General features: G+C 45.1%; 8 protein-coding genes and 1 long non-coding RNA gene across 30 annotated transcripts; 6 read left to right on the top strand and 3 right to left on the bottom strand.

The window, feature by feature from the left end:
* Window positions 1-1454: 1454 nt before the first annotated feature.
* PYM1 (PYM homolog 1, exon junction complex associated factor) lies at window positions 1455-18222 on the bottom strand. 2 transcript variants are annotated; one of them, XM_004466079.5, is made up of 3 exons: window positions 18000-18222; window positions 2783-2876; window positions 1455-2374 (listed from the first exon to the last, which is right to left on the bottom strand). In XM_004466079.5, the coding sequence occupies exons 1-3, from the start codon at window positions 18034-18036 to the stop codon at window positions 1891-1893; spliced, it is 615 nt and encodes a 204-aa protein (XP_004466136.1). In that variant the 5' UTR covers window positions 18037-18222; the 3' UTR covers window positions 1455-1890. The 2 variants fall into 2 exon arrangements, with proteins under 2 accessions (XP_004466136.1, XP_004466137.2); XM_004466080.5 differs by lacking the exon at window positions 18000-18222 and adding an exon at window positions 17499-17604.
* A 2018-nt stretch (window positions 18223-20240) lies between these two features.
* DGKA (diacylglycerol kinase alpha) lies at window positions 20241-47342 on the top strand. 4 transcript variants are annotated; one of them, XR_009188203.2, is made up of 24 exons: window positions 20241-20531; window positions 25597-25741; window positions 26153-26229; window positions 26564-26696; window positions 26939-27013; window positions 27462-27511; window positions 27877-27951; window positions 28145-28264; window positions 28359-28473; window positions 29037-29125; window positions 29261-29380; window positions 29571-29669; window positions 29859-29942; window positions 30201-30274; window positions 30446-30520; window positions 31160-31245; window positions 31334-31423; window positions 44986-45146; window positions 45379-45443; window positions 45619-45775; window positions 46081-46279; window positions 46390-46510; window positions 46702-46762; window positions 47012-47342. XR_009188203.2 is itself a non-coding variant. In XM_012528120.3 (24 exons), the coding sequence occupies exons 1-24, from the start codon at window positions 20286-20288 to the stop codon at window positions 47093-47095; spliced, it is 2535 nt and encodes an 844-aa protein (XP_012383574.2). In that variant the 5' UTR covers window positions 20241-20285; the 3' UTR covers window positions 47096-47342. The 4 variants fall into 4 exon arrangements, 3 of the variants coding, with proteins under 3 accessions (XP_012383574.2, XP_004466132.1, XP_012383575.1); XM_012528120.3 differs by having other exon boundaries at window positions 45685-45775; XM_004466075.5 differs by lacking the exon at window positions 20241-20531 and adding an exon at window positions 21232-21328 and having other exon boundaries at window positions 45685-45775.
* Window positions 47343-47436: 94 nt separating this feature from the next.
* Window positions 47437-55883, bottom strand: PMEL (premelanosome protein). The gene is made up of 11 exons (XM_004466082.4): window positions 55633-55883; window positions 52645-52755; window positions 52352-52498; window positions 51463-51597; window positions 50922-51083; window positions 49954-50679; window positions 49102-49218; window positions 48765-48849; window positions 48449-48654; window positions 48258-48345; window positions 47437-47677 (listed from the first exon to the last, which is right to left on the bottom strand). The coding sequence occupies exons 1-11, from the start codon at window positions 55706-55708 to the stop codon at window positions 47536-47538; spliced, it is 1995 nt and encodes a 664-aa protein (XP_004466139.1). The 5' UTR covers window positions 55709-55883; the 3' UTR covers window positions 47437-47535.
* A 566-nt stretch (window positions 55884-56449) lies between these two features.
* CDK2 (cyclin dependent kinase 2) lies at window positions 56450-62138 on the top strand. Of its 3 annotated transcripts, none has more exons than XM_012528124.4 (8): window positions 56450-56763; window positions 57471-57548; window positions 57655-57775; window positions 58577-58747; window positions 59218-59319; window positions 59978-60121; window positions 60430-60552; window positions 60916-62138. In XM_012528124.4, the coding sequence occupies exons 1-8, from the start codon at window positions 56648-56650 to the stop codon at window positions 61018-61020; spliced, it is 960 nt and encodes a 319-aa protein (XP_012383578.2). In that variant the 5' UTR covers window positions 56450-56647; the 3' UTR covers window positions 61021-62138. The 3 variants fall into 3 exon arrangements, with proteins under 3 accessions (XP_012383578.2, XP_058164032.1, XP_058164033.1); XM_058308049.2 differs by having other exon boundaries at window positions 60430-60633; window positions 60916-61162; XM_058308050.2 differs by lacking the exon at window positions 59978-60121 and having other exon boundaries at window positions 60430-60633.
* Window positions 62139-64402: 2264 nt separating this feature from the next.
* Window positions 64403-86274, top strand: RAB5B (RAB5B, member RAS oncogene family). Of its 2 annotated transcripts, XM_012528123.4 has the most exons (7): window positions 64414-64574; window positions 65060-65298; window positions 79226-79488; window positions 81304-81455; window positions 82552-82674; window positions 83238-83331; window positions 83680-86274. In XM_012528123.4, exons 3-7 carry the CDS (start codon window positions 79326-79328, stop codon window positions 83793-83795), a joined length of 648 nt encoding a protein of 215 aa, XP_012383577.1. In that variant the 5' UTR covers window positions 64414-64574; window positions 65060-65298; window positions 79226-79325; the 3' UTR covers window positions 83796-86274. The 2 variants fall into 2 exon arrangements, with proteins under 2 accessions (XP_004466144.1, XP_012383577.1); XM_004466087.4 differs by lacking the exon at window positions 65060-65298 and having other exon boundaries at window positions 64403-64574.
* On the bottom strand, window positions 73254-88220 carry LOC105746854 (uncharacterized). Its single transcript, XR_001119091.3, has 3 exons — window positions 87988-88220; window positions 86963-87008; window positions 73254-78000 (listed from the first exon to the last, which is right to left on the bottom strand). It is a non-coding gene; the product is annotated as an uncharacterized lncRNA (long non-coding RNA).
* SUOX (sulfite oxidase) lies at window positions 87432-92400 on the top strand. Of its 2 annotated transcripts, none has more exons than XM_004466085.5 (4): window positions 87432-88044; window positions 89763-89822; window positions 90048-90225; window positions 90451-92400. In XM_004466085.5, the coding sequence occupies exons 2-4, from the start codon at window positions 89773-89775 to the stop codon at window positions 91858-91860; spliced, it is 1638 nt and encodes a 545-aa protein (XP_004466142.1). In that variant the 5' UTR covers window positions 87432-88044; window positions 89763-89772; the 3' UTR covers window positions 91861-92400. The 2 variants fall into 2 exon arrangements, with proteins under 2 accessions (XP_004466142.1, XP_004466143.1); XM_004466086.5 differs by lacking the exon at window positions 87432-88044 and adding an exon at window positions 88270-88342.
* A 453-nt stretch (window positions 92401-92853) lies between these two features.
* Window positions 92854-116960, top strand: IKZF4 (IKAROS family zinc finger 4). 14 transcript variants are annotated; one of them, XM_071218843.1, is made up of 12 exons: window positions 92913-93191; window positions 94245-94384; window positions 95557-95691; window positions 96337-96440; window positions 96563-96742; window positions 100391-100442; window positions 106881-106985; window positions 107947-108207; window positions 108899-109066; window positions 111596-111745; window positions 112192-112323; window positions 112900-116217. In XM_071218843.1, exons 6-12 carry the CDS (start codon window positions 100403-100405, stop codon window positions 113658-113660), a joined length of 1617 nt encoding a protein of 538 aa, XP_071074944.1. In that variant the 5' UTR covers window positions 92913-93191; window positions 94245-94384; window positions 95557-95691; window positions 96337-96440; window positions 96563-96742; window positions 100391-100402; the 3' UTR covers window positions 113661-116217. The 14 variants fall into 14 exon arrangements, with proteins under 14 accessions (XP_058164025.1, XP_071074945.1, XP_058164026.1 ...); XM_071218841.1 differs by having other exon boundaries at window positions 100388-100442; XM_071218838.1 differs by adding an exon at window positions 116814-116960 and having other exon boundaries at window positions 94245-96440; window positions 100388-100442; window positions 112900-113651.
* A 2476-nt stretch (window positions 116961-119436) lies between these two features.
* RPS26 (ribosomal protein S26) lies at window positions 119437-121532 on the top strand. Its single transcript, XM_004466096.5, has 4 exons — window positions 119437-119716; window positions 119965-120142; window positions 121032-121162; window positions 121419-121532. The coding sequence occupies exons 1-4, from the start codon at window positions 119714-119716 to the stop codon at window positions 121452-121454; spliced, it is 348 nt and encodes a 115-aa protein (XP_004466153.1). The 5' UTR covers window positions 119437-119713; the 3' UTR covers window positions 121455-121532.
* Window positions 121533-121896: the final 364 nt, after the last annotated feature.

Genomic DNA, 121896 nt, shown 5'->3' with positions numbered 1-121896 from the left:
CCTCCTTGACCTGTGTGCAGCTGGTCCATGCGCAGTGCTGATGCGTGCAAGGAGTGCCCTGCCACGCAGGGGTGTCCCCCACGTAGGGGAGCCCCACGCGCAAGGAGTGCACCCAGTAAGGAGAGCCGCCCAGCGCGAAGGAAAGTGCAGCCTGCCCAGGAGTGGTACCACACACACGGAGAGCTAACACAACAAGATGACGCAAGAAAAAGAAACACAGATTCCCATGCCGCTGACAACAACAGAAGCAGACAAAGAAGACGCAGCAAATAGACACAGAGAACAGACAACTGGGGCGGGGGGGGAGGCGCAAGGGGAGAGAAATAAATAAATCTTTAAATAAAAAACAATAAACAAATGAAAAACCAATTTAGGGGAAAAAACCAACTCAGTGTTTGAGTGTCAGTTTCCCATATATGAGGTCCCAGGTTCAATCCCCAGCCCTAAAAAAAAAAAAAACAAAACTGAGAAGGAGTTGATTAGGGAAAGGGGGTAAGGAAGAACATTCTAGGCAGAGAGCATAGAGTGGGACCAACAAGGATAAAGGACTAGGGCTCAGAGAGAATATGGTTTACCTGACGAACTGAATGTAGATATGTATAATTGGAGCACAGAGTTTGACCAGAGTTTGGAGAATGGCAAGAAATGAGGCTGGAGAGTTAAGAAGGGCCAGACAATAGGGAAGCTTATGTGTCAGGCTAGTAACTTCAAACTCCTGAGATGGTTCATTTTAACTGACTTGCCCCTCCCTTGGTAATTATGATGGCCAGAAAGAAAGACGGTGATAGTGAGAGTGTACTAATGAGAAAATATGCAAGAATTAAAGGACAGCTCTTTCTGGTTGTAAATTCCTCTACCGGAGAGGGCTTCCCACTGCATCATTAGTTTGCCCCATAATGGTGACATATGAGAAGCTGAAATTTCAAAAGAGCTGCCATAGGTGAAACTGCGAAGTAGGTCAAGATTATCTTCAGAAAAGAACAGGAAGGTGGAAGCTGAGATGGCTCAAGCCATTGAGCACCTCCCTCCCACACGAAAGGTCCCAGGTTCAGTTCCCAGTGCCTCCTAAAAAGATGAGCACATGACAGACGATGAGAGCAGACCGCGAGTGCAAAACAACAAGGGAGTTGTGAGGGGGATAAATAAAATAAATCTTAAAAAAACACCCCAGGAGGTACAGAATCCCAATGGCTAGCAGTACAATAATGACAGGTACATATTAACAAGGCACATTAAATTTGTTCTAATTTTCATTTGATTATAATACCAATTTCTGTTCAATGAAGTCTGAGCAAACATACATAGATATCAGTGTTGCTAATTTGGTCATATGTTAATAATTTTTCAACATTAAAGGGACCATTACTCCCAATACCTGTCTTCCTGTGCCAATCAGGAGCTGAAAAGAAAGAGGCAAAGCCAGATTTATCTACTTGAGTTTATTCTCGTTCTTAAAAAAAAAAAAAAAAAAAAAAGAGAGAGAGAGAGAGAGGTAAAGGAAGAGAGATGACCCATAAACACTGTGAACAGGAACCAAGACTCCAAGACTTGGCCATACTCTCCCTACCTGCAACCTCAGCTTTCCAAGAGATTCCCACCCACCCAATTTTCTTTTAAACAAAACACCCAAACCAGCAGCAAAGGTACGTGGGGTAGTCATTGAGATTTGGAACACTGGGAATGAGAGGCGCAAAGTTCAAAAAATAGGAGTTGGAAAGAAAAGGGGAGGAATGAGGGAAAGGCTGGGCTCTGGAGGACAGAACTGGGCAGCGAGAGGTGGAGTGAGCCAGTGTGGGGGGTACCCATCCTGACTGCTGCCGCCCGCATTCCCCAGGACCCCAAAGAGCCCCATGGTTTGTTCTGCAGTCCATTCCCTACGCCCCAAAGGCCTCACAGGCCTAGCTCCAAGTCCTCCAGCTCCTCCTCCAGCACCCTCCTCCTTGCCAGCTTCTCCAGCTGCTCTTTGCTGGGTTGACTTATCTCCCCAGCCTGGATCCGCTGCTGCAGCTCTTCCACCTGCCGAAGCTTCTTCTTGAGATTCTTTATCTTCTTGGCTTTCTCAGTGGTGGCAGCTAAGTCGGGCTGGTCAGTGGCAGCTGTAGGGGCTGCCCGGGAGCCCTGTGGACCACTGGGGTGTTGGGTTGTCTCTCCCAGGGATACCTTATCGAGAGTCCGGCTCAAGGCCTCTGCCTCCCCTTTCTCTTGCTGCTGCCGCCTCTTCTCCTTCCGCTTTAGGTTGCGTTTGGCTGTCTTAGAGAGGCCTGGTTCACCACCTTCGGGCCTGGATGGGGTGGCAGGGACAGTGGCTTCAAGGTTCAGCCCTGGGGGCAGTTCCGGTTTACTCTTAAAAAACTTCACATACTTATTCTCATACCTGCAAAGAACAGAAGATTTCAACTCAAAGTATCACTGACTTTTGGAGTCCTTTTCTTAACTATCCAAACCACTTACTCTAATCACATTCCTGTTCCTTTCCACTTTCTATAGACCCTCTACAACTTTCCTCTGCTCTGCAGGAGATGTTTTGGGAGAGCCTCTGGGACCCAAAGCTCTAGATCTCTAAATGCTATCTGGAGGCTCTGATGAATAGAGGTCAGGGGAAACAGGGTTAGCCATTCCTAACCCTCCCTAATCCCTTGGATCCCAGTTCGCTCCTCTCCTTTCTCAGGTAGTTGTCTTTCCCTCTTCTACTTCTAAGGTGCCCAGGAGAGTCTTCAAAGGCACACATGTAATATTCTGTAGGGATCCCATCAAATACCCCTCCTCAAACCTAACCACGCACACTGGGACTTCCTCCTGGGGCACGTAGCCTTCTTTCACCTTCCGCTGCTTCCGCCAGGTCCCGTCAGGTCGCTGTGTAGAGGCGATATACTTGCCTGAAATGAGAAAAATTAAGTTGGAAAGTTACTTTATTTTCAAACATTTCCCAAGATAAAAGAACACACAGATACATGCAGCTTCCCTCACCTGCATCCCTCCACCAAATCCAACCATTAAAGCACCCTTTCTTATTACAAAACTCAATCTCTCTCCTTAATCAACTATTTACCAAGGACCTGCTATTAAAAAAAAGAAAAGAAAAAGAGAAGTGGATGAGGCTCAAGCAATTGCGCTCCCACTTACCACATGAGAGGTCCCGGGTTCACTTCCCGGTGCCTCCTAAACACAACGACCAAAACAGCAAGCTAACACGACAGGCTGGCGTGCAAGCTGGTACAACAAGAGACACATAGAGGAAAACAAAAAGAGAGACACAATAAAGCAGGCAGCAGAGGCGGCTCAAGTTGATTAGGCACCTCCCTCCCACATGGGAGATCTCAGATTTGGTTCCAGGTGCCTCCCAAAAAAGGAAGATGAGCACACAATGAACAGACACAGCAAATGCAAATAACTAGGGGGTGGGGAAAAATAAATAAAAATAAATCTTAAAAAAAAAAAAGCAGTATGCTAGGGTCAACAGAGAATACATGGTATAACACACCATCCTTGCCCTCAAGGAGCTAATGTTTTTATAATGTCGTTGGCAAGATAAGATAGGCACTGAAAAAAATGGTTTAAAAACCCAAGATAACAGCATGGAGACAAAATAAAAAGGCAGTAAATGAAAAAAAAGGTTAAACGGAGGCAAAAACAAGAACCATAGGAGGGAGAGATGGCCAGAAAAGACTTCATAGAGATAGGGAAATTGTACTTAGATGGAACTTTAAAAATAGAGCAACAACAATAAAAAGAGACAGACAAAAAACAACCAACAGGGAAGCGAATGTGGATCAAGCGATTTGGCTCCCATCTACCATACAGGTGGTACAGGGTTCAATTCCCGGGGCCTCCTGGTGAAAGTAAGCTGGCCCGCATGGCAAGCTGGCCCAAGCAGAGAGCTGGCGCAGCAAGATAACGCAACAAAAAGAGCCACAGCAGAGAGACAATAAGAGACACAGCAGGCGGCGGACTTGGCCCAGTGGTTAGGGCGTCCGTCTACCACATGGGCGGTCTGTGGTTCAAACCCCGGGTCTCCTTGACCCATGTGGAGCTGGCCCATGAGCAGTGCTGATGAACGCAAGGAGTGCCCTGCCACGCAGGGGTGTCCCCCGCGTAGGGGAGCCCCGCGCGCAAGGAGTGTGCCCCATAAGGAGAGCCGCCCAACGCTACAGAAGGTGCAGCCTGCCCAGGAATGGTGCCACACACACGGAGAGATGACACAACCAGATGACGCAACAAAAAGAAACAGATTCCCGCGCCGCTGACAAAAAACAGAGGCGGACAAAGAAGACACAGCAAATAGACACAGAGAACAGACAACCAGGGTGTGGGGGGAGGGGAAATAAATAAATCTTAAAAAAAAAAAAGGGAACAGAAAACAGGCCAACAGGAATCCATATTATAGACATAAAAGTACACATACACAAACAAAGAATATTGTTGCATTATTTAAATTAGCAAAAAGCTGGAAGCAATTTCAAAAGCTATGAATAGAAAAATGAATAGATTTGGTTCATCCCATACAATGGCACAGCATGTAGTAATTAAAAAGTGTTAAATTAAAAGGTGAGTAAATGAACAAAATGTGGTGTATATATATATACAAAGAATATTGTTCAGTCACAAGAAGGAATGGAGTTCCGATGCATGTTATAACAAGGATGAACCTTGAAGACATCATGTTAAGTGAAATAAGCTAGGCACAAAAGGACATATATTGTATGATGACATTTTTATGCAATTATTAGAATATGCAAATTCAGCGACAAAAAGTAGATTACAGGTTGGGGAGGAAGGGAATGGTGAGTTAATGCTTCATGGGTAGTTTCTGTTTGGGGATGATGGAAAGTTTTGATAACACACGACAAAACTGTGAATGTAGTATCACTGAATTGTCCACAGGAAAGTGGTTAAAAAGGGAAATTTTACATTGTATATATGCTATCATACATACAAAAAAAGGAATGTGTTGATCTAAATGCTAAATGTACTGACCTTGAATGCTATTCATGAAAAATTAAGTAAAAAAGCAGGTGGCAGAATAGTTTGTAAAGCAGCAGAACCTTTATTCCAGGACCCCCTCTGCACTCTTATTTTGTAAAATTACGCATTTTATTATCTAGTATTTAAAAGTCACATTCATTAAGGTCATCATAAAAGTCTTTAAGTACCAAGAAGCTTACAATGCCAGAAACAGATTTTCCAAAATTCTAATTTTCATTTGAAAGCTTGAATTTTATTACTGGCAAAAAATACTGTTAGTTGTTTTCCTGAGATGACTGGCTTGCTTCACCCGTTTTCAGGAAAATGGCTATCAGATAACCCAAGAATTAATTATACTTTGTCAGTGGTTCTTTTAAGTCAAAATGGTGTCTCATGAAAAGGGAAGCTTGTTTAGCTTACAACTCAATCACACAAATGCGTTTCCTTGAGACAACCATCTCACTTCAGTATACCTCAGAGGTGTTCCATGCTTTCTTCTCATTTAGTCACAGAAAACATTAAAAAGGTAGGTATTCAAGGGTTGGATTTTAGAAAATTAATAATTTTTACTGCTTCATCAAGAATACTCTTAGGGGGATGGGGGGTATATGGGGACCTCATATTTTTTTATGTAACATTAAAAAAATAAAGACAAAAAAAGAGAATACTCTTAAATGAAATTGGCATCATTTACAGCATGTGGCAGTAAAGAACACAATCACTTGTACAGTTCAGTGCCACCGCCTTGATTCTTCCTACGGAATCAGCAGTTTCACCCCTCATTGTTTTTGCATTATCAATGTAAATGTCAACATAGTGAAAAAAGCAAGTAACATCTTAGTATTATTATAAAAATATCTTTGCTTACAGACCTCCTAAAAGGGCCTTAGGGACCTCCAGGGGTCCTGGACCACACTTTAACAACTGCTGGTTTAGAGTAGTGTTCCATTTTTATTGGAGGAAAGGGGAGCACTTATAAAAGCCAATGCAGTATGTGCATAGGGACAAAAGAAAGGTGTGGAAGGACACATACCAAGCCTTTGATGCTAGACTCCTTAAGGAGGATGACCTGGAGGAATGGTAGAAACCATTAACTAATATGTATACACACACACACATATATATATACTTGTTTTGTATTACTTTTATTAACAAATACAAAGTATTACTTTTGTAAAAAAAATTACGAAATAGAAGATTTTTTAAAAGAAAAGTAAAAAGTGTAGGCTCTTCACTTGGATTGTATATTGTTACATGAGCTGTTTTTTTGTTCAAATGCAAATATCATTAAATTCAAACTAAAAAAATTGTTAAAGAAAATAGGTAAGATTTGACAGTGGAGGGTAAGGCAGAAAGAAAAAATAGGAGCAAAGGGGCTCAAACATGAGCCTTGGGCATGGGCATGGAGTATTTAGAGAAAAGAAAATAGAGGGGTTCAGGTAAATCATATATTTCATCTTAGGTAAGCCAGGTTGGTAAAAATAAAATGGGACCAGATTTTAGAAAGCCTTAAAAACAAGGTATTAAAAAAAAAAAACGTGGACTTTAGTGCATAAAAAGAACCACAGAGTATATTTTTTTGTCTAGCTACGATAGACAGGGCTTTGGGTTTATTAAAGACCAAAATCCTTCCCTGGCTTTCAACAATTTAGTTGAAGCAAGATATAACTTCTCAAATACAGGTTATACGGCAAATGAGGGAAGCAGTGGCAAAACGTGCTTCCTGAGTTTAGAAACAAGAATAAAAACTGATTGAGGAAAAAAATGAGAGGCTTCATGGAAGGAGGACTGAGACTAGAGCTAGCTTTTGAAGAAAGATTCAAACTAAAGTAAATGAGAAGGGAGCCAGAATGGGTTCTAAACAGCTCATTCTAAAAAAAAAATCAGGATGGAAACGTATATAGCATGTTTAGCAGAAGGTGAAAAGAAAAGTTTGGCTGAACCAGAGAGCTGGTGCAATGGAGAGAATGTTGAGACTCTGAATGCCAGTTAAGAAGTTTAATATCTGATACATAGAACGCACTCACAATAAATACTGTCAAATGAATGCTTTTATCCAAAGCAGTGTTTTAGGGCAATTAACCTGCACAAAGAGAAGGTAAATTGAAAAGGGAAAACTCTGGAGACTAGGGGAACCGGTTAGGAAAAGGATGGTAATAATCCTGGCAGGAAGGGCAGGACTGGCTGGTACAGTGAGAATGGAAAGGGATTGGTGCCAGGTATGTTATCAAAGTATCAGCAACACTCAGTAGTTCACTACGTGGACAGCTGAGAGGGCCAGCCGAAGATAATTCAACACATTTTGTTTTAGTAATCCCAATCTTGAGAATTTAGTATAAGGAAATCGTTCTGATGACACGGAGGTGGGGTAGGGGAGGGATAAAAGAAAAAAAAAGTGAGGGACAGATAATTGTGAAAACTATATGGCATTATCTATAAATAGCTAAAACTTAACAATGACCTTCACATTTAGGAATGACTCAATTTACATCTATTGTAAATTATGACTCATTTTACATCCATTGAAAAATGATGATGGTGGAAGAATACAAAAATATATCATGTAAAACATGTAAAATGTCATATATATAAACCATGATTTCAACCATTAAATATACATGCTTGTAAATCTAAAGAATATGCAATATTGAAAATGTTGTGTTGGGGTGTTAAGGTAACAGTTTTTTTAAAATTCCCATTCATGTTGTTATACTGTGGATTTTTAAAATATGCGACTCTAGGTTTCAAGTCAACGTGTGTTGGAAAGTGAAAGGTTCATAGAGCAGAGTTAAATTTACTTTTGACCAAGTGATTAACAGATTTTATGCATATAGCATCTGTTGTGATCAATGGAAGAGGAATACGATTTATGACAAGGGGAGGGGGAGTACAGTTATGAGGAAAAAGGACAAGTATATATTAAGGTACAGGGTACAACGTGAGCAAAGGGAAAAATCAGACTAGTCACATCACTACTTAAAATTCTTCCTGAACTCCTATTGCCCTAAAGATAATAATTACATGTAGGATAGAGCAGCACACAAAAGCCCTTCTTGACCTGTCTCCAGCCTTACAACCTAGCCACTCTCACTCTCTGCTCCAGCCACTGAAATACTCATAAACCCCACCCTGACTTGTGCTTCTATTCTTTATGCCTCTTTGCTCTTGCTTCCTTTGGTCTGAAAGATTTTCCTCACTTAATTTCTACTGGCCTTTAAAGGCCAAGTTCAAGTATAAACTCCTCAGTAAAGTCTTCCATGCCTTCCCCACTCCATGCCAAGTTGGAAGCTGCCCTCTGTGCATCCACAGCACCTGTCTTAGTCTTTATCATGCTCTAATGCTTACTGCTTGCTTGAGAATAGGGACTGTGTCTTCAATCTTTATAGCAAAGGGCCTGACCCACAGAAGACAGTAAACATTGGTTAAATTAATGAATAATTAAAATATCATAATTAGGCAAGTGTAAGAATCCAGTACGTTTTTGGGGACAGAAGGCATAGAGATAAATTAGTAAGGAGGCCAGAGGTAAATTAGTCAGCATATGAAAAACCTCCAATCTCTGCTACCTTTGGACATCTCTCAGATGTAGAAGGAAACTGAAGGCCAATAAAAGTACAGGTGATTGGTTCAAAGCAACATTTAAAGATGATTAGCCTGAAAACGAGTAACATGGACCAGAGGTGGAGAAAATGAATGCAATAGCTACAGTGTAAAAAGACCGACTTAGATGGTCTCGCTGGGTCCTGAAAGGAAAATGAACGAGATATTCATCATGAAGACTAAGTCAACAGATCTGAAGACTGTCAAGATTTGAAGTAGAGGGGAGATTATACAGTGGTTTTAATCTGGTGCTTTGCACATGTACTATTTGATTTTCAAAACACACCCATGGATAGGTCGGGCACATGGTAATAACATTCACACGTTCATTTTAAATGTTTATTGAGCACTTACTGTTGTGCCAGGCATTGTAAGAGGCACTAGGGATACAACAATGAACAAAGCAAGCAAGGTTCTTGCTCTCTTGTACTATACATTATAGTGAGGAAGTTGATAAACAAGCACACAAATAATTAAACTAATTAGAGTATCAGTCTTGAATGTGGAAAATTTGGAGAATAAAAACCACTTACACAAAAATAAAGTCCAAAGAAGACAAATTTGTTAAAATAACTAACTCAACTCTAGACAAGCAGTGTTTTACACGGAATTGGGGAATAAGGGACAATATTAGAAAGATATATATTTAAGTTAATTGCATATAGATTATAGTTGAAGGCTTAAGCCTAGTAAAGATGCAGTGTGAGGAATGGCAGGGCAGAAGCTTCTTGAATGGCCATCCTGTTGGGAAGCCCTCAGAGATACAAACAGCCCATTATCACAAAGGAGCACCCATTTTATGTTAGGTTGGTTCCATCCTCAGGCCTTCAAAGCATCCAAGGGTGAAGTCAAAAAGAAGGGAGAGGTATGGCGTTCCCACCCCTAGAAATAAAAACCAAGGGCAGAATATCAGGACTTTCAGTAACATCTCTGAGAGAATCAGAAACTACAGATTAGGGACTACTACTGTAAAAATTATATAAACTTTGTTATTTTCCCATGTCTGTTTTGTAATCCTAACCTTGTTTCCTTAAATCTCTTAGCAATAAAATGCTTAAACTGAAAAGGGTCTTGTTTTCAGGGTAGCAGGAAGATGGTGAAGAGATAGCATAGTTGGCTTGGGAGCAGAATCCCGAGGAGTTAGGTGGAAGTAACAGTTAATGGTGTATTAAATTCCTGGGGCCTGCTTAATAAGAAAGACCTGGATCACAGATCTGGGCCTGAGAATGGTTATCAGGTCCAACAATTTTAAGATCTAGATGTGGTTTCCAACATAGCAAAAATGTAAAAAGATAAGATCAGAGTTGGAGGAATGACCTTGGAAAAATGGTCACAATCACTTTCTTGGAAAAAGGTGCTGGCAACAACAGAAAATGACTGGTAGGAAAGGAGAACCAGCACGAGCTATGCTATGGAGAATAAAAGACTTAAGTAAAACAAAGGGCAAAAAAAACCCACAAAAATGCAATAAAAGTCATAAGTACCCTAAGAGACAAGGATACATACTGATAGAAGAGATTTCAAGGGAATAAATAACCATACCAGTTTGGTGGGGGAAGGAGAGAGGAAACCAGGAAAACCTCAGGGTTTACAGCATAGGTGGTATTAATAACAACATGGCTAATATTTCTGTAGGCAGTGATAGGAAGGAAAAGGACATTCCAAGAAGAGAAACGACAATTAAAATTACACCAGTGGGAAACTCACAGTATATTAAAAACAAAGAGAGAGCATTTATTAAGTACCTAACATTATACCGGGCACTTTACATACACTATCTTGTTGAATCTAGATAACAGGTACATATTATTTCTAGTTGAGGAAAGTCTTCAAGAGGTTCAGGATCCAAGATCACAAAGGCAGAAAGTAGCTACAGTTTGAACTCAAATCTGACTCCAAAGCTTATGCATCATTACACTGAATTTTCACTTGTCCTATATTATATAGCCCAGTTTCTTAAGCGGACATAGGCAGAGACATAGTATATGAAAACATTATCATGAAAAGCAGTATGTGTCCATATTGGAGAGTAGCAACTTGAATATAAGAGTGAATGGCCCACATGTAAATTTGAGAGTCAATTCCCAAAAGAGAATAGTAGTTGGGTGATGAGTGGGCACCTTGGGGTGGGAGTGGGAAGTGACTGCAAGTGTGAATGCACATTTTGGGGGTTAATGGAAATGTTCTAAAATTTTATTATGATGATGGTTGTACAACTCTGTAAATTTACTAAAAGTCATTGAACTGTACAATCAAAACAAGTGAATTTTATGATATGTAAATTATGCCATAATAAAACTGTTAAAATAGTAGCTAACCCTTCATTGAGTGCTTGGTTTGTGTCAAGCACAATGTTCAGTGTTTACATATATTAACTCATTTCATTTTCACAACTCCATTAAGTATTATTCCAGTCTTACAGACTGAGATATTTGATAATCTTTCCCAAGTTACAGTTCACATTGCAGCAGAGTCTGAACCCAGGGTATGGGTTCCAAAGGCCATGCTCTTTACATTATGATTTTGTATTGTTATAAATGAAAAAATATACAAAAATGTTCAACTTCGCTAATAATGAAAGGAAAAACAAATTTAAACAATTAAGTATCATTTTCATCTACCAGAAGTAGTAAAATTTCCAAAGATGAAAATACCAATAAGTCAAAGAAGTGGTGTAACCAACATGCTCATATATTGCCAGTGGTAAAATCTTTGTAGAAACATATCAAGAGAAAAGAGGATAATCCTATTATTTAGCAGCATTTCCCAAAGCTTTTGTTATAAAAACATGACTTCCATAAGACATTAATAGGCATTACCCTCCAAAAATTGTTAAATATGTTTGGGAAATTCTTGGCTAACCACAGAAAAAATACTGTTTTTGCTCTTAAATGCAAGACTTCTCTCAGTTAATATGTTCTTATTCATGTGAATATCCAAGATGGGAAAAAGATTTTTGTGTATCCCAAATATATTTGACCACTGAAGCCTTATTTTTATTTTAGTTGTTATTTATTTTATATAACACATCTCACAGGACTACAAAGACTTCTCGGTATCATTTTTGGTATTAAGTATGATCCCAATTATGTTAAATATACATGTGCGAAGAAAGAAAAACTACAAAGAAATATTAACTAGTTATCTCTGAATTCTAGAATTATCTATCACGCATGTGATTTATATTTTATTCTACTTAAGAAAATTTTTTTCCAAATTTTCTACAATGAACATGAATTAATTTTATAATAAAATTATTAATATAAATAAACATCTGTACCCTCCAACCTAGTAATTCTATGTCTGGTAATTCTAGCCTAAAAAAATAACCCTAAAATACAAAGGTTTATGCACAAAAATATTCATAGAGTTCTTATAACAAAAATCATGGGGAGGAGTGAGTGTAACTCAGTGGTTGAGTACCTACTTCCCATATACAAGGTCTTGTGTTTGATCCCTGGTACCTCCTAAACAAACAGACAAACACAAGAAAACCACCTCTCACTGGGGAGCAGCTGTAACTGAGTGGCAGAGCACCTGCTTCCTATATACAAGGTCCTGGGTTCAAGCCCCAGTACCTCCTAAAAAAAAAATTTATATACATAAAATCCTAGAACAATCTAAAAGTCCATTAACAGAGGAAAGATAAGATAGGACACATCCAAACAGTAAAACATTCTGCTGGTATTTTAAAAGATTTTTACAAAGAGTATTTACTAGCAAGGAAAATCATTTATATCATAAGATTAAGTAAAAAAGCAAGATATAAAAATGTATATACATGGGAGCGGATGTGGCTCAAGCAGTTGAGTGCAGGCTTTGTGGGAGGTCACGGGGTACTCTCCCGGGCCTCCTAAAAACAAAAGAACAGACAACAAACAAACAAACGAAAAACCAACTTAGGGGAGCTGATGTAGCTCAGTGGCTGAGCGCCAGCTTCCCACATACGAGGTCCCAGGTTCAATCCCTGTCCCCAGTACAAAAAAATATATAAACGATCTGATTTCTGGCATTAAAAAATGCACATAAAATATAAATTGGAAGATATATGCTGAATTTAATGATGGACTCTGAGTTGATGAATTATATTGAACAAAAATTACCTAACTGGAGTGGTGGGTATATTAGATTAGAGTTCTCTATTATTTTTTTGTTTGTATTATTTTTAAAACTGCCCTGTAAACTTGAAATTATTTCAAAATAAAAAGTTTTTTTAAAATTACTAATTAAATTTGTACTTAAGGAGAAATAATTCAGTAGTAGCCTGTCAAATGAATTAGAACAGAGAAAGACTGGAGATAGGAAGACTATTTAGGAACCTATAGCCATAGCTGTGGTATAAAGGAAACTACAATTTTATCAGGCACTTACTATAGCCCAGTACTATGCTTGGTACACTGCATATGTAATCTCTTCTAAATCACACAAGAACCTTTACATAATAGTATTAATTACAGAACCATTTGTTAAGTACTTGCTATTTGCTAGACATGTACACTATTTAAATTTTAATTCCCACAATAATCCTATGTTGTAGGAGTTATTATTTCCATTTCATAGATGAGAAAACTAAGGCTTAGATAAAAATTCCCAAGATCTTATAGCTAAGAGTAATGAAGATGGGTAAGGTAACAGTAGCAGGACTAGAAGAATGACATTTTGACAACTAATGTGTTTGGGGACAGGGGGAAGGAAGGGGAACAAGAGGAATAAAAGATAAAAAATGATACCCCAATAGCAAAAAGCACACCTCACACCCATTTTGGCTTCTAATACCCTTTTCCAATTAAAAAAAAGGAACCAGGGTTCCTTGGCTGCCTTCAGGACTGAAGCAGGAAATATACAAGATAAGCCTAGAGCACCTTGTAGTGCCAGAAAGTAAAGAAGCCTATTTGATGGCTTTATGTCTAAGGGACACTGAAGCCAAATGAAAGAGCTCCCAATGGTCAAAGCTGGAACACACGAGCAACAAAATAAATAAAAAGAGTATTGTATTGCTGTGCAAACCGGATTTGTTCTTCAAAAACTGTCAGCAAATTGCGCCTAACCCTAATTTTTTTTTAAGGAAAATAAAAACATTACTTATGAGTTTTGGTTTTTTTTTAAATGTAGAAAAAATTAGCAAGGTAATGCCTTTGGTATCTCTTTTTAGCTTTTTTTTTTTTTTGCAGATCTTTTGTAACATGCAAAATTTTATACAGCTTTTTTTGTATAAAGTCTCATGTCCCTTGCTAAGAAAAAAGATAACATTGTGTTATAACATACAGTGTAAGTATTTATGAGTCCATACTGACATAAATAGTAGAATAATAAGTGGGGAAAAGAAATAAATCTTTTGTGCAGAAGAATTCCAAATAATTTATGTAGCTATGCTATCCTCAAGGAGGAGGAGCATAATTCACCAACCCATAAGTAAAGGCTGTGCATAGTGACTTCCTTCCAAAGAGTACAGTAAGGGAAGGGAGAAAAAAAGAGTAATTTTATAGTGGAGAATCCTTACTAATATTGCCTCAGCCAGGTGATCATGATCAATATCAACAATGAAAATTCACTGTGATACTATGGACCTTTGATAGGCTGTGATGAAAATACACTTTACCTCTGTGGTCTTCTTTCCAAAAACCCAGTCTAATCATGAGAAAATCATCTGATAAATTCCAATAGAGGGGCATCCTACGAAATAACTGACCAGGACTCCTGAAAATGTCAAAGGTCAGCAAAACCAAGGAAAGTCTGAGCCTAAGGAGACATGAGAACTAAATGTAATGTGGTATCCTGGACGGGATCCTGGAACAGAAAAAAAGACATTAGGTAAAAACAAAAGAAATCTGTATAAGCTATGGTCTTTGGTTAATCATAATGTAGCAATATTAGTTCATTAATGTAAGATTAATAACAGGGGAAACAGGGTGTGACATATGGGAACTCATTATACCATCTTCTCAATTTTTCTGTAAATCTACAGAAATCTTGGGTTGGCTAGAACAATGGTGCATTTAACAGAAATAAGAAAGAAAAACTGATTTTCATTTGGGTCAGGTTGGGTTTGAGGTAAACACATCCAAGAATAAAAGATATTCACCAAACAATTAGAAAATAGCATAGGCAACTCAGGAGAGACGCTGTGCTAGAAATAAAGACTGCAAAGAGTTAAGGAACAAATAAGCTGTAACAAAATGGGTATGCCAGGTATAGATCTGATATTCAAGAAATCTGGCTATGAACAGGAAAGAAATAATGGTAAGTCTTAATTTTTCAGTGAAATAGAAAGTGAGATCATCTGCTGTGAAAGGGAGAATTATAAGAGGGTAACAGAGAGCTGGAAAAGGTTGGGAAAAATAGTCATGGAAGAATGGAAGGAAATAAGGCCAAAGAAATGGAGCAAAGCCATGATCCTGGCAGAAGTTAGCATTAACTTATATTACACTAAATCCGCTAGCTTCTGTGCCTTTTCTCTAGCAATGTGTTGGCCAAGAAAACAGCTGACAGGTATGATTCAGGACAACAGAAGTTGACAATGGTCGCACAACACGGAATTAATACCACTAAACTGTAAACATAAAAATGGTTAAAATGATAACCATTATGTCATGTCTATTGCTAAGTAAAATAAAATGGCCACCTGCATTGGGTGTTGCCAGAAGACCCCTTTCCAAAAAGGGTTTGTCCAGACAGCAAAACAATTGACCTGCAGAGGTATTTGTGGAAACAACACAGGTTACAGGGTTGCTGATAAGCAACACCTGGTGAAAAACTTGCTTGTCCAGTAGAGACAGCTTATCAGAATGGATAAGCATACCATACTAATCAATGTGTTTCTACTCCCCACTTAAGGAACCTCCCCCCATATAAAATGAAATTTAATGTCAGCCAATAATAAAATTTCCTCACTTGCTTCATGTTTCCCTGGTTCCCCCATTATGAGATTTCTCTTTCCACCCCCTCGGTAGAGCTCCCTTCTACCTTCTAAATAGGATGCTGTCTGATTCATGAACCACTTAATAAAGCTGTGAGATTCGAAATTGCATGCAATGTTTTTCTTTTATCAATATTTTTACTACAATTAAAAATATATATATATATAAGTGCTTGCTTAGTATAGAAGATAAAAATGAAGAAACAATGAGGGTAATATCAAGTGGCTGGTCACAGAGGTCTAGCTGGGAATGTCAAAGGTGTCATGAAAGTGCTGGTAGACTTGGTGAACTGGGAAGGGTCAAGAACCAAAGAGCATAAGGAGGGCAAAAAGCTGGTTCTGTTGTTGTGACTGGTTAGAAGGTTAAAGTAAGTGATGGGGAACACCTGAAGGGGAAATAATATCATAGTGAGATCCAGGCTGCACTGATCCTGATGTGTAGCTGATTTGAAATACAAAGTCAATGGTATGCTGGGAAACTATGAGATCAGAATATTCCAAAGGTGCTAGTGACACTGAGGATGACAGCAAGAAACAGAATGGAGAGGGAGAAAAAAAAAAGATGCAAATGGTCTGGGTCCCTGTGGGCAGATGATGGAATTTAGGTTTTAGAGAAAATGCTTTAATTGTACAGCAATACCTTAGGGCTAGAGTGACAGTGGTAGATCAATGGTCTGGAAGTAGTAAAGGAAAGCAGTCTGATTCCTTCTTCTCTTCCACACAACAGAAGATACCGCCAGGTGGGAGAGAAGGGCAAGATGTGACATCTAGATTTTCATGAAGTCAAGATAAAGAAAACGGTTAAAGAGAAGTGAACTGGACAATAATGGTAATTTCAAAGTACACATTAAAAGGAACTAGTTGATGAAGGACCTACAGGGTAAAAAAGTAGGAGGAGAGATGTAGCACTTTGAAATGTGAGGTTGTGAAAAAGTAGCAGAGACCTGGGTTGTCATTAGGACCATAGAGGTTCAGGATAAGGAACATGGAGAGCAGCAGAGCAAGAGGCATAACTGACATTTTAAGAGAGATGGTGTGTACCACAAGAAATGCAGTGTAGCTTCTACAGAAGACTACACATACACAATGAGGGTAACAATAACAGTAACACCTTCCACTTACACAGAGTTTTACAAATTGTTTTCACATACATTAGCTTATTTGATCCTCACTGGGTATTACTATGCACATTTTTCTACCGATGAAACGATTAGGATGGGGCAAAACCATGATGACAATCATGATTCTCAGTTTACAACACATAAACCTCACATACATAGACACTTCAGCCCCTCAGGCAGCGAGGCTGGACAATCTTTTCTAGCCAGAAGGAATAGTGGGTTCTATCAATGTGTAAAAGGACTTAAGAGAAAGGCCACTAGACACCTTCCTGTTTATCTTCTCCCACCTTCGATCCTCTCAACCCTTTGGCCACCACCGGAGAGGGCAGAGAAGGATGGCACCAAGGAGAAAACCCAAGCTGAGAGTTATACTAGGTTCATCTTCCTTTCACACCTCTGCACCTCAGTGACCCAACAACGAAGATGAAGGAGAGAGTGGAAAAAGCGTTATGTAGTAAATGAAGTCTTCAGCGGATACAGCTTCCAAAAAAAAAATTAAAACGAGGGGTGGAGTAGAGCAGAATGCAAGCATTGCTAAGACAAGGGGGAGGGGAAGAGAGGAAGGGCAGGAATTGGAGGGAAATGAGAAATAGGAGCCCCCAAGGCTAGGGAAACCAAAAAATGTGGGTGCTCTGACTGATGGAGAAAAGGTAAGGTCCTGGAGCCGGGACCAGCATTGAAGGACCCCAGGGTTTAGATGACCGGAAGCAAAGACCCCCAAACACAAGACCAGAAGGGGGCGCAGGTGACACCCCATAGGAGAGAATGAATGGGGAAGGCGGTCCGGGGGGCGGGGCAAAGGAGGGGCCCCGGGATGGGCGGGGCACAGACCCCTTTCCAAGCCCGAACCCCCGTCCCGAGAGCCCGGGGAGAAGCGGCTCCGCGCCTCCCGCACTCACCGCCGGTCTCGTCAGTTACATAGGGAGTCGCCATCTTGAAAATGCAAACCACTTCCGGCGTGAGAGGGCTGGGGTCCCGCCCCCTCCCCACCGGAAGTGGAGTCTTAAGGGTAGCAAGCCACCATCTTAAATCTTAAAGGGAGAGTGTACCATTTCATGGCCGGGGAGTGTAGGAGGAAAAGGGCGCGAGGCCCTAGTGCACACGGAAAAGGGTGTGTGTGTGGGGGGGGTGGCGTTGATAAAAGAGAAAAGGAAGAAAATTTAGGTCCTAGCCTGCACTCTCGTCAGCGGCTTGGGGTCGTGGGCTGGGGCGGGACGGGCAAATTCCCAGACCGCATTGGGGAGCACGTATGTTGGTGGGGCGAAGGAGGATCCCATCTAATCCTTAGAAGCTGGAGAGGTCGAAATAGCGGGCCAATTTCTCTCAGTCGCCCAGCTCAACCCTCCGACAGAGACCCGCGAGAGAGGCGTGCAAGGCAGAGGGTGCTGCGGGCCAGTCACCTGTCCATGCGGCCTCAGGGTTGCCAGCGGTTTCCATGGCCGAGGAGGCGGCCAGGCGGCGAAAAGACTAGATCACAAGTTTGTTCCGATCTCCGACCTCGGGAATCTCCTCGCGCTGGACCCCAGGGTCAGAGGGCAGGGCGAAGGCTTCTGGGCGGACCAAATTAGTATTCTAATTAACCTTGTCCTGGTCTTCCGGCGTAAGGGATCGAAGGCGGGGCAATTCGTCAATAATCCGGACCTGTTCAGTCACCTCTATTTGCGGTCCAGCGCTGTCCTGTGCCTCCCTACTCTTTTTTTTTTTTTAGGTGAATATACAATTTATTTAACATTCATTACGATATATGCAATATGGCAGCAGAAGCCCTGGAACAAGAGATGGGTGAATGGAGAAATACTGGTGACCACTTCCAACCCTAGGCTGCATGTTCCATTCAAAACAATGGCAGTGGCTGGCTAGGAACTTTCAAACACTTTGAAATTAAGTCCCAGAAATTTTCTGGGGCCACGGCTTGCATTCCTTTCCACCTCTACTTCCATAACCTCCACCAGTTGTCCAACTGAAAAGATCTCAAAAAGTCTCATTTGAAAACTGTTTGCGGGAAGCGGGTGTAGCTCTGTGGCTGAGTGCCTGCTTTCCATGTAGGAGGTCCTGGGCTCAATTCCCGGTACCTCCAAAAACAAAGGAAAACAAAACAAAAAAACTGATTTGTATGTTATTCCCAGTTATTGGAACTGTTCTGACACTGCCATTCTTAACCTGTCTTCTTTCTCTAATTGGGCCTCAGTTCTGCCCCCTCTAGCATCCTGTCCTTAGCCTTGTTACTTACTAATAATTAAAAATGAGAGTGTAAGATGAAGTCTCTAAAAACTAGTGGGAGGTATCGGTCTCGAATACAACATGAGGAGAGGTCTCTGCAGCTTCAGGGACTCTTTTGAAGGAGTCCTAAAGCAGTCCCTGCTGACTACCTAACCATTATCTTCAGGCCCCCTTATACCCCCAGACATCCTGTCTCTGCGCTGGGGTTAGACAGGAAGTGAAACTCAACTGACTGCCTAGCAGCCTTGACTGGGACCCAGCCCTGGGCCCCGGATGTGGCCCCCCACCCTGAGGAGGAAGAGGGGAAGAGGAGGCCGGGGAGAACAAAGCTGTTGTTTTTTCCTCTCCCTTTGTTCGTTGTGGTTTCTTTCTTTCTGATTTTTATGATGTGGTTGATTAAAGAAATGAGCACCTGGAACTGTAGGCATTAGACGCCTCCTCATTAGATGTTTCTCAGCCTTGCTTCTTCCACCCCCTACCAGTAACTGACCTGAAAGTGAGATGGAGCACTGATCCTAAAGAAGACACAAAGAGATCTCGAGTAAAACTGATTCCACTTTACTCCTTATTAGAAAGATCACCTGACACTCATCTTTGAAGTCCCCGCAAAATGTCTAACTTTATATAAGGCACATCTGAGGATGATGGAGTGAGATGCACAGGTTATACTTAGGGTGGTATCACTGCAAGTATTCTTCGCAAGGAAAGCTATGTACCTTAAGGATTAGTATGGTTCCAGAATTTCTATATGAAGCATTCAAGGGCAGGAAATTGGTTGGAAGAGGGGTTAGAGGACTTGTTCTTACATATATTGCTTATTTGCTTAGAGAGACTGAACAAGGAGACTTTACAAACACACACCCAACAGGCCGCTCTAGTGCAGCTCCTAAACTGCACTGTGTCATTGGCTATCCTGCAGAACTAAATACAGGACTTGGTGTGTTTTAAGTAGATCCTCAAAAAGTGTTGAATGTATTACTAAGGAGGCCAAATATAAAGGGGACATGAAACTTTGCTAACCGTGGAGAAAATACTGTTAGGCTAAAGGGTGGGGAGTAGCAGGCAGGACCTTTGTCTTTAAAATTGCAGGTTAGACTGGGAAGGGAGACAGGAGCAAAGAGACAGACTCTCTCCAGCCCCTACCCCAGATCTCCATTTCAGACACAACAATACTCCCAACTCTCCTTTCAACCACTTTATTACTCAGAAGCTTCATTTCTGACCAAAGTATGGGAGTCTTTTCTAACAAGCCTGTTTTGGAAACCATCAGGAACTGCTTAGATCCCTCTGCTTCCACTAGAGGGCCTCATGTATTCATATCCTCTGCTCCCCAACCCCCACCAAAAGTACGTATATATGATACGTGTATACCCTTCCAGTCAGACTTCTCCCCTCCCCCTTCCTACCCCCAGGTGTAAGAGGGAAGATTCCAAGAACCAAAACCTTTGATACTCTGCCCTACTTCAATGAAGAGTGGGAGGGAGTTAGACGGTGGATGGGGCGGGGCCAGAGAGTTCGATTGCCTGGGTCCCCAGTTACTACCACTAAGTCCCCAGGCCTCTTTCTTCTCTCCCTTGCTCTCTAAACAGCGCCACCGCCATCCATGCTGCCCCAAGAGCCTTAACTCCAGAACAGATTCCAGGCAGGACAAACTGAAAGGATTTCCTTTCACCCCCTACTTTTGGCCAAGGCCTTCTGTACCACCTGCCAAGGTCAGTGAGTAAAGTGGGAGGATCTGGGCATGGAGAAAGGGTGGACAAGGCCAGAGTGCTCCCCGAAATAAGGAGAGGATATGAGTAGAGAAAAGGAGATGTTGTTAGACTGGGGAAAACAGGTCTGGTAGTGTGTGCCATCTGGGACTTGAGGTTTAGGAAGGTAAGGAACCTGGAGGAGAAGGTGGGCAGATTCTTTGGGGCAGTGTGGAGCATGGCGGGAGGCAAGTATTTGAGTCTCAGGAGTTTGGAACTCTGACCTTGTCCATGAGGTATCTCCTGAGTCAATGGTGATAGAAAGGAGTTGGGATGGAAGCTGGGCAGGAAAGTCCCGGAGGCAGCAATTAGGAGCAGGTAAGACATTGGCTGAGTAGGCCACTGCCAATCTGCGCCCTATCTTAGTCCGCCTGGGTTTGGATGAAGGGAGAGGCTGTTAGTGATTAGAAAGAAGGGAAATTAGCTAGAAGCAAAGATGTCCCAGGCGCGGAGAAATGAGCCAGGAAGTGGAGAAAGTGGCACAGACCTGGGGAAATTCCGGGGAGGGGATCAGGTTATGGTGAACTGGAAACAGGAACCTCTCCAAGGGTGGAAGACGGGCAATGCGGAGTTCCAAGAGTTGGGGGCGCGTGGAGCGAGCGCTGGCGGGCGGGTCGTGGTGGGGAGCGGGCAGCTGTGTCATCAGGGGCGGGGCGGCCCCGCGGCGACCGCGTCTGCTTGGCCCGTCCCCTCCAGCCCTGCTCGGGCTCCAGCTTCGGCGCCGGCGCTTCTGCTCGGACAACGCGCCCGCCCCCGGCAAGGTAGAGATCCCGCGAGCCCCCCTCGCCCCCCGCCGTCCGCTTCCACCCGAGCAGGAGGGGGAGGGGGTCTGGAAAGGGACGCCCCTCGAACTGGGTTAGGGCTGTTGGGCTGGGAAGGAGGAAGCCTGACAGCTGGAGCGCCTAGCTAAAGGGGTTTGCGCCCCGACGCGGGGGCAGCGGGAGGGCTGAGCTAGAACCCTGAAGGCACCGTTTCCCCCAAAACTCGCCCTCCATCCCTCTGACTCACAGGGATGGGGAAGATCGGCCCCCAGGAATCCTAGTCAGAGGAAAGTCCGTTTTGGAACAGCTACAGTGCTGCACGGGTGGATCAAGGGTTCTTGTCTGGCCTCCTGGTCCCCAACTTCCCACCCCCATTACCTCTACACCTGTCACCGGGGAATTTCTGAGACTACCTGAGTCTGAATCCCACTTTTCACCTTTAAATAAGCTTAACTGAGGAAGGAGTGCAAATTCTATTGGGTATCTCAGCCTCAGAACATACGAGTCCACATCCCCCAACCATGCCAACATAGTAACTTCCTCCTGTACTACGCAATGCCATCCCCCACCACCACCCACACTACCCCCTGTGGAGGCTTAAATATGTTTTGAGGTTTCAAGCCAAATGATTCCCTCTCAGTATCCACCTAGAAGCAGGGATGGGCAGGGAATACCCTCCCTCAGTCCTGGGAGAGAGGAGGAGAATGCAGGCTCCTGATGGGGTTAAGAGATTCAGAAGTCCAGGAAATCAGACCTAGGACCTTAAATTAGGAACCCCGGCCCTTGGGGTTTCTTGCTAGGACAGCCTGAATGTTCTGAGGGTATGGATGGTACTTGAATAGCTTTCCATCATGGTCAATTTACATAACATGCAATGTGAGCAATGAATGTTGACATGCAAAAGGCAACTTTAAATGTTAGCGCTGGCTTTGGAAATAATATTTATCTCTTGGTTACCAGCTATTTCTTTTTATAGTAGAGAAGTTGTAAGTTTACAGAAATCATGCAGAAAGTACAGAGTTCCCATATACCTCCCCTGTCACACACAATTTTCCGTTATGAGCATTCTGCATTAGTGTGGTTCCAGCAATTTTAGCAGTTAGTGTTTAAAGATCTAGAGAACAAGAGGTCCCAAGATTTAGTGGGCTGAACTAGGGATAGGGCAAATAGAGTCTGGGTGTGACCCTGAGAGAGTCCTCCTCTGTACATATGAGAGTTGGTGTCTCTTAGTTCTGAGGATGTGCTAGGGTTCTCTCCCTCCAAGTCAACTTCTTCTCTCACCCCAAGCTGGTAGGAGAGGGCAGGGAAACCAGAGAGACAAAGGAAGGGTGAGTCACAGATAGCTGATGGATGGGCAGCAGTCCCCACCCTCCCAGCCCTGGCATTTGCCTAGACTAGCCCAGGTTATGGCCTCAGGGTTGGGATGGAGCTGGAGGACAAAACTGGATTTGTTTCAGGCCTTCAAGGTCCCTGGTTCCTGTAGTTTGCTGCCCTTCAGCTCCTGGGGCAGCCAAACTTTCAATGAGTGAAGTCAGGGGGGCAGCTGAAAAGGTCCCAGCAGCCCTTATGCCCAAGGACCCTGACAGTTTAGTTTCTAATCATCTCACCTCCTCCCAGAGACAAATTACAGAATTCTTATGTTTCATGTCTGAGATATGACACAAGGGGGTAGAAGGTATACAATTGGACTTCACTGCTGCTAGGAGTCCCTAAAATTTATGCCTTCCTTGGTCAAAGACATCAAATTTCCTATCTCCAGATGTGTTTCTCTAGGTACCACCCTTGTACAATAATAATGATAATAGCTAGCATTTATTGAGTTCTTCCTCTGTGCCATGTGGTTTGCTAAGCATGTTGCATGCTTATTTCATCCCTGCATTGTGACTGACTTCTCTAGGTTTCCATTTTACCAATGTGGAAACTGAGGCTCAGAAAGATGAAGTGACTCATCCAAGAGCTAGGACTCTAATCTATGCCTGTCAAGTTTAAAAGTCCATTCTCTTAACCTCACTATATACTACTTCTCCAGGTCTAAGACACCTGTAGGCTTAGGAAGGGTCAGGAAAGGGTTGGGTCATAGTAAAGAGAGGTAAGGGGAGGGGATGTGTCCTACCCTCTATCTTTTCCATTGTCCCTTGTTTTGCTCTTTCTCTGACACTTTCTCTCTCAGAGTCCATTTCCTAGAATCTTGGAGCCATCTAAGAATCCCCAGGGATAATCAGAAAGGCTAATTAAGCCAAATAGGCCTCATTAGCTATAAGACTATTATGTATTCATTAGATTTGTTGGCAGCAGAAGTTGGATTATAATTATTGAAAAGGGCCAAATGGGTGGAGTCCTTTCTCCAGAATGACAGTGTCCCAGATCCCCTCCTAAATGTTTCCAGAAGGCCCCAGGAACAGAAATGTTATACTGCTCCAAGGTAGACAGCAGTGCTGTCACAAGGGCAGAGGCAGGAGAGGCTGCAGAGATGTTCTTACACCGTCAGAAAGGAAAGGTGCTGGGCTCTTCTATGCCCTGACTGCATCCTGGAGCCTGACCCAAGAGCCTTAAATGGGTGAGTAGAAGGGAGGCAGAAGGTCAGAATCTTGGATGAGGTACTTCAACAGGAGCTTTTTGGAATCATGCATTCATTTAACAAATATTTATTTAGCACCTACTGTGTGCTCCAAATGTTAGGTTGGACTCTGGCATCCCATTTAACAAGATTTGGATTAATATTTCCAAAATATGATTCCCCAATTTTAGAACCCTCTCTACAACCTATATTCAGCACCTACTACATGCTGGGTACTGTTTTACATTCTGAGGACACATAAGATTAACAAGTTCCTGCCCTCATGGAACTTACTCTTTGGTGAGAGAAAAAAATCAGTAAACAAAGAAGCAGATAAATTGACAAGATAATTTCCAAGTAGGATAAACTTTATGAAGGAACCAAAAGTTAGTGCTGTGCAAACAGCAGGGTGAAGGTGGGGGTGCTTGCTTTAGAATGGAAGAATGGAAAGATCAGGGAATGTCTCTCTGGGAGGAGTTGACATTTCAGCTCCGGCAAGTAGTTGGCCCTGCCAAAAGTGGGGAAGAGTGTTCCAGGCAGACAAAACAGTAAGTCTCATGGCCTGAGGCAGGAAAGAACAGCTTGAAAAGCAGAAAGGATGCCTGTGAGATAGAGACGGTGTATGAAGGAACTAGAGATGGCCAGAGAGACAGGGAGTGGCTCTACTGCGTGGTCCTTGTGCTGGATGGAGCCTCAGCCACGCCACTTAGCTGCCTTCGGAAGTCACAGCCTCTCTGAGCACCAGTTTTCTTCATCTGTATTATGGGTATACCAATAATCCCTGTTTCATAAGATGTGATTTTAATGAGTAATACAATAATAACTACCATTTCCTGTCGGCCTTCTATATCCTATGCCACCTACTTGATTCCTAGGCCGGTGGTCGGTAAGGTCCACGGGCAGCTCTTCCTTTGGTCCCCGGGTCCCAGAGCCCAAAGTTGGGGCTCCCTAAATACTGCTAACCTGACCTGGTGGAAGGCAGGCCCTGCTATGCTGGACGCCGGCACTCAACTCCACCCTCGGGTCTGAGAAACCAGGCAGGTGCCCAGAGCCTACCCCTACCCCCGCCCAACTCCGCGCGCCTAGGTGCTCGGCCCTCCCCAGAGGAGGTGCGCGGGATGCAGCCGAGGCGGGGCCGGGGTTGGGGCTGGGGACCCGGCCACAGCTCGTTCGGTGTCGCGCGTCAGAAGCGCTAGAGGTCGTTGCGGGGCGTGGGTGCCGAAGCGGGGCGCGGCCTGGGCCTGGAGGCGGAGCAGGATGGGGGCGTGGCCCGGGAGGCGCGTCGTAAACGCTGTAAGAACCACCCCGAGGGCGGGGACTGCGAGGACCCCGAGATGGGGGAGGGAGCGCGGGTCTGGGAGAGCCTGAGGGGAATGGGGTGATGGGAGGAGACCGTAGAAACAGGCCAGGCACACACTCACAGAGCCACATTTACACTGGCAAAGTGGGAGGTGGGGGGAGTGAGGGTGGTCAGAGATGACTAAAACGGGGCGGCAGAAGTCAGAGAGCAGGACAAGACTCAGAATAGGAGGAAAGTTAGACATCAGAGAAACATAGAGGCAGAGGACAGACACAGGGAAAGGAACAGACTTAGGGACAGATTCAGAAACAAGGAAAGAAAGTAAATAATAGTGGGAGTGGAGAATGAATGGAGCAGACAGAAGCTGAGAGATGCAGGCTCTTCCTGCTACATACTCCTGTCATCTTCCAGGCCCACCCTCCGAAGCGGAAGTCCCGGAGCCCGCGGTACTTACAAATCATCTTTAAGGCTATCTTTGAGAAAAATAAAAGGATGGCCAAGGAGAGGGGCCTAATGAGCCCTGGTGATTTTGCCCAGCTGCAAAAATACATGGAATGTGAGTTTTCCTCCCAGTCCTTCAGTTCTGAAGATCCTACCCCAGAGAATTCCTCTAGCTCATCACGCCTCCTCCAGTTTCCCCAGTGGACTTGAGCCAATCAGCTCGTCTACTATGCCCATGGCTGGGAGAGGGAGAGAGGGTGAAGGACAGATGCCTAGGGTCTCAACCCTCAACCCTCTCCTACCTTCTCTGTGATTTGATTGCTGCAAGTCTCAGAACAGAGGAGGAAAGAAGAGTACCATTTGGGAGGGCAGTGATCTGAGATACTGTTCTCTATTTTTGTTTCTTCTTGGAATTTCTTCTTTCTTCATCTCACTTGAATCTTTTCCTGCTGGATGTCTGGGTGAGTTTCTGGCAGCGGGCAGGAATAGCCAGACTGATGTGCTTCCATCACTCTTCACATCCTAGACTCCACTCAAAAGGTCAGTGATGTCCTAGAGCTCTTCTCCCAGGATGACAAGATGGCTACATATCTCCAAGGAGATGTGAGTGGCAGCTGGGAAGTCCTCCCCTTGACCAGCTCCTCCCATCTTTGATTGTCTTGCTCTATTGGGATCACCAACTTCCCAAGATTATTCTGGGCCCACCCCTTGCCATCCCCCCTCTCAGTACCCCAGCACCCATTGTCACTGTAGCTTTTGCTTTAGGATAAAGCAAAATGTTCTGTTAACTGAGAACCCAGCCCAAGAAACCATATGCCTACCTTGGATGCTTCTAGCTCTGCACTTATTGTCATCCTTGTCTCCACTGCTCCCAACTCTTCAGTCCCCAACTCTCACCCTGCAGACTCTCCAGAGTAAGCCTTAACTCTCATCATAGGCCATTGGGTACAAGGGATTCCAGCAATTCCTGAAAATTTATCTGGACGTGCCTAATGTTCCGGATAACCTGAGCCTGGCACTATTTCAATCCTTCCAGACTGAACACTGCTTAAAGGAGACTATGAGAAAAGGTATGGTCATGCAGGTAGGACTGGACTGGGCCTCTGGAAGAAGGTCACATTAATGTGGGTTTTGAGCTAGAGTTGGACTGAGTCACATGTTAGGGGCAAGTTTAGGGGAGAGAGGTGAAGAGTGGCCAAGCTGGTCTAAGAGCTAGATGGGGAAAATTCAAGAGAACAATCAGAACAAATAAAGGAGAAGAGACAGAGCAGAGAGAGCCCAACTTCAGCCCTGCTGTACTTTTTGTAACCAGATGTGGTGTGTCTCAGTGACGTCTCCTGCTACTTTTCCCTTCTGGAACGTGGCCGGCCGGAAGACAAGCTAGAATGTGAGTTGCCAGAATGTGTATCTGGACCAGGAGAGGGAAAGAAAGGTGAAGGGAGGGAGGGGTGTTCTCCAGTCTCCCTTTCCTCATGCTTTCATGATACCTAAAGGCTGACAGTGCCAGCCAAAGGTGGGCCTGAGAATGGGCCCATTTCCTCTATACCCCAGACCTGTTACACCTAACTCCATCCACTGTAGTCACCCTATTTCCCATGTCTTGCACATTCTCATGTGGAGGCTGAGGATGTTCTTGGGATGTGGGAGGTGTGTTTTGTCTCTCCTATTGGATTCACTGAGGGTGAAATCCAGGCCTGTTTCCCTTTCCTTATTGTCTCCTTTCCCAGGCCCAGCCCTGGCTCTGGGTTCTTTACCCAATGTGCCTCTTTATTCTGGTATAAATTCTTTGGGTATCCTCCACAAACTGACCCTGATCCCCCTAAAACACCCTACAGTTACCTTCAAGCTGTACGACACGGACAGAAATGGGATCCTGGACAGCTCAGTGAGTTGGGGAACCTGTTTGCTGGGCAAGGGAGTATGTGTCCATTTGTCTGTGTCCTTCTGCCCCAACCACGCCGGGATCTTAAGAAGTTGAGGGGGCTAGAGAGAGAGGTTGAGTCCTCTAGGACTAAATTTGGGAGTAGGTCTCAGATTCTTCACCCCTAAAAGAGGAGGCTGGAGACACAAATTGGAGGCTGCCTTGCAAACATACAAATATACACTAGACATTCACTTACTTGGTAGAGGCACCTGAGAATGAGAGGTGGGAATAGGGGTGGGATGTGGGAACCCTGACTTCTGAAGAGGAGTGTGGCTGTTGGTAGTAAGGTGGAGTATAGCTGTGGCTTTTACCTTCCTGGCCCCTAGGAAGTGGACAAAATCATCATACAGATGATGCGAATGGCAGAATACATGGATTGGGATGTGTCTGAGCTGAGGCCGGTAAGGCAGTTCCTTCTTCATGTCCTTTCCTGTACCTTCCCCAGTGGTTCCTGCATTTGTCTTCCCCCATCTCTGACAAGCAGGCTGGTTCCCTTGGCTAGGATGGCTGGACTGGGTGTTCTACCGGGCAGTGGAGAGGTGTCACGAGTGAGGGACCACTCAGGCCAAAAGCCTGTCCCCATTATCTTCTCAGATTCTTCAGGAGATGATGAAAGAGATCGACTATGATGGCAGTGGCTCTGTCTCCCTTGCTGAGTGGCTTCGGGCTGGGTCCACCACTGTGCCACTGCTGGTGCTGCTGGGTCTGGAGATGGTAAGTAGGAGAGACTTGTAAAGATGGACAAGAGACTCAGAGGTTGTCTCTCTAGGAACCTGGACCCTCCCTGACAGCTGCTCTGCCCTCCCAGACCCTGAAGGACAATGGGCAGCATATGTGGAGACCCAAAAGGCTCCCCCGACCAATCTACTGCAACCTGTGCGAGACGAGCATTGGTCTTGGCAAACAGGGGCTGAGCTGTGTCCGTGAGTGATGGGGTCTGGGAGTATGGGAGCAGAGGGGCACCCAGCTCTCTGCAGACGCATGGACCTCTGGACTTAGAGACCTGGTTTTGAATCCTGGTTGGCCACAGTCTAGGGCAAGTGTGACCTTGGGCAAGGCACATTGCTTCTTTAAACCTCAGTTTCCTTCACTGTAAAAAAGAGATACTTGTGAACATTAAATAAGTTGATGCAAGGAAAATGCTTCACACAGTACATGCCCATACCATTAAGTCTGCAAAAAATATAGCTACTCTTAGTGTTATATCTGGGCTTTCTTCATATCATCCAGCTCAGTCCTGGTCCTGGATGGGGGTGGGGGGTGGGGGCAGGCATGGGGTTGTGGTTGCTCTTTAAAGGAGAGAGTGAGGAAAAGACATAGGTCTTGGAGGTGAGCCCCCCAATCCCATACACATACATTTAATTCTTTACCACACCCTCACAGCAAGGGGTTATACTTCAGTGAGTGACCCCACCCCATCCTGAGGTCAGGAGGAAGTAGGGGGAGGGCTACAGCCAAGGCTCTGACCTTCCTGCCTCTCACCCAGTCTGTAAGTACTTCGTTCACGACCAGTGTGCCATGAAGGCCCTGCCTTGTGAAGTCAGCACCTATGCCAAGTCTCGGAAGGACATTGGTGTGAGTGGCTCCACCCCCACCCCTTCACCACTCCCATCCTGGCCCTGGGACCTTGCCCACTTGCTGCCCCCAGCTCCTCCCTTCCCTAGTCCCTGCTCAGAACCCCCAAGACAAGGGGTTGCCTTTCTCCCCTAGGTCCAATCACACGTGTGGGTGCGAGGAGGCTGTGAGTCTGGGCGCTGCGACCGCTGTCAGAAGAAGATTCGGATCCACCACAGTCTAACAGGGCTGCATTGTGTGTGGTGCCACCTAGAGGTCAGTTCCGGAGCTGCCCCTTCCCAATTCGCCCTCTCCCCACCCGCCGTTTCATTCGCCTCCCCCCACCCCACATCTCCCAGCTACTGTTGCCTCTGTTCCCAAGAGCTCTCTTTCCAGTAACAGACCCCCAAGCTGAGGGGTGACGAGGTCTCCTCCGTGATCTCTCTGTGTCCACTTTGTCTTTTAGATCCACGATGACTGCCTGCAAGCCGTGGGCCATGAGTGTGACTGTGGGCTGCTCCGTGATCACATCCTGCCTCCATCGTCCATCTACCCCAGCGTCCTGGTGAGACCCTCAGGCCTGGACTGGGAGGAGACAGGAGTGCCTCCCCAGTGAAAAACAAAAACAAAAGTAAAACACAGAGAGCTGTCTAGACTGGACACCCTGTATTTTTAGGATTCAAGTCAGACTCTTACCTGTTTAGAGATTCACGCACAATCCAACTTTTCTTTCTTCTCATCCCTTCCCGCCTAGGTCTCTGGACAGGAGCGTAAAGTTAGCAAAACCAGCCAGAAGAGCATGGAGGATTTCAATCTGAGCACCTCTGAGGCTCTGCGGGTACAGGACTGAGGGGCTTAGGCTTCATGGTGGGGGCTGGTAGTTCATTAGGGCCATCACAGGAGGGACTGTAGTGGGGAAACTAGGGGATGTTGCCGAGGATCTGGAAGCCCCACCCCGGTAGGAGAGAGGAAGGAAAAGAGGAGGGAGGGGGAAAGCATCTTGGTGGGGTGCCAGTCCCCTGTCCCTGTCTCCAGGACTCATCTCAGCTCTGACAAAATCCTGCTTTCCTTATCCTTATTTTCTTCCCCCATCCAGATTGACCCTGTTTCCAACACCCACCCACTTCTCGTCTTTGTCAACCCTAAGAGTGGCGGCAAGCAGGGAATGAGGTGAGGAGGAAAGATCTACTGGGTCTTTCAAGACTAAGAGGGGGGCCTACAGAGGCTGGAGGGAGGAAGGGAATGCTTGGGTGTGGAGGGGGCATACCTTGAGGAGGACGTCATGAGGGGGGTATCCAGAAGAGTCTACCCAAGAGCTCTCCTTTTTTTCCCCTCACACAGGGTGCTTTGGAAGTTCCAATATCTACTAAACCCTCGACAGGTGTTCAATCTCCTAAAGGATGATCCCGAGTTTGGGTGAGTATAGGTTAGCGTCACAGTGTTTGTGTGTGTCTGTGTATCTGTGTATGCCGGGAGAAAGCAAGAAAGAGTGCGTGTTGGGTGGGGAGGGTTTGCGGACCCTGAGAGGACAGAATTCAGAATGCATATTTCCCTGAGTATCCCCACCTCTGAGGTCTCTGGCTCAAAGAGGATATCTTGTCCTGCTCTCAAAGGATGGAGATACCATTTTCTCCTTAACCACTGAGACGTTGCTATGACTTTCTCCATTATCCTTTTCTCTGCTCTAAAGAGAAATTGAAGGAGTGAATGTGGCTCAAGCCATTGAGCCCGCCTCCCACATGGGAGGTTCCAGGTTTGGTTCCTGGTGCCTCCTGAAAAAAAACAAAAACAAACAACAAGCAAAACAAGCAAAATAAACTTAACTCGATGAAGCCAATGTGTCTCAGTGGTTGAGCACCGGTTTCCCACATATGAGGTCCTGAGTTCAGTCCCCGGCCCTTGGTACCAAATAAATAAATAAATAAATACTCAAGTTTTTTAGCAAAGTGGAAGGGTTTGTAAGAATGAGAGACAAGAAGTAGCCTGGCTGTTCAGGAATGGGGTAGCCTCAGTCCTGTTATCCTTTCTCAACTTCTCTCTCCCCTTTTGTCTCAGGCTCAAATTCTTCAAAGATGTTCCTGATTGTCGGATTTTGGTGTGTGGTGGCGATGGCACAGTAGGCTGGATTCTGGAGACCATTGGTCAGTGCAGGGAGAGGTTCCAGCCAGGGGACTGGGGCAGTGGCCTTCCAGAGCTAATTCCCTCCACCCATCTCACCTGCCTTTCCAGACAAAGCCAACTTGCCTGTTGTGCCTCCTGTGGCTGTATTGCCTCTGGGCACTGGAAATGATCTTGCTCGTTGCCTAAGATGGGGAGGAGGTAAGTGGTTAGAAATTGTTTTGCTGGGGGTTGGGCAGAGTGGAATAGGAAGGGAAAGACACAGAGAGAAGAATCTAGGCATTTATGCAGAAAGAGGATTGAGGAAGAAGAGAAGCACAGATGTTTGGGTACCAAAGTGGTGCGTCCGAAGGGAAGAGAGCTTTGGAAAAAGCAAGTCCCACACTTAGGAGGTGAAGTAATCTCAACCTAAAATGGTTAGCGAGGACAGTCCTCTTCCCTACAAACCTACAATATCCTTCTGTTTCTCCCAACCAACTCTTGGTGCTCAGAGAATCAAGGAATATGGGGGAAGGGGGGAATAATGTGGGAATTAGGAACATTGTATAAGAGCTAAGCCAGATGCTGAGTGAGATGGAAATAGAGGGGAGCTTGGCCATGATTCATTCATTCCTTTAACCAGTGGACCAGATGATCATTCATTCATCATCATTTCTTTCCGGGTCTATTGCAATAGCCTCCTAAATGGTCTCCCATCTCTAGTCTCTCTTTGACTTTTCAAGGGAGAAAGGGTTCAGGGGATAGTGTTGGTAAATAAAGAGGTCAGTGAGGGGCAAGTTGAGTTTGACTCCTCTTGTTGCTGAGGATGTTGAGTCCAGAGTCCAGTTCTGAGGTCACTGGAGGTTATGGAATAGGGGTCTGCTAAGGAGGATGGAAGGCATTCTAGGTGGAGGAAGTAGTGTAAGAACAAGTCCAGAGGAATCAGCAAACAACATGGTGGTGCATTAGGGGAACTTTAAGTCCTTCATAGTGATTGGGACATTGGGTGCAAGGTGGGGAATGGAGAGAAGGAGGACTGAGTTCTGCAGGGTCTGGATTACAGAGGATCATAAATGCCATGCTTAGGAGTTTGTAGCTTTATCTGCCAGAGATCACAAGCTGACAGCCCACAGAAATTATTTGTTTTGTATTGTTTGCCTTTCAATATTTAAAAATGTTTTGAACTTGATTATATCTACATGGGGCATGTCTTCTTCAATTCACCACTACTCCCTCAGCTGCCTGCTATTCACTATTCACTCTTTTACCTTTCCAACCCCTGAGGCATTTGAATGTGCAATCCCTGAAATATGGGGAACTCTTGAAAACTAAAAGGAAAAACCTGGAATAGGAATATATATGTGTATACATACATATATATAATAAATAGTATTCCAGAAAATAAAAATATGCCCAACTACATATTATAACTTAAGTCTTATATGTAGACATATGATTTATTTTAAAATCAGTTTATATATATATATATATATTTTATTAGCAAATTTGTGATTTTACAAAACAATCATGTGAAACCTGCAGAATTCCCATACATCACCTCTCCACAAATACCTTGCATTGTTGTGGAACATTTGTTACAGATTATAAAAGAATGTTATCAAAATATTGCTACTACCTGTGATCCATAGCTTGCATTTGATATATTTTTCCATAAACCTCCCTATTATTAACACCATGTATTAGTATTGTACATTTGTTATAGTTCATGAGAGAACACTCTCATACTTGTACTGTTAACCATAGTCCATCATCCATCACGTGGTTCACTGTGTTATACAGTCCCATGCCTAGTACAATCCATCCAAAGTGTTTAATCTGTGACTTTCATTTTTATCAGAGTTGTGCAGTCAAGTCATCACCTCAGTAAATTTTTGAATGTTTGCCTTAGTCCAAAAGTAAAAATTCCACACCCCCCTGTATAAGTCAGTCAAAGGGGTGCTGACACAAAATAGCAGAAATCTGTTGGCTTTTATGAAGGTTATTTATTTGGGGTAGAAGCTCACAGTTACAAGGCAGGCCCTAAAGAGTCCAAATCATAAGAGGTGCTTTCTCACCCAAAGTCATTGGCTACATGTTGGAGCAAGATGGCAGGTGATGTCTTTGAGGGTCCAGCCTTCCTTCTTCTTCTTAAGGCTCCATTTCTCTCTGGGCTCAGCTGCTGTGCTGGCTCCACAAGGCCAGCTGTAGACTATCAGGTGAATGGCTCTGTCTCTCTTCCTGGGGCTTCTGCCTGTCTAAGGAGCCATCTCCATTCCTCTGTGTTCTTCTCCTGTGTGTTCACTTCCTGGGCTCCAGCTCAAAACTCCAACTGCCCTCCTCTGTGGTGCAGTTTCACTGTGAGTCATTCAACGTCATACTGACATGGCCCTTCAAAGCCTTCATCAATATTTAATCAAGTAAAAGTAAAACATCTGAATCCAATATACTCTAATATGCCCAGAGGAAAAGACTGTTTACAAACATAATCCAGTATTTCTTTTCAGAATTCATCAATAATATCAAACTACTACACCCTCTATTATTTTTTTTTTAAAGATTTATTTTTATTTATTTAATTCCCCTCCCCTCCCCTGGTTGTCTGTTTTCTGTGTCCTTCCGCTGCGTCTTGTTTCTTTGTCCGCTTCTGTTGTCGTCAGTGGCACAGGAAGTGTGGGCGGCGCCATTCCTCGGCAGGCCGCCCCCTCCCCCGCGCTGGGCGGCCCTCCCCATGGGTGCACTCCCCGCGCGCAGGGCTCCCCCACGCCGGGGACACCCCTGTGTAGCACGGCACTCCTCGCGCGCATCAGCACCGCGCATGGGCCAGCTCCACACGGGTCAAGGAGGCCCGGGGCCTGAACCGCGGACCTCCCACGTGGCAGACGGACGCCCCAACCACTGGGCCAAAGTCCGTTTCCCACACCCTCTATTATTGACCCTTAGCATTGATATCATACCTTCTTTGACCTTGATGCAAGAATATTATAATATTGCTGTTAATATTGCTGTTAACTGTGCTCATGAGTTACATTAATTTTATTTTCCCACGCATCATCATATTCTTACCACTTTGTAATAGTGACATACATTTGTTCTAGTTCATAAAAGAACATTCTTGTATTTGGTACTATTAACCACAATCCTCATCCACCACCAGGATCACTGTTATTCAGACCCTAGATTATTGTCTCTTTTTTTTTCCTCTCCCCTTCCTACCTCCCCCCCGAGTTGTCTGCTGTCTGTGTCCATTTGCTGTGTGTTCTTCTGTGACTGCTTCTATCCTTCTCAGCAGCACCGGGAATCTACGTTTCTTTTTGTTGCGTTATCTTGCTGTGTCAGCTCTCCGTGTATGTTGCACCATTCCTGGGAAGGCTGCACTTTCTTTCGTGCTGGGCGGCTCTCCTTATGGGGCACACTCCCTGCGTGTGGGGCTCCCCCACACAGGGGACACCCCTGCGTGGCACGGCACTCCTTGCGCGCATCAGCACTGCACGTGGGCCAGCTCCACATGGGTCAAGGAGGCCCGGGGTTTGAACTGCGGACCTGCCATGTGGTAGGCAGATGCCCCATCCACTGGACCAAATCTGCTTCCCCTAGATTATTCTCTTGCTTGCTTTCAATTGACATTTACATTCCAAAACTACCCCTTTCAGCCACAATCCCATTTATAAACCAGTCATGTTAATTATACTCACTATAATATGTTACTATCAACTCTATCCATTTCCAAACTTTTACAGTAAGGCTAATTAAAAATTGTACGTACATTAAGTATCTCACCTCTTCTTAGCCCTCATTCTATCCCTAGTAACCTGTACTCTAGGTTTTGACTCCATGTGTTTATTCTTCATATTTAGTTCATAACAGTGAGACTATATAATATTTGTCCTTTTGTGTTTTGCTTATTTCACTTAGCATAATGTCTTCAAGGCTCATCCATGTTGTCATATGTGTCCCAATTTCATTCCTTCTTACAGCAGCATAGTATTCTATCATTTGTTTATCCATTCATCAGTTGATAGACGGTTGGGTTGTTTCCATCTCTTGGCAATTGTGAATAATGCCACTATGAACATTGGTGTGCAAGTGTCTGTTCACATCCCTGTTTTCAGGTATTCTGGATATATTCTTAGAAGAGGGATTGCTGGATCATACAGCATTTTTATATTTAGCTTCATGAGGAACCACCAAACTATTTTCTACAGAAGATGCACCATTCTACATTCCCACCAACAGTAAAGGAGTGTTCCTGTTTCTCCATATCTTCTCCAGCACTTGTAGTTTTCTGTTGTTTTTGTTTTTGTTTTAAATAATGGCCATTCTATGAGGTGTGGGATGATATCTCATTGTAGTTTTAATTTGTATTTTCCTAATAGCCAGTGATATTGAGCATTTTTCCATGTGCTTTTTCACCATTTGTATTTCCTCCTTGGAATAATGTCTATTTAAATCTTTTGCCCATTTTTTTTTTTAAAGATTCATTTATTTTTATTTATTTCTCTCCTCTTCCACTCCCCTCCCCCCAGTTGTCTGCTCTCTGTGTCCATTCACTGTGTGTTCTTCTGTGTCCACTTGTATTCTTGTCAGCGGAACCAGGAATCTGTGTCTCTTTTTGTTGCATCATCTTGCTGCGTCAGCTCTCCATGTGTGCAGCGCCACTCCTGGGCAGGCTGCACTTTTTTCGCATGGGGCAGCTCTCCATGTGGGGCACATTCTTGCGTGTGGGGCTCCCCTGTGCGGGGGACACCCCTGCATGGCATAGCACTCCTTGTGCACTTTGGCACTGCGTGCGGGCCAGCTCACCACACAGGTCAGGAGGCCCTAGGTTTGAACCCTGGACGTCCCATGTGGTAGGCAGATGCTCTATCCGTCGAGCTGAATCCATTTAGCTCTTTTGCCCATTTTTAAATTGGATTGCTTGTTCTTTTATTGTTGCGTTGTATGATCTTTTTATGTAGCATGGAAATGAAACCCTGGTCAGATATGTAGTTTCCAAATATTTTCTCCCATTGTGTGGGCCACCTTTTGACCTTCTTGACAAAGTCCTTTGAAGCACATAAGTGTTTACATTTATGGAGGTCCCACATATCTGTTTTTTCTTTTGTTGCTAATGCTGTCCATGTAAGTTTTAAGAAACCACCACCTACCACCAGGTTTTGAAGATTTTTCCCTACATTTTCTTCCAGGAGTTTTGTGGTTTTAGCTTTTATATTTAGGTCTTTGATCCATTTTGAATTTTTGCATAAAGCACGAGATGTGGTCCTCTTTCTTTCTTTTAGCTATGGATATACAGTTCCCACAGCACCATTTCTTGAATAGACTGTTCTGCCCCAGCTGGGTGGGCTTGACAGCCTTGTCAAAAGTCACTTGACCATAGATGCGAGTGTCTGTTTCTGAACCATCAGTTCATTTCCTTTGGTGTATACATCTATCTTTATGCTAGTACCATACTGTTTTTTTTAACACTGTAGCTAGGTAATAAGATTTAAATCTGGAAGTGAGAGTCCTCTAACTTCGTTTGTCCTTTTAAAGATGTTTCTGGCTATTCGGGATCCCTACCCTTCTAAATAAATTTGATAATTGGATTTTCTATTTCTTTTTTTTTTTTTTGGAATTTTTATCAGGATTGCATTGAATATATAAATTTGGGTAGAATTGACATCCTAATGATATTAAGCTTTCCAATCCATGAACGTGGAATGTTCTTCTCTTTATTTAGGACTTCTTTGATTTCTTTTAGCAACGCATTGTAGTTTTCTGAATACAGGTTCTTCATGTTCTTGGTTAAGTTTATTCCTAAATATTTGATTATTTTAGTCACTATTGTAAATGGAACTTTTTTCCTGACTTCCTCCTCAGATTGCTTATTACTAGTATATAGAAACACTACTGGTTTTTTTGTGCATTAATCTTGTATCCTGCCACTTTGCTCGGTTTTTAGCTCTGGTGGCTTTGTTAATAGATTTTTCAGGACTTTCTAGATATAGGATCATATCTGCAAATAGAGAAAGTTTTACTTCTCCCTTTCCAATTTGGACAAAATCAACTTTTAAGTCCATAACATCTTTGTTTTCCTATACATTATTAGGTACTTTGAAATCATGTATTTTGAGTCTTCATTTTTTTGTTCTACAAATGAGATATTCATAGCAGTTTTCTGCTAATTCAACCCAAATCATGAAAATAAGGATGTAAATACAGTATTAATGGAAGTTTATGTTGACACTGAAAAAAACATAAGGTTTGAAGTGGAAGAAATAAAAGGAATGCCGCTATGGTAGCTCTGTGGAGGATGGACTGGAGGAGTGAGAAACTAGAGATGAGGAGACAGGGTTAGAGATTCCCTTGTAGAAGTCCAGACAAAAGATGATGAACCCAAAAGCAAAGGCAGCAGCAGTGGAGTTGATGAGGTAGAAGCCACAGCACTTGGTGAGTGATGGAGGTTATGAAGGAGGAGGTAAAGTCTAGTCTGGGATATTTTCTAGGTTTGTAGACTGAGTGGATAGGAGCACCATTTACTAACGTTCAAGAATTCAAATGGGAATACAGGAGGAGGACCATTTTGAGAAAGAAAGATAGATTCAGTTTTGGACTTGTTGAGGGTCAGTAGAGCAAACAGATGGAGATGTATGGTGGGTAGTTATAAATAGATGACAGGAATTTAGGAAAGAAGTCGAAGGCAGAAATTAATGTGTGAGAGTCATCTGCTTATAGGTGGTAATTGACATCCTGGGAGTAGGTGAGACTACCCAGGGAAAGAGGTAAGAAGAGAAGGTGAACAAGGACAGTAAGATCCTGGTAAACACCATATTTAAAGGGTGAGCAGTGGAAGAAGAGTTATTAAAGGAGACTGTATTAGTTTCCTTTTGTAGCAAATTACCACACAAAGTGGCTTAAAACAACATTAGTACATTATCTTACAGTTCTGGAGATCAGAAGTCAAAATGGGTCTCATTAGGCCAAAATCAAGATGTTAGCAGGGCTGTGGTTTTTCGAGAGACCATAGAAGAGATTCCTTGCCTTGCCTTTTTGAGTTTTTAGAGGCTGTCTGCATTCCTTGGCTCATGGCCCCATTCCAGCCAGCAGTGTTGTTATTCCAACCTCTGCTTCCATTGTCACATCTTCTCTGACGCTTCTCTTCTGTCTTCCTCTTTCGCTTATAAGGACCCCATGATCCTCCTGGGCCCTCTCAGATTTTCAATGATAATCTCCCTTCTCAAGATTCTTAATACATCTTCAAAGTCCTTTTTGCCATTAAAGGTAACATATTCACAGATTCTAGAGATGAGGACATGGACAACTTTGGGGGGCCATTATTCTGCCTGCTACAGATAGGAAGAAGAAACAGTCAGAGTGGTTCTTCTGTACCCAGGAGAGAGGTATTTCAGAGGCCAAGTGACAAGTTTCAAGAATTCAAATGGGAACTAAAGTTAGACTATTGGTTTTGGCAGGAGTCTTCAACAATCTTTGCCAAAAGAGTTTCAGCTGGCTAGAAGAGATGAAAGGCAAATCACAGTGGGTTGAACTATCAATGGAATGTGAAGTAGTAGGAGACTTACTTTTTTAACCTTTTTTTGCCTGATTACAAAAATAATACCACTGTGTGGTTAACTCAAAAAACGTTTCAGGTGTACATAATAAGAAAGTGGAAGTTCCCTTTAATCTACTTCCTAAAGTTTTGGGTCTATTTCTCCATGTTTTTTTTCTAGACACATACATATTTAAACAACAGTTTATAGTTCTCCTCCTCCACTTCCTCCTTTTTCTTCTTTAACTAAGTAGTTCATTTTCATTATCATTATGTCTCAATACAATCAGGTTTGCCTCACTCTTTTTAGGATTGATTGATATCTCATTATGTGAATATGCCATAATTTATTTAACCAGTCTCCTATCGATGGACATTTGGATAGCGTTCAGTTTTTTACTATTACAAACCATTCTGCAGTGAACACTCTTGTATATCTATCTTTGTACACACATGAGAATTTCTGTAGGAGAGATTTCTAAAAGTGGAATTGCTGGTCCATAGTATATGGACATTTTACATTTTACTATTTTTTTTTTAATTACCAAATAATACATCTGTATATTTGCACTATAAAATATTTAAAGAAGTGTGTAAATCTTCAAATACTGGTCTCCCCAACCAAATTCCATGTACTTCCCACAGATAACCACAGTTTCCTCTTCATATTCATTTTTCTGTTTTTTACATGTACACAAATACACACAGAGATTCACTTATATGGCTTTTTTTTTTTTAAGATTTATTTATTTTTATTTATTTCTCTCCCCTTCCTCCCCACCCCGGTTGTCTGTTCTCTGTGTCTATTTGCTGCATCTTCTTTGTCTGCTTCTGTTGTTGTCAGCGGCACGGGAATCTGTTTCCTTTTTGTTGCGTCATCTTGTGTCAGCTCTCCGTGTGTGCGGCGCCATTCTTAGGCAGGCTGCACTTTCTTTCGCGCTGGGCGGCTCTCCTTACGGGGCGCACTCCTTGTGCGTGGGGCTCCCCTACGCAGGGGACACCCCTGCATGGCCCGGCACTGTGCATGGGCCAGCTCCACACGGGTCAAGGAGACCGGGGGTTTGAACCGCGAACCTCCCATCTGGTAGACGGATGCCCTGACCACTGGGCCAAGTCTGCCTCCTATATGGCTTTTTAACAAACATAAATGAGATCCTACTGAACAGATTGTTCTGGGACTTTTTTTATTGAATAATATGTCTCAGAGATCTGTTCATCTTAGTACATGTAGATAGATTTCACTCTGTATTCAATAGCTGCACAGTATTTTCTAACATGGGCTTACCATAATTTTTATAACCATTCCCCTACTAGTGAACATTTAGATTGTTTCCAGTTTTTCACTGTTCCAAAGATTGCCTCAGAAATCATCCTTGTACATCCATCTCTGTGCATGTGTGTTAATAGGAGAAATTCCTAAAAATGGAATTTTTGGGTCAAAGGATATGTTTTGATAAAATTTGATAACATTTTGATAAATTGCTGTGATCTATTAACTTTATAAAAATAAATAAATAAATAAAAATTTTTGCCTTTCAAAAATGAGTTATCATTTTTGTGCTACAACTAACAGCATGTAAGCATGCCAGTTGATTCCTCATAATCTCATAAACACTTGGTTTTCTCAGACTCTTTCTACAATGTCACGTCGTTAGGCAAAAAAAGTTGTTTCAATTTACAGATCTTTTAATTATTAGTAAGAATGAGTATCTTCCATATACTTACTTGTCATTTGTATTTTTTTGATGATTGATTTGTTTGTATTATCTGCCCATTTTTCAATTGCCTTTTTTTAAAAAGCAGTTTTATTGAGATAATATTCACATACCATACCATCTATCCAAAGTGACAACCAATGGTTTTTAGTATAATCAGTGTTATGCATTCATTGTCACAAAAAATTCTGGAACAATTTAATTACTCTAAAAAGAAAAACTCCATACCCATTAGCAGTCATCTCTCAATTCTTCTATCCTTCCCTAGCCCTACATAACCACTAAACTAATTCCATCTTTATAAATTGAGCTATATTTACATCTTATATAAATGGAGTCATACAATATGTAGGACTTGTGTCTGGTTTCTTTCACTTAGCATAATAGGTTGGGTTGGTTTTTTTTTTTTGCCTATATTAACACCTTGTAACATTAACATGCATTTGTTCAGTTTCAAAGAAAAAGTTTTATTTATGCAATATTACCCATATTCTTATTTCACATGAAGTTTTACTATGATATACAGTCCCATGTTATATTTTTTAGCTTTTCTTCAAATAATATCCATGACCTTAGACTCCCTTTCAACCAGTCATACCCATAATAGCACTGCTAGTTAACAAACACTATGTTGTGATTTCACCTTTTCTATTCATTTCCAAAGATTAACAAACAACCTTTTTACTAATTCTGCACAAGTTGACCCTTAGCTTTCCATTCTCTACTCTCATTCTATTTTCTGGTGACCTATATTCTAGTTATTAATTCCATGAGTTTACACAATATATTTAGTTCATAATAGTACAGTGATTCAGTATTTGTCCTTTTGTGTCTGGCTTGTTTCACTCAATATAATGTTTTCCAGGTTCATCCATGTTGTCATATGTTTCACAATTTCATTTCTTCTTACAGCTGTATAATATTCCATGGTGTGAATACACAATTGGTTTATTCATTCATTGGTTAATGGACACCTGGATTGTTTCCATCTTTTGACAATCGTGAATAACACCACTATGAACATAGGTGTGCTGATATCTATTTGTGTCACTGCTCTCAGTTTTCCTGGGTATTTACCCTATAGTGGTATTGCAGGGTCACATGGCAAATCTATATTCAACTTCTTTAGGAACTGCCCAACAGTCCTCCACATTGGCTGTACCATTCTGCATTCCTCCAAATAGTAAATAAGTGTTCCTATCTCTCCACATTCTCTCCAACACTTGCAGTTCTCTATCTTTTTATTAGTGGCCATTCTGATAGGTGTGAAATTATATCTCATTGTAGTTTTGATTTGCATTTCTCTAATTACTAGTGATGTTGAACATATTTTCATGTGTTTTTTCACCATTCGTATTTCTTTGGACAAATGTCTATTCAAGTCTTTTCCCCTTTTTTTTAAAAAAAAGATTTATTTTTTATTTATTTCTTCCCCCCCCCCCCCCCCGCCCATTGTCTGCTCTCTGTGTCCATTTACTGTGTTTTCTTCTGTGTCCGCTTTTATTCTTGTCAGTGGCACCAGGAATCTGTGTCTCTTTATGTTGCATCATTTTGCTGCGTCAGCTCTCCGTGGGTACAGTGCCACTCCTGGGCAGGCTGTGCTTTTTGCGAGGAGCAGCTCTCCTTAGAGGGCACACTCCTTGTGCGCGGGGCTCCTCTATGCGGGGGACACCCCTGCGTGGCACGGCACTCCTCGCGTGCATCAGCACTGCACGTGGGCCAGCTCCACACGGGTCAGGAGGCCCTGGGTTTGAACCCTGGACCTCCCACGTGGTAGGCGGATGCCTTATCAGTTGGGCCAAATCTGCTTACCGATCAGTGTCTTCTTGATGACCTTTATCTCTTTAGCCATATTGTCTTTCAACCCATTAATTTGATTTTGTGTATTTGTATGAATTTCGTTGATAAGTTGTCTCAAATCTGCTGTCTCTCCTGGGGCTTTGATATACTCCTTTAATTGGCCATATCTTCCATTTTTCTTAGTATGGCTTATAATTTTTTGCTGATATCTGAGCATCTAATTAGGATGGTGAGTTTGCTCTGATGCTCAATTTCTCTGTTTCATAGAGATTTAGTGGTAGGAAGATGTTTTACTGCCATTCTTTGATTCTTGATTCAACCTATTCTAGGTCTTTAGGATGGTCTCTGTTAGTTCAAACCTGGGTCATGGACCCAGTCATGGGTTGCATACTTGCTTCCAAGGGCCATGGGTAGTGGTGCTTTAAAGGCCAGAAAAAGCCTCTCTTGTATACTTTTAATTCCCTCTTGTACACTTCCTTGGTCCACCACAGATGGTGCTCTTTGATAGCCCTCTCAGTTCAAAGTTTGGTCATAGTGTGTTTGTTGCAAGAAGGACAGCAACAATGTAGCTGAGGAACCTGCCTGGAGGCTATTCAGAGCCTCCAATTCAAACTTTCTCAGAGGCTGTTTGTTCCCCAACCTTTGTTAGCAGCCCCTTCCCTGGTGTCCAGGAGGAACTAATTCCACTCCCCTCTGCTTCCTCAATAACCAGTCCTGGTCAGTAGCTAGGGAGAGTGAGATCTCTTTAGTCCCTTGCTGACTCCCAAAGCAAACAATGGCACTACCCCTGGCCTGGAAGGGCTCCTGGGACACAGCAGACCAAACCTGTGAGTCAAAAGCTGAGTCAGCCTTAAGCTATGTCACTCTTTCTCATGTTTCCTGGGACAGGTGGATCTCTGCAGCCCCCTGATTGCAGCCACCAGCCAGAGGCCAGAGAATTGAAAATTGTCTGCTTCTAGGGTGGGGGAAGGGCGCCAGCAGCTGCCCCTGCAGCTTTTAGTCATGGTCTTAATGCTGAGATTTTCTCCCCCTGTGCCCCTCTCTCTTGTGGGTAGTGTCAGCCTTCCCCTGGTTTCCTAAAACCTACAACTTTTTTTTCAGGCCATTTCTGCCTATTCTCTAGGTACTTTTTCCTGGGAGAGAAGAGAGTCCCATGTCTTTCTAATCCACCATTTTCCTGGAAGTCTTCTATGTTGTCTTTTTTAAATTAGTGATTTGTGAGCATATTTCTTCAGTAACTTCATGTTATTTTTATTTATATTTTTATTAGAGAAGTTTTAGGTTTAGGGAAAAATCATGAAGAAAATAGAGTTCTCATATATCTCTCACACATACAGTTTGCCTATTATTAACACTTTGAATCAGTGTGGCAGCTTTGTTACAATTGAGGAAACAATATTATTATAATTATACTATTAACTGTAGCCCATAGTTTTAATTAGGGTTCACTGTTTGTATTGTACAGTCCTATAATTTTTTTTAAAATTTTATTCTAGTAACATATATACAACCTAAAATTTTGCCCTTTGGACCATATTCAAATATGTAATTCAGTGGAGTAGTTAATTATATTCACAATGTTATGCTACCATCACCACCACCCATTACCAAGACTTTTCCATCACCTCAGAAACGCTGAACCAATTAAGCATTAACTTCCCATCCCCTACCCCCACCCTGGCCCCCGTTAGCCTGTGTTCTAGTTTCTGATGCTATGAATTTTGTAATTTTTTTTTTCAGATTTATTTATTTTTCACATTATTTATCTTAATTTATCCTCCACCCCTCCCGCAGATGGTTCTCTTGTCTGTCTGTTCATTGTTTTGTTTGTCTTTCTCCAAGAGGCACCGGGGACTGAACTGGGAACCTCCTACATAGGAGGTTACTACGGAAGGGCCTGAGCCACATCCACTCCCCTGTAATTATTTTTTAAATGTTGAGGACATTAGTCTATTATATGTGCTGCAGATATTTTTTCCTGGCTTGTATTTTTGTTTTAGATATATGTTTATTCATTTAACCATACAGAAGTTTTAGATTTTAGTCTAATTGTACTTACCAGTCTTCCATTTTGACTTCTAGTTTTGGATTATGCTTTAGAAAGGTCATAAATATTCACTCATTCTTCTTCTAATACATTTTCTATTTTAAAAAATTTAAATTATTTGATCCATCTTGAATTTATTTTGGTATAAGGAGTAACTTGTACATCTAACACCATTTATTAAATAATCTTCCTTTTCCCTATTTATTTGAAATGTCATTTGAAGTATATTCCCTTCTATATATTAGTCTATTTCTAGGCACTCTATTCTTTGCTATTGAACTTCATATTCTTTTCACTGTGCCAATATGCCGTTTAGAGATTATTGCTTTCTACTGAGTTGTTTGGTGGGATGGGAAGAGTCAGAGAGAGAGATTATCCCCATTCATTACTTATCTTTGTTAGCATTGCCCTGGCTGTTCTCTCCACGCTTCCAGATGAATTTCAGCATTATTTTTAGATGGTCACACATAATGGAAACACTCACCCTCCATGACAGTATGGAGAAAAGAGTTAGCAAGGGGCTGACCTTAAGATTGGCCCATGGAAGGCACTACCAAGCACCCTCCCCCTTTGCTGGCAGCGGCTGGGAGTTCTGCAGAACCAGGGCAGGAGACACCTGGAAATTTGTGGAGTTGGGAGCTGAGAGCAGTCCCTGGGGTCCCGGGACTCAGTGCTAACTTGTCTTCTCTACCCCTAGGGTATGAGGGACAGAATTTGGGGAAGATCCTCAAGGATTTAGAGACAAGTAAGGTGGTACATATGGATCGATGGTCCGTGGAAGTGATACCTGAACAAACTGAAGAAAAGAGTGACCCAGTCCCCTTTCAAATCATCAATAACTACTTCTCCATCGGTGTGGTCAGTGGAGTAGATGTGGGGGTGGGGAGAGGGAGGAAGTGGGGGCTAAATGGGCAATCTGAAGGAGGGCAGAAAGGGCAAGTAGAGGTTAAGAGAGCTGTGACACAGAGTACAATGTGAGTTGCAAGAAAAGAACTTGGGGAGTACTGCTCCCAGGCAGGAGAGTTAGAGAGAGAGTTCTCAGCTGGGAGAGGAGACAGGTGTCTAATCCTACATGCCCTGAACTCCCCAGGATGCTTCCATTGCTCACCGATTCCACATCATGCGGGAGAAATACCCTGAGAAGTTCAACAGCAGGTAAGGGAAAGGAGAGGGGGTATGGGCATACACAGTGGCAGGACCAGGCTGTGACCAAGTTGGACTCAGAACACTTGGAAGGGCAGTGAGACCTCGAGGAAGCCCCCACACCGAAGCTACCCTTGTTCCCCATGGGACTGGAGCTGGGAGGTTGATGCCCTTTCCTGTCACCTAGCCTGCTCCCACCAGCACTGTGTAACCTGTCCCCTCCCTACTGGGCTATGTGGTGGGGCTGACACAGAATGAAGAACAAGCTATGGTACTTCGAATTTGCCACGTCTGAATCCATCTTCTCAACGTGTAAAAAGCTGGAGGAATCTTTGACAGTTGAGGTGTGTGTGATGAGAGCTAACCCTACGTCCTTTTCAGCTTATATCCAAGTTTCCCCCACCACAGCCACCCTTGGGGATTTCTCATATTCTTGAACCTGTACTCCTTTGACCTTCTCCCAGCTCTCCAACCCTGATTTTCCAGATCCTCCAGATAGACCAGCCCCTATTTCCCTGCATCCCTCACAAATCTCCAAATCTAGCCTTCCCATTTTGTCATCTGGTGGAGGGAGGGGTCACATCTGTGTTCATGCCAGGAGATGAGGATCTGTGCCTGCCCCAATTGAGACTGTGCCCCCTTCCTTCAGATCTGCGGGAAATCCCTGGATCTGAGCAACCTGTCCCTGGAGGGCATCGCAGTGCTGAACATCCCTAGCATGCACGGGGGCTCCAATCTCTGGGGTGATACCAAGAGACCCTTTGGGGATGGCCATGGGATCAACCAGGCCTTTGGCGCTACAGCTAAAGTCATCACCGACCCTGATATCCTGAAAACCTGTGTACCAGGTGAGGAGAGCAGCCTTGGGAACAGGTGGGACTAAAGAGGCAGGCCTTCCTTTGGGCGCACTCTGCTTTTGTAAAGCCTCTGAAAGCCTGTCTCTATTTCCTATCCCCAGACCTAAGCGACAAGCGGCTGGAAGTGGTCGGGCTGGAGGGTGCAATTGAGATGGGCCAGATCTATACCAAGCTCAAGAGTGCTGGACGGCGGCTGGCCAAATGCTCTGAGATCACCTTCCAGTAAGGAAGACTCCAGCCAGGGGCAGAGGGAGGGACTAGGGCCAGAACGGAAGGGTCATGGGAATGGTGGGGAGAGACTGGACTAGGAGGGCTTCCTTAGTGACAGAGGGTCCCAAAGCCAGCAGAAAAAGCAGAGTGTTAGTGTTTGCTTGATAAGGAAAGCTTCATCAATTTGTCCTGGCCTCCCACAGCACCACAAAAACCCTCCCCATGCAAATTGACGGGGAACCCTGGATGCAGACACCCTGTACAGTGAGTATTGCCTGTGCCTGCCAAACCCAACCCATGGACTCCACGAATCCTGAATCCCCACTCAACAGCTTCCTCATGTCCTTTGTGTACTGTTTTTCCCAAACCCTGATTTCCCAGCCCCCGACCTTCCTATCTGGCCTCTTTAGGGCCCCAGAGACCCACCCAAACCCCACAGATTCCCCCCCCCCCCAAATCTCTGCTGCTCCAGCCCCAAGGCACAGCCTCTGAATGTGTCTCCTTCCCTTCCAGATCAAGATCACGCACAAGAACCAGATGCCCATGCTCATGGGCCCGCCCCCACGCTCCTCCAATTTCTTTGGCTTCTTGTGCTGAGGGGACACCCTCCCTCAGCCTCCAAGCTTGCCATGAACACGCCTCCCCATCCCTGGACTCCACCTCCTCTGCCTGTACATTGCTGCCACACCCTCCTGCCAGCCCAGGGGAGTATCCCTTCACCCTCACAGTATTTATTATCCTGCACCACCTCCACTCTTCCCATGCACATGTACACACGTGCACACACACACCACAAACATACATTCAAAGTGCCTCATCTGAATAAAATGATTTTTTTTTCCTATTGGGATATCTGCTGATAAGTGGTACACCTCCTTCCCCTCACTCCTTAATTGACATAGATTCTTCCAAGAAGCAAGCAGAAACAGCATCAGGTTCTGAGTATTTAATTCAGGTAATGGTACTCTCCAAGGGAAGCCTGGAGAAAGGATAGGAGATGCCTATCCCAGGTAAATCATAGCATCTCACAAGAGTTCTCAGACCTGCTGCCCACTGAGGAGGGGGCTGCTCTCACCGATAGGGCAAGGGTGGAAGATCCGGGGCAGGCGCAGCCAGAGGGTAGTACCCTGTGACAGCTGGGGAAGGGAGACAGCTGAGTCCTGCTTCATAAGCCTGCGCCTAATATTGTGTGAAAAGAGGAGAAAGTGGTTAGTAGTAGACACGGGCAGCCAGTCCACCCTTCTCCAAAGAAGGGGACACACCTGCATTCAAGGTCTACTTGGCCCCAATTCCAGGTCCCTCCCTTTCTCACCTCCAGGGCTCATCTTCTCTGGTCTCTGTCCATCCCCCTGTAAGCTTCTCTACTTTGAAGATCTTCAGCACCCACGGCTAGTGACTTGCCCTTCTTTCAGATGGAGAACCTTAGTTCTTCCAATCTCCCCACGTATTCAACATCATCACGTATTGCACTCTTGCTTCCAAGCCAGGTGCTTTACCCACATTGTTTCTAACCCTCACAAAAGCACCAAATGGCAGATAGTAGCTTTCCTAATTTTCAGAACAGGAAACAGGCTCAGAGAGGTTAAGCTACTTGCCCAAGGTCCTACAAGCAGGACTACAGCCCAGGCCTGTTGAACTTCTAAGCCCAGACCCTTTCTGGGACATCATGCTTCCTCAAAGGGAGTGGTGGTGTTTCCTACCCCAGAGGATGAATGGGTGATGGTAATAAGGGGGTCTGAGCTGGACGATGAGTCCTCACCTATATATCAGAGATGCAAGCACCACAGCCATCAGCACCAGCAAGAGGCCCACAAGCAGGGGAGCCTGCCCAAGGCCTGCATCTTGACCTGTGAGCAGAATCGCAGGCACTGCTTCAGTCAGCCTCTGCTCCCTGCCAGCTGGCCTCTGCCCTCTCCCCTTCTTCATCCCAGTTCTTGTCCATGTACCCACCAGGCATGACAAGCTGGGTGCTGACCATTGCCAGGCTGTTGGCATCAGCCAAAGACACATTAAGGCAGTAGATCCCCGAGCCTCCCTCCAGTATTTGGTGCAGAACCAGCTGGCAGGTTGGGCTGGGTGGCACAGGCTGGCACAGCCTCTGGGCAGGGGGCTGGCACCCTGGTGATGAGATGTCCATACAGGCTTGCTTGGGGAGCCTGGGGGAGAGGTCAGCCTTTATCAGGGGCTCTGGGAAGGGACACTGAGCACCAGAGAGCAGGGTGATGGTCAACTCAGGAGTTCCTAGGGCAACCAACAGGACACTCACCCGCCTTGGCAGGACACAGTCAGCTCAAATGCATCCCCCTCACTGGACGGCACAGCCTGCAGAATCTCGGCACTCTCAATACCCTCTGCAGAGTTGCAAAACTGTGAGGCTGGTGGAGGAACCCCAGCCTCACAGTGGCTGGTATACCAAGCATACCATAGATAGGAAAGCCCAGGATTGCTCCTTCAATCCCATCCCAGTGCCTTCAAATAAGGCCCTTGGCATCTGAGTATTCCTCCTCTCCAGGTGAGTAATCCTCCCAAGGTACACCACCATGGGTCAGTCCTAAGCCAGCATATGCCACCTTCCCTCAGCCCCCCAAATAAGCAAGACTCACGGACAATGTCCAGGGTGAGGGCAAAGGAGCCATATCTATACAGAACACAATCCAGGGGTACTTGTCGCTTCACCAGGATTAAGGCAGCTGTGCCATCAAGGAGGGGGCTCTGGGAACCTGGCAGGAGAGGAGTGAGGAGGTTAGGTCAAGAGACAAAGAACTCGCCTCGAGGCAGAAGCCAAGCAAGCACTTGTCCAGGTAGAGCCGGAGCTACTGGATCCAAGAGTCACTCACTTGGAATCAGACAAGACCTGGGAAATCTCATTTTATAGCTAAAGAAACACCCAAGGAAACGACTGCCTGAGTTACATAGTTAGTAGTAGAGTTGGAGTTTTAAAAAGCCCCAAATGTTTATCACACCCACAGTGTGCCACACACTTTCACATAGGGCTAATTTCATTTAAGTGTCACTATCTCATTCTTGCCTCTTCAGTGTTCCTACCATAATTTCAGCCTGACTTGCTTTGGGATGGGAATCCAGGGGTAGGAAGTGGGAAGAGCAGGGTATCAGAATATATGGGAAAGACTTTTGAGCATTTCTGCTTGAATGGAAAATGAGATATAAATATTAGGTAAATGATCACGACCTGTTCCTTGGCCTTCCCAACAGTTCTCAAGGGTAGAGAAGGAACAAGCTCTGTCCCTGTGGCCTGGGGTTAAGACCCTGGTTTTCTGAACTCCAGATAAATTCCAAGTCATTTAGAGGGTTTTGAGGACTTTGGAGTCAGTGAGGGCTCTGAGGGGACTAAGCAAAAGGACTGGGTAATGTCCAGGTTCTGGGTACAACTCAGCTCTCTAGAATAGTGACAAATGCCCCACCTCAATGAATCTTGTTCACACTGGCCTTCTTACCTGTAACACCCTCCGTAGGCATGAATGAGCTGGCATCTGGCCCCTCAGGCTCAGGGCTGGGTACGTCTCCAGCTGTAGTCTCCACCAACTCTCTAGTTGTTACCTCTGCAGCTGTGGTTCCAGAGAGCTCTGCAGTTGACATCTCTACAGGTGTAGTACTGACCTCCGAGGCTGGCATCTGCCCAGGTAAAGTGGTACCCATGCTCTCTGCTGTTGGAACCTGCCCAGGTGTAGTAGCATTTGGGCCCTCTGCTGTTGGCATCGGCACAGGTGTAGTACCTATGACCTTTGTGGTTGGCACCTGCACAGCTGTGGTTCCAGAGGGCCCTGCAGTTGGCACCTGACCAGGTGTAGTACCTACCACTTCTTCAGTAGGCACTTGCCCAGCTGTGGTGCTAGAGGCCTCTTCAGTTGACATGTACCCATTTGTGGTGCCTGGAACTGGGGAGGAGCCACAGGAGGTGAGAGGAATGACAGCCTGTAGCACTACCTGGACAGTGACTGGGCCAGATTCCAGGTAACTGTGGGTGACCACAAGTGCTCTAGAAATCAGGGTGCCACTTCTGTCTCCGAAGTCCCAGGTGTAAGAAAGGTCAGCCCCAGCCAAATAGCCACTGGGGTCATGGAGCTGGAGGGTAAAAGTCAGAGGCTGATTTCTTAGGAAGTGCTTGTTTCCTCCATCCAAGGCCTGCAGCTGGGACACACTCACAGAGAAGGGTACCTGGTCTGGGATTGGAGTCAGAAAAGGTGAGAACGCGTCCTGGACCACAGCTTTTCCTTTCACAACCACACCTTCCAGTGCCAAGCGACGGGCTAGCCTTTCACTGGCTCCAAACCCACAGTCCTCTGCCCAACTCTTCCTGGCTCTGCCCCTTTAAAATTGTACCCCATTTCCCCTTTCCAGCCCAGACAAGCCTCCCTACCTTTTCCTGCTCTAAGACTGGCCTCAGCCTTTCCTAAGCCCTTACCAGTGATAGTGAAGTCTGAGTGGGAGCGGGTGAGGGGCACATAGCTGCGGGACCCCCGGCGGTGGTAGACAGTCACTTCCATGGTGTGTGTGCCCAGCATTGTCCGGGCTGTCTCAATGCTCAGCCCAGACACTGGGCCTCCCAGAACTTGCCAGTATTGGCCTGAAGTTTTGGGAAAGAAAAGAAGGGATAGGGTGGGTTACTGGTCAAAGAGGAATGCGGGGCCAGGCTAGAGAAGGGACACAAAGGGAGTTCAGAGGTGGGTTAAGCATGGCTACTTCAGAGGGTGCTTGGAAGGCTGTGACATGGGGGGCCAGTAAGGAGTCCTAGTGAGGGTTTCATGAGGTGAGACTACAACCGGGGAAGGGCTCCCAGAAAGAACTATGTTAGAGCTGTGCTACAGAAGAGGAAGAAGACAAGGAGGAAATGAAGATTAGGGGAAGTTACAGAGGTTAAGGGTGGGGCCAAGAAAAGAAAAGGGATCACACAGGAAGAGGTGAATCCAAGTGTGGGTGGTAGGCCAGAGAAGGGAGTCCCTCACCCCCAGTCTTCCAGACATAAACAAAACTTCTCCTCTGAGACCAAGGGCCAGATGGGCAGGGTCCACCATCAGGGAAGATGCAGGCGTCATCAAGGTCCTGGGGATACACTGGTTGTCCTCCCCATACCTGGCTCCCTAAGAGATAAGAAGTCATCCTCAAACTCTGGCATTCCTTGCCATATACCAAAACCCCTAAAATGGCTCCCAGGGGCCCAGAGAAGGGTTCTAGGGTAGTCCTTAGCTAGAAAGTACATCCCCTATGGTATAATCCATTGTGGCTAGTAGTGGAGGGGGTGTGAATACAAACTACGAATTACAGATTCATATGTATGTACTTGCTTGGGAAAGAGATTGAAAGCTATAAGTCAAACTGTTTAGTTTCCTCTAGCTAGTGAAATAAAAACAAAAATAATAACACCAGCTAACATTTATTGAGCTTTTACTGTAGGCTAGGACAGGCACTATAAATTATCACATATATATGTGATATATATCTTACCACATATATATTATATATTATCACATATATATATAATATATTATCACACTTTAATCCTTACAACAACCTTTCAAGGTCAGTCTCGTCCCCATTCTACAGATAAGGGAATAAAGACACCAAAGAATAGAGTAACTTGCCCAAGGTCACATACGTTTAAGTCTAGATCTGTCCAACTTCTAGGTCTGCTGGATTCTACTGTCCCCCAATTTGGGGACTGTAATTTTATTTTCTTTTTGCTTTCACTACATTTTCTAATTTTACTAAAATGGATAATTATTACATATGTAATTTGTAAAATAAAAAAAAAGGGGGGGGGGCATTCCCCGAGGCACTGGGGGAAATCAGGGAATCTAAGACCTAAACATGGGCCCAGAATAGAGAGGTACTTACCATTGATGGTCACATTGCTGGTCCAGATGACCTGCCCATCCGGCAGCACCTTTTGGCTTTCAGGGAAGTGCAGGGTAACAGAGAAGGAGGCATTTGCCCCGACCAGAGTGGGCCCATCATTACTAACCTTCAGGGACACTTGACCACCTGCGTAGAGAAGCTGCCTTAGATGGGACTCCTCAGCTGCCCCTCCCCATACCCTTTTCCCTTCTACACACCCAAACTACATTCAGTGCAGTTCCTCTCCTTATCCCATTTCCACATTGCCCTCCCCCCAGGCTGCCAGTTCTTACCTCTCCAGCAGTCCGGTCCTTGGACTTCTCTCCATTCTGGATAGAGCTGCCTATTCCAGGCTTTAGTTCTGAGCTGCCTTGAGACAGCAGGCCAGTCCTGGTCTCTAGTTCCTAAGAGGAGTTACCATGAGGACCCCCAGGTCCTCACGCAGCTCCTTCTCAGGGAATAACATTCTATCCCATGTCATTCCACTCATTCTCACATTCAAAATGCATTTTATTTTACTGAATACCCACCACGTACCAGGCACTGTGCTAGACAAAAGGACTTAAGAAATGAATAAGACATGGCCCTGAAGGGACTCAAGGTGACGTATAGTAAATAGACATGTACCTAAATAACTATAATTCAAGGCACTGTTTAATATGTGCCATAGCAGACATGCATGAAGTGCAATGAAATGACAGACTAAAGAGATTAACTGGGCAGTTTGGGAAAGGATTCAATGAGGAGTTGGCATTTGGCCTGTAGGATTAAGCTTTCCAGACAGTGGGACCAGCATGAGCAGAGGCATGGAAGCATGCTGGCGGACTGACAACATGGTTGATGCACACAGTGAGAAATGAGGCTGAGGAGGTGGGTTGGAGGCTTTGAGCAGGCTAAGGACTGTGGCCTTTATCCTGTAAGCAAGTCCACCTCAGAAGGTTCGTGGTTTTTAAAAAAATTTCACACACCATAAAATTCACCCTTCAGAAGGATTTTGACCATGATCACATTTGTCTTAGATCACTCTGGCAAGCGGTGAGGAAGATGTATCAGTAGCAGGCAGAGGTTGGGGTGGAGACAGAGTACACAGAAATTTATTGTAACTGACCAAGTGAAAGGGCTGAGAAAAGGGGATATAATGAACTTCCATATGCCATCACCAAGATCCAACAACTATCAACTTTTTCCCACATTTGTTTTATCTATCTGTTTCTTTTCTTTTCCTTTTGGCTAAAGTATTTAGAAGCAAATTCCAGACATCTCATTATTTCAGCCCTACAGATTCAGTATGTATCTGTAAAAGTGCAAATGTTTTCTTTCATCAGCATAGTGTCATTTCACGCTAAACAACCTTATCAAACCCAATCCATAAAAATTTTTCATTACTATCTAAAAATGTCTTTTCATGATTTTTTAAATTGCTATCTATAGTCCATAGCATATTTTTAGGTGTATTTTCCCCACAAACCATCCTATTATTAACACCATGTATTAGTATTGTGTATTTGTTATAGTTCATGAGAGAACATTCTCATATTTGTACTATGAACCATAGTCCATCATCCACCACAGGGTCCACCGTGTTACACAATCACCTGCCTTATACAGTCCATCCAAAGTGTACACCCAGCGGCTCTCAGTTTCATCTCAGAATTGTGCTGTCATCACCTCAGTCATTTTTATTTTTATTTTTTTAAAGATTTATTTTTATTTATTTAATTCCCCTCCCCTGGTTGTCTGTTTTCTGTGTCTTTTGCTGCGTCTTGTTTCTTTGTCCGCTTCTGTTGTCGTCAGCGGCACAGGAAGTGTGGGCGGCGCCATTCCTCGGCAGGCTGCTCCCTCCTTCGCGGTGGGCAGCTCTCCTTATGGGCGCACTCCTTGCCCGTGGGGCTCCCCTATGCGGGGGGGGGGGGGCACCCCTGCCCGGCCGGCACTCCTTGCGCGCATCAGCACTGCGCATGGGCCAGCTCCACACGGGTCAAGGAGGCCCGGGGCTTGAACCGCGGACCTCCCATGTGGTAGACGGAAGCCCTAACCACTGGGCCAAAGTCCGTTTTCCTCAGTCATTTTTAGAATGTTGTTATTACTCTGAAAATAAAGATCCCATACTCTTATACCTCCCATTGTTGACCCTTAGCATTGACCTTCTTTGCCATTTCTGTAAAAATATTGCAATATTACTGTTAACTATAGTCTCTAAATTACATTTCTTGTGTTTTTTCCATGTATCACCATATTCTTAACACCTTGTAATAGAGGAACCTTCTTGTATTTGTCCTATTAACCACAACCTTCATCCACCACCAAAAGCACTGAGGTATACATTTTTATTTTTATGATTCTTAAAATCAGGATCCAAAACATAAGCACAATCTTTTAAGAACCTCAGGTGCGTGGGTTTGAACAGTATGTTTCCAAAAGAGAATACATTGGGGAATATTGTAAAAGAAAAGGATTTGATACTGCTGCAGTAATGAGGGAGGTCAGATCAAGTATGACTTTCTAGAAATCTATGAAAGCAAGGATCTAAGGAGGGGGATAGGTGGCTGAATTATGATGTATATATTTCAGCATGGAAGAAACCATCCCTAGCCCTTTTCTAATGGGTAATTGGAAACCCAGTTTATTCTGCTGGGGGAGAATCTAGAATCATCTCATTGAGCATCCCACCACTAGAGCAAGAAAAGTCATAAGATGCCCCAGTTTTTCTCCACTCCTAAGCACCCTCCTCAGGACAACAGGGACATTCCAGACCCTCTTACCACCCACACCCCTCCCCTTCCTCCTGTCACAAGGCGCCAATCCCCTAGAGCCCTTTCATGTGATGCTCAGCTGAAACCCCTAGGCCTGTCTCTCCCAGATCCAGAACAAAAGGCCTGGGCTATATTCTCCCCACCCCAAAGGGGCGGGGAAGGTGGTATCTTCTTAGCCAATTCCACATTCTTTACTCTCCGCAGAAAACCCTGCACCTCAAGTGCCTAAGACATTACCTAGATGCGTCTCCCACTCGTTTCACCCTTTTGGAGCTCCTGCTCCAACTCACTGCCCAGAGGGCCTCAGAACTTGGATTACAGAGACCCACTATCTGCCCTTCCAAGCAGATGGGATTATTTTCAAACTCAATCCCAAATTTCTACGTGAAGCTTAGTAAATCAAATAGGTGGGAGAAACCCTAAGCATTGTCTGGGTTAGCTAGTATCTCCCATTAGGAGGGAAAAAAACGCATCAGGAGTTGAACCCCAAATTCACACCGGCCCATGTCCATGCTCCCCCGCACTAACCTTCTGTGAACCCTGCAGCCAGCAGGGCACCTATCACAGTCACTTGCAGAAGGCACCTCCTCAGCAACAGATCCATCCTCTTCCCCCCAGGAACCAAAGGTGCCAGGGCCTGGGAAAGACCGTCTATAAGAACGGGGAGCTCATTTACATAGCCCTTCCTCCTCTCCCTCCAGGCAAGGTCTGGGAGGGGCGGGAGGACCCGAGAGAGGCGAAACTGAGACGGGTCCTGGGGCCCCTAGGCACCCCTTTCCACCCCGCTACCCAATGGCAATTTCGGATTTCACTAGGTCACTCTCATCTTGACACACTCCATCCCTCGCGAAAGAGTTGACTAAAAGGCAGGTTACACAACACACACAATTCATCACGGGAGAGGGAATCAATCGTTTGCGTCAGTCAAGGAGCCTCTCTAAAAGACCCCGCATCGAAAACCAGCATCGGGGTAGGCTGAGAGGCTGTGGCAACGACTCCTCCAAGGCCCAGGTGAGATCCCGGGCTTCCTGCTTTGCAAAGGAGGCCAGCAGGAATTTAATTGTAGGTGGAGACATTTCCCCCTGGGGTGGGGAAAACGGTGTTAGAGATCAGGGAATCCCTACGGGAGGAAACGCGAGGCCAAATCAGTACTTGGAAAAAGGCGACCAGCCGCGCCCCCAAGCCTGCTACTTAATACCCCCGCGCACCAAACTTGCGCGGGGCGGGGCCGTGCGCGGCGAGGGGCGAGGGGCGCTCGGGTCTCCCCGCCCCCTCTGACGTCGACCAATAGAGAGGGCCGGGGGCGGGGCCAGGGAAACGCGGGAAGGAGGGGCGGGGCTTCTGGTGGCAGTCGGGAACTGCGGGAGCCCGCAACATTGTTTCAAGTTGGACAAGTTGACAAGAGTTACCCTGCGTTCCATCCTGACCTGGGGCCGCGGTGCCGGCCCTGTTTCCCCCTCCGCGCCCCTCCAGAGTTTGCGCCCGCTTTCCGCAGGGTTCCCAGGCCCCCGCTCCAGGGCCTGGCTGACCCACTCAGCACTTCATGGAGAACTTCCAAAAGGTGGAAAAGATCGGAGAGGGCACGTACGGGGTTGTGTACAAAGCCAGAAACAAGTTGACGGGAGAGGTGGTGGCGCTTAAGAAAATCCGCCTGGACACGTGAGTGACCTCTCCACCCGGGACTCCTAAGTGGAAAGCTCCCTTGCAAGATCCCCCTCCCCCTCCTCCCACCCCCACCGGCCGCCGCGGTCCAGGGACCGGAAGGCAGTAGGAAGGAGTTTTGAAGTGGGGAGGTGGCCTGGGGGACTGACTAGAGGGTTTCCCAGTGGAGAGTATAGGGTGGTGTGGAATCCACGGAAAACTTCCTCCCCGAACTGGGCCGGATGATGCCCCAAATACGCAGAGACTCGGGAAGAGAAAGGAGGCCTCTGGGATGGGGTCCCGTGGAGTTGGGTTTTGTGGGAACCGGTGAAGAATATCTTTCTGAACGAAGAGCCGTCCTTTCTGCCCCAACTCCACCCTCCTCTTAGAATTCTCTCCCACTTTCAAGAGAATGGCAGTTGAACCTCACTGGCCTATCTGGGGAGGCTGTGCGCTCCTACCACGTTTTTTTCTGTTACCTTCTCAGCCTCGCCTTCACTGGAGGCCTACTTACCTACCTCTGGGAAGAGGAAATGATGACCTTAGTGTGTCCAAAAACCACTCCCTGTTCCACCCAGGAATTAGCTCCTACAGCACCCTTTCTCTTTTATCATTTTCTTGGGGATTCTAGGGTGGTGCCTCCTTGGGGGAAAGGAATGACTGGGCTGGGGGGAAAAGCATATTTGTAACCAAATTCCCATCTCTGCTCTCCCAACTCCTCCAAGTGAGACAGAGGGTGTACCCAGTACTGCCATCCGAGAGATCTCTCTGCTTAAGGAGCTTAACCACCCTAATATTGTCAAGTAAGTCTGTATCTGGGTGGTGGTCTGATGGTAAAGGAGAATGAGTTTTGTCTGTGTAGTCTGGGCATTTCTCTCCCTCACCCCATTCTGGACCTCTCTTCCCTAGGCTGCTTGATGTCATCCACACTGAAAACAAACTCTACCTAGTTTTTGAGTTTCTGCACCAGGATCTGAAGAAATTCATGGATGCCTCTGCTCTCACTGGCATTCCTCTTCCCCTCATCAAGGTAACCCTTCTCAAGGGAGGCAAGCGGTTCAGGCTAGGTGATGATGTGTGATCTTGATTCCTTACCAGGCCGTCTGTCCCCTACATACATGCACACACTCACACACACCATTCTTTTGTGGCTCTTTCACTGCTCATTATGCTCATTAATCATCGCGCTGGGCAGGAGAATCAAAGAAGTAGAAACTTTAGCAGGGGTTCTTAACCAGGGGTCCACGAGCTTGAATTGAAATTCAAAAAAAGCATTATTCTTGTGGGGACGCATTGGTGTGGGTGTGAGATATTTATTAAATAATACGCAGTATAGTGTGAACTTAGTAAGGGGTCTGTGGATTTCACCTAACTGGCAAAGCAGTCCATTGAACAAAAAAGGTTAAGAATTCCTGCAATACTTTAGTGAGTCAACTTAGCTGTTCAGGTGGGAGGTCAGATGAAACTCAGTTAAATGAGATTTGAAGACACTTTATAGGTTCCTTCATAAAGCCCTTCCACCTGCTTGGAGTCTCAGTTGTTTAAGGCTGATTCTTCATTTCCTGAGCTACTTTCAGTCAATCAACAAATATTAATCAGTGCACATTTGTTGAACACCTTCAATGTGCTAGGCACAGGATATGGAAAAGGGATGTAAAATTCAATAAAACCTAGTCTTTATTCTCACTGAGCTGCTAGTCCAATAGTCCAACATAGCTTGCAAGCATGTAATTATAACCAACATAGTAAGGGCTTTAATAGAGCTTCAGGGGCACAGAGCAGACAGTAATCTGCTCTCTGTGATGAAACATTGTCCTTCCTCCCTTTCCAGAGCTATCTGTTCCAGCTGCTTCAGGGCCTAGCTTTCTGCCATTCTCATCGGGTCCTGCACCGAGACCTCAAACCTCAGAATCTGCTTATCAACGCGGAGGGGTCTATCAAGCTAGCAGACTTTGGACTCGCCAGAGCCTTTGGAGTTCCTGTTCGTACTTATACCCATGAGGTGAGTCCCTGTACCGTTTTCTTGTCTGAGCTTCCCCTAAGATGTTAACAAGGGCATTCACAAAATTACTAAACTATCTTGCAAGCAGTTTTCCTCTGGATAGATGGAAATAATCTCTGACACGCTAAGTGGTCTTAGAGTATGCACAGAATTCCTTTGTGGAGTTAACTATACTTAGAAAGATAAGCCAGGGCAGCTGGATGAGATACCATAAAGATTATGACCATTTTTCTCATGTTTTCCAGCTAGGTTCCTGGAGTTCAGAAAATATGGTTCCTAGAGCCATGGGCTAGGCTTACTCTGGGCTTAGAAGTTCTGTGTAGTCAGCTTACTTAGGGGAAATCAGAGCAAGGGGAAGGATAGAGGGAAGGAAGCTGCTTGTTAAGAGGCTGAGAGTTTGGAAAGCAGTAAGATGCAGGAATTTCCATGCCCCTCAAACCACCCTTCCTCTTCCTACCTTTGCCCCACAGGTGGTGACCCTGTGGTACCGAGCACCTGAAATCCTCCTGGGATGCAAATACTACTCCACAGCTGTGGATATCTGGAGCCTGGGATGCATCTTTGCTGAGATGGTAGGCAGGCATGCCTAGGTTCCAGCCAGCCCATTGCTACCCACATCTAAAGACAACAGAACTGTTTCTTGGCCCAGACCCATGGCCCTTCCATCCTAGGATTGTCTTTCTAGAGTAGCACCAAGACAGGTGGTAGTAAAAAGGATAGGCCTATTGCCCCTGATGTCAACCACTATGTTAGGGTATCCTCAAATAGCCTTGCCATCCAGTATGTGTCTTTTATCCCTGATATGAGCTAAATTGTTTCTGCAGCTATTTTAGCTTTTGGGAGAATGCATTCCATTTAGTAATTCTTTCATTTGGTCTGTAGATCTTGTTGAAGGTGGCCAGGAATGTGGTGAGACCAACTGTGTTTTCACCTTATCTACATACTTCATTTAGACTGCAGACTTAGATCATGTGCCCCCTCAACCTCTGGCTTTTCAGATTGAAGAATCACTGAGGCCCTGCCTTATGTGGGAGTTCCCATCCCTTTAATACAGCAGTGGAGTGGGCTGAGTTTTAAAATCAAATCAGCAATATTTGTTCTATGGTCCTTTATCTGGGTTGTAACTGGGGACTTGGATACCATTAGCCCATATATAATATACATTTCCCCCTAGTGCACTACCTTACTGCCCATATTCCTCTCTAAATTCATCAAAAAATATTTGTTAAGCACCTAGTGTGTACCCAGCACCATGCTAGGTGCTGTGGGGAACACAGAAGAAATGGAAGACACAGTCTCTGCCCGCTGTGCTCCTATCTAGAAGTGGCTGCATCACAAGGAGGGGGCATGACCGCAGTGTCTACCCCACATCCCGTGAGTGGCTTGGGCTCCCTTTGCTACATGTCAGTGGCACCCCAGACATTTACCCCCTCCCAACCCCACCCAGCCTTGGGGATCTGCAAAGCCATGGTTGGGGGAAGGAAGGAGGGGGCAAGGAGACAGATAAAGGGACTTCATTGTCTCAGGCTCTGTGTGACTGACCCCATGAAAGGCCCTGAGGGGATGGGGGAGTCATGGGGCCCTGCTGATCTTCCACGGCCTGTGGGAACCGCCTTTGTGCAAGGGGCAGTTTTGACTGACGTCAGCGTGGGTCTTGGCCTTTCCTTTCTCCTCATTTTCAGGTGACCCGGCGGGCCCTATTCCCTGGAGACTCTGAGATCGACCAACTGTTCCGGATCTTTCGGACTCTGGGAACTCCGGATGAGGTGGCTTGGCCAGGAGTTACTTCTATGCCTGATTATAAGGCGAGTTTCCCCAAGTGGGCCCGGCAAGATTTTAGCAAAGTTGTGCCGCCCCTGGATGAAGATGGACGGAGCTTGTTATCGGTGAGAGTGGGGGCGGGCACTCCTTTCCTCTCGTTTGCTCTCCCAGGGCAGGATTTTTTCCAGAATTAAGTAAGAATGGGGCTCCTGGACTGGGCCCCCACGGTTCCCTAGCTCCTGCTTCTCTTTCCCTCTTGGCACCCTGTTTCCCACATAGAAGGAGGGAAATGGGAACTCCGTCTTGGGTAAAAGGCAGAAATTTTGTGTTCCTGATTTCTTGGAATACCTGCTGCCCACCTGGTCCACTATCACATCACTGAAGTCAGTATGTATCTCTTTTTCCAGCAAATGCTGCACTATGACCCCAACAAGCGCATTTCAGCAAAGGCAGCTCTGGCTCACCCTTTCTTCCAGGATGTCACCAAGCCAGTACCCCACCTTCGACTCTGACGCCCTTCCCTCAGGCCCCACCCTCGATCTCACCCTCTTCTCCAGTGTGGGCTTGACCTGCCTTGGCTTTGGGCTCTTTGGACTCAGGTGGGCCCTCCACTCTTGTCTGGCTGCCCTGGCACCCCTTACCCTCTTGGCTAGTCATCTTTGGGAATAGAGGGAGTGGAGGGGAGGAAGGGGTGAAAATGAAAGAGAGTTTCAGTATTACATGCACTTAAGTCAGCCTCTACCACACTCTCTCCCTCCTCTTAATTGTTGCCGAGGAGGGATGGCAAAAAAACAAAAAAGACAGACTCCTTCCCCCTCACCCTACATTGGGTTTGACATTCCTAATCTCTGAATGCCCAGTAATTATTATTTCCAGTATTTGGGGGTGACAGGACCCCAAAACTTTTGCTACCACTATTTTTGTAAGGCCAACTGATAACAGAGGGCTATGTTGAAACTTTTGAAAAGCAAGCAAAACAAAAACATGGCATCTGTTTTAAAGAATTAGGTTAAAAAAAATAGATCCCACCAATTTATGCCCTTATTTTAGTGTTTCGCCTCACCTAATAGTCTGGGCTCCAGTAGGAATGTTTGCCCCCAAACGCCTGGTCTGCCCTTCCTATGAGCAAGGGAGTCTTCTGACAGTCTCTGGGATCGGGATTGTGTTTCACCAGGATCCACTTCCTTGCAACCTTAAAAGGCAGATAAGAGATGTTTGAATTTTTCTCTTTGAGGATTCTTAATTCCTCAATTGCCAGGGATCCCTGCTCCTATCTTCCTATGAAGGTCTTCCCCACCCCTTCCATAGGAGTGGAATACTGACACTTTTCCTGGGCTGTGACTGAGAGGGGGTATTGGGGAAAAAACATTTCTTTAAAAGAAGGATGGACAATTATATTTATATTTCAGGTTATAGTAGTTTTTAAAGTCGCTGTGGATGGGGGTGGGAGGGATTTGTTGCCATGTGCACCTTGGGGTTTTGTAATGCAAATATTAAAAATATATATATATATTTTTTCTCTTTTTATGATTTTGTCTCTTTCCCCATCCCTTGTTCTTGAGTGTTCTTGCTATTAACATTATTTGTAATTTAGCTTGTAATTCATTAAAAAAATGTTCCTGGTTTTATAGTTTTTCTTTATTTATTTTACTGGAAGAAGTGTAAGTGAAAGAGAATATGAATGCATATGTGTGATCACTGGTTTCAGACCCTCTTTCCCTCATCTCTCTGTGTGCAGTGCTACACACCCCACCCCATTTTGGCTTCTATGATGCAGGTGGAATAGTGGTGAGGAAGGGTACAGTGGGTCTTATTGTCCCCATTTTACAGATGGGGAAACCGAAATTCAAGGAGGTTTTGTAACTTTCCTTATCACACAGCTATTAAATCGCAGAGCTCCAGAGGAGGGGATAGGATTCGGGTAGGTCTGACTTTATTTTTTTATTTTTTATTTTTTTTAATATTTATTTATTATTATTTTTTTAATTACATTAAAAAAAAATGAGGTCCCATTCAACCCCACCGCCCCCGCCCCCCACTCCCCCCACAGCAACACTCTCTCCCATCATTGTGATACATCCATTGCACCTGGTAAGTTCATCTCTGAGCATCACTGCACCCCATAGTCAATGGTCCACATCATAGCCCAGACTCTCTCACTGTTCCATCCAGTGGGCCCTGGGGGGATCTACAGTGTCCCATAATTGTCCGTGAAGCACTATCCAGGACAACTCCACGTCCCGAAAACGCCTCCACATCTCATCTCTTCCTCCCGTTCCCCACACCCAGCAGCCCCCTTGGCTACCGTTCCCACACCCATTCCACATTTTCTCTGTGGACATTGGATTGGTTGTGTCCATTGCACATCTATGTCAAGTGAGGGCTTAGATTCCACATGGGTACTGGATGCACTCTTCCCGCTTCTAGTTGTAGACACTCTAGGCTCCATGTTGTGGTGGTTGACCTTCTTCAACTCCATGTTAGCTGAGTGGAGTAAGTCCAATAAGTCAACGTGTAGGAGCTGAAGTCTGTTGAGGCTCTGGGCCTGGGTGTCATATTATCAATCCAGAGATTCAAATCCCCTACATATATCTTAAACCCAGCACCAACTACAATTCCAATAAAGTAGCATGCAAGTCTTGTGAAAAGAGATCCCCTCTGAGTCCATTTCCATCACACAGAAACACCAGCTCCAAAGAAGGGCCATCTGTCATGGCAGTGAACCCCTTCTGCCATGACCATAGAACCCGTGGGTCTCTTTATCCCTCAAAAGAACCAATACCTGGGGTTGTATCTACCTTATCTGTCTCTTAGACTCTGTTCAGTTGTACATAGGGGTATTCCTTCTGACAACCTCCAGACTCTTTTTTAGAGACTCACAGCCTTATAATCTCATTTCTCCTTTCCATTTCCCCCTTATATTAGGTCAAACCGCTTCCCGAAGTCATGTTATTATATGTAGACAAGGTCTGACTTTAAATCCCTTCATTTCTCTCTTCACTATTCCCACAAACCTGCATTCCTACTCCACCCTCAACAAACACATACCACATAAACATGCATATAAATCTCCCTGCAGCCTGGGCTAAGGAGCAGCAATATGGCTGGAATCCATGAGGATTTGTCTTAACGTTGCGTTTCCAGCAAGTTTGCCATTTTTCCCTTTTGTGGCACATCACCAACAGCAACGTTTTCTAAAGATGCTTTTGTTCACATTTGCATACGATTTAGAAAATACCAACGGTCTAGATGAAAAAATTATTACGAAGGGGCTAGGGCTTCCCCAAACTACCATTTTTCGTAGTTGCCATTGTCTCACCCGACCGAAAAACAGTATCTTACAACGCCCGCTGGCCACCCCCAAAACTCTTGTCCTCTGCAGCCCCACTGGAAAGGAGGAATCACAGACGGAAGGGTTACTTAAATTCCCGGGCTCCAGGTCCCTAGAGAAGGTATTTCCCTTTACGCCCGCGAATTTGTCACAGAAGGCGGGGCACTAGAGTCAGGCCCCGCCAAGCCAGGGGGGAGGGGCGAAGGTCAGCCGCGGCTTTCCTAGGGCTTCTCTTAACCCCGCCTCGCCTGCCAGTCAAGCCCGAATTGTCGCAGGACTGGTTAAAGTGTCACTTTGACCCGCCTACATCACTCACCTGATTAGATGTTTATGAGTCAAAGGCGGGGTCACGGGGTGTCGTGATTTTATTGGTTGATACATATGCCTGTCAACAGTGTACCGCCTCCTGCCTCGCGGCGCTCGCTCTTTAATGGCTCCTCACCTCGTCCATCTCCAGAGTTTCTCGCTCTTTATAGGTTTGGGGCCCCGCCTGTCCCGTTCCCTTGCCTGTACGCGTCGGTGACAGCGCCAAAAAAAAAAGGCCCGCCTTTCTCCAGAGGATTGGTGGGTGACTGCACCTATAGCCCACCCACGACGGTGGGCGGGCGAGCGTGCTATTGGCCGGGGCCCCCGCCCAGGGCGAGGAGGAGGAGGGGGGCAGGAGGGTTTGGTTGAGCTGCAGCTGTTTGTCTGTTCGACACAGGCTTGGGCCCGACGGGGGAGACGGAGCCCCAGGTACCCGGCTGATGGAGCCCAGAAGGGCAGGGGCGGAGGCGCCAGGGAGATGAGGGCGGCCAGGCCTGAGAGCGGAGGCGGGTCTGGGCCTAAGCGAGGAATAGAGTGGCCCACTGGAGAGGGGAAAAGGGGGCCGGGCCCCGGCAGGCCTAATGGGGGCGCTGAGGAGGGGGCCGGGCGGGCTGGGAACCCGAAGTTGGTGAGTGGGGAAGCCGCCAGATTCTGGCAGCGGCCGGGCCAGGGACCCGGCGCGGGAGGCCCGGGGCTTGGGTGAGGGCAGCGGCGGGCCTCAGTAGCAGCGCTGAAGAGGGAGGAGCTGGGGAAGGGGACGGGGCAGCGAGTGAGGTAAGCCCATTTGCCGCGAGGTGAGGAGGGGTCAGACCTGACGCCCGGGTCCCGCTGGTCACCAGGGCTGGGTCTCAAGGGGTGTCTAGTTGGAAGGGCCTGAGAAGGGTTCTTAATTGGGTAAGAGGCATTATTTTCAGGGAAAGTGGCCTTGGCGAAGAGAACTGAGGATGCCCCAGAGTTGAACCGAGAGGGATTTGGGTTCGGTGGGAGAGAACTGAGACAAACGAAGAAAGCTTTACTCATCTAGAAGAGTAAGGAAGTTGGAGAAATGGAAGCAGGGCTTGGTATCAGTTAATGGAACTTCTTGGAATGCTGAAAGCTGGACTGGAGGCTTGGGGTCTTGGGAATACCCACTCTTGTGTTCCTATTAGTGTAGGTATGTAGTAATTTGAAGTTTATGTTTTTTTGTTTTTTTTTTTTTTTTGGGGGGGGGTGGGCTTCCAGGGTAGGGAACGAAGACAAAAGTAATTGTATTTCTCTGTGACCGTTTGCTGCCTCAAACTCAGCCCCTGCTCTTTACCTGGGCCCCATAGCTGTTTTAGATTACAGTCTCTTTCTTACCTGTTTCATGTCCTCTGAAAGAGCCACGAAGTTGGATTTGGGGGACGTATTGTCCGTATCTTTCCCACTTGGTAGTGTGGTCGATAGTGGATACCATATCTCTGGCCAAGAAGTGGGAGAGCTGAGTGATTTCAATATCTGCACTGGACAGGGGCTTAGAGATCCCCAGCAATCAAGAGATCTTCTGACGGTAGTTGGTGAAACTTGTGGGACTTAGACGGGTAATTTCCAGTCAGGTAATGGAGTTAGATGGAACCAAGTATAGGTGGTATTACAGAGGAAGAGATTTGGGGAAGAGAGAAATTCCATTTCAGGGGTTGGCATCACCCCTTGATCTTTGTTTACTTTTCCTTTCGAAGCTCAGCTTTCTGTCCTCCTAGAAAGTTGAGCCAAACAGTGATGAGGTATTTGAGTAAGGGGATGAAGAGAGAAAAGGAAGAGGGATTACTGAGGAAGAGGGGTCTTCTCCCCTTATGTTTTTAATGATCTACCGACCTCAGTGCCCCATAGATTGGAGCCTATTTAATTTTATAATTTTCCCCTATTGTACTTCCTCCCTTTTCCCTTTCATCACAATGCAGTTTTCTTTCTTTTCTTTTCTTTTTTTTTTGAGGTACCTGGGCTAGGGATTTAATTCTGGGACTTTGTATATGGGAAGCCGGCACTCAACCACTGAGCCATATCAGTTTCTCTGAGTTGGTTTTCTCATTGGTTTGCTTGCTTGTTTGTTTTGTTTTTTTTTTTTTAGGGGGCACTGGGACCAAACCTGGGACCTCCCATTTGGGAAGCAGGTGCTCAATTGCTTGAGCCACATCTGCTTCCCTGCATTTCTTTTAATTAGAGAAGTTGTATGTGCACATTAAAAAATATTCAAGCTATGCAGAAGTGTGAAAGTGTAAGTTTTCCCACACATATCCTACTCATTATAGTATATTCAGAAAGGTCAGACATTAGAGATAGCAGTTCAAACTAATTTTGCTTTGTTTTGGGGGATGTGCCACCAAAGACATTTCTGTTTTCATGTTCCCACCAAATTCCAGTTTCTCATTCTTTCCACAGTTTGCCCTTCTGGTCTGATACTCTGTTATTTATTATGCCCCTTTCACAGTTCATTTCCTTTGTCTTGCTGCTTCTATCAAACTCAGACAGGTAGAGAGCTGTACTCTGGGTTTTCCCTCACTACTTAAATACACACATTCAGGTGGCACCCTGAGTATCTGAGGAAATCCCTAAAAACTGGCCAAAACTTCTTTTATGGACAGGAAAAAAAATGATTAAATTGAATCATTTTATTCAAGACAATTATTGACATCTCTGCTAATGAGAGGAATTTGACACCTCTGGTTCTTGGTCTCTGCATGTTCGGGTTTATATGACTGTCCCTTCCTTATCCCAGAAGATAATTCTGAGGGACCACTGTATCAGTCTGTAGTTATCCTAGAAGCCCCCAAGTTTCTCTGGATTTGAAGTTGGTCTTTCTCTAAAACTCAAATACAGCTGGGGCTATTCTCACTACTGCTTTACCTGAATTTGTCCTTACTGGCTTTAGAAACCTCTAATGTGTCCAGCCTTTGTACAGTGCCACCAGAAACCTCGATTCTCATTGCACAGGAGTTTTCATTTTCTTACCTGCAAAACCAATCCTAGAGAAAATTGTGTAGATACGGGGTTTTTTTTTTTTTCTGTCCTCCTCAGTCTTTGTTGTTTTCTGCACCCTGGTGGTATCCTGTCCCTTTCTTCCATACGTCTCTTTTTAATCAAAACTCAAGAAAGAATCTGGAATTGTTCTGTATAAAGTTATAAATACAAATTATCTCATAAGTGTTCTTCCATGGGTTTGCATCTTAAAAGGGAACTAAGGGGGAGCAGATATAGCTCAAGTGGTTGAGTGCCTGCTTCCCAGTACCTCCAAAAAAAAAAAAAAGGGAGCTAAGGAGTGGAATTATCAATATGGAATTTGAAACACAGACCTGGAGTTGTAAAAATATATTTGAAGAAGAGGGCTTTCCAATACCCTTGAAATCGTATCTCATATCTTCTAGCTCTTATTTTGCTTAGGAACAAGGATTATTCTTTTATAGTTTGCTTTTTTTTGCGTGCATTATTGATATCAACTTAACTTCTGAGAAGTAGGCATAGGGTAGGAGAAACAAATATATAGCCTGTTCTGTAATCCCAAGGCATTTCAGACTGGAAAAGTAATAAAAATTTGAAGCACTGAATTTAAGATAAGGGAAATACAGCAGCCCTCTGGGAGGAAGGATACCATAAAACCCTACATATTACATTGAAACTTCCCAAGAGTGTTTTAGGAAAGATTTAGTCATTGACTAAACAGTAACTGAGTTGAATAAGGAGCCACCTCGTGTAAGCAAAGTGTGTGCTGATTTCTGGACCAGATTATAGCTTCAGTTTAGGGGTATTGGGTACCTTTTCAGTGTCTCTTAGCTCTGGTGGTATGGTTGGGTTTTTTTTGTTGTTTGTTTGTTTTTTTTGACTTGTGTTTCTCAACTTCAGGAATTAGTAGAGAGAGAATGAACCAAAGCTTTTTGACCGCTCAATATCAACTGAAAATTCAGGGAACTTTGGTTTTAGCTACAGTTGCCTCAATGTTAGGGTGGAAGGCCACATATTGGGTGTGATTAGGCCATCTGAGGTATAGTAACGGGTGACAGGAAAAGCAGTTAGCCCATGTGAGTTGCAACAGTACCTTGTGGGCTGAGTCCCAAGGGGGCCCTTCATCCAAGGGAGATAACAGAAGGGCCAAGGAAAGAATTGGGTCTCTGCGGCCTATTAAAAACATTCCCAAGTGGAACTGGATAAAAATCTATCCACATAGCATGGGAGGGAGAGCTGTAGATGGGGAATGGAAGCAGGATTGCTTTGGCTTTAATTTAGGGAACATTTAATGAGCACTTACTAGGGACCATATATTGTATTCTGCTCTGAAGATTTATAATTATATTAAAAATAGCCCCAGTTTTTGAAAAGTTCATAGTTTAGCAGAACAGACAGACATATGTAACTTATATAATGTGATAAATTTCATGCTAGAAATAGTCTTAACACTACAGGACCCCAGAGGAAGCAGTGATGAATTCTGCTGGAATGAGAGGGTAATTACGCAAGGTTTAACAGAGAACGTGACATTTGAGCTTAGCCTTAGAAGATGCATTAGGAGTTTGCTGGGCAGGCAGGGTAGGGAAGGACATTACAATCTTTCCTAGGTCAATAATAGGGAGTTTGCAGTACCATACTGATAAGAGATAAATATGTTTTATACCTCTTGGAGAAATATAAGGGAGAGAGGGTGGAAGAAATGGAAGGACTCTCATTTAAACAGTAACACATTGGATAATATCTGATAAACACAATGAAAGAGCTGAGTGAAGTAGAACTATCAGTTCAAGATTTTGGTGATTTTTGGGTCTAAAGAATGTTGGAGAGGAGTTGAAGGTATTTACTGCCCTCTGCCCTATCTTCTCAACTTAGTAACTCTCTGAATCCTAAGGCCAACTAAATTCTGCAAAAATTACCCCTTTCTTCCATTGCCTCACTGAATTGCCTCGATTCCAACTGTCCTAGCAAGGGTTGGTCAAGGTCTTCTAGAGAAGTATAGTAATGAGTGCATCATTCTGTCAAAAGGATATGGGACTGAGCCCCAGTTCCCAGGGAAGGCCTGGGTCTTCCTAACTTGTTTATAGTCCGTAATTAATTACTTACTAAACTGAATAGAGACAGAAATTATCCAGTGTACTGCATTGTTCCTATTCTGGTTCCCTCTTCAGAGTTCGACATCTCTTGTTTCCTTAAGAGGTACAGTGGTACCTAACTTGAAGTCCTGGATTTGCTACTAAGCAGCTGTGTGAGAATTTTAGAGCTAACTGTGTAGCAATACCTGGAAAGTTGATTAATTTTATGTGCCTCAGTTTCCTCACCATCTGGATATATTCATTCATTCGTTCATTCGGTCCCAGTCATTGAACCCAGAACCTCTTACATGGGAAGCAGGTGCTCAACCACTTGAGCTATACCTGCTCCACATGACTATCTTTATAGGGCTGACATTTGGGACTGAGCTAGACTTCAGTGGTGTTTAGGGTTCTAGGGACACTCTAGTGGTATCCAGTGGTCCAAGGAACTCAGTCTCTGTTGATAAGTGATAGACTTCTGGAGGCTTCATCTATAGTTGGCATGGGTTCTCAAAGCTGGAAGTGGATGGGGTTCTGATGAATGGAGTCTTGCTCTAGCTGGAATTTGCAGGCTAAGGAACTTTTCCTGTATGCCTACTTTCCTGTGCTCCTTATATACTACCCATGCTTAAGAACCACCCCTTGATCCTGCACCTCTCTCATTCCCAGATGGTCTGATGCAGTGGTCAAGCCTTAATCTTCCCTAGTTAATGGGGTCATTTGATAAACGCTTCTTGTGGAGCTAACACTTCTAAAGGGAGCTAAGTCTGATTTCTTCTCTACTGAACTGAAAGGGCTGGAGGGAAGAATAACCTGCTCCTTTTTTTTGCTCTGCTTTGAGGGTAATAATCACACCACTGACTGATTGGCTGTGGTTGTGTGTGTGTGTGTGTTTTGCCTTTTAATGGGTCATTTGCCCAGTGTCAACTCAGCAAAAAAAAAAAAAAAAAAAATCACTACCAAAACAGGGGTGATTAGGCCATCGGAGGTATAGTGATGGGTGACAGGAAAAGCAGTTAGCCTATGTGAATCCTGCACACATTGTTTCATTTCTGTACCCCTGATCTTTTGAGAGTCTAGCTATTGCAGAATAACATGATGCCTTTATAAATGTGTTGGAATTAAAGGTGAAGGCATAGGAATGGGCAGCCCATCAATTACTGTGAACAAAGAAGGTAGGGAATATCCTTGAGGTTACACATTGGGGCTGGAGGTAGTTTTTTATCTTTAAACCCAGTAGTTATTAATCTCTGACAATCCAAGGTCCTTGTTTGTTTGTTTGTTTGTTTGTTTGTTTTTTAAACCCAGTGGTTACTAATCTCTCACAATCCAAGATCATTTAGTAGCAAGAAAGTTTGCTGACGTGTCTGGGCTCTGGCTTGACTTCCTGTCTGTGGGGGTTAGTGACTAGGGCTTTGCAGCCTGAGTGTGTCTGTGCCTGTTTCCTATCTTCATACTCCTCCAACCCCCTACTGTTTTCCCAGGCCTAGAGTGACTTATCTGGCCATGAGAATTCAGTCCATTTTAACGCTTATGTGTTCATATTGCAGAGTAGTAACATTGAGGCTTAGTATTCTGCCCCTTGGATCACATGCTTCGAAATAGATAAAAATGTGAAGAGTAAGTTGAAGAAACTAGCAACTTTTCGTGTTGTTTCTTGAGAATATATGTATGTCAACTGAAAGAAACTTGATCTGCTTCATCTTTTTTTTTGTATTGTGTCATCTGCTTTCTGTTTAAAAGTTTAGAGTTATGAAGGCCTATCTTTTCCTATGAGGCAAAGTATAAGAAGTACCACATAAATGTTTTTTAAAAATAATTCTACGGGGAAACGAACTTGGCCCAGTGGTTAGGGCGTCCGTCTACCACATGGGAGGTCCGCGGTTCAAACCCCCGGCCTCCTTGACCCGTGTGGAGCTGGCCCATGCGCAGTGCTGATGCGCAAGGAGTGCCGTGCCACGCAGGGGTGTCCCCCGCGTAGGGGAGCCCCACGCACAAGGAGTGCACCCGTAAGGAGAGCCGCCCAGCGGGAAAGAAAGAGCAGCCTGCCCAGGAATGGCGCCACCCACACGTCCCGTGCCGCTGACAACAACAGAAGCGGACAAAGAAAGAAGACGCAGCAAATAGACACAGAGAACAGACAACCGGGGGAGGGGGGGAATTAAATAAATCAATCTTTAAAAAAAAAAAAAATTCTACCTTACAGATACTGAGAAGCCCTAAGAGAAGTAGATTTCTTAAATGCTCCCAGAACTTTGGGAGTGAATTCAAATTCTGCTATTTGCTACTTTTACATTTTATTTCTCCCCCAGAAAGATCCTGATAGATAAGGAAGCTAGGGCTCAGAAAGGCAAAGGGAGTGAGTAGCCTAGGTCCCATTTGGTTACCTGGCAAAGCAGAGAACAGAACTCAGGCTTGCCTAAAGTCCCTATAGCTTTTGTCTAATTTGTTTCTTTTCTCTTTCTTAGTTGCTCTGTAATTTTAGCATCAGAGCTAGGAAATCCTCTGATCCCTGGAGAACTATGTTCAGCCCTTATCTTAATTTCAACTACAGTTTCTCTAGTAGTAGGTGTAGGTATAGGCTGGAGCTAGAGACTAAACCCTGCTGTCTACTAGCCCATCTTTCAGAGACCTCTTCAAAGCAGTGATTTTAAACTTTATTTGACCATTACTCATAGTAAAAAGAGTACATTTTATATCGTAACTCAATGTGTATATACACTCATGCAGACAAGTAAAATTTCACAAAATGATTCTTAGTGTTTGTAATGTACTTGATATTTTTGTTCTGTTATATGTTTTAAAAATATAGTGATCATGAACCACCAAGTGATTTCACTATTACTGGCTATAGCCCATAGTTTGAGAAACCCTGCTCTAAAGGTTTTTTTTGTTTGTTTTTTATTTCTCTCAAACCCCCCCCCCCACCCCCCAAGTTGTCTGCTCTCTCGGTCCATTCGCTGTGTGTTCTTCTGTGTCTGCTTGTATTCTTGTCAGTGGTACCCGGAATCTTTGTCTCTTTTTGTTGCATCATCTTGCTGCGTCAGCTCTCTGTGTGTGTGGTGCCACTCCTGGGCAGGCTGCACATTTTTCACGCTGGGCGGCTCTCCTTATGGGGCGCACTCCTTGCATGTGGGGCTCCCCTACATGGGGAACACCCCTGCGTAGCACGGCACTCCTTGCACACATCAGCACTGCACATGGGCCAGCTCATCATACATGTCAGGAGGCTCTGGGTTTGAGCCCTCGACTTCCCATGTGGTAGGCAAATGCTCTATCCATTGAGCCAAATCTGCTTCCCGTTTTTTTTTTTTTTTTTTATATATATATATATATATTTTAAAGATTTATTTATTTCTCTTCCCTCCCGCCCCCCCCTTGTCTGTTCTCTTTTTTTAAGATTTTTTATTTATTTAATTCCCCCCCTCCCCCAGTTTTCTGTTCTCTGTGTCTATTTGCTGTGTCTTGTTTCTTTGTCCACTTCTGTTGTCGTCAGCGGCACGGGAAGTGTGGGCGGCGCCATTCCTGGGCAGGCTGCACTTTCTTTCACTCTGGGTGGCTCTCCTTACGGGTGCACTCCTTGTGCGTGGGGCTCCCCTACGCGGGGGACACCCCTGCGTGGCAAGGCACTCCTTGCGTGCATCAGCACTGCGCATGGGCCAGCTCCACACGGCTGGTAGATGGACACCCTAACCACTGGGCCAAGTCTGTTTCCCTGTTCTCTGTGTCTGTTTGCTGCGTGTTCTTTGTCCGCTTCTGTTGTTATCAACGGCATGGGAATCTGTGTTTCTTTTTGTTGCATCATCTTGTGTCAGCTCTCTGTGTGTGCCGCACCATTCCTGGGCAGGCTGCACTTTCTTTCGCGCTTGGCTGCTCTCCTTACGGGGCGCTCTCCTTATGGGGCGCACTCCTTGCGTGTGGGGCTCCCCTACGCGGGGGACACCCCTGCGTGGCAGGGCACTCCTTGCTCGCATCAGCACTGCGCATGGGCCAGCTCCACACAGGTCAAGGAAGCCCGGGGTTTGAACCGTGGACCTCCCATGTGGTAGACGGACGCCTTAACCACTGGGCCAAGTCCGCCGCCCTTAATATATTTTTATTACAGAAGTTGTGAACTTACAAAACAATCATGTATATGTATAGAATTCCCATACAACAAGCCGTTACCAACACACCACACCACACCATTGTGGAACATTTGTTATAAATTATGAGATAATATCATCAGACTATTACCACTAACTATGGTCTATAGCATTCATTTGGCATATTTTTTTCCATTCCCCCAAGTACATCTTTGGCATTGATGCAGGATATTACAGTATTGCTGTTGACTATAGTCCATATGTTACATTAATTGTATTTTTTCCATGCTTCTCCACATTCCCACCACCCTGCAATAGTGAAATACATCTTTTCTACTTCACAGAAAGACATTCTTGAATTTGTACTATTAACCACAATTCTCATCTACCTCTGGTTTTGCTATGTTATTCAGTCCCTAGATGATTCTCTAGCTTTCAATTGACATTTATATCCCTAGACTGCCCTTTTCAGCCACAATCCTATTTGTAAACCAGCTGCTATTCACAATAATATGTTACCGTCAACTCTACCCATTTGCACACACGTCCAGTCAAGTTAATTAAAACTTCTACATATATTAAGTATCAGTAGTCCTTTAGAGCATTTTTTAAAAGCTTATTCTTTGAAAGAAAATTGATAAAATCTCATAAAAAATATTATTTTAAATTGAATAAATTTGGCTTTATGAAACTTGGCTATATCACCATTATCATTTTATCATGATGGTGAAGACCTAACCGTGAAATGATATATGTATATCTTAGAATATTAAGACTCAGTGGCCTGAGGGGACCAGAGAATAATCAGTAGTAGGATCAGAGTAATTTGTCACATTCATCTGTCTTAACCTAGTCTATCTTTATTCCTTTTCTGACTTCCTCTATACCCTTTTCCCCCTTTCTTTCTCCATACCTCTTTAATATTATTCATATTATGGCTGTTGAAATATATAAGATAAAATATTAAGTTGCTAATTTCTATGTCTAGGTGCCACTAAATTACAGTACCTAACTACTATTTACCAGCACTATGCTAAATGCATCTTTCACTCAATCCTCATGGTTACTATTTGACATAGGTATTTTTCCAGAGAGGCAGAGAAATTTTTTTGGTATCACATTAACAATGATTAGTAACAATATTTATTGAGCACTTACCTTACGTCTAATCCTTTTCTTTGCATTTTTGTCTCATTACTTCTTACAACCTTGTGACATAGTGCTCATAAGGTTAATATACTCCTTTTACAAATGAGAAAATGAATGCACAGGTAGGTTTAGTAACTTTTGCCAACATTACATAGGTAGTAAGTAGAAGAGATGGAAAACAAACCCAGAGAATTGGACTTTAGAGCCTGTGTTCCTCTCTACTGCCTCGTATATGCTTTTCTTAATTTTTAAAATTGTAGTAATATATATTACAGAAAAATTGCTATTTTAACCATTTTTTCTGTTATTTCTTTCCCATTTTTTTTTACCAAATCAATTTTATTATTATATATTAATAAAGCATACAGTTCATCCAAAGTGTACAATCAGTGGTATTTGGTATAATCACATAGTTGTGCATTCATCACTTCAATCATTATTAGAGTGTTTTCATTATTTTAATAAGAGACAAAAAAAAATTCTTCACCTCTCAAATCTCTGTTTCCCCTGTTGTACCTAGCTGCTATATCTGGCTATTCTTGCACAATTATTTATTTATTTACTAGTTTTATTGAGATATAGTCACCTACCATACAATATCTAAAGTGTAATCAATAGCTTTTAGTATAATCACAATGTTGTTCATTCATCATCACAAAAAATTTTAGAGTTATTACATTAACTCCAAAAAGAAAAACTCCATACCCCACAGCATGCTTTCCCTAGCCCAACATAACCAGTAATCAAATTTATCTTTATATTTAATTTATATTTACATTTTATATAAATGGAATCATGTAATATGTTACACAATATATTTTTTCTTCCCCTCCCCCTCTCTTGCCCCCCTTCTGTTTTTTACTGTCTGTGCCCTTTTGCTGTGTGATCTTCTAGATCTATTTCTTTTTTGACTTCTCTTCTCGTCTTTCTCCTCTAGGATTCACCAGGATTTGATCCTGGGGACCTCTGATGTGGAGAGAGGTTCCCTGTCAATTGCACCACCTCAGCTCCTGGTCTCTGCTGCGCTTCACCTTGACTCTCCCCTTCATCCCTCTTTTGTTGCATCATCATCTTGCTGCGTGACTCACTTGTGTGGGCGCTGACTCACCACGTAGGCACTCAGCTTGTTGCACGGGCACTCGGCTCACCACACAGGCACTTGGCTTGCCATGTGGGCACTCATGCGGGCACTCTGCTCACTGCGCGAGCACTAGCTTCACACTGGTTCACCACACGGTCACTCACATGGGCACTTGGCTTGCCATGCAGGCACTTGGCACACTACATGGGCACTCAGCTTGCTGTGCAAGCACCCACATGAGCACTCTGCTTGCTGTGCGGGTACTCGGCTCACCGTGTGGGCATTCAGTTCACCACGGGGGCACTGGCTCGCCTTACAGGCATGCTTTTTCCTCCTCTTTTTGACCAGGAAGCCCCAGGGGTCGAACTCGGGTCCTCCCATGTGGTAGCCGGAGGCCTTATAACTTGAGCCACATCTGCTTCCCTACACAATATATTTAGTTCATAGTAACGCAGTCATGTAGTATTTGTCCTTTTTTGTCTGGCTTGCTTAACATAATGCCCTCCAAGTTCATCCATGTTCTCATATGCTTCATGACTTCATTTCTTCTTACAGCTGCATAATATTCCATCATGTGAATACACCAGAGTTTGTTATTCCATTCATTATTGATGGATACCTGGCTTGTTTCCAACTTTTGGAAATTGTGAATAACACCGCTATGAACATAGGGGTGCTGATATCTATTTGTGTCACTGCTCTCAGTTCTTCTGGGTATATATCCAGTAGTGGTATTGCAGGATCACGTACATGGCAGATCTATATTCACCTTCTTTAGGAACTGCCAAACAGTCCTTCACATTGGCTGTACCATTCTGCATTCCTACCAACTAAATAAGTATTCCTATCTTTCCACATCTTCTCCAAAACTTGTAGCTCTTTGTCTTTTTAATAGTGGCCATTCTTATAGGTGTGAAATGATATCTCATTGTAGTTTTTATTTGCATTTCTCTTAATCATTATTGAGCATTTTTTCATGTATTTAACCATTTTTAAGTGTACAATTCAGTGGCATTACTTTTACAATGTGCTACTGTCACCATCTTCTATTACTAAAACTCTATCATCCAAAACAAAAATTATTTACCCTTCAAGCAGTAACTCCCCATTCTTCCTTTCCCCCCAGCCCCTGGTAACCTGTAATCTACTGTTTCTGTGATTTGCTTATTCTAGATATTTCATATAACTGGAATCATATAATATTTATTCTTCTGTGTCTAGCTTATTTCACTTGGCATAGTTTTCAAGGTTCATCCATGTTGTAGCATTCTTTCTTTTGGCTGAATAATATTCCATTGTATGTATAAATCATTTTATTTATTCATGTGTCAATGGACATTTGGGTTGTTTATGCCTTTTGGCTATTGTGAATAGTGGTATGAACATTGGTATGTCAGTATCTGTTTGACTCCCTGCTTTCAATTCTTTGGGAATATACCTAAGAGTGGAATTGCTGGGTGATTTGGTAATTCTGTATTTAACTTTTTGAGGGACCACCAGCTGTTTTCCACAGCAATTACATCATTTTACATTCCTTCCAGCAATGCACTAGATTACCTTTGGAGAAATGTCTATTCAAGTACTTTGCCCATTTTTTCATTGGATTGTTTGTTTTTGTTGTTGAGTTGTAGGATTTCTTTTATAGATTCTGAATATCTTATCAGATATTTGATTTCCAAATATTTTCTCCCATTCTGTAGGTTATCTTTTCACTTTCTTGATAATGTCGTTTGATGCCCAAAATTTTAAAATTTTGTTGAATTCCAGTTTATCTGTTTCTTTCTGTTGTTGCTCGTGGTTTTGATGTTATATCTAAGAATCCATTACCAAATACAAGGTCCTACAGATTTTTCCGTTATTCCCAAAGAGTTTATGGTTTTAACTCGTATGTTTAGATTCTTGATTCATGTTGAGTTAGTATTTATATATGGTGTGAGGTAGAGATCCATTTCATTCTTTTGTATGTGCATATCCAGTTTTCCTAGCACTGTTTGTTGGAAGTGACGTCCTGTGTGCTTTTAGATTGCTGAGATTTTAACCCTGATTTTCATCCAAAACTACTTAATATACCGACAAAGTAATGTTTCCCCACAGATGCCGTTGAGCATGATATCTGGAGCCACTTGGATCAGTCTTTTTTTTTTTTTTTAAGATTTTATTTATTTGTTTGGTTATTTCTCCCCATCTTGTTTCCACTTGCTCTCTGCTCATCTTTTTTTGGAAGCACCAGGAACCGAACCCAGGGCCTCACATGTGGGACGGAGGTACTTAATTGCTTGAGCCACCTCCACTGTGTTTGTTGTGTCTCTCATTGTGTTTCCTTACCGAGTCTCTTGGTTGCATCATCTCACTGCGTCATCTTGTTGCACTAGCTCGCCATGCCAGCCCATTGCATCAGCTCACTGTTTTTGCTCATCTTCTTTAGGAGGCACTGGGAACCAAACCCGGGACCTTCCATATGGTAGGTGGGAGCCCAGCTGCTTGAGCCACAGCTGCTTCCCAGGATCAGTCTTAAAGAAAGGAAAGATTAATTTTAACAAGCAAAGTAAAATCCTAAACAATGCTTAGGTTTTGGAGAAAGGTTTTATGCTATGATCATGCTAACTTCTCTTAGCATCTCATAGCTCCTTTCTCCCCACTCAGAGCCAGGATATGAGATATATTCAGGTTTGGATGGTTGGAATCTGAAAGTTCCAACTTTCCTTTCCCTGTGTCCTTCCCTCCGCTTATCTCCCCCCTTCCTACTTCTCTTCGCCCCTCCCCCCCACACACACTTTTCTTGTCCTCTTGAAGAAAGAAAAGGTGATTCAGTGTGTTCTTTAATCAAGTATTTATTGCTTGATGACATGTTCCCTATACTATCTACTGGAGACTCCCGCAAGTGTTTAAAACATATACTTTATCTCTCATTTAGAGGACTACAGCTGTTAGGTCTTTTTGGTGCAAGGTAATTTAATCCCTAGGTACCAGGAAGACAGCTGCAAATTGAGAGATCATGCCTACTGATTTTAGACTTAATAGACTCAGTCTTAAAGAGTTGGCAGAAGCAAAGTGAACAAGTTGATACCAGTGTGTCTGTTGGTTGTGTTTCTCCCTTATTTTCTGCTTCAAGAATTCCCTCAGAAATGAGAAGTGATAGATTTTCTGGTAATAGGTCCCAGGTTAGATCTTCAGAATTGTTTATCAGGAAGACTGACTGGTCATGTGTGAAGGATATAGAACCAGAAGCTACCTCTCTATCCTTAGAAGGAGTGGCTCTTACCCCACACTTCTAGAGTGAAATTTCATGAGAGGTAAAAAACAACAGGGTACCAAGGAAATACAGGATATCTGGGGTACCTGTGTGTGGATGTAGGTTTTCTTAGGCCTAGGCAAGTTTTGATCAATTTGCTGTGACTTAAACTTTGAAGTCCTGGTGGGGAATTCATGGGGGATTAAAAACTTCTCTCCCTCCCAGTTTTCAGTCTCTTCATTTTAGCTCCCTTGGTAGTTGGAAATTATGTGGTATGGCAAACTCTACTTCAGATGCATGTATTATTTTACTGTTCCACACTCTTACCACTGAGTGAGAACTGCCTGGGACACTCTCACACATGTAATTTTTTGATGGTGGATGATTACAAAAGCTAAATCCTTTTAGGAGTAAGGAATTGAAGAGCTTCTGCCCTTTCTTTGAAAAGTGATTATGGCTACAATGGCCCTGTGTCTGATTTTACCTACCTTTTTTTCTTTCAGGACTGTTGAAACCTGGAAATCCCCTCCCCTTCCCCCTCCCCCCTCCGCCGCTCCGTGGCATCCCCCTCCCTCCACCCTTTCCCATTCTTTTAATCTGGCCATGACTAGCAGAAGCACAGCCAGGCCCAATGGGCAGCCCCAGGCCAGCAAAATATGCCAGTTCAAATTGGTCCTGCTGGGGGAATCTGCAGTGGGGAAGTCTAGCCTGGTATTACGTTTTGTCAAAGGGCAGTTCCATGAGTACCAGGAGAGCACTATTGGAGGTGAGTACTCCAGGGAAAGAAGTGGTTCAATAATCAGTAAGGCTTTTGAAGGAAGATCTAGAGATCTCATTGTTGAGCTGGCCCTCTTAGCCCCATTCTTTCCCTCAGGAAAAGAATGTCTTTATAAAACAAAGAAAAAAGAACTGCCAAGGTATATGTTCATCCTCAAGCTTCCTAGAAGAAATTTAGAAAGGTTGACCTTTGAGAACCAAGAAAATCACCACTTTTTTATCTTAGTCTGTCTTCCTCCTCCCACTTACTGATCCCAGTAAGTGTCATCTTAAGCAGGGTTGGTTTGCAGCAGTGATAAAAACATATACATCAGAATCACCGTGGGAGCATTTTGAAAATATGCATGCTTGGGCTCTATCCTAGATCTATAATTAGTAAGTTGGTGATGATAGTGGTGTTGGTAGTAGCAGTGGCATAGGCAAGTCAAGCTTGTAGGCATGTATGTACATTTGGAAATGCTCCCGAGGTGATTCTTTATATATATATATACAATTTTATTGAAATATATCATACATACATGCATATATAAACAGTAAGTGTATAATAAAAGTTGTGATCTTAGAAAACATGCATATCATCATAGAGAGTTCCCATATACCACCCCACCAACAACAGCTTGCATTGTTGTGAAACATTTGTTACAAACTATGAACTGACTATAGCCCATGTCTTACATTTGATATATTTTCCCACCAACCCACGTAATTATTACTACCCTGTATTAGTGTTACATATTTGTTGTCATTCATGAAAGAATGTTTCTCATGTTTGTTCTGTTAGCTACAGTTCTTCCATCACTGGATTCCTGGTCCCATGCTTTGTACAGTCCATTCAAAGTGTATACTCAGTGGCTCTCATTTTCATCACAGAGTTGTGCTGTCATCATGTCAGTCCATTTTAGAACATTTTCATTACTACAGAAGTAAAAACCTATACCACTTTATATACCTCCCTGTCGTCCCTTAAAATTGATATAAAATCTTCTTTGCTGCAAAAATAAAATATTATTGTTAACTATCTATGATAATTTACATTAGTTATAGTTTTCCCATCATGTATCATCATATTCTTAACATTTTTAAAAAGAAGATTCATATATTAATACTATTAACCATAATCTTCATCTGCCACTGAACTCACTATGTTATACATTCCCTAGCTTTCCTTAGATGATTCTGATGCACATCTCTGGTTAAAAAAAAAAAAAAAGGTTGGAACTAAATACAAAATATAAAAGGTATCTGCCTTTCCCACTAGTGCTGGCTTCTCCCTGCCGCTATCCTAAAATAGGGTGCTAATTCAATAAAGGATCTTTTCTAAAAACTCCTGTATAACTCCTTTCTCCCTTTTACTAATTACCTTGCAAATATATAGTGTTCCTGGATAAACAAAAGATTATATGAAAAAGTAACAGCCAAATAAAATTGATAATGGTGAAACCTGCCATCAAGCTTTAAAATCTGGTCAATTTTGATGTGACTTTCATCTGAAACTTGTTGTCTCTGTCATATTATTCCCTTAGAGTGATGACTCTGGTAAAAGTGCCAGTTCTTCTCTCCGTCCCTTATGAAGTGTCCCCATTCCTGAGCCAGAGAAACTTCTAGTAGGAAAGACTTTGGCAAGGGATAATTTTAATCTTGGTTTCAGGATCTATATATAAGGAGGAGAATGCTGAACTTTTTCCTATAGCTGAGTGTTCTAGGTGGTGACCGGTCTTCCACTGAATGTGGTAGTATTTTGAAAGGGGGTGGGATGTTCCCATTCTTCCTTCCACTTACAACTTCTCCATTCTTTCATCCATAGCGGCCTTCCTCACCCAGTCTGTTTGTCTTGATGACACAACAGTGAAGTTTGAGATCTGGGACACAGCTGGACAGGAACGATACCATAGTTTGGCCCCTATGTACTACAGGGGTGCCCAAGCTGCAATTGTGGTTTATGACATTACCAATCAAGTAAGTTGGCTGAGAAGACTGTCCTTGCCCTTATAGGAATTAAATTAGTTGGGGGAGGGAAAACAGGTTCTTGATACAGCAAATTAGAATACATGGGGGAGGTTGTTGATGTGGGAGGCGTGGGGTGGGGGGGTGAGGGGTATACAGGAATCTCTTATGTTGTTTTGTTTTAAAGATTTATTTATTTATTTATTTCCCCTTCCCCACTGCCCCGGTTGTCTGCTCTCTGTGTCCATTCGCCGTGTGTTCTTCTGTGTCCGCTTATATTGTTGTAAGCGGCAACAGGAATCTGTCTCCTTGTTGCATCATCTTGCTACATCAGCTCTCCATGTGTACAGCGCCATTCCTGGGCAGGCTGCACTTTTTTCGCAATGGGCGGCTGTCCCACAGGGTGCACTCCTTGGGCATGGGGTTCCCCTACGTGGGGGACACCCCTGCGTGGCACGGCACTCCTTGCATGCATTAGCATTGCACACGGGCCAGCTCATCACACAGGACAGGAGGCCCTGGGTTTGAACCTTGGACCTCCCATGTGGTAGGTGGATGCCCTATCCGTTGGGCCAAATCCACTTCCCTGCTTATGTTTTTTAATGTACTTTTTGTGATCTATATATCTTCACAAAAAATACAATTTACAATGCAATGAATGTCTCATGATGATGGAGGAGATTGTTGCTATGGGGGGAGGAGTGGGGTGAAGGGGGTGGGGGATATATGGGGACCTAATATTTTTTGAATGTAATATTAAAAAAAATAAAGACAAAATAAAATAAATAGAAACACACATAAAAAATACAATTTACAAAAATGATGGGGGTGGGGGAGTGGGGAGTGGGTTATATGGGAAACTCTTATATTTTTTAATTTAATGTTCTTTGTGATCCATTAACATTTTTAAAAATGTAAAAAAAAAAAAAAAATACAAATGATGTGTCCCAAGTTTTGAGAGAAGACAGAATTAATGAATTATCAGACAGGTAGTTTCAGTGAATAAAGACCTCCTCAAAGAGGTGAGATTTGAGACTGGGTTTTGAAGGTGATGGACATGGATTGGCGTCATTCCAGCCCACCCATGCTCTTTCTCATGTTTTCCTAGGAAACCTTTGCCAGAGCAAAGACATGGGTGAAGGAACTACAGCGACAGGCCAGCCCTAGCATCGTTATTGCCCTGGCGGGGAACAAAGCTGACCTGGCCAATAAGCGCATGGTGGAGTATGAAGTAAGATGGCCCGTGGAATCCTGCTTTTAACATGTTCATTCTGTCCCTAGGACTTCCTTCCAAACCTGCCCTCTCTGAAAACCTGGTCTGAGGCCATTCATCATCTCATTCCCCAGTTCAGTTTAGCACCAACTTAAATATAGCAATACTGTGGCCCTAATGGCAAGTAGGAGATTTTAGAGCAGTCAGAAGAAAATTCCAGAGAAAAGGGGTAGGGAAGTACTGGTTGTGCGGGTTAACTGTGTGTAAACAACAAGGAGGGAAAAATTGAATTTGAGGTAAGGGATTATTCTAGTGTCAAAACCCATTAGTCCCCAGCCAAAATCACCTCTTCCCCAATAATTAATATTCCTTACATCTGCTTCTTGGACTGAGTGGTCTAAAGACCTGACTTCTTGTGGGAGTAACCAAAATATGGGTCTTAGGCCAGCTTGCTCAGAGGGACAATTAGGGAATCTAGGGACAACTAGGATACTTCTTAGCTCTGATGCTCCATGGGAGTGAAAAGGCAGTTCTTGTTTCCACACTACCTTCTGAGCACCGGTACACTCCACCCCTTGTAGGAGGCCCAGGCGTATGCAGATGACAACAGCTTATTGTTTATGGAGACTTCAGCCAAGACAGCTATGAACGTGAATGATCTCTTCCTGGCAATAGGTAAGGTCAGAGCAGCTTGAAGTCTTGCTGTCCTTTCCCCCTTGCCTCTGGGCGGGATCATCACTAACCCAAGTCATACAGATAGGTGGGAGTGTCTCCTGTTGTAAAAAAATTTTAGGGACATAAATACCTTAACTTTCTATTGTGGTATATAACTTCCATACTACTGGCTGCAGCTTTATCCCCTTGTCTTCAGTGTAGTTATTGCAAACAATGAATTCTCCGTTTTTCAGAACATTCTTTTAATCTCTTGCATTTTCCCTGTCTCCTTTCTCTTCCACCCAAAAGCCTATTTTTTGGAGTTGAGTAAATCTGCCATATTTTGTTCCCTTCTCTTTTTATCTCTAGCTAAGAAGTTGCCAAAGAGCGAACCCCAGAATCTGGGGGGTACAGCATGCCGAAGCCGGGGTGTGGATCTCCATGAGCAGTCCCAGCAGAACAAGAGCCAGTGTTGTAGCAACTGAGGAGTGGCTAGCAGCAAACAAGTATGGAGCTAGCACAAGAGCTAAGAAATAACCTCCATCCCTACCCTTCAGCACACAGCCCCTATGGTAACAGCACACTGAGCCCTGGCTCCCAAGGGCTGCCTCCTGACAGCTCCGTCATGGCACTTTTTAATGCTTCAGCAACCAACACCAGGCAGCTGTTGCCACTGGCCTCCTACCCTCTACTCTGGGGATTGGGGGTCAGATACCCCCAGGACTTACCTTCCAAAAGAAACTTTCTTCACTTTGTATTATAGGTGCAAGACAGTGACCTACTTATCTTTCCTCTTTCCCAGTATTCCCCACTTTTTTCGGAAAACAGTTTTTGTCTTCTGTCCCTCCCCTTCTGCTTTTTTTTTGGTCAACCCCTGTTCTTAATCCCTTTTTCCTCCTCTCCCAGGATGGAAAAGGTGATGAACCCAGAAACTGAGGAATGAGGTTTCCAGATCAGTCACGGGCCCTGGGGGAGGAGGGAGAGTAAGCTTACAGCCAGAGGGAGTAAGGAAATACTTCCTTTTGTTTTTATTTGGTTGGAGTTTCTCATATTTGAAAACACTGCAGTATCCATGAGTTGGCCTTGTGGAGGGTGTTTCTAGGTAGAGGTGAGAATGGGAAGGCAAGCTCTGGTACCAGGTTGGAGTTTGTGTTGAGTTAGCTGCCTGGGCGAAGGTGGGGAAGTGGAGGTGCAGTGTCATCGCTGGCTCTGGAACTCATGCAAGGCCTGGTTTCCCCTCACCCAAGCTCTTAGGTAGCTTCTCCCCCATGGTGGGGTTTGGACCTCAGAGTCCTCCAAAGAAACTTCACTGGTTGCCTATGTCTGGGGACTGCTGTGATCTAATTGGAGGAGGGACCAGCTTCTGATCTCCATCCTCTAATTTATACATATGCATTTTTTCCTCTGGCCTTTAGATGGCTTCAGCCCCAGTCACCATATCCCTCTGCCGTTTGCACTTTAATTGATAGTAGTTCAGTTGGGATACTTGTTTTATGGGGGGTTTGATTAATTTACTCATCCACCTTCTTTTAAGTAAATGGAATCTGAGGTATATATGAGGTTTGGGGAGGGCTGTAAAAAACCTATCAGTGGCAGCTACTCAAGCCCAACTTCCACTGCTAGCTTCCTCCAACTCTGATTCTTCACCTATATATCTAGCCAACCTAACTCTTGAGTAGAAGTTTGCCTTTCCTGGAAAATTAACTGAGCCACTGGGGAGTGGTCTCAGGATAGCATAAACCAAGGTAGGGGAGTGAAGAGGGGCCAGGCAAGAGGGAGGAGTTTTCTGTCCTTTTCCAGGGTTCATATACAATTCAATAAGCATTACCATGTCTTTTCTACTTCCCTGTAAATAGGTGTGATCTCATTTCTCCTGTACAGTCTGTTCTACCATCCGCTTCCCATCAGGCCTTATTTCCTTTCTCCTGTGTTTCAGTTTAGTCCCCATTCCCACCTTCCATGCATCCAGTTGTTTAATCCATGTACCACTATAGGCTAGTACCACAGAGGCCTACTTGTGGCTCCCTTATATAATACCACCTGTTCCTGTGGACAGGGAGTAACTGGCACTTGAAAGTACCTCCCAAAATCATTTAGAGGGCTTTGATCCTTTTTAGCCTCTCTTCATATCTCTCATCAGGTGTTTTTAGGATGTCTATGGAAAGCCATCAAGGTAAGAGAAAACTCTAGGCTCCTTCTTGTTCCAGCACAGAGTTTTGGGAAATTTTGGGGAAGAAAGATAGGAAAAGCCACAATGATCTAGGATTGAAACTTTCTACCCTTTTCACTTGCAGCCTGCCTTTTGTTGCAGAGCAGTTGAGAAACCCAGGTTAGGCTCTTCCACTTAGGCCTCAATTCCTGTCCTTTTCCAGGGGCAGCCTTAGTTCGCATAGCCCTGAAACACACACATTTTTCCCTTCCTTTTCCAGAACCCATAGGTCCCCCTCATTCCCCAGAGCACCCAATACATCCTTTTTTTTTTTACAAGTGGAGGAACTAGAATGGCTCTGAAATCTCTTAGAAATGAAGTTGAAGTTCTTTCTCTGTGCAGCTTTTCCCATGGAACAGGAGTGAAGATGTTTCATTGCCTTGGGGCTGGGAAAGCATTTTCCCAGGCTTCTTCCCTCTCCTCCCCACAACCCCATTTCTCCCTTAGGAACAGGATTGGCCTTAGTTTCTGGGCCTATCTGCTGCCTTCCCTCTACTTCCTTCCAGCTCATCTGCTTTCCTTTGAGCTCTGTTGGGCTTGAGGATCTTATTTTTTATTTCCCAGCTCTTCATTTTTGTTTTTCTTCTGGTCAGTTATTTTAGAGGTGGGGTGGGATGTCTTTTTTTTTTTTGCTTCTAAGAAAGCATTTGCCTTTTTTCCCTTTCTCCGTCTCCCAACATAACAATCGTGGTAACAGAATGCGACTGCTGATTTACCGATGTATTTAATGTAAGTAAAAAAGGAAAAAAAGAAAATTGTACTGGAGTGTGTTTTCTTTTTTTGCTATTTGTCTGTCAGATGCTAGAAATTTTAAAGAAAGGGCACCCAATAATGTTTTATTGAGTCAGAAACACACCACACGTTCCCATCCATCTTGGGTACCTCTTTTATTCCCTTTCATCTTTGCTTGAACAGTGGAAGAATCCAAATTGGAAAACAGCCCTTTTATTACAGTTTAATCAACCCTACTTGAAGGCCCCTCAAGAGTCCATCAAATCTGACCCTAGCATATCTTTTTAGGTACTCTTAATACAGTGTGTATGCATGAGGGGAGAGGGTGGTCTGTGTAACTTTTGGCAGACAATTGATGAGATGGGGGTTTGGTATTTGTAAATCTTTTGAAATAATAGGTAAAAACTTATGTGCATTTTTCTAAAGTTCATAGCTTACAGTTTTTCGAAGGGAAACTCTAGAAGGTTAAAAATATCACGGAATTCACTCTGATCCTGTGGCTTCCACCCAACAAGAAAAATTCCCCTGGGTCTGTCTGCTCTTGTTTTCTCCTTGAAGCCCATCACAGTGTTGGGCGGGAGGGAGGTCAGAAAAGAATGAAACAGAAAACATAGGGTATGGTTGCAGGGGAGTTTTAAATTCCAAGAAATCTGGCTGGGGAGGACAGAAAAGGGGACTTACTTAGGCATTCCAGCCTGACTACGAACTTACCAGCTTGAACAAGTTAGGTAGCTGGTCTCTGCTTCAGCTTCTTCACCTGTAAAATTTTGAATTGTTGAGGTTTGAAGTTGTTATATAAAGCATGTAGCACATAGTATATGACACTATTAGGGGGAGGTCATATCCCATAGTTTAAGACAGTTCCTAATTCTCTGTACCATCCTTCAACTGAGATACTAGAACTGAACCTTTGAAGACTGGTTTCAGTCTGCAATGATTAAATTGTACACAGGCTGAAAAACATTAGAGCCAAAGTCAACTTATTACTGTCAGTTCCCCTTCTATCTCTTAGTACTCCCACTAGGATCCTTGACTCCTAGTAAAAGTGCTAGTTTTCAGTTTAAGAGAGCAGAAAGGGTGAGGAAATGATTAATTTAAAATTAGAGGTGAAGATCTTGACTTAAACTTATTAGGTTGTGATTCAACCTTCTGGTCACTAGAGGGCAGTGTGGATGCGTTTGTCCCTGGGTTAGGGACAGATTTGCTGGTTAGAAGGTACACAACCAGTCAGTGACAAGTTTTCAGTCTTCACCAAAGGCTAAAAAGGGAATGGCAAACGCATTCTGCTAATATCCTTTACTCTAAGGTTATGAGATTAAAACCTTTATACTTTTGGGTATTAAAATGCCATTTCTCTTGTTAATACGTTTTTTTAAAAATTGACTTTCTTAAGCAAAATTTTAAAAAGAGCTATTCAGTGTTGTTCCCATAATCTGGGGAGAATTTTATTCGACTAGTGCAACAAATCTCGAAGAATTGAAACCAGTATTTACGTTTCGTTTCTGCTCTTACTCCTGAACATGAGAATTGAGCGCTTGACCTTGTTTTCTGAAAAAGACAAACAGGGCTGTTTCTGACGTGTTTGACACACGTCAAAAACAGGGTGGAGGCGGAGCTCATCGCAGCGAGAAACCCGACAGGATTTTCAGGCCTCCAGTGAACGCACTTGGGTCTCTTGGGCCCCACCCTCTCCCTCCAGCCGCAGGGGCGGACGGGGGCGTCTCCTAGTCTCCCACCTTTCAGCCCCAGCTTTGGAGTCCTCTTCGCCTTCCACGCCCGGGTTCCGGATAACGGTAAGGGTCCCGTTTTTCGCCTGTCGGGGATGTAATCGGCGCAAATCAGAAGGCTGTCCAGCAGGGGTGGAAACAAACTCGGCCAGCGCCATCGCCGAGGCCCCGCGGCTCCCCGCCGGCCCTCCCTGTTCTCCCGGAGGCGGTGCGGCTGCTCGGGCGGCAGCCCGCCAATGGGTGTGGGCGGAGCGGACGCCGAGGGGTCCTTAAACCCCGCGTAACGTCATGCGCTGGCCCCGCCCCTGCGCAGCTCGCCCCGCGCGGGGCGGGTGAAACAGCCACGGTGCCGACGCCGAGCAGGGTAAGGGGGCTGGGGCGAGGGAAGAGGAGGACTGAGGGCGGGTAACCTGGCCGGGGGCTATCGATTTTGGCACCCATGGGTGCTGCGAATTTCGAGGACAACAAAGCTGACAATACCTACCTCCCCTCCCTACCCGGTGCTTCTGGGAACACGGGGGGAGGAGGGTTGCTACTAGACCCTCTTGTGCCAGCTGCTGGTCAGCAGGCATGGGGCCGGGTGCTTGCTCCCCGATGCTGGGCAGATCCCTCACCCTAAAATGCCCCTGGGGAGGGAGAGGCAATCACCTATATCAGGAGGCGACACCTCTGTTTTGCAGCAGAAGGCTGCCCCTCCCCAACCGGGGACAGTGGACTGACCCAAGTTAATCTGCGAGTCATCCTTCTCAGCACTGCTTCTGCGTGGTTCTAGCTGGCTGCTGGGATGGAGGGCAGGTGGGAGGGAGAATGAGGGTCCCATGACCCGGCCCTATTCCCATTTCCCTGGCGTTTCCTCTGTCCCCCACACCACTTGGTTCTCCAAAATTTAGCTTATGTCAACAACTGGGATATTTCTCATCCTTTCCCACTTGGGCTTCCCTAGGATCAGTGATCTGCTAAGAGCTATAAGGAAAAAAACTGCTGCAGGACACAGAGCAAAGAAATTACCTTCCTCTTTCCCCAGCCTATCCCCTGACACCTTGTCATCCTCTTAGTTTGCTGAGCTTACTAGAATGGCATAGGCAAGGTAGGAGTGGGGATCCCAGGTTGCCTTCCAGTTCCCAGTTGGTTTCATTTTTTTTTTTTTTTTTTTTTGAATGGTGGAGAGAGAGTAGAGGGACTGAAAGACTTTCAAAGAAAATGCAATTATCTTGTTTAATCTTCACAACAGCTCTGTGAGGTGAAACTTAATGAGGATGCAGTTTCAGAGAGTTTATAGTTTCCCCAGGGGAAAGGGTTGGTTAAATGGCAGGGTAAGTTTTACAAACCCAAGGCGGTTTGACTCCAGAGTCTGAGTATTTAATTTCATTAGGCTGCCACTACCCTTTTCACCTTTTGGTCTACTTTGGTCAGTCTGTCCCTTGGTTGTTCTCTGCTGACTTCAGAAAGAATAAGTCAGAAATCTGGGCAGAAGACAGTTGTCTCCTGCTCTTTAGGAACATTGTTCTATGTAGTGGACAAAGTGGAGAGTGGAGGATGGGAGATAGGTGATTCCAGAAGACTCTGTCGCCCAATCGCTTCTTCCTTCCTTCAGCACAGTCTTCATCTCTGAAGTGCTCCAAGTTTTCTCTAAGGACCCATGCTATTTCCCCCAACCCCCCAATTCTCATTTGCCCAAAGAGCTTGCTGACCTTCTGTGTCTTCCTCCCACCCATTTCCTCAAACCTCCCTAACATCCCCTCACAGATCTCTCCCATCTTGATCCCCGAATCTTCTTCCCACAGATCTGCAACAATGCTGCTGGTGCACAGAGCTATGGTTCTGGGGCTTCGGCCAGCCTACAGGTAGGCCATTCCATACCGAAGGGGTAAATGTATTGCTTTTAACAGATGAAAGGGTGCCATGGGAGGAAAGGGAAAGCCAGAACCCACTTGTTTCTCCATCTCTGGAGTAACTAAGTCCCAGCTGAGAACCAGTGGCCAACCAGGGAGAGGTAGACCCCAGCCTTCTCTAGCTTTTTCATATGTCCAGAGGAAGTGTGCTGCTAAGAAGAACTCTCTCTCTTCCAGACTTAGGCTGACCACCTCAAGGCTCTGCGTTCGGGCCTGCTCTACAGATGATTCATTCCAGTCCCAGCGTCCCAGCCACACCTTTTCTGGTGATAACTCCAGCACCCGGGGCTGGGGCCTCATGGGGACCTTGGTGGGCCTTGGTGCAGTGTTGGCCTATCATGACCATTGGTGCAGGGTAAGTGGGGAAGGGACTTCATTGTCACAACAAAGGGTCCTAGCAAGCTCCCCAGGCATCCTAGGCTTGCTCTTATCACAGAACCCACAGTGACACTGTCTTCGTGCACAGTAGAGATGGAATCTTCCCAGTTGCCAAGGCTCTGTGGGTTGGGTCAGGGCAAGCTAGATGATTTCTTCTTAATTGCTTGTTGTTACATCTGCCTCACCCCTCTCTGGCCTGCAGGCTGCTCAGAAGTCACCACGCATATACACAAGGGAGGAAGTGAGTTCCCACCGCAGCCCTGAGACTGGGATCTGGGTAACGTTTGGCAGGGAGGTCTTTGACATAACAGAATTTGTGGGCCTACACCCAGGGGGGCCATCAAAGCTGATGCTGGCAGCCGGGGGTCCTCTAGAACCCTTCTGGGCCCTCTATGCTGTTCATAGCCAGCCACATGTGCGTGAAATACTGGCTCAGTACAAGATCGGGGAGCTGAGCCCTGAAGACAAGGCACCCCCAATGTTGGAGACCTCTGACCCTTATGCTGATGATCCTCCACGTCACCTGGCCCTGCAGGTCAACAGCCAACGCCCCTTTAATGCAGAGCCCCCTCCTGAGCTGCTTACAGAAAACTACATCACACCCACCCCTATTTTCTTTACCCGGAACCATCTGCCTGTACCCAACCTGGACCCGGACACCTATCGCCTGCATATAGCAGGGCCATCTGGGGGCCAGTCATTGTCTCTGTCCCTGGATGATTTGTACCAGTTCCCCAAGCACGAGATCACAGTCACTCTGCAATGTGCTGGCAACCGGCGCTCTGAAATGAATCAAGTCAAAACAGTAAAAGGTCTGGAGTGGAGGACAGGGGCCATCAGCACTGCACGCTGGGCTGGGGCACGGCTCTGTGATGTGTTAGCCCAGGCAGGTCACCGCCTCTGTGAAACCGAGGCCCATGTCTGCTTTGAGGGACTGGATTCAGACCCCACTGGGACTGCCTATGGAGCATCCATCCCTTTGGCTCGGGCCATGGATCCTGAAGCTGAGGTCCTGTTGGCATATGAGATGAATGGGGAGCCTCTGCCTCGGGACCACGGCTTCCCTGTGCGGGTGGTGGTGCCTGGTGTGGTGGGGGCACGCCATGTGAAATGGCTGGGCAAAGTAAGTGTGGAGTCAGAGGAAAGTTATAGCCACTGGCAGCGTCGAGATTACAAAGGCTTCTCTCCATCTGTGGACTGGGACACCGTAGATTTTGACTCCGTTCCATCAATTCAGGAACTTCCTATTCAGTCAGCCATCACAGAGCCCCAGGATGGGACAGTGGTGGAGTCCGGGGTGGTGACTGTGAAGGGCTATGCATGGAGTGGTGGTGGCAGGGCTGTGATCCGTGTGGATGTGTCTCTGGATGGGGGCCTAACCTGGCAGGTAGCTGAGCTGGATGGAGAAGAACAACCCCCCAGGAAGGCCTGGGCCTGGCGGCTATGGCAGCTGCAAGCCACTGTGCCTCCTGGGCAAAAGGAATTGAACATTGTTTGTAAGGCTGTGGATGATAGCTACAATGTGCAGCCGGACACCGTGGCCCCAATCTGGAACCTGCGAGGTGTGCTCAGCAATGCTTGGCACCGTGTCCACGTTCATGTTGCCCCATGAGACTGTGGAATGGAACCATCTACACCCCAGAATGCCTTCTCAACTCCTTTCCAGGCTCATCCATTGGTCCTCATTGCCACAGGAAAATTTTTCCCACTTTCTTTCTACTTATTGGATCACAGTCTTGTACTATGCCCTCGTGAGCCATACACAGGTATATACATATTACATATTTCCACCCAGGCACTCTCCCTCCTTTGGTACTATATTATATACCCTTCCTGACCTCTGATGCTGTTGGAGGTAAAAGCTGTTAGAGCAGGGGACTAGAAGTGAGAAAAAAGTACTTCTGGAGAGAGTATTTTCTCATCCTACTCCACCTCCACTCCATGCTTATTACCTCCGAGGCCTTAATTTGCTTTTCTTCTTGGGTTCTTCAGACAATGTGTGGGGAAATGCTTGGGGAAAAAAGAAAAAAAAGGTATGTGCTACTTTCTACTTCCTCTCTGGGTTGCTGGGGGCTGTGAGGAGAGGAGCACAAGCCTCTCCCTTTATAGTTCTACTTTTCTAAATGTATCAATAAAGTGTTTAAGATGATGACTCTGGAGCCTCCTGGGACTGGGGAATGAGCGTGTAGCAGGAGGGAGGCTGCACTGGTACTGGGATGTGTAGTGAGACTAATCCAGAGCAAAAGGGGCTTTTTTCATTGAGGTCAATCGGCATCTGCAGCGCCGCCTGGCTTCTCCGATACCAGGAGAAAGCGGATAAAACATTTGGTACCTTCATGCACCCCCACCCCCCAATTCCTACGCACTTGGCAGGAATGCTACGAGGTTAAAACCAATGTTGTCCTACAAGGGGCGGGCGCGAAACTTGGCACTAGCAGCAGACTCGCCAGGGCAAGTGGGACATCCAGTGTGCGCCTAGTTTGCAAATTAGATGCAGTTCAGTGACTGTCATTTGAGTTACGCTCCACAAGCGACTGTGCTTTTCGGACTTGCATCTTCGGCGCTCGACTACTCTCCCCTGGCTCGTCTCCCTTTCTCCAACAGTCTCTCTGGCTTGGGGCGCTCGGTGTTCGGCCTCGTTGCCTGTCGCCTGGTAGTGGGACCGGAAGTTGTTCGGGGGAGGGGGGACGGCCGTGATGGGGGGGGCTTATGGGGGGGGGGCCGGTCCCTCCTCAGGTGAAGCTGCTGATGGAGATGGAGCCGCCGCCGCAGAGCGTCTGGGTCCCGGCTCCGGCCCAGTTGCCGCCGCCTCAGTGACCCCACTCCCCCCGCACTGAGCCGCCTGGGCCAGAGTGGGGGAACCCCGCCGCCCCGCCCCCTCTTCCCCAACACCGTCCCCTCTTCCCCACCCCCCCAGCCTGCGCGCGCGCGGAGCCGCCTCAGGTGAGTGAGGGGCGGGGCTTGGGCGAAGCGCGGGGGCGGGGCCTCAGCAACCGGGGGCGGGGCCTGAGGGGCGAGGGCTAGAAGCAAGGGGAGATGGGTGGGGGGCGGCCGGGGAAGGTTGTGGGATTGGCTGGGGTTGGAGCGGGTGAAGCTTGTCTGGGGGAGTTTGACGCGAGGCCCCTAGTGGAGGGGGAAGCAGCCGAGACCTGGGGTAGGTCCTAAAAAGGCGCGAGACTGGTCAGGGCAGAGGTCAGAGAAAAGACAGGGAGGGGCCGGCGTGCTAGAAGCACCTACACAAGGTTTGGCTGGAGTAGAACCAGGGCACAAAGCGAGGAAAGAAGAGGCGAGAGTTCCTGGCAAATAAGCGAGTGTCCCCGGGGGGTTAATTCAAGAAGGTCGGCCAGAAAGAGTAGGGCCTAGGTGGGAAGATCTGGGAGAGAATTAGCAGAATGGGAGAATCATGTGGTATATAGAAGAAACTTAGGATGGAGTGAAAAGTGCTGTGTGGGTACTGTGTAAGGTGAGAAGTCTTGGGAACCTGGGGAGCAAGGCTGGGAAAGGAGATTCACTAGATATAGGCCCTAAGAAAGAAATATAACACCCTGGAGAGAGACGTCCGTACAAAGGGCTGACTTGGGAAGCTTGCTGCCCTCTTCTGAGGTACACAGCCCTCGTGTACTTCTCACAGTCCCATCCCCAGTTATTTTCCTCCCTTCTGTCTGCGAAAGTTGAAGATTATCACTTTAGATTTTCTTTTGGTTTCTGTGTTTTTATAAATTGTGACAGGTCCTGTCTGGGGACAGCAGCATGTTTAATGGAACATGGACATTTAGATAAGTTTAGGAAATAAGGTACCCTATTCATCCTTCCAACGTCAATAATCCAGCAACTCTGCTTCCAGAAAGATTTGATGCATTACCAACCACTTTGTGTCAAGCTCTGCATACATTCCTTCACCTCAAACTCTTCTCTCATAAGCAGAACTACCATTATGACTCGTATTGATCCCCAGCTACATGTCTGGAAGCTACTGCTGTACTCCTTTCTCCCCAGCCTAAGTCTTCAAAGCATTCGTGGTGAGCTTGGCGTGTTTCTGACACCTCCTAAGATTTCCATCATCATGGCCAAGAAGATGACCATTACAGCCTGGCTATCTCCCTTTACTGTTTTTGCTCAGTTTGTGCTGCATGAAGGTACATGTTCATGTCCTTAGCAAGTATGGAAACCATGTCCACCTAGAATATTTCCACTTGAGATAACTCAGATTCCAAGGACAAAACCAGATAAAAGTCCAAATCACACAATCCTTGAGAATTTAGCATCTTATTTGATAGGGGTTCTGTGAAATGTCCAACTGGTAATCCCTCACCTCCCTGTGGGCCTTCCATCATAGAATCTTGCTTTGTGGTGTGGGAGGACTTTAGCCTTTCCCACTAAGATACTAAAGCCTGAGAATCCAAACAATTCTTTGGGTCATGAGAAGAGCCGGTAAGTGGCTCCTGAGATAAAAACAAAGACTTAAGAAACTAGCTTTACCCCTGGGAGATAGGTCTCCCCGGAGCTTCTAGGCTGGGCCACAGGACAATTCCAGAATTATATGTTATCCTAGTCAGTAGATGTCTCTCTGTCACCCACAGAGTACAGTTAGTTCAGTTGTAGCTTTTGGGAAATCCCCTTCTCAGTAGAAAAAAAAAGGAAGGCATGTTTTAAAAATATGTCCTGATTTTTTTTCCAATAAAAATGCCACTGAAAGTTTCTTCTTTATTTCCCTTAGTTTGAAACCTGTAACTTGTACTTTCCTGCATGGGAGGAACATTACCCCACCCCAGACATCCACAAAAGAATTGTTTTTTCCCCAAATTGGCCGTCCCTGTCCCCCCAGCACAAACACAATAGCCAAGGCAAAAGAAAGATAAGTTATTGTTGGACAGAATTTCTTGCCTCATTTCACTGTGTAGGAATAAATAAGAGCACAGGGATCCTGTGGGAGTGGACAGTGCCAGAGGCAGAGGAGCTACCTTTCTTTATTGCTGAAGAAAGCTCTGAACTCCAGACTGAGTCTGATTTGCCTCCTCTTTTCAGAAGAGTTGTATTGGAACAGAGAGACAGGTTCGAGTTTTATCAGAAAAAACAATCTAAGAAAGGGTAGCACTGATAGGAATGAACTTGGTCCCCTGGGGATAGCATTCACCTTGTGGGCTCTGCTGGAGTACACATGCTAGAAAAGTCCTTGTGCCAAGGAGCCCTGTACCGACCTTAAAAAGACTTAGTGTCTAGTTTGGCATTTCCCTCAGGCCCATAATCCCTGCAGAGTCCTGAGAGGGAGAGGATTGTTTCTTCTCCACCCATAGACCTTATATTCCAGTTTCAGGATTTACGTCACCAAGATGCAGACCCCAAACCTGTTCATCACCCAAAATGGGAGGAAAAGTGGGCGGCTACAAACCTTCCAGCTGGGGCAAGATTTAACTTTGTACTTCAGTGGAAAGAACACATACTGGTAACCTGGGTTCTAATTGTCCTACTTCTGTTGCTAATCAGATGGGTGACCTCTGTTAAAAACCAAGAGGTTGGAAATCATCTCTCAACTCCATTCCAGCTCCAAGATCCCTTAGGTGCTGGAGCACCCCTGCCCCAGGCCCTCAACAGGACAAAGAGAGGCTTACCAAACTGATTGTCAGAACTATATATATATATATGTATGTATGTATGTATATTAGCAGACAAGGCTGAAAAAAATCTTCCCTGGCCTAAACAACAGTGAGCAATTTTGATCAGTATGCATTAGTGACTTCTGGCTAGGACTGCCACCAAAGGTAATTGTTTCTGTCTCTTCTACCTTTTGCCCCTTACCCCAATCAGTTCATTGAGACTTCCATGTAATGTAATTTCAAACTTCACTTGAGAGAGCTAACCTGGTGTGGGGCATCACTGACTTCAAAACATTATTATAAAGCTCAAATTGAATTTCCCTGGTCTACTTTTGCTAACACTACCCAATCATACACTGAACAACAGTGTCCTTGTGGGGCCTTTCTATAAACACAGGGCTTGTATACTCAAGGGTATACCAAAAAACCCAGCAAGTGTCATCTCATGTGCATCACACCTTATGACAAAGTTTTTGGTTTGCCTTTCTCCTCAGCTCCATAAATCCTGAAATGAGTGATGGGAGGGAAAGGATTGTTTCTCCTCCCATCCTTAAACCTTAGCCATCTCTTTCTTCTACATTCTGCGTGGGGAGGACAGGTAAGCACAAAGAACAAGAGAAAAGATGCATCTATCTGAGATCCAAAAAGAGATAATGAGGTGCCATTTTCCCACTGCCCAGATGTTGCAGTCTTTCTAGCTCTTACCCCTTCTTATTTTAGAGACTGGCCATTCCTTGGATGACCTGGGAACTCCTCCCCTCTGCACTGACCCCCAAGCACTTGGATAATGAAGCTGAGCTGTGTTCGTATATTTTTCATGTAGACAGAAGGTCACCATCTACAGCCTGGTGAAAAAATGAGTCAGACTTCTCAGCTGTAAAAACAGACACATAAGAAAAGGTTGGTGGGTTTCCTTCAGAGGGCATTAAGTTGACCCTAAAGATAATTTCAGAGATGAAATTGCTGATTCCTGGAAAGCAGCCTGTAACCAGGCTGCAAACAAGGCCTAATTCCCCCATCCCATTATGCAAAGCTCTAATAGAGAGCAGAACCAGTTTAATGATTCCAACATGGTCTTGCTCAGATTTCTTTCAGTTCAAGGAGGGAGATACAGGAGCAGGATGATGCTGTGGGTTCACTCTACTTGTAGTACCTGAACTACTTACATACCACGCACAACAGGTGATCTGTCTTGTTCATCACTGGACTCCACCCTCGGAATCCAGGTCTCAAAGGAGAGCAAAACTTCTTATCTCTCCTTACAGTTTGGGAATAATAATCCAAAGGTCAGCATGAATCCCTGCCACTCTCTCTTCCTCCACCCTCTTTCCCCTATAGCATTCTCTTTACCATTTTTCTATTCACTAGGCCACATTGAGTGTGTCTTAAGTTCCAACTGAGACATGCCTCTGTTCAAACGGGATTCTCTGGAAGATCTGAAGAGTTTTAATTATTTATAATGTCCATCTTATTCAGACTTTCAGAGCCACCCTGTAGAGAAAACTTGACTTTCTGTCATTTTTGTCACCAATAGAGCTGTGGAAATTCTTCTGTAGAGATGGGGAGGATGGTAGCTGATGCCTAACCTACCCTTGGAAATCAGGCCCTGGGCTGGTCCTCACCCACTGCCTGTCGGGGAGTCTGGTGGAAATCTCCCATCTAGAAGGGATGCCTATTCCTGCTCATTCCTGTTAATATGTGATGTTGTGTTGGTGAAAGAAAGCCAGAGGCCTGGAGGTCTCTTACTATGTTGCCAAGTAGATTCAAAAAAATAGGGAAGATCTTTTTATCGCCAGAGGTTACAGTGACCAACCTTTCCTTGTTCTACACAGAGATACTTACTTTCAAATTGGGAGCCTGGCTGTTTCTGGTTGCTTTGTCTTCCGCTCCCTGAGCAGAATTTATAGTACATATGTGCCCACCTTCATCACTGAATGACATTTATATTGCTGTAAAGCCAGTTTTGTTCCAAGATCTTTGAGCCAAACCTGTCTTGAATAACTAACTTCTCTCTCCTTGTACCTCCTCCCTCTGAGGTTAGTCTCTCCAATTAGCACTGCCTAATTTGACCCAGTTCTTCTAAAGAGACACTAAGAATTGACTGCCTGGTCATAGAAGGGAGGAGGTACTTTGCAGTGAGGAGGAAAGAGCCAGAAGGTTGGGAGAGATGTGTGGCCTGGAGACTTGAGGAAAGTGTAGAGTACATCTACTGATTTGTTCCTGGCACTCAGAATGTTGGGATTGGGAACATCAGAGTCTCAATCCCCTATCACTTCCAGGGTCACCAATTTGGCATTTAGACCAGTTGGAGGCAGCTAAAGACTGATTGTGCCCAAGATGTGTCACAGAGCACCTGTTAGGAGCAATTAAGAAGCAGGCGAGCTCAGTTTACTGCTTGGAACAAAGTCCAAATCAGAAAACAACTCCTTCAGATCCTTCTGGAAATCTTTTTGGTGCCATTTGGGCAGGAGCCAAGAATGAGATGCACTTCCTGAGCCTCTGCTAGCTGAATGTTATGCTTCATCTGCTCTGCCCACCTAGTGCTTGTCTAGTCCCTGGCTCACACTCATACACACACACAATTACATTAGCATATTTCTCCCTGTAGAGTCAGTTCAACTGTTCTTTCTTTTGAAGTAACAGGCTCCACTGTCACGAGGACCACACCAAAGGAAAAGATGCCTTAATTGATGTTAGAACCAGGGAAAAGCAAGATGATCTATGAAGGCTTTGAGTAGCCTGGCTTTTGAAATGAAACAATATGATTTACAGAAAGTACACCTCAGAGAAGCAGGAAATTTGTGTTCTTGTTCTTGTTCCAGTCTCACCATGAGCCCTGGGCCAAGTTAACTGCTCTGAGCCTCTGTTTCTCCCACTAGAAAATGGGAGAAATCCTACTCAATCTTGCCTCTCCTGCACATGTGTATAAAAGGAAGTCATGTTTGTGGCACTTTGAGCTTTGAAATAGTTTTGAAAAATCCCAAAGGACAATTATGGGGCTAATGATTTGGAAGTGAAAGGAGCCCCATGAGTACCAGACTGCCGTTCCTCATCTTCAGATATCTGACCATTTCAAAGTTTTGTGGCTAGATCCAGAGGGTATGATTTCTCTAACCACAGCTCTGTGGAGTTGGGGTCTACTAATCGTTGCCCCTAAGGGAACGTTCAAGGAACTACTTATTATTGTGGCTTGGTCTAGCAGTCTCGGCCCAAAGCTCAGTCCATTACTGGCAGGATGTCAAGAAAAGAGGAGTTGAAAATAAACAGATTTTTTTTCCCCACACCTGGGCTTCCTAGGGAGATAGGGTCAAGACTAGGAGTCACTGGTTAAATGCAAGGGAGAGCTGCTTTGCAAACTGAAGGAAACCATGTTTCATGGGCTCTTTTAAAAGGGGTATGAGATCTCTCAACATCAGGCAAGAACAATAGGGAAATTGATACTTGCCCCTGCTGTCCTCTCAGCTCTTCCCCATCATCTCTACTCCCCTTCCCTGACTTCTCTCTCTCAATACAGAATTATAAGCAGACCAAATTTTTTCATCCGTCTGCCTCAGTGAGAGCCTTCAAAGAGACCAAAAATCCCAGCTGCAGCTCAGATTGTTCCCTTGCCCCACTCTTTCTCCCTGAAATCTGCCTCTGGGGTATTTATTTTTCATTAGATGAATGGTGAAGCAATTTTGGATGTATATAAATTTCCACCAAATAGATGGTTTTCCTCCTTCCACAGGCTCCTAAGGAGATAATTCATTGCAACAAATTATCACTTTTAATTGTTCTCAGTTCCTGACTGTTTAATACTCTACTCCAATTACTGTTTACCTTTCCTCAAATAAACTAACCTGTGTTTTAAATTCAAACTCACCCCTACCCTTTAAAAAAAATGCAGCAAAGTCATTGATGGGGGGGATGACGCCACTTAAAGGTTTGATTTATCTCACCTTCATGGAAGACTCATCACTGAATCTTGAGGTAGGCTGCTCTCCTCCATCTTTTATTTTCCTGTCACCCTTCCTCCCCCAACACACACACCCAAAAAAATCCCTTGAATGACTATATCCTGCTTTTTCCTCTTATCACTAGCCCCCTGCCCCCCAGGCTTAACATAGGCCCAGAAAGCTTCAAGGGGGGGGGGCGGGGGGGCTGTTTCTTTGCCTCCTGAGGACTGAGCTATAACATGTAGCATTAGCTCCACATTCAGGGAGAGAATCTGCTCTCCTAATACAATGCTAAACACACACACACACACACACACACACACACACGGAATGCAACTAGGACCTCTGGAAAAAGATAAGTGTTTGCACCACAGATCCTGGGGAAGCCTGCCGAGTTGTAGGTTGGAAGAAAACTTGGCGTGTTTGTAAACCATGGTCTTTCTCACCAGGACAAAGTATGAAGCTTTTCTTCTTTAGGACAGTCCCAGATCAAACTTAACTGATCCTCTAGTTTCTTGCTAACTCATAAGAAACCCCCCACTCCCACCACCCCCACCCTCTCCCCACCTTCCCACATGTAGCTTCTAATAGTAGCTGTTTTCTCTTTCAGCAGAATCTCTTTAAGATGGACATAGAAGACTGCAATGGCCGCTCCTATATGTCTGGTATGCCCTCTCATGTCTTGGGTTTGTAAGGGACTGGAAGCAGACACTCTCCTGTGGAGAAGGGCAGGGAGTCTTCAGCCTAGACACAGGACCTCTGAATGCCCTTGTCACGGAACTGACACTCATGCTTCGTAGTGCACATTTATTTTTGTGATTTTACGTTTCTAAATTGTGATTCTCCTCCCCTTCTTGCTGGATAGGGTAAGGGGAAGGGAACAGGAGGGGAATATGAGTGGAGACCATTAGCAAGAAGAATGCTTTGAAGCAAAGAGATGGAAGGAAGAAGTGGCTACTTTTCCTGTGCTCTATGGTCATCAGCCAAAAATGAAAGTGTCTCCAAGTAGATAGTAGAACAGGGTTTCAGACCTCAAAGGCCTGCAGGGGCCACATGGATATATAAGTGACTGAATGGGTTAGGGTGATAAGCAGAAAAGAACAGTGGGAACCGTCATGAACTGGACAGCACACGTCCCACCTGAAGTGTCAGCAGCTGCTTGGCTTCCACCCGTCCTAATGTGTAGCCAGTGCAGCCCAAACGTCCATTTTTCAAGAGATTTCTATATGAACTTTCCCTGTTTTAAAATAATGACTCGATATTTTTTTTTAAATGCACTACAGGGCAAGCCAAACGTATCTGTGGGTGAATTCAGTCAGTGTGCTACCAAGTTTACAGCTTTGAAATAGGGATATAGAGCCCAATTCTCATTCCGCCAATCCTTCTCCACAATCTTAACGTGTTATAGCTTTTTACACCTGCCAGATACTCTTACTAAGGCAAAAGAGAGCTTTACTTATAGACTGAATGGCTTTTAGAGATGTGAAAGTAATCAGGAGCCTCTCAAAATTTAACAAGGTGAAGAAAATTAAGAAATTTATTTAGCTCCCTCTCTGAGGATATAGGGAAAGAGCTTCAAACACAGTTTGTCTATGGGTTGGAAGGAAACATTTTCTGGACCATTAGAATGTCAGGGCAGTAAGTGATTAAGAGGTAAGGGAAACTGGTATTGGGTTTTGATGTGATGAGTTTCCCCATCAGAAATCTAAGCACCGCTGTGGAAATTATGTATCGCTTCATATTTTACTTTAAAGTGGAACTGATGGAAGAATTATTAGCATGAGCTAAGGGAGACAGAAAGATGGGTCAGACACACGTGAGAGTCACTGGCAATGCCAAGGTACTGTAAGGTAAGATATTGAATCTGACTCCTTTCTCACTTGAGGAGGGAAGGGCTTGGAATAGGTAAAGGTATCTGATAGCTGGCACTTGCTGGACAGTGACAGGGATCAGGTGGACTTATTTAATTGAAAGAGGTTTTATTGGAGTTAAAATCATGGTTCTTCTGCAGAATCTGCCTCCTGCTCAATTAAGCCTGGGGTCTCTGGTCCTTCAGGAAACCACTGTTGAGCAACAGCTATGCTGAGAACCCTGCTTTAGTGCTGGGAACACAAAAATGGATAAAAAACAGTCCCTGCCCTAAGGTAGAAAAATGAGGAACTAGGAGGGTGGCTGGAAGATATATACCATGGCCTTTTTTCAGTTATATTTCTGAAGAATGTTGGATACTAGGGGAAAGCTTCTGAGGGTATTTGCTTCACTGTGCTATAAAACCAAGCTTTCCCTGCTTTTCAAAGCAGGATGGCATATGTCTTCTAGATGAGAACAGGCCTCTGCCCAGGGTAACTTTTGAATGAAGGTGGAGGCCAGAAAACCTTCATCGGGCTTTGAGAATTCTAGATGTCAGCAGCTAAATTAGGGAGAGAAAAGGGAAGTCAAGGTAGGGCTAACATTAGCTCTGAAAAGTACCGTCTGCAGAACTGGGGGTAGCTGAGACAGTCCACTTGAGGGACATCTGAAAGTCTATTACTGACCCATCCCTCGTGGACTGATATGGAAGCAGGGAGAAAGTCTGCAGTCTACCACTTTCCTAATGGACCCTGCAGAGGTCTTCACAGCTCTGCTGCCTCCAAGCCAGGTGGCCTCCCTAGCCTGTTCTCTCCTGTTCTGCAAAGAGACTGTCTCACCTTACCAAACCTGATTCAGAAAGTCCAGGTTTTCTCCCCACCACCCCTTCTAAAGGTACAGATCATTCCTTGGGGGAGGGGTAGGCATTAATTTACCAAACAGATTCTCTCCCCACCTGATTCCCTGTCTTTCAGTAGAAACTGAGTTGCTCAAATCCTGCTCATGAAATTGAGTAGTCCTTCCCCATTTTCTGGGACTGTGAAATGTTTTAAGGGAACCTAGTAGAAAGGGATCCAGGACTATACAGCACAAAGTTTCATGGCCCCTCCCACCCCCAAATTCCTGGAATTAGAAAATCTAGTCTTCCAAAGTAGGTCAGCCGTCAGTGAGCTGCCCCTCTGGAAGAGAAGGGAGCAGAGGCCTTGTCCTGATAGAGGGCAGATTCATCCAGGGCTGTTGGCTGCTGGGGCCCCCAGGACCCTGGAGGGAAGGAGGTGGGCAGGCTGAGTGTTTTGCCTGGGATCGGAAAGGGCTTCGGACCACGGAACAACACTACCCTGAGACCAGACTATAATAGGAAGGAGGGGACCTCAGCCCCCAGTTCTAGAATGACCTCCCTACTGGAGGAGGAGGGAAGGAGGGAATATAAGTGCCTGAGTTTTGGTGGGGGTGGGGCTTTCTGCTGATCTGAGAGCCTTGAAGCTTCCCCCTGTCCTGGGTCCCATGACCTCTGGGGCCTTGGCTTCCCCAGCTGGCAGAGGATTGGGCCTTCCCTAGGGGCCCCCGCCTTTTCTCCCTCCCACCTCACAGGCCCATCCATCTCTCTCTCTCTTCTGCACACACTCTTGCCTCTCTCAGGCATTTGTTGTGCAGTTCCTCTTTGTCTGCTGGGCACGAGGGCAACAGCATCCGCCTCCCCCTCCCTGTGCACACTCCCCACCCCCACCCTTCTCTGGCTTGGGAAAGGGATGCTGTAGCCTAGCATCTCCCCCCACCCAGACACACATATACAGTCTCTCCAGCCCCCTCCCCAAGCACATCCAAGCGCCGCGCGCGCTCTCTCTCTTAAACACACTCACACACATACACTCACTCACACATACACCCTGGGCTGAGCGCTCCTTGCTGGCTGCAGCCGTGGGCCCCTGCTCACCGTGCCGCTGCCGCTGCCTGCGAAATGACGGCGGTTCCCCTCACTTCCAGGAATCTACGCTTCCTGGAAGGTGAGTGGCTGGGCTCACCCCTGCCTGCCACCGAGACGCAGACATGCACACACCACCCGCACTCCCTCGCCGTTTCCAAGGCGGCGGCCGCGCTTGCACCCCAGGGTCTCACCAGCAAGGGAAGGATAATGTAAGTTCAGGCAGAAGGTGGCTAGTGGAGGGGGGAAGGGGGGTGCTGGGGCTAGGGAGCCAATTCAGTAACAACTCCCAAGCCTGAGGAGAGGGAGAGGATGGGGGTGTGTGTGTGTGTGTGTGTGTCTGTAGCGGGGGAGGGGGCGTTCCTTCTTACACTTGTGGAGGATGGGAAAGGTGTTTGGCGTTGCTAAGCAAAGACGGTGACTTGGACAGTGGGAGCTGGTGGTGACATCTTGATTAGGCCTTGGGGACAGATGTAGAAATGCCTGGGGTGAACTGCTGAGACAGGCCTGGGTGGGCATGGGGAGTAGAGAGAATCAAGGTAGGGAAGAGGAGCCTTGGCAGCAGATGCTCAGCCTGAAGCAGAAATCTGAGGGGCCTCAGCCTTCTCCCCACAATAGAGCTGGGAATGGATGTCTTTCTTTGCTCCTGTAGCCACTATTCCCAGCTAGCAGGCTAGCATCCTGCCATCCTAGAGCCCATGGTCAAGAGAGGGAAAGCAGTTATGGTGAGGTCCCTTGCAGACAAGTATGATGGTTCAGGGCTTTCTCTAACCTCATGGTTATTCCCTACAAGTAGCCACTGTCTGAAAGGATGGAGAGGCTCCAGGGAGGACCACTAGAGCAGAGGGTTAATATCCTTCAGCATGTGAAACACATTTAGCTTGTGGGATGTTTCCCTAGTTCTTTCCTCTCCCTCCTGCCTTTCTACCCTTTACCTACCTCCCAGTGCCCCTGATGTGAACCTTGTGATTTGGCTGCCTTGCTCTCTGGGGACTTGGCCAATCTATGATGACTTTGACCAAAAAAATTTCTCTGAGACAGGAGAGCAACCTGATAGTCTGGGATTTCTTGGGAGACCCAGGCATTTGGAACTCCTTCACTGGTAATTCTGGAACTGCTGAAGTTCCTAAATCTGACTCTAGTTCCCTTTACCTTCTGACTAGAACTTAAAATCCCTGGAGCCCCAGGAAGACTTTCTTACCCCTGAAACTGATTCATAATTATTTATTTGTCCCATTAAAGTACACTTAAGCCTGTTTTCCCTCTTGCCTTTATCCTAGAGAGGGCAACAACATTAAAGAGCCTCTTGAATTACCGGTATAACTCTGGAGGCACCTGCTCTTCCTCTTATTTCCAGGCCTTAATAGGAAGAGCCACAAGGGATATTTTCCTCTTTATGTCCCAAAATAGCCCTTTAACGATATTTTCCTTATATTGAAAGCCCATGGGCCCAAGAGGCAACATCAGCCGACTAGGCCAGGACCAGCAATGGACTTTCTGCAAGTTCACTAATCCTTTCAGGGTCAAGAACTCAGCTCCAGGGCCCAGAACCCTGTTCTTCCACCATTACTAGCACCAAATGATATAGGGCAAGTCACCACAAACAACTGAAAAGGAACGAAAAGATACTCTTTTCAGACCTTCTAACCTTGTAAACCTACACTTAGTTGAAAGGACATATTTTTAAACTGGGTCTGAGTATACAGGTCTCAGCCCACAACTCTGAGGTGCTCACTTCATGATGTGTGTGTGTGGTTCTGATCTCAGGCAACTGTTTTAGATATCATGGCTCACCTAAAGAGCCCCAGTTGAGTAAACTGAGTTTCAAGCCATATGGTTTTATCTGTGTATAATGAACAAATTTCCTCAGGCTTTGACAGGATAGAATGGGGGAAATGGGACTTTTAGGAAAGGATGTGAATGGGAAATGGTCCCAAAGTCCTGAGTGGTTGTTTTCTTCCCACTGACCAAAGCTGGAGAGGTATCCCTCAGGAGGGTGTGTTCCGGATTTCTTGCCTCAGGCCCAAGACTCCAACCATTTTATAATGGAATCTTTATTTTGTGAAAGTAAGTATGTGCATAGCTTGGCAACTGGGTAAAGTACTATCAGGTGGACTTTAGGATGATTTTAGGGTTTCTCTCTCTCTCTCACTCTCTCTCTTTCTCTCTCTTCCATATTTAGGCCTGTGTGCACACATCCATGCATGTTCATGTTAGCAGATGATATATAAAGCTGTGGGTATGTTTGTATCAGTAGGAATATTCTTTTTGTGTTCATCTACATATGTGATATGTCTCTTTATATGTGTGTGTTTACATGTGTTTTTATTTCACCTGTATATTTATGTAGAAGATTGTGGGGAGGAGGGATTTTTTTTTAAGACATGATTCATATCTTCAGGTATGTTATCAAATTTTAAAGACATACAAGAAACTCTAAAAGCATTTAAAAAAAACAACTTGTTGAAAAATTAAAATGAATATATTGAGGATAAAATGATTATGTAACTGTCAAGGGAACATCAAGCAGTAAATGTGTGACCAGAATCAGGTCAGATGGAGGCTTTCTAGAGTAGTAAAATATTTGCTGAATTTAGAAGTTTTATTGGGCCTAACTTTTCCCTTTCAAGATAGATACTCCCAAATGGCTGTGAAGGTGGTAGTTAAGAACATGGTCACTTATATCTGCAGTCAGATACTAGTTCCACCACTGCCAGCTACATGGCCTTAGGCAAGTAACATAACCTCTTTTCTGCCTCAGTTTCCTCATAGGCAGAATTAAGATAATATTAGCACTCATAGGGCTGTTGTGAAGATTTAACGAGAAAGGTCACTTAAAGTTCAAGAAACGATGCCTGGCACATAGTAAACATTCAACTAATGCTAGCTGCTATCGTTATCATTATTATCATTAGATTCAGGGACATTTCCAGCCGCCTTTTTTGCAGAATGCGAGCCTGGTGTTGGGGACTCTGGAGAGGAATAGTAGGGAAGAATGTCTGTCCCGAACCGCCTCCCTCCTGAGGCCCCCATTTTCCTCTCTGCCCTGGCCCGCCCAGACCCAGCCCTGCTTCCTGTGGACGTCAGGCAATGATGCTCTTCCCCTCAGGCCTAGATAAAGGTAGGGTGGGCAAGGCCCAGACACTGAGCTCACGGAAGTCAGCACCACGCGCTTAGGCTGGCAGGGGCATAAGGTATGGCGCCCGGCATATAACATTGCCTTGTACGTGGCTACAAAATAAATGTGGAATTTAGCTGCATTTTTAAAGATGAGGCAGTAGACAGTGGATGGTTCCAGCTCCAGCTTCAGCTGTTTCTTGTTCTCTCCTCCAAGGTAGCGGGGACTCATCTCTGGAGAAGGAGTTCCTTGGGGCCCCAGTGGGGCCCTCAGTGAGCACCCCCAACAGCCAGCACTCTTCTCCCAGCCGTTCACTCAGTGGTAAGTCCAACCTCCTCCTTGCTCTTGGCATTTGCTTTTGGCCCTTGATTCACCTTCCACTGGCAATCATTTCCCCATCATTGCCTCCCTCTGGTTTCCTGCTCAGAGTCTCTAAAAGCACTGAGAAGCCTAGTGTCCAGGGTTGTACTGGCTTCTGAAAGGAGAGTGGATGGTCACTGCCGGATTAGGATGGAATTAAAAGAGGCCTGGGTGGGATTAGGGTAGAGACTTCAAAGAGAAATTTTGGACTTGGAGAACAGGTAGATAGAAATGGTCACTAGCAGGAGCTATATAGGCAATAGAAATTAGGAAGACCCCCCGCAACCACCACCACTCTCCTGCCCCAACAGGGTCCCCATGACTGCCCTTGCCCACCTGGCTCCAGATCTGTGACATTCTCTAAATGGTTGAAATAGCCAGGAATGTAGGTCAGAGCTAGAGCTAAAGCCTTTTCCTCAGTGACTCTTCCCTACTTCATCACCCCCTGGAATTTTATGGAGTTGCGTAGTGAGGTTCAGTCTTCTGGCAGTGGAAGATAATGTGAGCCAAATCTGTCTTCCATGTTTGCTCTCTCTACAGCCTGCTCTTGTTTCAGTTTCCCTAGGACTGTTTTCCCGCCACTGTTACTTGCTGGCTTCCTGCCCAGGGCCTAGCCAAGTGAGTGGAGGGAAAGGTTCCCCTTAGCCTCTGCTTCTTTCCAGTGACAGAAGATATCCTATGTACCCTGCCTTTTCTTCTCTTGAAGACTATTTGTCTAGTGGGTGGGTTAGAAGAATAGGGTTGTTTCAGGTCCCAGCAGGACCCTGATATCCCATCTGGGATACTAGGGTGTTGGCCCTTTTAAGGCCCAAATGTCTAAGGGCCTGGAGACAGCATTGTGGACTTTCGGAGTGCCAGTCTCGCCTGGAGACAGGTTCCTCTCTTTGCCTATCTCTGTCCTAAACCCCATTCTATTCTCTAGCCAACTCCATCAAGGTGGAGATGTACAGCGATGAGGAGTCGAGCAGACTGCTGGGGCCAGATGAGCGGCTCCTGGAAAAGGACGACAGCGTGATTGTGGAAGACTCGTTGTCCGAGCCCCTGGGCTACTGTGATGGGAGTGGCCCAGAGCCTCATTCCCCTGGTGGCATCCGGCTGCCCAATGGCAAGCTCAAGTGTGATGTCTGCGGCATGGTCTGTATTGGACCCAATGTGCTTATGGTGCATAAGCGCAGCCACACTGGTGAGTCAGCCAGCAGGGCTCAGGGAGGAGCTCCTGGGGTGTGGTTGAGAGATGGTGCTGGGGCAGCAGTAGGAAGAGGGCTGGAGGAGGTCATGCCGGGAGTTGGGTGGCCTTGGAAAGGGAAGTGTGTCTTCTAGCATATATTCTGGCTGACAAAAAATGTGGGTTGGAGGATGGAACTTAGAATCCCCTCTCACCTGTACTTCTGTGATACTTTCTTCAGTTTTTATAAAGAAAAGCTGATAAGAACAATTTTAGGACATAGGAAGGATGAAGTGTTATGGCCTCAAGAAGAATACTTTAGTCCAACAGGAGTAGGGCTCCTGGGTATTGTTTGGGCCTTCTCATCTCATAATAAAAAAGAAATGGAAAACAGTAGTCTCTTCCCAGCTTTTCCAGGCTTTGGGCGTCTAGGGCAGAGTGGGGCTCAGTTTTTCGTAACAGTCTCTTGGCCCAGTATTTCAGGCCTGGTGCCCCTCTCGCCCTACCACACACCTCTCTAATCCATGACTTCAAAGGGAAAGTCTATCCCCAAGGATCTTCATAACGCAGGTTTTATGTGTGCGACACAGCCCTGCCCCTCCAAAATGTGTTCTGAGCACCCTGAGTGTGTGGAGCAGAGAGTGGGGGACTATGTTCAGCCTTCAAAGTTTCTCATGCCGTCTTCTGTGGCCTGGTCTTTCACTTGCAGGTGAGAGGCCCTTTCACTGCAACCAGTGTGGTGCCTCCTTTACCCAGAAGGGGAACCTGCTGCGCCATATCAAGCTGCATTCTGGGGAGAAGCCCTTCAAATGCCCCTTTTGCAACTACGCCTGCCGCCGGCGTGATGCACTCACTGGCCACCTCCGCACGCACTCCGGTCAGTGACCTTCCAGGGAGAGGAGGGAGGGAGGAGGTGGGGACCCAGTACACCCAGTAAAGAGTGCTCAGCAACTTCTCCCAAATTTGGAGAGTTATAGTGTCTGACCTTGAGGAGGGGAGAGCACATACAGAGCAGGTAAGGCCCTGCCTCTTTACCCTCCCCTGGGCAACAGGGCCCCATGGGGAATTTGGGGGACTCTTTGATGGGGATTTTACACCTGCCACACTCTGTGACATGGGGCAATAAAAACATGGGCAATGGTCTTGCCTCTTAACAGTCAACCTCCCCGACTTTTTTTTTTAAAGTTCACGCTGATGCCAGGGCCATCTGTGCTCCACCCCCGGCCACTTCTGAGTGCAGGGGAAACCCCTCCTCCCACTCCCATCTCCCATCTGTTCCAGGTCCCACACCTGCCACCAACTTCATTCTATCCTCCCCTCCTCCCAAACACCAGAGGTCTCAAGCAAGCAGTCTGTACTCTACTTCCTCCTGTTTCCCTGAAAATATCCATGATTCTCCCAAGCCATGGAAGAAAGGGAGTCTAGAACCTCCAAAAAGAAAAGAGTATCCTCTTTCTCTTCCCCATCCCAAGAGGTTGTCACCTTCACAGAGGCAAAACCAAGTCAAGAAGTTGCCTGGAGGTCAGTGTTCAAAAAAGTGCCAGGGAGCTGAATTAACAAGGTTTTCCAATTTAACCAAGACCATGATCAATATATGAATTAGCAGGACAGACAGCACTTTTCAGGCATTTTACTGAGTTTAAGCTTTTGGCTTGGACTTGGAAAGAGGCCAGGAACTGCGCTGGCAGGAAGGAGGGAGCCCAAGATTGGGAAAAGACAGGATTAAGGGAAGAGGGTCTGTCATTGGAAATTTTCCTTGCTATTTTTCTCTTTTCTTAAATTCTCCTGGGCCAGGACTTAATGGGACAGAGCAATCACCTCACCACCCTCTACTTTCTCCAGCTACGTACCTTGTTCCAGGTTCTCTCATCTTGGATCTGGGATCTCTTAATATGTATGTGGAAAAACAGGGAGAGACCATCATTGATCCATGCTTTAAAATCTACACAGCATTTCAAAAATTTGTGTCTCTTCATGTGATCCTCATAACAACTCCAAGGTAGATGTTATTATGTCCATTTTACTAACAAGGAATCCGAAGCTATGGGGGAAAAAAGTTTGCTGGTCACATAGCTATTTCTGTGGTGGAGCTATAACCCAGTTCAGTTGGGTGCAGAGACAGGTGTTCCTTTTGCTCAGGAAAGGGATGGCTACCTCTGCTCCTTTGGAACAAGGATGGTTTGGCCCCTAGAATTCTTATCAACAGGAAGGTGAGGTGGGTAGATTTTGGATATAGTTTTGTAGATTATTAGGGACAGAAACAAACAGATATACTGTTGGGTCCCATCTCTGTGAGAGTCTTACAACCCACACTATAAAATCATTTCTCTCCCATTTATTAAGCCATTTCTCCAAGGATCTTGGGTCAATGGGACCATGGCGTCCATCTCAGCCCCAAAATACTAGTTTATACAGCAAGAGCAAAATGGTAGTAGACTGATTCAGTCAAGAACCTTGAGCTTTGGCATATGTGTGGGATAGGTAGTAATTACCAGTCCCATTGAGATACTGTTTTCTGTCTCCCTGCTCAGTAGTAGTAAGATACATAAAATATACAGTACCTTATTTTTCTTCACTTGTATCTCTCCTCTCACAGATATCTCTGCAGAGCTGTCTTTAAAAGAAGTGTATCAATTTTCCCATTTTTCTTTTCAGTAGAAATGAGATCTTTATTTTTTTTTAATTGGCTTTTTCTTCCTTTGACTTTTTCCATTTATTTTCCTCTCTGTTCTTTCATTCTTTTTCTTTTCTCAGAATTTCTTTATCAGTCATGGTTTTTCTGGGGATCTCTTGGTATTTCAGTGTGGAGAGATAGAAAGAAAGAGGAAATAAGCAGTAAGGCCAGGCTAGGGATGGAGGTAAAGGCACAAATAGAGGTTGATGAAAACTGCCCCTCCCTAAGTTGGCAGATCTAAGGCTTCTCATTTCTGTCACCTCAGCACACAAATTTCCCCCAACCCAAAGCGGATAGTTCTTGAGCAGAAAATCCCCTCATCTGATAAACAGCACTTACCCATGCCTGACCCATAGAAAGGTTAAACCACAGCCTAGGCCCTAGACTCTGATATTCTAGGGTGGGGCCAGCCTGCCTGCCAAGGATGATGTCCAACGAAGTTCCTGAGTCTTCCTTTCTTTTGAGCAGCAACTTGGTCATTAAGAGGCCCATCACCAGTCCAAAGCTATATATCCTGGGATCTGCTCTCCCTTCCCATAGCTGCACTTGTCCCTATTCTCCAAATTTGGATCGTCTGTCCACGGTTGCAGCTGAAATTGGGGAAGAGAAGGCAAGCAGAATTCAACTGAACACACCCTTTCCTCCCCATGCCGTTTGTTCCTGGATGATTTTGGAGACCCAGGGCACAGGAGAAGTAACTCTAAAGCCATTTCTCTCCTTTCTCCACCATAGTCTCCTCTCCCACAGTGGGCAAGCCCTACAAATGTAACTACTGTGGCCGGAGCTACAAACAGCAGAGTACCCTGGAGGAGCATAAGGAGCGGTGCCACAACTACCTACAGAGTCTCAGCACTGAAGCCCAAGCTCTGGCTGGCCAACCAGGTGGGGCTATAGGCACGGCTGTAGGGAAGTAGACAAGGGTGTTTCTAGTAGCACCTCTCCCACCTCTCCCATCAAGGGATGAGTGGAATAGGGTATATATATAGCAGTAAATCTACCAAGCACTCCATTTGGTGCAGAATCCTATGGTAGATGTTGCAAGGAAACACAGTGGTAGGGAAAGATATGATTTGTATAATTAGTCTAAGGGGAGAGAGTGAACACAAGGGAGTATACAATCAGGGTCAGGTGTACATAATTGTCCTCAAATTATCTGAAATGTTACTGCAATGAGCTCTAGGTAAGGAAAAGTAAGCAAAGCCCAGTCCCAGGCCTAGGGTATGGCTATCCTTGGCTACTCACCTGCTGGTTTTTTCCAGGCAAAGGTTGCTGGGTCAGTGCTACCCCTGCTCAGCTGCTACAACTCTGTCCCCACTTTCTCCCACTAGGTGATGAGATACGTGACCTGGAGATGGTGCCAGATTCGATGCTGCATTCATCCTCCGAACGGCCAACTTTCATTGATCGTCTGGCCAACAGCCTCACGAAACGCAAGCGTTCTACCCCTCAGAAGTTTGTAGGTAAGAGTCCGGTTGGAGAGGAGACATTAGCTTTAAGCCATAGCTCATCTAAACAAAGGTTTAGTAGTCATTAGACCAACTGGGTCTGGAGATTTGGTTGAGGAAAAGAAAGAGAGGTCTGGTGGCCTCTGGTGCTCAGAGTCGATCCCCAGAATGGGAGGGGAGTGAGAGGGAGGGTGGACCTTGTGGTGGTTATAAGGGGAGGGGGCCATGGCCTCGGGCTCTCCCAGTTTTTAAGAACAGCATGGCCGTCAGTCTGTGTAGCTAAGAGCCCTTAGTGCCAGAAAAAGGAAAGAGTACATGATTCTCCCACCTGGCCCTAGTCATTGGCTTTCTAAGGATCCAGAGCATTGCAGAGAGTAATGGAGGAAATATTAAAGATCAGTGAGCTGGGACTGAGTCTTCTCTAAGATTACAGCCTAGAGCAGCCCCATAGAGGACCTGACCTCAGAGAGAAGTAAATGAATGGTGGTAATAATATTACATCTTGCCCCGTGGGTGAGAAACAAAGAAGTAATCCCCGGGGAGTTTAGGAATTCTCCAGACCTTGCTCTGCTGAGAACCTCTTCTCTACAGGCGAAAAGCAGATGCGCTTCAGCCTCTCAGACCTCCCCTATGATGTGAACTCGGGTGGCTATGAGAAGGACGTAGAGTTGGTGGCACACCATGGCCTGGAGCCTGGCTTTGGAGGTTCACTGGCCTTTGTGGGGGCAGAGCATCTGCGACCCCTCCGCCTTCCACCTACCAATTGCATCTCAGAACTCACGCCTGTCATCAGCTCTGTCTACACCCAAATGCAGCCCCTCCCCAGTCGACTGGACCTTCCAGGATCTCGAGAAGCAGGTGAGGGACCCGAGGACCTGGCCGATGGAGGTCCCCTCCTCTACCGGGCCCGAGGTCCCCTGACTGACCCTGGGGCATCCCCCAGCAATGGCTGCCAGGACTCCACAGATACAGAGAGCAACCATGAAGATCGGGTTGGGGGGGTGGTATCCCTTCCTCAGGGTCCCCCACCCCAGCCACCTCCCACCATTGTGGTGGGCCGGCCTAGTCCTGCCTACGCCAAAGAGGACCCCAAGCCACAGGAGGGCTTACCACGGGGCACCCCCGGCCCCTCCAAGGAAGTGCTTCGGGTGGTGGGCGAGAGTGGCGAGCCCGTGAAGGCCTTCAAGTGTGAGCACTGCCGCATCCTCTTCCTGGACCACGTCATGTTCACTATACACATGGGCTGCCATGGCTTCAGAGACCCTTTCGAGTGCAACATCTGTGGTTACCACAGCCAGGACCGGTACGAGTTCTCTTCCCACATTGTCCGGGGAGAGCATAAGGTGGGCTAGCAACCTCCACTCCTCCCCTCAGTCCATCACTCCACTGTCCTATCTGCAGGTGTCTAGCCCTGTCCTCACCACAACCCAAGGAGTTTTGCTTTGTAGCCTCCACCACTGGCTACCTGACTTCACACCTGACACTGACCCCTTACACCTATTCTCATCTACCCTGACTTATTTAAACATTGTGATGAAATAGGTCTTTTGCTTTTGTTTCCCCTTTTTCTCTTCTCCTCTGATTAACTCTGAATAACTCAAGGAGTTATTAAGATAATTAGTTGCTTTATCTTTTGCATTTTTTTCTTTTACTTGTTATCAGCCACTTGCCATCACCCTCCCACACCCTCCCATGGCCCCTTCCATTTTAGGCCTAATTTTTCTCTTTGATCCAGCTCCCTCTTAACAGCAGCAGGAGTAGGAAGCTCCCCTTAGTTTTAAGAGACCTTGAGCTTCTTCTTGCTCTAAGTCCTCACTCTTTGCATTATCTGTTTCTTCACTTTTGATGCTGATACCTCCTTCTGGCCCTACCTTAGCTCTATGGCATTATATCTCCTCTCTGGGACCCTTAAACCTGGTACTCCATACCTCTTGTGCCCTCTCACCTTAGGCAGCTTGCACTATTCATGAATGAATGAAGAATTTTCTCATTTGGAAGTAGGAGGGGCTGAAGAAATTCTGCCCAGGCACTGTGGGACTGAGAGTCTTCTTGATGTTCCCCTAATAATATGAATTCTCTAAAGCCCACATTTGGGATCTCCCTCTAGGATGTGATAGAGCTCTTCCCTCTCTTCAAACAAATCAACATTGCTCTAGTCTTCTCAACCTGCCAGTATACTCAGTGGTCATTTTCCTCTCCTTGGAGTGCCCCAATTTTATATTCTCAGGGGCCAAGGCTAGGTCTGCAACCCTCTATCTCTGACACATTGGGAGCCACAGGTGCCTAACTGGGAGCCAGGGCATGGGAAGTGGGTGGGTCAAGATTCTTCTCTTTCTCCTCCACCACTCGAACCTCTTCACACCAGTGACCTTTCTAGTCTCGCAGAGTCTCTGTCAGTCTCCATTATATGAGGAACTGGAGGGTTGCTGCCTGATGACAAGGGGGTATTTTCAACCCTCAGTCATGCTGCCTTCTTTTCCTTCACCCCCAACAGGATTCACCATCTCATTCCCGGGCTCCTGGGCCCCATTTTAGGGTCAGTGGCAGGGAAAGAATGGGTGTTTCTTTTTTTCTTCTAATTTTCAGTATAACCAAAAATTATCCAGGATGAGCAAGGGCACAATCCCCTCACCCCATTCTATTCTTGTCCCAGCAAGAATGGGATGGACATGACTGGACTGGGGTTATCCTTTACTGCCCCCTTCTCTACTCAGCTCCCAGACATAGGGTAGGAGGGGGCACTTTTACTCCTGGCTATTTGGGTAACCTAGGATTAGTGAGTGGGGGCAGGAGGAGATACAACTTCACTGGAAGTGGAGCTCTCTTTCTACAAGAGTTCCCTGCCCAAGGCCACAGCCATCTCACTCTCTGCTTCCTTGATATTCAAACCAAAGGCTGTTTTTCTATGTTTAAAGAAATAAAAAGAAAGTTAAAACCAAACACAGCACCTCACAAGTTTTAACACTTGGTCCTCTCTCTCTCTTTCTCCTTTTCGCTTTACTTCCTTTTACTTCCATCTTTCTTTTCACATGTCCTTTCCATATTGGCTCTTTTGCCTCCTACTTTTCTCACTCCCTATCAGGGATACTTTGGGGGGATGGTAAAGGGTTGGCTAAGGAACAGACCCTGGGATTGGGGCTTTTAAGGGCTCTGGGAGGAGTCTGCCTCACCCTCTTATGGGAAAGGAGACCTTAAAAAGTTTTCACCTCTTCTCCCTCCTTTTTCTCCCCCATTATGTGGTCTCTCCAAGGAGAACCCAATTGGCAGGCAGGGACATTGTGGGGGTAGTTGTTCCTCTTTGTCAATGTAGCAATAAACAAATGCTGCCAAGGGCAGAGGATAGGGGAGTTAGCTTGGAAAAGAGTGGTCTCTCAAACAGGGGAGGGTCTTTTCAACAGCAACCTGGGGTACTGGCTCCTTGTTTCAGGATGGCAGCAGAGCTGAGGAAATAGCAGAGGTTCTCCAGAACTGTTCTTGTTATTGCACTCCTTTCCTGCTAGACCTACTCCCTACCACCTCTTCTGTGTCTGCTGTGTACATGGTGACACCTTATAAGGACTACTCCCTTCTGGGTTATCCGAGCCTTAGGGTGCCCCTATCCCCTCCCTCAGTCAGCTTTGGCACCTGTAACCTCCCGGAACATGAAGGACTATGCTCTGAGGCTCTATCTGTGCCCATGAGAGCAGAGACTGGAAGGGCAAGACCAGGTGCTAAGGAGGGGAGAGAGGGGTGCTCTGTCTCTCTCCAGACCATCACTGCACTTTAACCAGGGTCTTAGGTACAAAATCCTACTTTCCAGAGCCTTCCAGCTCTGGAACCTCAAACATCCTCATGCTCTTTCCTAGCTCCTTTTGCATTAAAAAAAAAAAAAAAAGAAAGAAAATTTTAAAAAAAAGAAGAAACAAAAACCACACTGAAACATAAATAGAGAAAAGAGGTGTTTTCCTTTTATATTGATATTCACAATCGATACTACAAAAAAATTTCTAAACAGACACTTTTCCAGACCTTTTTTTTTTCATGTCGGCGTCTAAGCTGCAGATGGGATTTTGTAACACTTCTGGCAGCTTCTTTCCTTATGTACATTATATATATATATACATATATATATATATATATATTTTTAACCAGAAGTTATGAAGAACAAAAAGAAAAAAAAATAAAGAAAACACAGAAGCAAGTGCAATACCACCTCTCTTCTTCTCTCCCAGGGTTTCATTTGTAACCTATGCTTGGTGTCTCCTTTGATCCTTATCTCTTAACCTCCTTCTCTTCCTCTGTCTCCATCCCCCATCCCCCCCCCCTTTTTTTAAAGAGTTTTTCTCCTTTCTCAAGGGGAGTTAAACTAACTTTTGAGACTTATTGCAAAGCATTTTGTAAATGTAATATATTGTAAGTAAATATTTGTGTAATGGAGATATACTACTGTAAGTTTTGTACTGTACTGGCTGAAGGTCTGTTATAAATAAACATGAGTAATTTAACACCCCTGGTTGCTTTTGCAGACTTCCTTTGCCTTGATTTTCTGCTGAGAGAGAAGGGAACCTCCTTACAATATGCTGTACCAACTACTAAACAGTTCAGGCGGTGAACAAGTCTTAAGACTGAGGGGAAGCCAAACACGAGTGCTCAAGTTGTTCTGGAGAAGAACAGTGAGTTTTCAGCCTAGAATGGGAAGTGGATGTTCCTATGGGGCGTATCTTCAGGATAGGAAAGATAGCCCATCTTGCCTATCCATCCAAAGCAGAAATTCACCCAACATTTTCTGAGCACCTACTATGTGCAAAACATTATAGGGAACTATATGTAACAGTAACATGAGTGATGAGTCTACCATTTCTTGAGCATCTCATAAATGCCGAGTATTATACCAAGTATTTAATTGTAGAAACAACCTACAAAGGAGTGGTCACCATTACTAGTGAAGAAATAAAAGCTCAAGAGAATAAATAACTGGTCCAAGATCCATTACCCAATTACAGAGGCAAAATTTGGACTCAGGGTGTCTGAGTCCAAAGCCTGTGCTTGTGCCTGACATAAAGCCAACGAATGTAGCCAATGACGAGCCCTCCCCTCCCCCAGGCTATAAAAATCCAAAGAAAGCCAAGGTAGGAACATTGACTTGGTTCTATCTTTTCTTTTCTCTATTAGAGAAATTGTGGGTTCATAGAACAATCTTGCACTAAATTTAGGATTCCCATATACCACCCTATTAGTAACACCTTGCATTGGTGCAGAACATTTCTTATAACTGATAAAAGTACATTTTCATAACTATACTATTAACTATAATCCACAGTTTAACTTAGAGGTGACTGTTTGTATATTATAGTTACATGGATTATTTTTTTTACTTTATTCTGTTACCATACTTACAACCTAACATTTCCTCTTGTAACCACATTCAGATATATATATTCCAGCGCTGCTAATTACATCCATAATGTTATGCTACCATCACCACCATACATTATCAAAACATTTCCAGCATTCCAAATAGGAACCCTGTATATTTTTAGCTTTAACTTCCCATTCCCTATCCCCACTCCATCCCCTGGTAACCTATATTTTAGATTCTAACTCTTTGAGTTTGATTATTCTGATTATTTTTTATCAGTGAGATCATACAATATCTGTCCTTTTGTGTCTGGTTTATTTCACTCAACATGATGTCTTCAAAATTCATGTTCTTGCATGGCCTTCATTCCTTTTTACAGCTGAATAATATTCCATTGTATGTATATACTACCTTTTATCCATTCTTTAGTTGATGGACACTTGGGTTTCTGGTTCTGTCTTAAATATTAACTATTTCCTATCCCCTTAATCCTGAACTTTTTTGTCCTCTCCCACCACCTCACTGCCATTCCATATGGTAATAGCTGCCTTGTGTTTTCTATGAGACTACATTGAAGTGAAAACTGGAGACATTCCCATCTAGTCTATCATTTTCCATATGCAACTGAAACTAATAAACTCACGTGGAAGACACTATGAATATGGTTGCGGTTGGCTTCAAAACGAAAGCTAGAAAAAATATCTTAACCCCAGTAAAGTGGGTTGAAGGTTAAGAGAAATCATCATTTATGGGTTATTGGAGAATAGGTGACTCTAATGTGTTCAGACTCTAGAATGACTCAGGTCACCACCTGTACCATCTAAGGTTTGAATGATGGGAGGTCCCCTTGGGTCCTAGTTGCTCCAACTTTGGAGTCAACTATGTGGTTGGCTCCTGCGGCTACCTACTCTTGTCAACACTCAAACCTTTCTCATGGCTCATCAAAAGTAAATGGGGCTTATAAATAAGAAAGTGTGTTTCAAACGCAAACGCGGGCTGGACTCATCAGTAAGTGGTGAAATCACTTTAGTAGGTCTTGGTTAGCATTTATTAAAATAAAATAGAGAACACAACATATCACTGCGCCTTATGCCATGAGGGTAAATACAGTTTCACGAAACTTGTGTTAGTTTTGCACGTGTGCATATATGTGTCTGTGTACGTATTGGGTACCAATGTAAAATATATTTCTACTCTGGGTCAGGGTCATAAAATTTTGTCGTTGGTCTCATCATTTGTTGGTTAGATGAGAAAAAAATAATACAGTGGAGTCAGAACACCTGTTACAAGCTGTGTGTGACTTTCGGCAATTTATTTAACCTCTCGGCACCTTAGTTTTTCAATAATAATAGTACCTACCTCATAGGCTTGCTGAGGATTAAATGAGTTAATATTTACAAAGGGCTTACCGCAGTGCCTGGCACTTTACAAAGATGAATGAAACGGCCTTAGCACCGATGCCCTTATCCAGGCTCCTCATTGTCAGATTTTCTCCATATTAGACGAAGGAATTAATGCGTTTTGCTTCCTCCCAGGTCTTCCGCTTCTAAATCCAACAGGATTGTTGGAGAAATGAACCGAGGGCGTCCCCCAGTGGCGTAGCGCCGCCTCGGCTCTAAGGCCTGGGAGCCCGGGGCTCTCGCTCTCTCACTACAACTCCCACCATGCACCTCTTCCCCTCTGACCTCTAGCAAGGAACGCGTTTCACGAAGTTGGGGCGAGCAACTTCCACTCCTAGAGTCCAGAAAACCGGAAAACAAAAAGCCTCAGAATTACGTCAGGGGTAAGATGTCGCGATGCTTCCTGGGTAACGTATAACCGTAATTTTCTTCCGCCAACAGGTTAAATAGTCCCACGGGTATCTAGTTCCAAGCATAAGTTCTAGAAACGGCATATCACTTCAGATTGCACCAGAAACGCTGAATAATAAAGAAAATTTGACTCAAGCGGATTGCCGGTCTTGGTGTCCGTCTACTAAGGCTTCTTCCTGTGTAAGCGTAGGGATCTTGCGCTATATAAGAATACCGGGCCGGAAACCACAGCCTCTTTTCCGTGTTCGCTTCCAAGATGGTGAGTTCTGCCGCGTGGTGAGCACGGGCATCCCGGTGGAGGCTTCGAGGAGGACATTTTTTGGGTTGTGGGAATTGAGACCCCGGATAGTAGTGGAGGGTGGACGAAACGTGTGCGTTTCTGGGTGCGGAGGGACAGGAGATCTAAGTGGCGCCTCCTGGAGGCTTCTGACGCGGAACGTAGCCGGAAAGGGACTGAGGCTGGGTAAACTGCGTCCTTTACCTACCAGGACTTATGTCTTGGTGCAGACAAAGAAAAGAAGGAACAACGGTCGTGCCAAAAAGGGCCGCGGCCACGTGCAGCCTATTCGCTGCACGAACTGCGCCCGCTGCGTGCCCAAGGATAAGGCCATTAAGAAGTTCGTCATTCGAAATATAGTAGAGGCCGCAGCCGTCAGGGACATTTCCGAAGCCAGTGTCTTCGACGGTAAGTGAACGTCTTGCCCATAGTACTTACACAGTTCCTTATCCTCGCATCTTGGCTCTGGTCGTTGGCACGGCTCTAAAGCGTCCTGGACAATTACTTTTCGTGTTCGTTAAAGGTTGTTGCTGGTAAAATGATTTTATTTTTGCTCTCTCGTTTGCTGTTTTGAGCCGTGCCTGAAAGGGTTGGTGCACGTGGGCAGAGAGCGAGTTTTTGTCATAGAGTGCATAAACCGAGGTAGCCTGTGTAAGGAATGACATTCCAAAACACTTGGCCATTTATTGCTCTGTATTAATGCGGGGAAACAAGAGCCGGGGAAATTCGAATTATTGAAGAGCGTTTGGGTGCCTGTAGTGAAAATGCAAAGATGAGTAAGAGTTTCAGGAATGAAGACTGTCTAGTTTGGTAGACTAGAGTGATATCTGGCGTGTGATAATGTGATTTTATTCAGTTCTTAGGCTACAAGGAGAGGTCCTGGGGTGTAGATATTAAGGCTGGTGTCCCTTCTAAAGAATTGAAGAATACTTGTTAACACTTTGGGTGAGGGTTTGGGTGAGGGTTGACAAGATGGGCTTAAACGAGACACAGCTTCCTGGTGCGGCTGACAAGAATACAAGCAGACACAGAAGAACACACAGCGAGTGGATGCAGAAAACACGGGGAGGATTTTTTAAAAAATCTTAAAAAAAAAAAGATGGGCTTATAGGTCATGCTTTTCAAGTGTGCTTACATATCAGAAGCTGAATGGATAGCTGTTTTGGGTGTGAGAAGGTTCTGTAGGTATGCCTAACAATTCAGTAGTTGTAGATAAAGTTTTGAGTAATGGAATGAGCAAGAAAGAACAAGGTATTATATACCTAATAATATACATGTGTTAATTTTTACTTTTCAGCGTACGTGCTTCCTAAGCTGTATGTGAAACTACATTACTGCGTGAGTTGTGCCATTCACAGCAAGGTGGTCAGAAACCGGTCTCGTGAAGCCCGGAAGGACCGAACACCCCCACCCCGATTTAGACCTGCGGTGAGTATGTTAAAAAGTGGGGTGATAAAGCTAAGGGCTGATGGATAAAATGATTTGTGAAAACTCAAGGAATGTTAAGGTCCGTCCTGTTGTTTTCAGGTGGAGTGGAAAGGTCTCCACATCTACCAGCTTTCCGTGTCTTAATGACATTGAATACATTGTTAGTGATGATAGGAGAACATTTAATTACTTGGGGTGGGGGTTACGTGGTCTTGAATCCATCGTTTTTATTTACTCCTCTTTTTTTTTTTTTCAGGGTGCTGCTCCACGACCTCCGCCAAAGCCTATGTAAGGAGCTGAGTCCTTAAAGATGGACGAAATACTACTTGCTGGGGGGGAATAAAACAATAAAATGGAAAATTAAGCTTTATAGCGTGTTAAGTTCGTGCCAGATAGCTTGGGGGTTTCGGATGTCTCAAAGGGACTGTAACTGACTAGAAATCCTTAAGTGTTTTTATCAAGTTCAAGAAATTTATATTTTTTTCTCTCCCCTAACTGCCCGCCCACCCCACCCCCCATTGTCAGCACTCTGTGTCCATTTGGCAGCACGGGGAATCTGTCTTTTTTTGTTGTGTCATTGCTGTGTCAGCTCTCAATGTGCCACTCCTGGGCAGGCTGTGTTTTTTTACAGGGGTAGGGGACGTGCTCAATGTGGGGCACACTCCTTGCACGTGGGACCTCCCCTACCCAAGGGACACCCCTGTATGGCACAGCACTCCTTGTGTGCCGCAGCA

The sequence above is a fragment of the Dasypus novemcinctus genome, chromosome 12 (assembly GCF_030445035.2).
Source record: "Dasypus novemcinctus isolate mDasNov1 chromosome 12, mDasNov1.1.hap2, whole genome shotgun sequence".
NCBI lineage: Eukaryota > Metazoa > Chordata > Mammalia > Cingulata > Dasypodidae > Dasypus > Dasypus novemcinctus.
Note: the sequence above shows the minus strand (reverse complement) of the source record. Positions and strands in the feature narration are given on the sequence as shown.

Coding starts and splice junctions, on each gene's coding strand:
- PYM1 (XM_004466079.5), bottom strand. CDS start 18,036: ATGGAAACCGCTGGCAACCCTGAGGCCGCATGGACAG. Junction 2,877..17,999: donor CCCTGAGGCCGCATGGACAG/GTGACTGGCCCG, acceptor TTCTCATTTCAG/GCAAGTATATCGCCTCTACA. Junction 2,375..2,782: donor CCCCAGGAGGAAGTCCCAGT/GTGCGTGGTTAG, acceptor TGTTCTTTGCAG/GTATGAGAATAAGTATGTGA.
- DGKA (XM_012528120.3), top strand. CDS start 20,286: ATGAAGAGTGGGAGGGAGTTAGACGGTGGATGGGGCGGGGCCAGAGAG. Junction 26,697..26,938: donor AAAGGAGACTATGAGAAAAG/GTATGGTCATGC, acceptor TTTTGTAACCAG/ATGTGGTGTGTCTCAGTGAC. Junction 29,943..30,200: donor GCACCTCTGAGGCTCTGCGG/GTACAGGACTGA, acceptor TCCCCCATCCAG/ATTGACCCTGTTTCCAACAC.
- PMEL (XM_004466082.4), bottom strand. CDS start 55,708: ATGGATCTGTTGCTGAGGAGGTGCCTTCTGCAAGTGACTGTGATAGGT. Junction 52,756..55,632: donor GGCTGCAGGGTTCACAGAAG/GTTAGTGCGGGG, acceptor AACTCCTCTTAG/GAACTAGAGACCAGGACTGG. Junction 51,084..51,462: donor TTATGTCTGGAAGACTGGGG/GTGAGGGACTCC, acceptor CCAAAACTTCAG/GCCAATACTGGCAAGTTCTG.
- CDK2 (XM_058308049.2), top strand. CDS start 56,648: ATGGAGAACTTCCAAAAGGTGGAAAAGATCGGAGAGGGCACGTACGGG. Junction 56,764..57,470: donor AAGAAAATCCGCCTGGACAC/GTGAGTGACCTC, acceptor AACTCCTCCAAG/TGAGACAGAGGGTGTACCCA. Junction 57,776..58,576: donor TTCCTCTTCCCCTCATCAAG/GTAACCCTTCTC, acceptor CTCCCTTTCCAG/AGCTATCTGTTCCAGCTGCT.
- RAB5B (XM_004466087.4), top strand. CDS start 79,326: ATGACTAGCAGAAGCACAGCCAGGCCCAATGGGCAGCCCCAGGCCAGC. Junction 79,489..81,303: donor CCAGGAGAGCACTATTGGAG/GTGAGTACTCCA, acceptor TTTCATCCATAG/CGGCCTTCCTCACCCAGTCT. Junction 81,456..82,551: donor TTTATGACATTACCAATCAA/GTAAGTTGGCTG, acceptor ATGTTTTCCTAG/GAAACCTTTGCCAGAGCAAA.
- SUOX (XM_004466085.5), top strand. CDS start 89,773: ATGCTGCTGGTGCACAGAGCTATGGTTCTGGGGCTTCGGCCAGCCTAC. Junction 89,823..90,047: donor GGGCTTCGGCCAGCCTACAG/GTAGGCCATTCC, acceptor TCTCTCTTCCAG/ACTTAGGCTGACCACCTCAA. Junction 90,226..90,450: donor ATCATGACCATTGGTGCAGG/GTAAGTGGGGAA, acceptor TCTGGCCTGCAG/GCTGCTCAGAAGTCACCACG.
- IKZF4 (XM_058308037.2), top strand. CDS start 103,672: ATGCACACACCACCCGCACTCCCTCGCCGTTTCCAAGGCGGCGGCCGC. Junction 105,618..106,884: donor TCTTTATTTTGTGAAAGTAA/GTATGTGCATAG, acceptor CCTCCAAGGTAG/CGGGGACTCATCTCTGGAGA. Junction 112,324..112,899: donor TACCCCTCAGAAGTTTGTAG/GTAAGAGTCCGG, acceptor TCTTCTCTACAG/GCGAAAAGCAGATGCGCTTC.
- RPS26 (XM_004466096.5), top strand. Junction 120,143..121,031: donor CGAAGCCAGTGTCTTCGACG/GTAAGTGAACGT, acceptor TTTACTTTTCAG/CGTACGTGCTTCCTAAGCTG. Junction 121,163..121,418: donor CACCCCGATTTAGACCTGCG/GTGAGTATGTTA, acceptor TTTTTTTTTCAG/GGTGCTGCTCCACGACCTCC.